Raw genomic sequence first — 144,179 nt, 5'->3', positions numbered from 1 at the left:
CTAAGGTTACCTCCATGCTGTTCATAGAACTTACTAGGCCTGCCTCCCAGTTAGGGCCTTTGCCACTTCTCTTTGCCTGGTAGCTCTTCCTCCAAATATTTGCAAGGTTCCTCCCTTACCTCCCTCACTTGACTCAAATGTCACCTTCTCAGTAAGGCCTTCCCTGACCAGTTAGTTAAAGCTGTAACCCCTCCTTATTACTCTATTACATTCCCTATTATTCTTCTTTGCTTTCTGCTTTTCCATAGCATTGATTTGTTTTTGGTTTCTTCCCACTAGAAAGTAAACTCTACGAAGGCAGCAGTTTTTGTCCATGTGGTTTTTCCTCTTCACTGCTGTATCTGCTGCTATATCAACAGCATGCTAGTTCTAGAAGAGTGCCTGACAAATAAATAGATGCTCAATAAATAGCTATTGGACTAATAAGTCAATGGATGAGAAGAGGAGGCCACGGTGGCCTCAAGCTGCTGTAAAAGAGGCAGAAAATCTGGCTGTTGGTTCCTGCTGTGCCTGTAATTGACTCTGTGACCTTGGGCAAGTCACTGCCAGCTCCCTTGTTTGTCAATGGGGATAATAAACCCTGCCTCTCTCCAGGACTGTTAAGTGGATCGAGATAATGTGGGTGAAAGTGCTTTCTGAAGTTTAAAGTCTTTATCAAAGTAGATATTTCCAATTGGCACACAAGAGGCTCCAAGAAAAATGAGTTAAGATGATAAAACAAATAAGGATTGTATACTGAGAGCATAGCTTTCTTTTCCCTCTTGTGTCTTAGGAAGGTTAGTGCATGTCATAGTTCAACTGCTTCTTACTAATCGATGTGTTTTTCTTCTGAGTAGAGACTGGACTTTGAGGGGTCCTGCAGGCATCTGAGCCTGAAACCTCCACTCATGGGTAGGGCTAGGAATTCTAAAGAAAATCCAGGTTTAGCTTGAATGATGAGAGCAGTAATAAGTTTGTTCATTTACTGAGTGCTCAATATGCCAGGCAAATGGTGTTTTGCGTCTATTAGCTCATTAATCATCATAATGATTTATGTACATCCCTTTGAGGTACTGCTACTACTCTCTGTTTTACACGTAGGGAAAATGAGGCAGAAAAACATAAAGTAACTTCACCAAGCTTGACAGGTAGGCCAGGATTTGAACCCAAATAGTCAGGTTCAGGGCTGTAGTAAATACCTCTCTGCTCTGCTGCCCAAGTTCTAGTAGCCTTCTGGGTGTCTCTGCTATATTGTAGGATGGCACAAGCTAAGTCCCTGACAGGGGAACTTTCCTTCTTGACAAGCTTACACAAGAGGCCAGGACAGAGTGGGTGCTCTCTAAAGCTGCTGGTGAGAACACTGCTGTATACTGTGTAATTATTTGAATTAGAAAGACAGCCATGTACGAAATTGAAAATAAAAACCATTTGAAACATTGTAATACTTTTCAATGGTATTTGTCAGTGGATTAAGTAATTTGATTGGCAGAAAAAAATTATCATCAAAAATGGTAAGTGCAATGGACTGAAACACACCAAATATGTTTAAATATGTGAGTTCATCCTAATAATACAGAAAAAGTCCCAGACTAATTGGTTATCATTGAAGAATGCTAGAGAATTCATTGTTTAAAAAATTGGTAAATAAAGGGAAATAAGAATTTATTCTGTTTTTTTTTTTATATTAATTGTACCACAGGGTAACCAATAGTAGATGGAAAAAGTTTCTTTTTATGGAACTATCTCAACACATAAATGAAGACAGAATAGAATTGGAATATCACCATTTTGCATCCCAAAATGAATGAATGATCTAGGCATTGAGCCTCAACAGTGTTGACATAAGAAAGAGAGACAGACATTATGTGCCTCCTGATGGAAGAGCAGAATTCAAATATGAGGTAGTTTTGCTAAAAAAAATTTGAACTGGAATATGATTAAGCTCCTAGATCCAAAGAATAATTTACAGTAAATACAGTGGACAGAGGAATATGTTAAATAATGCATCAGCAAAGTCCAATCTGTGGGAAATTTTGGAAGACAAACAATCCAATTTATTTAACAAAAACATTGCAGAGAATAAAAGAAAAGGAGGGTGAACCTTTGAATTAAAAGATACTCAAAAGACATATTAGCTGATTGTAATATACATACTTATTTGGATCCTGGTTTGAACAGACAAACTGAACAAAATAATTTGTGACAGTGTTCAGACAATTAGAAATTTGCACATTGACTGAATATTTAATGATATTAAAGTACTACTGTTTTAAAAATAAATGTGATAGCATTTTACTTAGGTTTAAAAAGAGTCCTTATGTTTTAGAGATACATACTGAAATACTTATGGATGAAGTGATATGATGTCTGAGATTTGCTTCAAAATAATATGGGAGGAGGGGATAGATGTGTATGGAGATGAAAACAGATTGGCCGTGAGCTGATAATTATTGAACTGAGTGATGGGTACATCTAATGCTTTAGTGAATGTATGAAATTCTGCATAATAATAGAATGTTCCAAAGTGCTGGCAGAAACTGAAAAATATATTGTGTTTATTTGACTCTTCTTGTGGCTAAAATGAAAAGGCTTGACAATACCTAGATTGGTGAAGATATGAAGCAATTGGAAATGAAATCTTATGCGTTGCTGGTGGGAATGTAAAATCATATAACCACTTTGGAAAACAGTTTGGCAGTTCTGTATAAAGTTAAACATGTACCTACCCTATGAACCAGCTATCTCATTTCTAGATATTTACCTAAAAGAAATGAAAACATATGTCCATAAACAGATTTAAACAAGAATGTTTGTAGCAGCTTTATTCACAATAGCCAGAAATTAGAAATAACCCAAATATCTATTAACAGGAGAATGGGTAAACAATGTGTGGTGTATTTATATAATGGAATACTATTCAGCAATATGTAGGAAAAGACTACTGATAGAAGCAGTAATATGGCTGAATCACACAGACATGATGCTAAAAGACATGAGTAAAAGGAGCCAGACACAGAAGAATCTATAGTGTATTTTTTCTTTTATATGAAGTAGTGATAGAAATCAGAAAAGTGGTTGCCTCTGGGAAGGGGCTTTGACTGAGAAAGGCAGGAGAGATCTTTATTGATGTGGTGGTTACAGGGGTGTATATGTTTGTCAAAATTCATTGACCTGTTTACTTATTATCTGTACGTTTCACTGTGTGTAAATTATACTTCCATTTAAAAATATTAAATAAAAATGGGATCAGTAAGTGGTTCAAGCAACCCCTTGTCTGGTATGAGGCATAGAGGCAAAGCTGTCTGTTGTTCTAGCACAGCTGCTACATCTTCAGCCTGGCTCAGGCTCAAAGTTTTGGTTCAGGCTCAAAGTTTTCTTTCTCAGAGTAATTGGTCAACTTGGCCCCCCCAAAACAGTCATTTAACAGTTTGGTTCAGTTCTAGCTGAAGGTCAAAGGCAAGCGATTTTTGGGTATCTCTGTGATCAGCAGAAACTAGACAATGTGAGGCACAAACATTAGAGGTCTGGAGTTGGGAGCCGGAGGCTGGGCATTCAGTTCAGCTGTGCTAGTATCTGGCTAGTGTTTGTCTTGCCATGGACAAGGCACATCACTTTTCTGGATCTCAGTTTCTTTCTTCCCCAAATGAAGGAACTGTGTAGAACTGTCCTTGGGGCACCTGTCAGATCTAACATTCTGAGATTCTGTAGAACTTTATCTTTCCTACAGAGCCTTGCCTGGAGTAGTCTAGAAATTCCCAGACTGAACCCAACTTTTTCTCTAAATCTGTTCCTCTTCCTGCATTCTTTTTCTCAGCTTCTCAGTACCACTATTGTACATTCATTCCGTCTGCAGACGTTTATTGAGCCCGTGGTGGGTTCCAGTGACTGCTCAGTGAACAAAGAGGCCAAATCTCTGCCCTGAAGAACCTCATATAGTCTAGTGGGGGGAAATAGATGGTAATAGAATTGTATAATGTGTTATAAGAGCTATAGAGAAAGACGTAGCTGGGAAGGAGGATAGGGAATGTTGGTAAGGATGATGTAGTTTTAATAGGGTGGCCAAGAAATACCTCACTTGGGAAGTGACACTAGGTAGATACCTGGAAACTGTCCCTAATCCACCCCTTTTGGACACACCCCACACCATGCCCAACCATCTTTTGAGCCTTCCAATTTCACCATGTAATAATATTTCTCAACTTAATTTCTTCCCCTAACTACTAACACTCAGGTTCAAGCCCTTATCATCTCCTCTCTGGATTACTACTGTAGTCTCCTAACTACTCCCTGCCTCCTGTCTTGTCTCCTGAAATAAATTTTCTACAAAGCCATGCCAGAGTTATCTGAAAGACGTATCTGACCAGGTCATTCTCCTGCTTAAGACCCAACAATGGCTCCCTCCTGCCAGCCAGGTAAAGCCCAGATGCCCTTATGAGGCATTTAAGCCTTTTGTGGTCTGGCTCCTAGTGTCCTCTCCAGCCCCATCTCTCACCCATGCTAGCCTTGACAGCTCTGTCCCAAAGTAGAAGTTCCCCCTCCACACACAACAAAACACAACACAACACAACACCAGAGTGCTGATGTCTCTCTTTACATGCCAGTGTAAGTCCTATTTTTATTTTAAGATCCATTTTATTTATTTTATTTTACATTTTGGCTGTGCCTCACAGCTTGCAGGATCTTAGTTCCTCGACCAGGGATCGAACCTGGGACCACGGCTATGAAAGCGCTGAGCTCTAACCACTGGACTGCCAGGAAATTCCCTTAAGATCCATTTTAGTAATCACTTCCTCCAGATGATTTCCAAATGCTGCATCTTAGCCCACGTTGACTGCGTGCCCCTCCTCTGTGGTCCCATGACACCTTGTATACATCTTTTTTTAAATCACTTTATTTGCCACATTGTTCTAAAATGATCTGGAATGGCTCTGTTTCCCCTACTAGATTATGAACTTCCTGAGCATAGGACCATGTCTTATTCATTTCTGTAATCTTGGCTGCAACCAAACATAAATCAATGACTTCATTTGGGTTCTGATTCTCCCAATCCCTCCCCTTCACTGATCGCAGTAAACCAACCATGATGATTTATGACTTGTGACTGAAAGACAGAGATGGGAAATAGTCCCATTTCAAGGCTGATTTCAACTCAAGTTAATTACCAGAGAGTTACAGATTCTTAGACTTAGGAGAGCAATTCCAGGTAATCTAGTTCCACTACCCACCTGGCACTTGGAGGCCCTTCTTCAACATTTCTACAAGTTGTCGGGTTATGGAGTCCTTCAAGTGTGGTGTAATGGTGCTAGGAGTGTGAGGAAACCTCAGTTCACTGGAGGCTTCCTCTTTCTACCCTCCTTTTTCAGGATGTTCTGTGAGAAAATAATGAAGTAAGAAGTTATTTGTATTAGAACACACGTCTCTACGTACATGTACACACACATACACAGGATACGTTTAAATCTGTAAATTACCTAAGATGATGAACAGAAGGCTATTACCTAAAATGTTAAACATAAGTTAAGGACTGAGATAGTACTCAGAGAGAAGATTATTTGTAATTTGAAGTTAAAACCATCTGTCAAATCAAGAGGTTCAGAGTCAAAAGCCTATGGGTAGGTAGGTAGACTCCATCGATGGACAGCAGGGGACAAGAACCCACCTGGGCAAGGGACTGCCAGCTGGAACCGGCACTCTGGGCACCAGTCTAGCTCTACAAGAAGAAGAGGGGACTGAGCTTGAAGCAGAAGCTTCAGGTACCACTTTGTCCCAGAGTTTTGTGAGGTACACCTTACTAACTTATGCATATCCGAGTTGAACTCAATGTGCTCGAGCTGCTTATGCTTGCATTTTACAATTTTACATGAGTGAAGAGGTTCTCTCTCCTTATTTATTTATTTATTTTTGCTTGCTCGTCTTGTAGGAAATAGAGATTTATCTGTGGGTGGGCAGAATAACAAACTCAAATAATTCTTTAAATTCTGTCTTTGCCACTTGTTCTTAATTCTAAGTAGTTTGGGAGTAAAAGCTATTACAAAGAAAGGTATTAAAATGTTTAAAAGTGGAAAACTTACTTTGTCCAGAAGTCGTTCAGTCCATCCTGGTATAGCCTCTTTGGTGGCTATTCCCTTGGTTGAGTTGAAGTCTGTCTTTCTATGGCTTCCACTCATTGACCCTAGTTCTAACCCAGGACCACATGGAACAAATCCACATCATCTGTCACATTATGGTCCCTGAATATCCTGAGGCAGTTTGCTTGTGAGATCAGAAGTCACTGAACTCATGAACATTGTGTGCTTAGTTAGCACAGTGCTGGCTCATGAGAGCGCCTCATAACTAGTAGTTGTTATTATTTGTTGTACTATCACACTGCCTGGGAACCATTTCTTCCTTCATAAGCCAAGCCGTTTTAGGAAAGTCATTCACTGATGTCATAGAATTAACCAAAACAGAGGTCCCCACTTAATTACATCAATAATTTTACTGTAAATGTCAGGCACCAGGGTGCTGGGCAACTGGAGATGTCCTTCCTCTACCCTCCACTACCTGCACCTTACCTTCATTAAGCAGCAAATCATCCTTGAAGACTTGGCTCAAGTTATTTCCTCTTTGAATCTCTTTCCCCCCATCCAAGGAGAAATGACCACTCCATTTCTTCCCTTGATTTGAGACTGAATACTGTCTGTATTTCTTTTTGATTCCCCTCATTGCCCCCCACTACCTAGAATACTGAACTACTCTTAGAATCTGTGATGTCAAGCAGAATGCCTGGAACACAGCGTGTGATAAATATTTATTAAAGGAATGATAACATTTGGAGGTATCAGGTTATACAATATTTATTCACTCAATATTCATGCCATATTATCTTTACTTAAGTAAAAATACTTTTCCAATCATGTCACTTAGAGATCATTTCACCCACTGCTTACCCACCCACCCACTGGGCCACCAGTCTCTTGCCTCTCTCTTCAGCAATGATGAGGTGGATATCTTTTCCTTGGGGAAGAGAAATCCGTATTTTGTTGCCTTTGCCAGTAACAAAAATGTTGGAGACCCAGGTGGCAAAGTTGTTGCCATTGGCATCTTTCACAGGAACCACATCAAAAGAACCAATGTGTCTCTCTCTGTTGGTGATCATACCAGTTCTTCCCAGGTTAACACCTCTGGTCACCAGACACAGGGTACCAGCGTCAAACTTGAAGAAGTTGGTGGTTTGCCACTTTCCAAACCAATCTGAATGGTGTTGTTCACTTTGATGAGGGAATCAGGGTAGCAGATTGTGGAAGCATTATGGGTAACCAGATGAGGGATTCCTTTTGTGCCCACAGAGATCTTTCTCACTTTGCACAACTTGTACTTGGCCTTCTTAAGTGTAATACGATGAACAGCTAAGCCACCCTTGGTGTCATAGATCAGATGGAAATTCTCTCAGTCTAGTCAATGCTGATGATGTTCATAAATTCAGCAGAGTAGGTTATATCATTTCGGACCTTGCCATCAATCTTAATGAACTGCTGCATGCAGATCTTTACTTCATCTCCTGTTAGGGCATACTTAAACCTATTCCTTAGGAAAATGATGAGAAGGAGACATTTTCTCAGCTTGTGGAGATTTGTAGATGTACAAGGAGCAAACACACTGACCAGTTTATCCACCATCCAATGCTTTGGAGCTGCTACACTCTTCAGATGCTTCTTGGGACCAAGGTCCATGGCATGAAAAGAGGACCACCTTCTTCCAGTGCATTGATAAAGGAGCTAAGGTAAAAAATTTTTAGAGCTGGCTGGAAATTTTAAAGATTTCTCCATGCCTCATTCCTCCATTTCAGTGGTTCTCAACCTTGACTTCATATTGGAAAGTACTGGGGAGTTTTAAAAACTCCTGAGGACTGAGTCCTACCCACAAAGATTCTCATGTAATTAAAGAATTACATGTGTGTAATTACCTGGAAACCTGGCAGCTTAAAATGGCAACTGATTTATCATGTCTCTGATTCTGAGGAGCAGGGCAGGGCTCAGCTGGGGAATTCCTCAGTTCCAAGCGACATTGCTTGAGGTCACTCAGAGGTAATCAGCTGGAGGTTAGGCTGCTCTGGAGGATCAAAGACAGACTCACTCATATGTCTGGCTCCTGCAGGGATTCTTGGACCGTCAGGATCAGCCAGGTCTGTCAACCAGAGCACCTACATGTGGCCTCTCCTGTGAGGGTCTCAAGGCATAGGGCTAGGACAGCCTCCTCCCCTCCTCCTTCTTATTCCTCTGCCTTTCCCTATTCTATTTTTTTTTTTTTTTTTTTTGGTTCGCGGGCCTCTCACTCTTGTGGCCTCTCCCGTTGCGGAGCACAGGCTCCAGATGCGCAGGCTCAGCGGCCAAGGCTCACGGGCCCAGCCGCTCCGCGGCATGTGGGATCCTCCCAGACCGGGGCACGAACCCGTGTCCCCTGCATCGGCAGGCGGACTCTCAACCACTGCGCCACCAGGGAAGCCCCATTGTGGTTTTGATATACATTTTCCTAATGACTAATGATGCTGAACATTTTTTGATATGCTTATTGGCCATTTGTATATCTTCTTTGGAGAAATGTTAATTCAAGTCTTTTGCCCACTTTTAAATTGAGTTATTTTGTTTTTGTTTTTAAGTTGTATATTTGGACTTCTTACATGCCAGATCATGGTGTTCAGAAAGAGGATTCTAAGAGACCCAGGTGGAAGCTGCAAGACTTCCTATGACTTAGCTTTAGAAGTCCTAGGACCTCACTTCTGTTGTATTTTATAGGTCACACAGGCCATCGAAGTCAGCCCAGATTCCAGGGGAGGGCTAGCAAAAAATGTGTGGCCATCTTTAATCCAACAGAGTACAGTATTAAAATTAACTAAAACAATTCAATTGTTTGAATAACAATAATAATTAATGCTGCTGCAACTTTGGATTAATATGGCTTCTTTTCTTCTGAGGTCTTGAAGTGCTTTCACCCATAAAAACCTTCACCATGAGATTTTTACACATTTTAGAGATCTTTAATTATGATATAGAGCACAGTTACTTGATTTTTAAAGTCACTTAGCTGATTTGCTTTTATAATGATGGGATGAGGCAGGAGACTTGGGTTTCAATTTTGGCCCTGTCATTAACTGGCTAACTGGCCTCTCTTGGGGGATGAGCTAGATGTCCTTTAACTTCTTTCCTAGCTTGGATACAGTATTGTTTTTAAGAAGGAAGATGAATTGATCAAGAATTAGGATGTAGAAAATGTCTAAGTACAGGGCAGTTTGTTGCCTAGAAATATTCCCATGTGTCATTTATTCACTATGACAGAGAAGTAACTTCAGCTTAATGACAATTATTATAATAAGATTTAAAAATAATATCAGCAAACGTACATACACAGTTATGATAGGAGCTGAAGGGGGGCTGAAGAAATGTCTTGGAGCCTTGAGGCAGAAGGGCAAGAAGATAAGACATAGAGCAGTTCACAGGTCAGCCAGGTGCAAAGGAACAAGGAATAGGGCTTATTAGATCAAAGTCTTTGTCTAAGAGTGGTATATAGCAAGAAGATCTGCAAACAATGGCTAAGTCCATAAGACAAAATATGCAGCAATAGGGTAGTGTTGGGGTGAGAAGAAAAGGCACCGAGCATTTGTAGTGTGTGTCTTCTATATGCCAAGTGCAGGGCTGGTTGTTTTATATTGAACTCATTTTAAAAAACATTTTATTGAAGTATAGTTGATTTACAGTGTGGTGTTTAGTTTCTACTGTACAGCAAAGTGACTCAGTTTTATATACACACACACACATACATATATATATATTTTTTCGTATTCTTTTCCATTACGGTTTATCACAGTATAGTGAATATAGTTCTTTATGCTACACAGTAGGACCTTGTTGTTTATCCATCCTATATATAATAGTTTACATCTGCTAATCCCAAACTCCCACTCCTTCCCTTCCACATCCCCCCCACCTTTGGCAACCACAGTCTGTTCTCTATGTCTGTGAGTCTGTTTCTGTTTTATAGATAGGTTCATTTGTGTCACATTTTCGATTCCACATATAAGTGATATCATATGGTTTGTCTTTCTCTCTCTGACTTACTTCACTTAGTATGATAATCTACAGATCCATCATGTTGCTGCAAATGGCATTATTTCATTCTTTTTAATGGCTGTATACTGTGCTCATTTGATTTTCACAGGCAACTGCGTGAGTAAGCATTACTTTCCCCTACTTCCTGTTTTACAAATGAGGAAGCTGATGCTCAGCATTCTGCGCATGGTCCCACAGCTAAAGGCCTTGGAGATACCAAAGGTCATGTTTTTCCTGCATCAAGCTGCCTGCAATAAGCCAAGACACCATATTTACAGGAGAACACTGTTTGGAAAAAATTCTTACTAGTAGACGCAGTCTTCCCAACCTTAGAATGTAATCACCATCAGTTTTATAGCTCCTCTTTGAAAGTGAAGAGAATATATCCTCTCAAGCTTGATTTGGAGGATCACTCACTAGCTGTTTCTGATTACTTGCAAAGTTCTCCACTATCATCTGATTACTTCATGTAGAGAAAAATGATCCTTAATGGAAGAGATAATTTTATTAATTTAAGTAAGTTAGTTCTTTTAAAAGTATGAAATTTATGGGTGGATCTCAAGGACATTTGTACTGAGTCTTAAGCAGATGAGTTTCCTGTTCTTCCCCTATGCGGAGAGAACCCCTGCTTTGTATTCATGCAGGATCTCAGGCCCATAGGTTTTCATAGCTCTCCCCTAGGGCAAGGGGCTTTTATTTCTACCCTTTTCCCAGAAGCGGTGGATCTTTGCCTGGGTCCCTTCATGGCAGGCTTTGCTACTCTCTTTCTGCCCCTTAGCTTCTCAAAGCCTTTGCTTTATATGAGAGAAGGTTGTGGGGAAGTGGGCTGTGATCAGTGGGAGACGATCATTACCTGCAATACCTGAGCCCCCAAAGGGGACTCTCTCCTTCCTCCTGCTCTTCCCCCAATCTTTCTTGTGATCACCTGGTGGATAAGAGCTTGGGAATAAGTGCAATGTTCCTTGAAGAAGTCTGGGGTTCCCGTTTATTCTAAACTGATACACCAGCCCACATTTGGCCTTTAAGAATTTGTTAAAAGTTTAGCTGTTTTCTTCTTACCTACCTTAATGGTGGCCAATCCTTCCTTCCATGCTGTGCCAAAGGTAAATTTTATATGTTCTCTTTTTTCCTTGGAGGGCTTTTTAACTCTTTGGAATTTAGTTCATTTAGTGGCCTTGTGTACTCAGGTCTCTAATGGATTCAAAATATTATGATTTTGTAGATTGTCTGGGTTTTTCTTGTTCTTAGGGTAAGAGTGATGTTCTCTTGAAGCTTTATAGATCCTAAGCAGAAGTGGAACTCTAGATGGTATTTTAAAAATCCTCTGTATTATGGAAATTTTCAAACATTTAGAGAGGTAGAGAGAAAAGTACTCACCACCCAGCTTCTGCAAGAATTTATCACTGACATTCTTCCATATCAATACTTACACATCTACTTCATTGTTTTTAGTAGCAGAATAGTATCAAAATACTTTAGTTTACATAACCATTTCCACACTGATGGCTAGTTATCTCTAATAATAATATTGCATCAAACATTTTTTCGTACATGTTTCTTTGTGTTCCAGTTTATTATTTGGGATGGATTCCTAAAAGTGAATTCAATGGGTCAAAGGTTATGCATATTTTACATTTTGATAATGTCAAATTATTGTTAAAGAAATCTGTACCAATTATATTCCCACCAAACATTGTATGAGTGGCACCAAAAATCTTTACGTAACTTAAAAATCTGAAGCTACTCACTCTAAAGAAAATGATAAAGCAATTAAGTTTCCAGTTTGATCTTGAAAGACATTCTCACCATAAAAGCCTATTTGTCATTGAAAAAGAAGGAAGTAAATATTGGTCTTTATTCTTTTAGTCTAGTATTTACAGCTGAAGCTATTTGCTATTTAAATGCAATTCACCAAAATTTAGTGCTTACCACATGAACAACACTTCTGTTTTCTATTAGCTCCCTATCCTTTTATATCAGTGACTTTAGTAATGGCTCTGATGATGTAGCTCATAAGTAAAGAATGTGCGTAACTCTTGGCATTAAAGGAAAAGTGGCTAAATGACATTCTGTAGCTTCCAGTTTAAAAAAAGAGAAAAACATCAAACACAGATTTGCTTAAATTCTTATACTTCTGATTATTTTAAATTCTAGCACCTCATATGTAAGTTTTTTTCATTCAAAAATATTTATATTTAGATCCTATAGTATGCAAGTGTATTCTGCTATGTACTGAGAAGAGTAAACATTAGCTATGGTTCCTTTTTCTAAGAACTTTTATACATATACTTATGTATTTTTTTTTTGTGGTATGCAGGCCTCTCACTGTTGTGGCCTCTCCCGTTGCGGAGCACAGGCTCCGGACGCGCAGGCTCAGCGGCTATGGCTCACGGGCCCAGCCGCTCCGCGGCACTTGGGATCTTCCCGGACCGGGGCACGAACCCATGTCCCCTGCCATGGCAGGCGGACTCTCAACCACTGCGCCACCAGGGAAGCCCCCTACTTATGTATATTTAGAGGAATCTATCCATCTATTCATCCATCCATCTAGTCATCCACTATTCCTTCAATGAACATGTGTCTCTAGTGTCTATTCTGTTGTAATAATGCAGTGGGAACTCAAAGTTGAATAAAAGATGGTCCCTGTCTTTAAGGAAGGACAATCAGTGAGAGAAATAGACGTGCTCATGTCTTACTAGGGGATTAGAGAAGGCTTTCCAAGAGAGGTGGAATTATAGATGTTTGAAGAATATATAGGATTTCAACAGACAGTGTAAGAGACAGATGAGTCCAGGTTGAGGAAATATATGTTGGGCAAAGGCATGAAGGTGCAGAAGTGCATTGGAGAACAGGTTGGAAGGGGAGGTTGAGTGATACAGCAGATGCTGAAATTGAAATTTGAAAGAAGTTGGCTAGGATCAGTTAGGATAAATAGCATCATTGTGGGTAACAATGGTTAGAGAAGAATTTGTGGAGAAGGAGGAAGTACTTCCTAGGCAGACTATAGGGGGAAAAAACACCAGAGAAAACAATATGAGTGTAGCTTTGAGTTGACCAGGAGCCTAGTGTTCTTAGGGGGAAAATGAATGGATATATGTTGGAAACCGGAAGTGCCTAACATTGTATCACCTTCTTTCCTGCTTCAGGGTTTTCACATGGGCTATTTTCTCTGTCAGGAATCCTCTTTACCTATAACAGAGTGCTTTTGGTCGCCATTAATAAAAAACCCAAGACAAATGGACCAGAAGCTGGTTTGGTCTTCAGTTCATAATACTATCAGGGCTCTGTTTCACTGTGATAATTCTGGTTCTTCCCTCTCCTGTGTGTTGGCTTTATTTTCAAGCTGGCTTTTCTCATGGTAGAGAGACGGCTGCCACTAGCTGCCAGGCTACATGTTCTTGTTTACATCCAGGAAGAGAAAACAGCTCTTTCCCTTTCACCTTCAAACAGAAGCTCTGACTTTCATTCCGATTAATCCAACTTGGGTCACATGCCCGTGATGAACCAATTACTTCAACCTGAATGAAGTCTGGCATGAACTGCTTGGCTTAAGCTAGTCCAACTCTGAACCAATCACTATGGCAAGAAGATTTGACTGGACCAATCTGGGCCCAGTCCTTCAGATGGGGGAGGGCTCTATACCAGCCCAAACCTGTGGCTAGTGTACTATGTGTGTAGGGGTATGCGGGGTGAGGAGTATGGAGAGAAGCAATCACAAAGTCTACTGCATTGCTCCACTAGATTACCTAGCTGACTCATATTCTTTCTTTAGTTCTTACCTTAAATGTCGGGTTTGCAGAGAGGCTTTCCCTGATCTCTCAAACTAAATTAGAATCTTCCTCGTCTAAAGCATGGACCCCTCTAATTTTCATAAAACGTATCACCTTTAAGTGATACACCTATTTGTGCATTTATTTGTTAAAAGTCTGGTTCCTCCACTAGACTCTAAGCTATATATGAGAGCAGGGACCTTGAATTTTTCTTAGCGTAGGTCCCTAGCTGGCACATAATAGGCACTCTATGAAAAAGTGTGAAGTGAATGAATGGATTCATCTCAACTCCTATTCAATAAGGAGAAATCTTACTTTGATCAGCTTCAAAATTGCTATTGTACAGGCAGGGGAAGCATAAAAGTGAAATTAAGCTTAGAGCTTTGTTACAATGTGATCAAAAACTGATAAGTATCACCTGCAACACATAAGGTATTCCAAGAATTACATGGTTTAAAAGACTCACTGTTATTGTAAATGACACTGTCAAATGCCAGTTTTGCATAAAAAGTCTTGTCATTTGTAATAATATTCGTTCCTACTTCCTTTTATAATCAAGGTTATATCTCACAGCAGAGCAAATTTTAAATACACTTACACAGACCAGAACTATCTTGCTTTTCTTATAATAAATTATCTGCATCAGAAATGCACAATCAGGGCTTCCCTGGTGGCACAGTGGTTAAGAATCCGCCTGCCAATGCAGGGGACACGAGTTCGAGCCCTGGTCCAGGAAGATCCCACATACTGCAGAGCAACTAACCCCGTGTGCCACAACTACTGAGCCTGTGTTCTAGAGCCCGCGAGCCACAACTACTGAGCCCACGTGCCACAATTACTGAAGCCCACGCACCTATAGCCTGTGCTCCACCACAAGAGAAGCCACCACAATGAGAAGCCCACACACTGCAACGAAGAGTAACCCCCACTTCCTGCAGCTAGAGAAAGCCTGCACGTGGCAATGGAGACCCAATGCAGCCAAAAATAAAATTAAAAAAAAAAAAAGAAATGCACAATCGTGGAACCAGGGCTATAAAGAGGCTTTTATATGTGCTAAAGAAATGATTATAAGCCAGTAGAACTGCTGTCATTCAAAATATACATTTTGACTCCTGACTGTTTCAAAATTTATTTTCATATTAATTTTGGTACAGTTTTCAATTAGAGGGATTTAGGAAAAATCAAGTTTCAACAGTTTGAAATATTCATTTCATGAAGTGTAGGTCTACTCTATCTATCAAACCTCAGCATCTGGTTAAAGATGTTTGGAAAATCCACCTATAGAGCATTTATAAAATTTGGTCAAATTAATTGGACAGCCTTAACATTACTATTTTCTCTGCTTTCGGTGGGAATTCTCATAGTTGTTTTGGTCCTGAATAAACACTGAAGTGTTTTCATGACCACACTAACTAGTTATTGATTTTATCACTTTTTAACATAAACATATTTTTGCATTGTTATGCAGAAACAACCAAAGTATCGTATGTTTAGACTCCTATTAGAATATGTGAAGAAATTTATATTTAATTTGATTTCATCATAGTCTTTTATCCATTCTTAACTTATTCTGGGTTTATAGGGCCTGAAATTTTCAACCCAGTAGTAGTAATATGGAAATTAAAGATTTAAGTAGTATTTGTTCCATAGGAAATCTAAAATCAGTGTTTGGTAGGGTGGATGTGGGCTAATCTATTTAGTATAAAAACTTTACTTTGTTAGGCAATCTCTGGGAGTAGCACTCATTCGAGAAAATAAATTGTCAATTCAAATCATCTCCTCCTCCCCTTCACCCATTATTTGCCCTTATTGACTACTGATTATTTCTTATATATGACACTGATTAAAATTTATAAGAATCTCATTATATGAAGAAATAAAGAAAATATGTACAATTAAAGAACTAAAAGGTCCTCACTTGACAACAAGGCATATTTGTTAGATCATGCAAGACACAGGTAAGATGGATTTTTATGTGGCTTCAGGGTCTATTGACATTTTCTTTTGTGGGTCACATTTACATCACAGTCTTATTTTGTTCTGCTCTTGAAAACATTTTAGACATGTTTGAAATCATTACACCCTTCACAAAACTGAAACAGGAAATAGGCTTTTCTATGAAATATTTCATTTTTTGAGAAGCTCCTGGCTGTTTCCCAAATCTAAGTTGGGTTTTTAATATCCCACTAAGAAAACCAGCTCGCCCTGGTGAGATGAAAATAGACAGTAGGCCAGCTGTGTCCCAGTCCTATTTCAACAGGAGCTTGGGATGACTGCCCAAGATTTCCGTGTCTCCGTTTCTTCATCTGTAAAATGCTTTGTAGAGGTGCTCGGTGTTTGTTGAATGAATGAATGAAATAATAATAACCAACACTTACTGAATGCTCACCACAGGGGCTAGGCACTTTACACACATTATCACACCGAAGCCCTATGAAGTAGATGCTGTTATTAACTCTATTTTATAGAGGAGAAAGGAGCTTAATTAACTGGTCCAAAGTCACACAGCTAGCAATGTGTGAAATTTGAATCCAGGCCATTTAAACCCAGTGCCTGTGTTTTAAACATGCTACGTCTGAGTCTTGCCCAGGTTCCAGGAGCAGAACATCAGCTAAAGGCAACTAACAGCACCCCAGCTATCCTCTGCCTTGTGAACCCATGTCTGTGCTGTGTTGTGTTACACCACAGAAGAAGAATTTGGCAGGGCTGGAATCTCTCACCATGTGGTGTCAGTAATTTTGGGTGCAGAGAAACTCCTTTACCTTTTGTGTCTTGAAGATTGCATAACTAAGATCCTTCTAAACCAAAGAGACAGAGTAATTGACCTCAAAATATGTACTGCCCTTTGATCCGTCTGGAGGTAAGTGAGGAACAAACAGCTAAGTAATACTGCCATCTCTTTCAGTAATCTCAATATAACACTCTCAAAAAGAAATTCGACACCTGGCAGAACAAATGGCCAATGGATGCTTCAGTTCCAGATGGTGGTGGTTGGAAATTTGGAGAAGGAGACCCCACTACAGTTTATCGAAGACACAGAGTATCCTAATTAATATTTAGAAAGTCTATACTTGGACATGGAGGTTGAGTTTATATGACTCTGAAAACCTTCATTTCATTTTGAAAACAGTCAGTGCCACAGAGTGACCTGACTATGTGTAGTTTGAGATGAGATTCTACACTTTTCCTTATGGCTTAGAAATACATTTTTGTTTTGGAATCCTATTGAAATCTGATTTATATAGTGACCACATTCTGGGGCATAAACTGAGTATTTTACCAAGCTGAAGTTAAGTAAGAGTGACTCCAGTCGTGGGTGTCAAGCGTGTGCTGAGGCAGAGCTAACCCTGTATGTCTTGAACAAAATTGGAGATGCTGCTGCACGTGTGAAAGGTCAAGGGGAACTCACAACCTATTAGGTCAGGAATGAGAAACAGATAGCACAACCAAGCAAATCTGTATCTTTCCTAATCTATTTTTTAAATTTCTTTTAAAAAATTCAGTTTGGCTGAGAGGAAGAGAACAGAGAGACTACCCCAATGTACAAATAGGAGAGAGAGGCACGGAGTGGAGGAGAGAACTGTAAAGAAAACAGAAGTGGATTTTTGTTTTCTTAACCAGAATCACATACCTAAAGAGACTAATGCTTCATAAACTCTCAAAAGTACTTATCAAAACACAGAACACATTTTAAATGCCCAACTCTGCAAAAACAAACCCCCCCCCCCAAACTATTAAGACTGTGATATAAGCCAGTAGGCAGCAAAATACTCTGTTAATTTTGGAAGCCTACCTTATGTCATTGGAACACAGCAGAACGCTGTTTTAATGGCTCTCTTAACGTACCCTGCGGTGTTTTGAGTGTTGGATGACACAGTATCTTTCTGGTGTAATTGTGCATTTCCTTGCTTCCTTTCGTTTCTATCTGTCAAAATAGAAGTATTCTAATGTTATGCATATATATATATATATATATATATATATATAAATTTAATGGTTGATAATGGAACAATTTAGTCTGCTCCAAACATTTTTAAAACTCGAAGCAAAGCATACATAAAATATTTTTAAATGTTTCCATAGGAAACTTTAAAAACAGTTTTCTGTGTTAATAATTTAGCTTCTAAATTAGATTCAGGGAGAGAGGTTTTTTTTTTTTTTTTTAAACATCTTAATTGGGGTATAATTGCTTTACAATGGTGTGTTAGTTTCTGCTTTATAACAAAGTGAATCAGCTATACATATACATATGTTCCCATATGTCTTCCCTCTTGCGTCTCCCTCCCTCCCACTCTCCCCATCCCACCCTTCCAGGCTGTCACAAAGCACCGAGCTAATATCCCTGTGCCTTGTGGCTGCTTCCCCCCAGCTATCTACCTTACTACGTTTGTTAGTGTGTATATGTCCATGACTCTCTCTCGCCCTGTCAAAGGGAGAGAGGTTTTAAGGTGGTTATTCAAACCATGTACAATGCATAATTATTAAAATGGATGTAAAAAATAGAAGTAACTAGCTCTGAAGAAATGAGTTAAATTATGTAAAAAACCCAGTAAATGGCATTAAACCGTTAACTTGTAAAACTGAGTACCATAAATGTTAAATGTACATTTAAGATATCTTAGCACAATAACCTGTATTTACGGAAAGTACTTTTCCTTGTAGAAAATATCTGAAGAGCTGCACTTTAATCACTTAAAATACATTTATATGCATTTAAAATGATGTGTTTGTGGAATCAAAATCTATTAAGAAAACATCTGAATGTTCGATTATATATGTAATTTATTTATTAGGAAAAACTGAAAAAAAAAGATGAAATTGCTTAGCACACTTTAAGGCAATATTAATACTACTGAACTCAAGAATAAGGACAGAGGTCTTACTCATAACGTTGTGTAGGCGAAGATTGTCTTCCCTTCTCTCCACGGGTCCTCTTATTTCCACATTAAACTTAAAGGAAATTCCTTTTTAAAAGAACTTGAGGATAATGAAATATTATGATTAATTTAATATTCTGAGTAATGAAGACATTGCCACACATATGAAACTTTTAATCCTGGATCATACATTTCAAGGAAATAATAAGATGACTTTAATACTGAGACTAAGTCAAACATAACTACTGCGTTGTGCTTCAGAAGGCACTTTCATCTTGTGGAGTTGTAGGGCCATCTATAGGAACATGAATTATTGCCTATGACTACAAAGAACTCTGGTTATTTCAGTCTGGCTAGATAGGAGCTTATGGTTTTTGCTTCAATTCTCCTTTTGACTTCATATAAATTAAACCTTAAGTAAAATGGTTTTTAAAACTTAATGGTCTTTTTACAGTACAATAGACTACTTCTTATGTTAGATGTTTTCTTCAAAACTAAAAGTCATGAAAGACTTGCAGTAACTTAAGTCCTATTTGTTAATTTACTTCTGATTTAATATACTACATTATCAACTAATATTAAAATATAAAATATAATATATATACTACATATATTAAGTCAGAAGTAAAAGTTTTTATCTATCAGGAAAATCAATGGAAAATTACATTTATAATGTGCATGACAGCATAATGCCCCAATTTAAGAAATAAGTTTAATTGGGACATCAGTGAGGGAGCATATCCTTTTGAACTTTTCAATTTTTGAGACTATGTACATGTATTACTGTTTCAAAAAAAAGAAAACAAAACAATATTTTATTAGGCTAGAATGGGGGCAATAATCTTCTATTATTGTAGCGCAGGTAAAATGGCTTTTTCGGCCTTTAAAAATTTTTTTATTGGAGTATAGTTGATTTACAATGTTGTGTTAGTTTCAGGTGTACAGCAAAGTGAATCAGTTATACATATACATATATCCACTCGTTTTTAGATTCTTTTCCCATATAGGTCATTACAGAGTATTGAGTAGAGTTCCCTGTGCTATACAGTAGGTCCTTATTAGTTATCTATTTTATATATAGTGTTGTGTATACGTCAATCCCAATCTCCCAATTTATCCCTCCCTCCCCCTTTGCCCCTGGTAACCATAAGTTTGTTTTTTACATCTGTCATTCTATTTCTGTTTTGTAAATAAGTTTATTTACACCTAAAATGAAGTACTTTGCAGAGTGAGAATTATAATTTTTCTCCATTCTCTCTCATTACTATTTTCTGGTATTACTGTTTGACTTTCAGCTACTAAGTATGGCTATTTCTTTAAAACGTAGTAAAAATCATTCATCTTATGAGAACATTGTGACTCAGATTAAAGAATCCTGAAAAAGTCCTTTAATGTTTAAAAACAAATGTATTATGTTAAAAAAGCATTATTATGTTGAGTTTAGAAAAATGTGCTGAGAGGTCAGTTTCACAGTGGTTCTTTCAAAGAAATTTGACGTTTTCCTTATTGGAATATGTAGAAAACAGGTAGATGGCTGCAGGGGAGTTTATTTTCCCAGCTGACCTAATAAAACCACATAAATATCCACTTATGTTTTATTCATGGGAAGACACAGGACATGTACATTATTGATGATTTAACCTGGAGTTTAGGACAAAAGGTAGAATCCAATAATCTGGTGTTTCTGTGGAATTGTGAAGGCAAAATAATATTAAATACTTGATTTATTGTGCCAGAAGTTGAGATTTGGAAACTGATGACATCTCATCAATTTTTTTTTTTTTTTTTTTTTTTTTATGCGGTACGCAGGCCTCTCACTGTTGTGGCATCTCCCGTTTCGGAGCACAGGCTCCGGACGCGCAGGCTCAGCGGCCATGGCTCACGGACCCAGCCGCTCCGCGGCATGTGGGATCTTCCCGGACCGGGGCACGAACCCGTGTCCCCTGCATTGCCAGGCGGACTCTCAACCACTGCGCCACCAGGGAAGCCCCTCATCAATTTTTTTAATTGACCACCAGGCAGCCTAAGTAATGGCAGTCACATAATTCTCATTTGGCTATGTCTCCAAATTTATTAGTAGTTTTTAATAAAAATATTCTATAGACTCCACTAATGAGACGATTTTGTAAGATAACTCCTTATCTGCCTAGAGAATCTTGCTTGGTTCCAAATGTTTAGCTAAGTACATATCATAGCAATAGTTCATTTTTATTGAGTGCTTACCATGTGCAAAACATTTTACGTGAGTTATCCCATTTAATCCTCACAAAAATCCTTATAATGTCGGCAATATTATTATTTGTACTTTACCAATAATGAAACTGAGACTCAGAGAAGCTAAGAAACTTGCCCAAGAACCTGTTCATATATGTCAGAAATGGTATTAATTCAGGTCTGTCTGAGTCTAAAATCTGATCTCTTTCTATTATGCTATCATCAGACTCCAGATCTTAAGTTCATAACCAATTACATAGACAATATTTTGTTAAAAATGCATAAATTTATTAAAGATTAAACACCTCTCAGGGCTTTGACAAATTGTCTTTTATTCATTGCATTAACAGATGGGCCGCCTATTTCTTCTGAGGGTTAGTTTTGTTCCTGTACATCACTAATTCCGTTTTATGATCTATTGTTCCTTTTATATTTTCCAGGATTAGATTCTAACCTGTACTGTGATGTTCCAGATCTTTAAAAGTGACTTACATTATAAAGTATTTCACATTTCTAGTTTCTTGCTGATTTTGGGGGGAGTCATTTTCTTTACATCATTACACAAGATTCTCTTTTTTTTTTTTTTTTTTTTTTGCTGTACGCGGGCCTCTCACCGCTGTGGTCTCTCCCATTGCGGAGCACAGGCTCCGGACGCGCAGGCTCAGCGGCCATGGCTCACGGGTCCAGCCGCTCCGCGGCATGTAGGATCTTCCCGGACCGGGGCACAAACCCGTGTCCCCTGCATCGGCAGGTGGACTCTCAACCACTGCGCCACCAGGGAAGCCCCAAGATTCTCATTTTTATCCTTACACCCTTCTGTGATAAGGAACTAAATGTTAGGAAATGCTTCGGTCTATAAGATACTACTCATTTAAAAAGAATTAAAATCTGAGTTTGTTTTCACAATAAAATGATCAGTAATGCAGAGAAACTGCTTGTGATGAAGAAAGTAAATAAAAATAATAAAACAGCAATTAAATTTTACAGCATCATCCCTGGGTACTTCCCCTTAAAATTTCTACTGCATTATTTTGCACTGATTCATCAGTCACTGTCACTGTTCTACAGTTTCATACACTCCTCTTTTGTCATCTCAACTATTTTATATTTTCACTGGAACATCTAGGTTTTTGTTTTTGTTTTTTAGATTATGATCCTGAAGATCTTGGTATTATGAATAAATTAGCACTCAATAAATGCCTACTAAAAGAATGCTTGATCATTTATGTGTGAAAGGAAGAATTAACTCCATTAACTAAGAAATAGGATTTATTTATTTCTGAGTCAAAGAAACAAGATGGAATTAATACTTTTTTTTTTTTTTTTTTTTTTTTTTTTTTGCGGTACGCGGGCCTCTCATCGCTGTAGCCTCTCCCTTTGCGGAGCACAGGCTCCGGACGCGCAGGCTCAGCGGCCATGGCTCACGGGCCCAGCCGCTCCGCAGCATGTGGGATCCTCCCGGACCGGGGCACGAACCCGCGTCCCCTGCATCGGCAGGCAGACTCTCAACCACTGCACCACCAGGGAAGCCCAATACATTTTTATAATTCTAAAATTCCAGTGTACTTTCAAAAGCGTGTGCCTCCTTAAGAGCAAACACCAAAGGATTAATTTATCAACAGACTTAGCATTTTCATGGAAAAATCATGAGAAAGAAAAACGTTTATTAAATTTTATTAAGGCAAAGTCTTAGGCTACAGGGTGGGAGTAGATCACGGCTCTCCCTTGCCAGTTTTTTTTTTTTTTTTTTTTTTTGCCAGTTTTTTTAATGGAAGTGGAAAGAGCATAGAAACCTTACAGTCTTTGGGCACAAGAGTATCACACTCTTCCTCAGAAGCTGCTAGAGTTTTGGTGTGTGGGCGTGTTATCCAGGCTACTAGTCCTTCATTAGCAACCCAAGAACGTTGGTTTTACTGTGTAGTTTGTCTTTCTGTGTTAGATTTATTTGCAATCATCTGCCACCTATTATAGGCGCATATTATTTGGATCTCGACAATCTGGACTAAACCTTTTTCCATGAGAGGAAGTGAAGGTATAGAAAGATGAGTGCCAGAGCCCAGAGCATTTTTCTATTTAAATTCAATTTTTTCCCTTCTTGAGTCTGGTTTTGGGATACAAAATAAACACCGGGTGAAGCTAGCAATAAAACTTACCTCTACAGACCCCAGAAAATATTCATGGATTCTACTGGTACACGTTCGATTTATAATTTAGACATAAATTTTGTTTTGGTTGATGACTGAAGTAAGGTCTTCTGCAAAGGACCCAAGATATTCCAGACTCCTACAGCTGCCCCCTCTCACACCACCAAAGTACTTGCTGAATTTCCTGAAGCTGGGACAGCAATTAGACCCATAAAAATGAAGTTCATTAATGAAAGCTAATTGAAAATTAATTCACCGCGACGCCAGGGAAGAGCTTGTATTTAAAATGTTGTGTTGTTAGCGAGCGAGTCTCTCATCATGAGAGCATGGCAAAAGACTTCAGAATGACGCATAGGTTAATGAGGTGGTGAAGCCTCAGAAGAACAAACTCCTGTAACATTGAAATAGCCACCAAGCTTAAAACGGCTGCCTTGCCCCTCCCTCTGCCTTCCCTTTCTGCCTCATTCCACCTACTTGTTTCACCGTCACTGGACAGAGCAGACCCCATGTTGTTATCCCTTCCCCCAACAAGTCTTTCCTAGAAGTGAAATTCCACAGTAATCTCCAAGTTTTGATTACTAACTATGAATTTTGCAAATGCCACTTTATCTACAGACCCTAAGGAATACACTTTTTCATTTTTAAAATACTTATTATGGAACATTTCAAACCTATATAAGAGAGAAAATGAAACCCCCTCACCTGGCTTCAACAGTTAGCTACCAGGAACCTATTTTAAACCATATTTTTGTAAACTTGAAAGAGCAAATATTTAGACTTACAGTATTTTCTTTCTTATGAAATAGATATTGTATCGTAATTAGCTTGCTTTTATTCTTTCTTTCTAATTCATCTAAAAAAATATTTGTTAAAAGTATTCTATGTGCAAGATGAAACTAAGAAGGATGGGGCATTTATTCCTTTTAAAATTCCACCTATATCTCTTCTAAAAAGTCATCTAGGATCCTCTTGAAGCATCTTTATATGCAGATAGTTTCTAATTGTATATTTATATTTATGGATTTTTTTTTATCTGTTAGGTCTCAGCCCTCATTAACATTTGACTGTCTTTTGGGCACTCCAAGTGGGATTGTTCTCCATGAAAATATCTACATACATATTTTCACTTTGCTCTTAACACAATTCATAGCTATGCTAGTATTAAAAATATTGGTAAACCGGTATGTGAAAAAATCTGATGAATCACTGCCTTTCCTCTCTATAGTATTATTTTATTACTTTTGAAAATGATAAATTAAGGGAAGAATTTTGAAGATAAGTCCTTTCTCTCCATTTCGTTGTTACTAGAGTCAATTTGTATTTGCTTTATCGTCTGTTCTTTCAGCAAATCTCATCTCTCAGCTTGTCCAAAATTTATTATGCAAGTATTCAAGCTTCAGTCTCAATCCAAAGAAGATAATAAATACAATCTCTTTGTTATATCTCTTAGAAAGTTTTTAAGAAAGCTATTCAAAACTATCCAACTATTCTAGAAATCTTTAGTACATTCTTCCAAGGTATGGAGTTTCCACATACTTTCACGGTAGAGCAGGGCCCTCTTAAAAATCCCTTCTTTCTTCACATCCTCCTGTGTATGTGAATTTAATTTTTCACTTCTTACAAGTCATTTCAGAACAATTCTGCTTTAGTATCTCCTTTTTAGAATTTCTTTTTATATTTATATTTCCTCCCATATCACATCATTCTGATTTTCTCAACTAAATGGTTTAGGCAAATATGTATTTATGGTATTGCTGTACTGTTAAAATGATTTGAAATAGGAATTTTTTTTTTTTTTTTTTTTTTGCGGTACGCGGGCCTCTCACTGTTGTGGCCTCTCCTGTTTCGGAGCACAGGCTCCGGACGCGCAGGCTCAGCAGCCACGGCTCACGGGCCCAGCAGCTCCGCGGCACGTGGGATCTTCCTGGACGTGGGCACGAACCCGTGTCCCCTGCATCGGCAGGCGGACTCTCAACCACTGCGCCACCAGGGAAGCCCTGAAATAGGAAGTTTTTAAGTGGAAAAAAGGAAACTTGACAGAGTGAAAAGTTAAACAGCCTATGAAAACACCCAGCACTGCCCCAGGTGCCCTAAGAGATTGGTATTGGACTCCAACTGTGATTTTGTTATTTATTTAATTGCGAAGAAAAGGTCTTGTGTAATTCAGTTTTTAAAAGAAGGTTTGATGTAATACTAGTATCCACAACCTTCTTAGTACTAGAGCCAATTACAGTGGGAAAATGGAGACACGAAAAAGACATGGATTATCTCAATTTGAATGTCTATATAATTTATCTGATATATTTGGTCAGATATTTTCCTCCTTTGACTGAATTTCTTCTGCATTTTACAATTACTGATTGAAAGGAATGTTACATAGTCTATTTTGGGTTCCTGCCTTGCTCTGCTGTACAAGTATACTATGCGTGGTAAGAAACAATGTGATGAGTTAACAGGAATCATGCAACAGGAAAGGAAGTAGACTGTTTAACTGAAGGGATCCATTATGAGAGGAGCCCAAGACTGGATGCAAGAAGCAGCACATAAAGTTGTCTTCTCCTTCACAGAAATACGAGCTTACCCGCCACACATGTACTAAATGAAACACATGCACACAACATTTCTTGAATTTGTGCACTAGTCTTTAGTTTTTAAAAGTCATACTCATTTTCTGTGCAGCAAGTTCCTTGGCAGCGGCCAATGAGGGGAATTTTAGGATGTGAGCAAAGTATTTGAATGACAGTATCAAAGAAAATTTGGCTGCTTTCCTTTATTAACGACCAGTCAATTAAATATCTCTAACTTTCCTTAGATAACTTACAATGGACCTTATAGCTGAGACTTGATCTTGTAAAAAGAATTTTAACTGTAAAACCACCACCACAACAACAAAAGAATCCTTGGCTTAATTTGAGTTTGAGCATTTCAAAGCTGGTATTTGCAAACTCAGAAAAAAGAGCTTTTCATTAATCCATGATTTTGGAAACAGTTACTCTAACCCACAACTGCATACAAATACAAAAATCCTAATGGGACTATTTTCTTACTAAGCCTGTAACAGTTTACATTCACCTAATGGCCTGCGGTTATGAGCAAACTACTCAATTAGAGAATTTAGGCTGGTTGCCCACATATTTTAGAGCAAATTATCCCTTCACAAATGCAGAACGCCCTATATAAAACGCCTAACCAGTATTTTCTGTAAAAAAATACTATTCCCTAAATTCCCACCTTGAACCTACTAAGAATTTCCCTTTTTGCTAGGGCAAAGGTTTTATGGAAATATTTGTTTTTATATCACATACCTTACTGTTGGTCTTCCTGTGGGCTTGTGTTTTGACCTTAAAGCGGCTAAGAATTTATAATCAAAACACTTCTAAATAAGATATTTCTTTCTAAGTACATTTGCTAAGTACTCAAGCTAAGAACCTTAAGTTAGAAGGTGCAGACTTCTGTCAATTCTTAGATAACAGATCTTCTGCTTGGGGGGTTAAATGAATTTCATGGTTATCCTTAACACTTACTATTTCTTCTTAGGCCTCTTTCATTTAAAAGGGGGTCAGTGCTTCCAATCTATAAACACCTATTAAAAGTTCTCCACCCTTTTATACTTGGCTGCTGGTCCTAATTGTCTGCAGATGGGTGGATCACTACATTTTTATTTCAAAGGTAGAGATTTGCAAAATGTAAACGAGCCTATTAAAAGTTATAAATCGAGACTCTCAACATCCATTAAAGGGATCCATGTGTAAATGGGGATAGAACTCAATGTGAAAGTGTCTTTTTGTAACAAACGTTTTCACCCACATCTAAGTAAGAGTGCATATTCCCACCAATGCATTACACATGTGTTCAATACAAATAGTGCATAGTATACTAGAGGGGTATTTAAAAATTTCTTGCAAAACTTGGAACTAAGGAAAATATGTGTTTGCAAAACATTATTTTTCCCTTTTATAATAGTTGATAGAGATGCCACATAACTTATCCTACATTATAAGTTTTCACTGTGTTGATCAGAAACAAAAACATTTTTTATATTTTATCCAACAAAATAAAAAATCAATACAATATAGACATATAGTACTTACAAATATTTTATTGCACTTACTATGAAATCTTAAAATGTGACTATTTTCAGTTCACCTACTAAATTATTATTTTCCATCCTGGTAAAATTCCTTTTTTAAAAACTAAACCTCAATTCGCAGTGTTGCTTGTGACTGAGAACTGAAATCTGAGCTAGTTGTTCTTGGCACTGTGGTGTTCTGGCTTATCTTGCCTAAGGGACTGACAGTTTATCTCAGATTCTACAGTTTCTTCCATCCTTCTTTCACTAGCATTTCCCCTTAGTCTTGCTTTTCATTAGCCCACCCTGATGGCTGATCATTTCTAATCTATAAATTAAGCAGAAGGAAAACACAAAAGTATGCTTCTTTTATCTCTGGAAATCAAACCCATCACAAATGCAATTTAGTTTGAGGTCTTTAGGTCCAAAATAAAATATTCCAAGTAGCACAAAATGTTGCTAGAATACCTGCACTTAAAACTAGTCTGAGGGACTTCCCTGGTGGCGCAGTGGTTAATAATCCACTTGACAATGCAGGGGACACAGGTTCGAGCCCCGGTCTGGGAAGATCCCACATGCTGCAGAGCAACTAAGCCCGTGTGCCACAACTACTGAAGCCCACGCACCTAGAGCCTGTGCTCTGCAACAAGAGAAGCCATCTGCGATGAGAAGCCCGCGCACAGTAAGGAAGAGTAGCCCCTGCTCTCTGCAACTAGAGAAAGCCTGCGCGCAGCAACGAAGACCCAACACAGCCAAAAATAAATAAATTTAAAAAAAAAAAACAAAAATAACTAGCCTGAGATACCTTGCAATGGAGGATATAATGGAATTGCTTCGGACTATTTTATTAACTTTGGCTTTGAGCCCCACAATCTGTACCCAGTAGTCAAATCAGGGTTTGAACATCTGAAAACTATATTTCCTTCATCCTTTCTCTAAATGCAATGCACAATTTATTTAATTTTAGGGGAATGGTGTTTTCCAGTTTTAATATACAGACTACAGTGACAGTAATTCAGAGATGGCCCAATCTTTGAAACCGCATTTTCTTTTCTTATTTAACTTTTCTATATGACAAAAAGGGAAGCAGAAGTTGGGTATCTAAATAGAAACAAAAAGACAATTTAAGTTACTCTCCTTCAGCTTACAAAAATACATTTACAACCTCTCAATAAAATTTTACTTTTAAAAGCCATTTAAATATTTGTTATCTTTTTCTGAGGAAAATAAGCTGATGCTTTAACATGTGGATCTTATTATGTGAAAGCTGTCTAAACCTGCTATTGAACATAATCATATGAATTACGAACTGTGACTTTATTTCTTTTATAATCTTTGTAGTTTTTGCCGTTACTTTTACATGTCTATGTCTGGCATTATGTAGCTTTGAAACTACGCCAAAAATATTTATTGTCGTATATCTGGTATTCTCATACTATGTGGCTGAGTTTGGTTTCCAAGCTGGGTAAAACTTATTAACAGATATAGTTCTTGGCATTTGTTTGAAAAAAATCGTATGTAATTTAGTACCCCTCCCCGCCCCCCCCCACCCCGCCCGTAATACAACCTCTTGCACTCTTCAGAACATGTATGGAGTTGAAATTCCAGTGCTTGAGCTGTCTCTTTTTCCAACTTTGAGTAATTCTTCGGTTATAAAGCACATAAAATGGAACAAAATAACAACAACAAAAGAAAACAGAAAATAAAAGAATGACTTTAACTGCAAACCAGGACATTTTGAAATACTTGTATGGATGGTCTCTGTAAAATATTTTCCTAGTGTGCAAATCCTAAGAAGCTGGGGAAGGGTCTGAGTGATACCGTGAAGTGCTAGTACTTTGTTACATGAACTAACAATAGTGATAAAAAGCAAACTATGTAAGAATAGTTTTTTTAGTAATCTCTTTGCAGCTTGACTAGTAAAATTCTTTAAAGATGTATATTCAGTTCCTGCTCATACATAGCACAGTGTTCATGTAGTTCATTCTCAATACATCTTTGTCTACATAAATAAGCTATTAGTATTATTTAAGATGTTTTTAAGGTATTAAAGCATATTTTCTAAGAGAAGATAAAGTCATGACTCATACAAATATAAACACGTATCAAATATCTAATTTAATGCATTGATTAATGAGGGAACCAGTAGAATGTTATATGCATTTCAAAGGAGAATTCAAAGAACCACATACACGTGGGCAGTATGGAAAGCTAAAATACATTTACATATGATGCAAAACTGATCTACGCATAGAGCAGTAATCAACTGCATTCTACTGAATATAATTTATTTGCATTTCTAAGGACAAGAATCATTTGTATTATCCATTTTCTATAATTTACAGAGTAGTGTATAAGAATACTTGCACCATGTACTTTAGATGGTAAAGATTTTAGTATTTGAAATTTAATATAAATTATTCTGTATTTATATATTCATGAATTTTTTTTGGTCAACAAAATTTTTTTGAGTACCTATTATGTGTTAGGTATTGCATTTGATGCTGGAGATACAACAGTGGTCAAAAGTAGCCCTCACAGATCTATAGTTTAGTGTAGGAGACAGCCATTAATCAAACAAGCACAAAAATAAATGTACAATTGTAACTGTGAGTAAAGCCACAGGGCCTCAGAGGAGTTTGCAGGGCTCCAAGAGGGTAAAATTTGTAGAATTTTACTTTAGCATCTCTAGTTCCTGATTTTTGTATTTATCAAAGGCAATATTTTAACTTAGAAACCTATTTTAAAAAAATTCTATCTTGCTGTGTTAATTACTCATACAAAACCTAGTAATTCTGCAACACACAAATGTCTCATATTTACATACTTTAATATTATTGTAAAAAATACTGTGCAACATAAACTTCTGTGTTAATTTATTAATTAAGATTATAGAAGAGAATCACAGTTGGTTACACTTAGTAAAGTCAAAACTAAATCAGCTAATCTTTTGCCAGTTGCTTCTTCTGCAGTCCTTCTGCCTCCCCATACCCAAAGGCCCGCACGGTTTTCCCTGTGGTTCAGCAACCAGTACCCTTGTTCAGAACAATTACATGCAATATTTTTGGGCCCCCAAAAGATGTCACTCTTTGGTGCTTTAGAATCCATGATATCTTATATTTGGAAAGGTTCTAAGTACCTGTGGGTTACCCAGTGCTGAGGTGTCGCTGAGCACTTTCGTTGCCCATTCTCTCTATTAACTTAACTGTATTCCCTTTATCTTCAAAGATCCAATTAGAAGACTGCTTTTATGAAGCTTAATTTGATAATATACAAGATACAAATGCATGCACTTTTTGAACAAATTGTAGATACCCACATCACAAAAGCTAAGTTTATGTATATAATGTACCCCTAGCAACAGAAATACACATTTTCATTTGTTTGTTTGTTTTTTTCCCACAGTAGTGGTGATAGCTGCTAGCTAAGTCATTCATACTTGTCCAAATACTCTTTTTTCTTTTTTTTTTTTTTGGTACGTGGGCCTCTAACTGTTGTGGTCTCTCCCGTTGCGGAGCACAGACTCCGGACGCGCAGGCTCAGCAGCCATGGCTCACGGGCCCAGCCGCTCAGCGGCATGTGGGATCTTCCCGGACTGGGGCACGAACCCGCGTCCCCTGCATCGGCAGGCGGACTCTCAACCACTGCGCCACCAGGGAAGCCCCCAAATACTCTTTTTGATCGTATGTGTGAAGCCAATGAAAATGATCCAGCACCTTTAACGCTTTACCTTGTGTCTTAGATTAGGTTTCCTAGAAGCAGATCATCAGATGAGGATTCATGTTCAAGTGATTTATTAAGAAAATACTCTTGGGGGAAACCAAGAAGGGGATGTGGAAAGCAGGACAGGAAAGAGAAGACATCCAAGCAAGGATGACTCTCAGGCCAACTCCCATAGAGAGTAGCTTCAGCCTGTGCTTACATGGGAACTCTGAAATGTAAGTTATGCCTCAGAATCATCCTGACAGCAGAGGGTAAGGGGGCTGGTCTTTCATACTCCTGCACTCATCAGTTCCCCCTGGGTGAGGTAGAGTGGGGGGAGGTAAATTCCTAGAACTTTCCAGTGCTCCTAGAGCATCTTCTGAGAAACAGTCCAGTGTTTGACATTGGAAGCAGAAACACATAAAGAGGTAAAACAGGATCTGAGGCTATTGGGGAGAAACATCGTGGAAGGAAGGGGTAGTTACGGAGTTTGGGATTGACACGTACACAGTGCTATATTAAAAAAGGATAACCAACAAGGACCTACTGTATAGCACAGGGAACTCTGCTCAATGTTATGTGGCAGCCTGGATGGGAGGGGAGTCTGGGGGAGTATGGATACATGTACATGTATGGCTGAGTCGCTTTGCTGTGCACCTGAAACTATCACAACATTGTTAATCAGCTATACTCCAATATAAAAAAAAAATATATATATTTGCCTTGAAATCTTTTTTATTAAATATAATCATGTATATGCATTGCACTGATAGGCAATTTTCCATTTTAATCGATTCTTTATTTTTTGAATTTGTTACAACTCAGTGAAAATTTGAAAATACTTTCTTTTTCTCTTTGTCCTGGGAAATAAAAAATTCTTTATATTAACAAAAAAACCCAAATCTACATTTAAAAAATATTTATTTGGCTGCATCAAGTCTTCACTGCGTCATGTGGGATCTTTTGTTGCATTGAGCAGGCTCTTCATTGTGGCGCACGGGCTTCTCTTTAGTTGTGGTACGAGGGCTTCAAGGCGGGTGGGCTCGGTAGTTGGCAGCCCTCGGTAGTTGCAGCACACGAGCTTAGTAGCCCCATGGCATGTGGGGTCTCAGTTCCCCGATCAGGGATCGAACTTGCATCTGCATTGGAAGGTGGATTCTTAACCACTGGACCACCAGGGAAGTCTCAACGTTGATAGTGTTTGCAACTCCCTATTTGGGCCCCCCGAAATCCATTCTCCTCTTCTTCATGGGCACATGTCTAGCCAGTCTCTCTTGCCAAGTGTGGCCCTGTAACTGTGTTCTCTTCATTGGAAAGGAGTGCAAGTGATGTGTGCCATTTCTGGGCCTGGGATAGCTTCATCCATACTGTCTTTCTCCTCTCTGCTGGCTGGAACTCTGGGTCACCCAGCTTATACTATAAAGATAGTGACAATGACCTAAGGTTTGGTGATGCAACATGATGGAAGGACTGGCATCCCTGAATGGCTTTATGGAGCAGAACTTCTTGATGACAAAGCAGTCAGGGTGGACTTTTGGTAAGAAACAAACCTCTTCTTCAAACCACTGAATTATTGTTGGGTCTCTATCACAGCAGCCTAGCTTTTTTCTAATTCATACAAGGTGCTTTATTCTTATCATAGCGTTATATTATATTACATTATAGATCCATTTTTAATTGCTTATTCTTGACTTCTTCTATTAGAGTATATATTATATGAGAGCAGGAGATCTGCCTATCTTTTTCTTGCTGGCACAAAATATTCAATAGTACTTATTTAGTGAATAAACAAAAGTGTTGTTACCTTATCCTACAATAATTAAAAATTTAAAAACCACATTACAATTAAAGAACTTACTATAATGTTAAATTAGGGGTGATATAGAACAAATGGAAAGAGTTTAATGATGGGCTTCCCTGGTGGCACAGTGGTTAAGAATCTACCTGCTGATGCAGGGGACATGGGTTCGAGCCCTGGTCCAGGAAGATCCCACATGCCATGGAGCAACTAAGCCCCGTGCACCACAACTACTGAGCCTGCATTCTAGAGCCCGCCAGTCACAATGTGAGCCCACGTGCCACAACTACTGAAGCCCGCGTGTCTAGAGCCCGTGCTCCGCAACAAGAGAAGCCACCGCAATGACAAGCCCGCGCACCAAAACGAAGCAACTAGAGAAAGCCCACGTGCAGCAACGAAGACCCAATGCAGCTAAAAAAAAAAAAAAAAAAAATTTTTAAAAAGAGTTTAATGAAAAGTAAGCCAAATGTTTAATGAGACAAAATAGTGATATAGAGATAAAATATTGATATATTAAAAATGGATAGAAGATAAATTGTGTAAACTTGAAAAAACAAGACTGAAGGGCACCTTGCTAACTGTCTTTGCCTATTGGAAAGGTGATTATAAAGAGGTTGCTGACCAACTGTTTTCCATGTCTGCAGAGGAAAAACTAGCAGGAAAGAGCTTAAACTAACCTGACAGTAATAGTGATTAAACATTAGAAAAGGCTCCAGAGTAATACTGTAGAATCTCTGTCCCTGGTGAATTTTAAGGACAAACCATCTGTCTTAGACATTTCAGGCAGAGGCTTGCAGGAAGAGAGAGGTCTGGATTAAATGACTCCGCAAGCTGGCTCCTTTTCAATTCCAGGAGTCTGTGCCACTATACAGGTTATCAGGGGATCTGGCAGTGACATCTTTCACTCCAGTGACCAGCCGGATTGATTAATTGGCATCTCTTATCTGTAACTTGAGAGAGCTATTTCTCTGGTTGAGGATGATTGGGTGGGTGGAAAGTAGGGAGTAAGAAGACCGATTCCCCCACCCACCAAAAAAGATATTAAAAATACTAAGTATTTCCATACTATCAATACAAACTAACTAGAAAAGTTCTAAGATTTTTGATACATTTCAAGTGCTAGATTTTAATTAGTAAGACTAACTTCTATAACAATGATTAAAAGATAATGGTAGGGCTTCCCTGGTGGCGCAGTGGTTGAGAGTCTGCCTGCCGATGCAGGGGACACAGCTGCTGCAGAGCAGCTGGGCCCGTGAACCATGGCCTCTGAGCCTGTGCGTCCGGAGCCTGTGCTCCTCAATGGGAAAGGCCACAACAGTGAGAGGCCTGCATACCGCAAAAAAAAAAAAAAAAAAAAGATAATGGTATACTACTATATATGAAATAGATAACTAATAAAGACCTACTGTATAGCACAGGGAACTCTACTCAATGCTCTGTAATGACCTATATGGGAAAAGAATCTAAAAAAGAGTGGATATATGTATATGCATATAACTGATTCACTTTGCTATACAGCAGAAACTAACACAACATTGTAAATCAACTACACTCCGATAAAACTTTTAAAAAATTAAAAAAAGAAAGGGAATGGTTTAATGCCAACAGTGAAATGACATAGAACAGAGGGAAACATTACTATTGACATTCATTTATAATGTTTTTTTACATTGGTGTTACAACCTTAGCAACAATGTAAGAATGTTATTTATGGATACTGCATTAAAATTTATACTATACTTATGTTACTCATCAATAATCATGTTAGAAGGTCCCTAAAGACAAGCTTTCATTAGAAGAGGGATTTTCTAAGTCTTAGAAGTTTACTTTTTATTACTGAATAATATCACAGCTATTGTTTTGAAGGAAAACATTTTTTATTGGTTTTTGGGTTTTTTTTTTTGCATTTGTCATGGAATAGTGAAAAGCAATTCAAATTGAGCATTTATATACTGTGGGGATTTCCAACTTTACTAATAGATAATCTCAGTGAAATTTCACATCTTTGTTACAATCCAAAGATAAAGTTTCGAATTCTTCCAGAAAAGGTGGAAAAACTCTGCTTTTATATTCTAAAGTGTTGTAATGTTTTTATTTATTTATTTATCTATCATCTATTTATTTTAATGGTAGCTGTTATAAAGCTACAACTCAGTAGGAGGGTTTTTTATTTCTTTTCATTGAAAGGAAAAATATCTAGTCAAATTTGGAAGGAAATATTGACTACTCTTTACATAATGAGCCTTGAAAGTAAATGTTGCTCTTAAACACATGAAGTGATGATCCACCACCCTCATAATTAGAAAAAATACAAAACTATGATGAGATACCATTTTTAAAAATTGAAGTATAGTTGATTTACAATGTTGTGAGATACCATTTTTTAAAACTATCATACTGTCAAAAAAAATTTTTTTTAAATGGCTTTCCAATCTGGCTTCAACCTTTTATTTTTTTAAAATTTATTTATTTATGTTTGCTGTGTTGGGTCTTCGTTTCTGTGCGAGGGCTTTCTCTAGTTGTGGCAAGCGCGGGCCACTCTTCATCGCGGTGCGCGGACCTCTCACTGTCGCGGCCTCTCTTGTGGAGCACAGGTTCCAGACGTGCAGGCTCAGTAGTTATGGCTCACGGGCCTAGTTGCCCCGCGGCATGTGGGATCCTCCCAGACCAGGGCTCGAACACGTGTCCCCTGCATTGGCAGGCAGACTCTCAACCACTGCACCACCAGGGAAGCCCTTAGACTCTCCTTATACTTTCTACGTGGGCTATAATTATGGGTTATAATTAATATTTATAATATGAAAACACACCTCAAAACAATTTTAAAATATCACCCTATGTAAAGACCACAAGTTATTCTTTTCTCCTTCACCTTTAAAGTATGAGGTCCTTGAAGCCAGGGATCCTGTACTCTTTCACCTAGAAGGATAGAATGGGAAAAAAATACACTTAAAAATTATTATTTTAATTATAAAAGTAATATGTGCCATGCATATTTCAAATTTGGTGGTTATGTTAGAATTGACCTTAAGCAAGTACCGATTTATGCTTTCACCAACAGTGTATGAGAGTACACATTACAGAGCATATCTCAAGTAGACTATCTGAAGTGTTTTACTCCATCACCTCAGAGAAATAGTCATAAATAAATTTGGCTAAATAATTTAGATGGAAAATAAGAACAACTTACTGTATATAGGTAGAATTCCTAAAGGAAACATAAGATCTCTGAAGTACTCTGAAATGAGTCATTTTGCAAAAGGTTGAGAGTGAAATTTAAATAGCTTCAGTGTAGGAAAAAATGGAGTAGATCATCCTAGAGTGAGGTTATCTGTAATAGAAATTGATTTCCAAAACAGTAACCTACTTTTCAATAGAGCAAACAATATTTCTAAGGTAAAACAAAGACAATTTGTTCATAATCATCTATTGTGGAGGGCTAAGGTTTGATGCTAGAAAAATTAATACTGGAGGTATTGAAATATGGCATCTGTAAAAACAACTGAATATAAAGAGAATAATTTAAATGCTATGCATAGTTATAAAAAATAATCTTCCAAATTCTTCCATCAAGTTTTGATCACCAGTTCCAATGTGAGTCATATTGGAGCCTAACGCAAAGGAAAAATCAGTAGTACTGATCCCATCGTTAAAAAAAATTTTTGAGGGGCTTCCCTGGTGGCGCAGTGGTTGAGAGTCTGCCTGCCGATGCAGGAGACACGGGTTCGTGCCCTGGTCTGGGAGGATCCCACATGCCACGGAGCGGCTGCGTCCGTGAGCCACGGCCGCTGAGCCTGTGCGTCCGCAACGGGAGAGGCCACAACAGTGAGAGGCCCGCGTACCGCAAAAAAAAAAAAAAAAAATTTTTGATATTTTGTTCATTATGGATTTTTTTGCACTGATTTTTTTAAAAATATTGAAGTTATATTGATTACTGAGTTTTTTGACACCTCCCTATAGTTTGGACCTAAGGCAAATGTCTCACTCACTTCATCCTAGTTCCAGTTCTTTTGATCACCCAAATAATAAAATAATGCTAAAAGAAGAGAAACAAATAATTTAAAGCCTCTCTTAAGCACCATTTTCTCAATGTTTCCAATATTCTATGCAGAGATATTAAAATGAGAAAAATAGAATTGATGAAATTGCTAAAATTTTAAAAATTCTTACAAGTCAGCAATGTATATATATTTTATCTGTATTTTATATATGAAGAAATTGAGGTTCAAAGAAGTTAGTACTTTGGTTGTGACACACAAAGAACATGAAGCCCAGCCAAGATTGAAACCCTCTATCTGACTTTTATCAGAACCCAAATTCTTTCCAATACACTGGGTTCTTTCTCAGGGAATTAATGACATTTGAATTAAGCCGTGAAAGAAGAGTAGGGATTTGCTAGGAGTAGAAGAAGAGATAATACATTTCAGGCAGTTGGGGAAATTGTGGATAAAGCCTGGAAGTAATGTCCAGAGGCAGATTTACCAAGAAGCTAAGGAGGTTGATGTGTCATGACTCCTTGGAAGAAAATGTTAATAAAGCTTCTTGATAGGGACTCTAATGACGTGCTCCCCAAATTATTTATTTTCGCAAAATTTGCCCAAGTAAGATATTTTAACTCCAACCAGTGAAGACTGCTGTGTCTTTCCTTTCTGGCTTTCCCTTCATCACACTTCCCCTTGTGTTAGGTGGCTTTGCAATTGCTTAGGCAGTTTTGGGATCCAGCTTAGAGGTAGTTGATTTGGAGATATGCTATTTTAGGTTTAGTGGGATATATTTACGTGGTTCACAGCCACTCCTATGGTTATTGCTAAGCACTCAGGGTAAGAATAACCTCGCAGCATACTTCAATTGCCTGTTCTACCTGCTCACTTGGCATGGTGGTATGAAGGTGCAAGGCCAGAGGCTAACACAAGATGAGTGGTACCTGGATGGTGGGAATAGGCTGTTAGTGGAGGAGAAACAAGGTTTGCAACATATGGAGCTAGAAGATAGTCTGTGGAAAATTCTTTCAATCATCAGATGAGTAAAATTATAAGTGGAAAATTGAGTTCTCATGAAGAGAGTATCCTTTTGGAAGCAAAAAATTTAAACTGAAGATTCACAAAAGCTTCAAAATATCAAAAACTTTCTTATTAGCTTGGAATGTATACTAAAACTGCCAAAATCATGAAGAAAAGAAAGCACTCATTAGAGCCAAGAAAATTTAGATGATTAAAATGACAACAGAAGAGATAAAGATTATGAGAATCAGGGCACTCCCAAAGAGGAAATGAAAAAGCAGGAGAAATAGAAAATAGTCAAGCAAAATACAATCTGTATAGTCAACAAAGGTTCGCAGCAGTTTCATGTTGATGACTTCATTGACCTTAATAAGGACTGTGGTCTTTTATTATGGCCCTATTGCAAAAAGTAATAATGTCATTCAGTACTTTAATTAAAGAAAATTTTTTCCTTCAAAATTGTGATTCCAATAACATTTATACAGAATCAAACAGAACATAAAATGGGCAAGAGAGATGTTTCTTAAAAAGATATTTTGAAAAAAAAAGTTTAAAATAGTCACACTCTTATGAGATTCTAGCTAGTTTATGCCAAGGCAAAAAGAAGATCATAAACATTGTTTTGTTTGTAAATTATTTTCAACAAGACAGACATTACTTACACGGGATGGGTTTTCAGACTAAACGAATATATCGAAAGCCCTCAAAAGCTGTGACTATTCTATGGAGCACAAGACAACTATCTTTTCTTAGATTACCCGTAAATCAAAAAACAGCTGAGTAAGAACATTCCATATTATTTTGAAGAGCTGAAAAGAGTAGTTGAGGTTATTGCATTTTTAAGGGAACTTTCAGAGGTCATGATGAAACAATAATCATGATTCAATTAACAGAAATTTAATGGGAATCCTAGAAATAATTGTTAAATTTAATTAATTTTTGCATGAGAACTTGGAAAAATGCCCAAAATAGAAAAAAAAAAGTAACAGTTTATGAAGAATGAATAGAAGTAATGGGAAAATATTTATATAATGGAAGGGTTAACAGATAAATAAACCAGAAACCAAATACTACTCCATTAGTTGGCCATTATTGTGCTCTACTGCTGTTATCGAAAACTCTATGTATAGTTTTAAATTTTTTCACTGACTGAAAACCAGCTTGTGGCTTTATCCAACAGTGTAAAATAACTTTTGGAAATGGTAACCTGTGGTTGAAAACATTCATGGAGTGTTGTCCAACAAAGGTGAGGAAAAGGGCTCCCAGCAGCCTTTAAAGAATGTTAATAAGTGTGCAGGATATATACCACATGCAGCTCATTCCTTTAATCTGGTAAGAGAAAAAGCTGCTTCACAGTTGTTAACCACCTCGGCATTTTACAACAGTTATTTTCATTTCAGGTTCCTCTCACAAATGGAGTATTTTACATAAACATATCAACATGGATTTAAAAAAAAGTCTAAGAGTAATATAATGGGTTATCCATTATAAAGCTGTTCAAGCTTTACAACATGGGTCAAGGATATTTTACAGACGCTAAAATATATTTTCAAAGATTTGGAAGAAAAACCCCAACACACAAGAAAAACCAAAAATCTTATTCAAAAAATTGACAACCAGCAAATACATCATTATAACTGTAATACAGAAAGACACTTTGAAATGCTTCTATATTTAAGAAATTGCAATCACCTTATTTGAATTACATAAAGGGGACCATCTTTCTTCATCTTTAAATCTATTTATAAAGAACTGAGAAAAAATTCAGATAAAAAAAAATTCAGATAATTCACCAGGCTTCCCTGGTGGCCCAGTGGTTAAGAATCCACCTGCCAGTGCAGGGGACGTGGGTTCGAGCCCTGGTCTGGGAAGATCCCACATGCAGTGGGTCAACTAAGCCCGTGTGCCACAACTACTGAGCCTTCGCTCTAGAGCCCACGAGGCACAACTACTGAGCCCATGTACCACAACTACGGAAGCCCGCACATCCAGAGCCTGTGATCCGCAACAAGAGAAGCCACCTTAATGAGAGGCCTGCGCAACGCAACGAAGAGTAGCCCCTGCTCACTGCAACTGAAAAGAAAGCCTGAGCATAGCAACTAAGACCTAATGAAGCCAAAAATAAATAAATTTATTTTAAAAAATTAATGGAATATGAAACAAAAGTGGAAAAGGTAAGCAATTAAATTAATAGAAATTGTTCTGACATCAAGAAGTATTTGCAAAAAAAAGGTGTCAAATCATCACCAAAAGCAGGAATTCACTAAAGGAAGAGATACATTTCAAATAGAAGTGATGAGTAGGCTCTTGGATAGTTTGATAATGCAGTTAATGAGAGGAAGGGATCATATGAACACACTGGAAAACGATTTAAAACTCTTTTTGATTAGACACAAAATGATTACTTTGAAAAAAGTAATATAAAACTCATAATGTGCTATTACAACAAGGACATCAAGAATGAGTAATAACTGCTATTGATTCAAAGAATATTTTCAATTAATTACTGCACAAAGAAACATGAAAACCCTGACATCTTACAATGCCTATATGAAAAAACTAACAATCTGATAGTAATTTTCCCACACTTGACAGCCATTCTTAAGATTCACATATCGGGCTTCCCTGGTGGCGCAGCAGTCAAGAATCTGCCTGCCAATGAGGGGACCTGGGTTCGAGCCCTGGTCTGGGAAGATCCCACATGCCGTAGAGCAACTAAGCCCATGAGCCACAACTACTGAGCCCTCGTGTCACAACTACTGAAGCCCACATGCCTAGAGCCCATGTTCTGCAACAGGAGAAGCCACTGCAATAAGAAGCACGCATACCGCAACGAAGAGTAGCCCCTGCTCGCCGCAACTAGAGAAAGCCTGTGTGCAGCAACGAAGACCCAACACAGCCAAAAATAAATAAATAAATAAATCTATTTTAAAAAATAGTACCAAAGCCATGAAATAGTTATAAATCTAACAAAAATATGCAGGATCTATATGCTGAAAACTATAAAATAATGATGAAAGAAATCAAAGATCTAAATAGATGGAGAAATACTCTGTCCTTGGATTAGAAGACTCAATATTGTTAATATGCCAGTTTTCCTCAAAATAATATATATATTCAATGCAATCCCAATAAAAATCACAGCAAAATTTTTTCTATAAACTGATACATTTACTTAAAACTTCATATAGAACTAGGATAGCCAAAACAATTTTTAAAAAGAGCAAAGTTGGAGGACTCACACCACCTCATTTACTTACTGTAAAGGTAGAGTAGTCAAGATGGTGTGGTAAACAGCAAAAATATAGAAAGAAGAGGGAGCCCAGAAATAGACACACAAATATATAGTGAACTGATTCTTGACAGAAGTGCAAAGGCAATTCAATGGAAAAAAGATAATCTTTTTAACAGTTGGTGCTGAAACTGTTTGACATCTATATGCAAAGAAAATTTTTAAAATGAACTTCAACTCATATCTCACACGTTATATATAAAATTAACTCACTATGGATCATAGACCTAAAAGCAAAACCTTAAAGCATAAAACTTGTTGATGAAAACTTAGGAGAAAATTTTTGTGATCTTGGGTTAGATAAAGATTTCTTAGATATGATACTAAAGGCACAACCCATAAAAGAAAAAAAATGATAAATTCCCTTCATTAAAATTAAGAACTCATGCCTTTTGCAAGACACTTAAGAGAATGAATAGACAGGCCACAGACTGGGAGAAATATTTGAAAGCCACATATCTGAAAAGGAATACCCAGAATTAATAAAGAATGCCCAAAACTCATTAATAAAAAGACAAGGTCATTTAAAGATGCACAAATTTTTTGAACAGATAATTTCCTGAGTATGACCTATTTGGTGAATGAAGAGAAAACTGTACACCTGCTGTGTCCACAAAGGTAGCACATGGAGATGGTGTGGGCCCTGAATACACTGCACAGGAAGTTGGCCTTTATCTTGGAGAGAAATATTGGGTCTGATTTCAGTATTGCCATAGCATTGGGACTTTCCTAGAACATATGTATATATAAAGAAAACTACTGCTTTTGAATATATAGTCTAAAGTGAAGTTCCTTTTACATTATAGCTAAAAAATATTCTTAAGCTTTTAAGTTGTTCACAATTCAGCTGCATACAGAGTTGCACGGAATCTTATTTATATATACATATGTTATAGATGGAATAATTTGGCTTGAACAAGAAGTTTGGTTTAATATCTACTGTTTGGGAAAATTAGCTCTTAAACTTTATAAGAAATGAACTGTATAGTTAGGATTTCCAGTTGTCTAATTTCAGAGGTTTGTCAAGCAAATCAATCCTACGTTTTTTCTCATGTATTGGTTCATACCTCACAGTGGCAAGTCTTTTCTTCTATCTTTATCTTCAGTTTTTTCTCCTTCCTCATTTCTTAGACCTTTGTCTTTCATTTCTCACATCTCTTTTTCATTCTTCCTTTGAGCTTTTGCAATCTTTTTTCAAATCCCTGGCATTTCCCAATTCTCTGTTTTTATGACATCTTTTTTTTTTATACCCAGTCGCCCATTGGTGATCACTTGTAAATCATCATGACTTAATATTTTTCCTGTTAGCTACTGCCTACACATGTTTTACTAAGCTCCTCAGGCCAGAAAATTTGTCTTCCATATTTTATGCTTTGTAAAATCCCATGTACTCTTATGACTCCTATTAACAATAAATCTCAGTATGAATTAGCTAAAGCTACATCTTCCTTGTTTTATGTGTAAGCTTTACATGCATACAAGTGAAGACTCAAGTTTCATTAGCTCCCTGATTTGTCATGTGTGTCATTATTTTTCAGGTAGCATTAGAATGCCATCTTTTAGAATTACTGGGCAGCAAGCCAATAGTTTATTTTAGCTTAGTTTATATATATATTTTTCCAGAACAAGCAAAGTTTTTTATTTTTTCATTTTAAGAAGGAAATGTTTCTTTCTTTTTCAGTAACTAAATTGAGCTCCCATGGAACTATCTACATGCCAGGATACTTTGTGTTCTAATTTTAAATTATGCCTTTCAGACACAAATGGTCTCTGGAATTATGCATTATTTATGATAATAGATGAATTTTTAATGTTAGACTTGATAAATGTCAATCTTTATTTTCAGATTTCACAGCAATCTAGCCTTTAATCTTTCTTCACTTTTTTATTAGGACATGGGAACTACATTTAGCATGCATTTGCTTCCAGAGCATGGGCTGGACGAATCTAAATGTGAAGTGAGCAAACAGGTTGAGGAGCCGCAGTGTTCCTTCTGCTGCACCGCAAGCTCTTGGCTTTTGTTGCTGTGCTTTCCCCGCCTTGTCGTCCCTCTCCTCCCAAGTACTATCAATCTACCAAACCCAGCTTCAGAGGCAGCTGAGAGTAGCTTCAAGTGCCACCTTCAGTAGATATATGTGTATTTTTAGTCTGGATTCTAAAAGGTGAAGTGATCTCAGCTATAGGACTTGAGTAGTGTGACCTTCCCTGGTATCATCCTACTTCGAGTAAAGGCTTACTTGATGAGCCAAAAAGATTTTTGCTTAATAAGAAAGGTGTGTATTAATTTTCTTTTGCTGCCATAACACATTACTGAAACACTTGCATCTTAAAACAACACTCATTTATTATCTCGCAGTTCTGTAGATCAGAAATCCAGGCATGTTGTGGCTCATCTCGAGTAATGGCATGTGGTTAGCCTGGTGCGGGGCCCAGGCACGGCAGTATCTGCCTCCTGCGTCCCCCAAGGATGCACAAGCACAGCCTGGGGCTAGAAAGGCCATCTAGAAGCTGGTTCTGGATGGAACCTGGTCCCCTCCTGGTCCACACATGCATCCTCCAACCTGAACATGCCCTTCAAGGCCCAGTCCCTGGAGCTCGGGGTTGCCTCTTTTACATCCGTAAAAGGCCTTCACAGCAGGACTATTGTTTTACTGGCTAACCAGGGGATGGGAATCTTGGAGGGCCATCTTTAGAATTCTACCTATTATAACATATGAGACTCATATGATGAAAATGAAAAATTTTTTTGGAAAATACGTGAGGACACTTGAACAAATGTAGAGTTATACAACATTCCAGAAAGGGAAGGCTCATGTGGAAGGATATTATTCTCCCTGAAATTAATACATACAGTTAAAGAAATTTTAATAAAAATCTATAGCGACATCCACATGGATGAATCTTAACTTTGATTAAAAATATTCAAGATGTGAAAAAAACCTTACTCTGTGATTCTATTTACATAGAGTTGAAAGACAGGCATAAGCTATATTGTTTGAGTAATTAGTCAATAAAACTATAAAGAAAAACAAAGTGAATATGTTAATAATCATGACAGTGGTTATTAACCCTAGGTACTTGGGGGTTATAAGGGAAGGGGCAGTTTGGGGCCTTTTGGGATGTTGATAATGTTCTACTTTCTGACCCAGTGGAGGTTACATGAGTGTTTAGGTTATATTCTGTTTAATGAACTATTCTGTGTGTTTGCTGTAGTTCCCATCTCAAAAAATAATTTTAGAGGCTTCCCTGGCCGTCCAGTGGTTGAGGCTCCACACTTCCACTGCAGAGAGTGTGGAGTGTGGGTTCGATCCCTGGTAAGGGAACTAATATCCCGCATGCCACGCGGCACAGCCAAAAAAAAAAAAAAAAATTCTAATCTTCTCTTTTCCCCCCATACTTTCTGATTCTTCCTCTACATCTACAGTACCTCATAGAGAAATAGAGATGTTACAGTGGCACTAACAATTCAGTCTTTAAAAACAAAACGCTTACAAAGTAGGTTCTTGAGAATAAAAAAAACTTTGCTGAGAGTGAAACATAGCATTTGAACGTATTTCTCTCCCAACCCCGGCCAGATTAGCTAAAAGAAACCTCTGAACTGGGAGGGGTATATGGAGCATGACACGCACAACACCTTCCCCTGGAAGGGAAGGATGAGGTTTGATAGGAGTGGCAGAAAAAGAGAGCATCAGAATAGGCTGAGCACCATTTCAATGGATAGGGCGGGAGGCCTGGGCTAGAAGCCAGGAAAGCTGTTATCATACCAGCCTGCCAGGGCTGCCTGCTGCCTACATTTGCATCATACAACAAAGGACACCAGCTCTCCTCTGAACTGCCTGGTGGAGGGCCTAGGACACCTCTGCCATAGATGGTGAAATCTTGGACAACCTGGTACTGTACCATCTTCCTTTCTCCAGTCCTCCCATCCCTAGAGATTTTAGTCTGCAGGGCCCAAGAGTCTATATTTTAATAAGCACTTAGGATAACTCTCATGCAGGGGGCCTCTGGCACTGGAGTACCATTGCCCAGAGAAAATCACTGAGAGGAAGAATCACCAGTGGCACTTGTTAAAAAATCCAAATTTTGAGGCTTCATACTAGACATGTATAATCAGAATCTATAGGGTATAAGCCTGAGAACTTGTTTTCTTCAAAATGAAGTCCCCAGGTAATTTGAAAGGAAGTTTGGGAAACAGCTCTAGAGACTTCTTTTTCTTTCGTTTTTCCACAATATTTATAATATTTGCATTTTGAAAAAATAAGTACCTTGTGGAAAAGAACATATTACAAACCGTAAAATACTTTTTCTCTGGCCCAGACTTCTCCTCAGTGCTGCAGACCCATAGATGTTTACATGACATCTCTCCTTGAAGTCCCGAAAACATCTGAGACTCAACATGTTTCAATTGAAATCATCTTCCTCCCCCAAATCCGACTCTCCTTCAGTGTTCCCCACACCTCAGTGAGCATTGTTATCCACCCACTGGGCCTGCCAGAAATCCCATCATTTCTGACTCCTTCCTCTCCCTCAATCCCCATTCATTCCACTCTGCCTTATCTAAATCCATTCCCAAGACCTCCTATTTCACTTCCTAAATCGTTCCATTTTCTGCACTCGTCTCCATCTCCTTGTGCCCATCCCAGTCCACTTGAACTACTTACTATCAACGCTAACCATGACCCATAGGTCCTAACTGGTCCAAGGCTGATCCTGTTCATGTTCCCACACTGCATCTGGAATGATCTTTTCAAAACACAGATCTGATCAGGTCATATCCCTTCCCCACTTTGCTCTGAAGAAAAAGATGAAGGTTCTCAGTATGGCCAACCAAGTTCTGCTTAGTTTGGTCTCCCTGCAAACTATGCTCTAGCCACAATGGCCTCCTTTCAGTCCCTCGGGTTTGCACTGTTCACTCCTGACAAAATACACGATGTTCCCTGTTTCCTTTTCTCCTTTCTTGTCTCTCAGCCTTCAGATCTGTCTTCCAGGAGACCTCCTCAAGCATGTCTTACCTAACTTTTCTGACCAGATCAGTGAGTGACCCTAATGTAAGCTCTCAGAGCACCTATCTCTTGCAACTTTCATTTATTTATCTAAATAAATGTGGCTCACTTATTTGTTGAATTAGACATTTTTGAATTCCTTTGCCTAGAATAGTTTGTTTCCTTGCTCATCTTCTCTCGTTTGATTTCACTTCCTTAGAACCTATTCCAGAACAATTTTTAGGATGAATATTTGGACTCAACTGAAGAACCACCTTCATTGGCTTTCCCACATCCCCTCTGGCTCTTGTTGCCTAATGATTTTCCAATCTTTTGAAATTTGCCTCTACCACGACACTTATTTACCTTATATTGTATTTTTTTTGTTGTTGTTTTCTTGAAGGTTTCTCTCACTAGCATCAGTTGCTTTAGGACAGCTGTTTTACTTATCTCTGTATCCCTAGCACTTAACACAGGGTCTTGTCCTCAGTAAATATTTGGAATGACCGTTGTAGCTTGTAGTACAGCCATATAGTGCATATGCTGATTTCTCTGCTTCTAATGTCTTCCCTCACTGTGCCTACAAACTCTTACCACTTGGTAGAGGCAGTGTTAGCATTACTTTCAACGATATATGTATAATTTTTCTACTTTTCAGTTTCTTCATTTGAATACTGATACCTTAAAACATTGCTGGGAGGATTAAAAAAGTTAATTATTTAATACTCTTCTCTCTCCCCTTGCCAGGCCAAATCTCTTCTCTTGTAGATCAATTACCTAGGGAATTTTGTCTCAGGATTAGGTTTTTGGAATCTCTTGCACCCAGTTAGTTCTTTCCTGTTTCCCTCTCCTGTTTTTGTCCCCTTTACAGTAGATCTTGATGGCTCAATTAAAACTAGAGAACAGGGACTTCCCTGGTGGCGCAGTGGATAAGACTCTGCACTCCCAATGCAGGGGGCCTGGGTTCGATCCCTGGTCAGGGAACTAGATCTCTCATGCATGCCGCAAATAAGGAGCCTGTGTGCTGTAACTAAGGAGGCTGTGAGCCGCAACTAAGATCTGGTGCAACCAAATAAATAAATATTTTAAAACCCCAAAAAACTAGAGAACAAATCATTAGCAAGTAGAAAACATTTCTTCCTTGTTCTCTTAGGAAAAGAGATTGTCCTGAGGTGAGGAGATTCATCTGCAAAACTGCACAGGCCTCTTTTTTTAACATATACATGTATCTATTCTTTTTCAAATTCTTTTCACATTTAGGTTGTTATATAATATTGAGCAGAGTTCCCTGTGCTATACAGTAGGTCCTTGTTGGTTATCCATTTTAAATATAGCAGTGTGTACATGTCAATCCCAAACTCCCTAGCTATCCCTCCCCCCCCAACCCTTCCTCCTGGTAACCATTAGTTTGGCCTTTAAGTCTTGCACAGGCCTTTTTTTTTTTTTTAAAAAAAAACAACAACTTTGAAAAAGCAAAAGCTGAAAAAACAAAATGATTAAATTTCCATACCAGAATAGGTGAAATGTTTCTTTTCATTTTCTTTTAGATTTGTAAAGTGTCTGACCCAGAGTACCAGAAAAAACTTTGGTTCCCTTCCCTTCAAGTTTACAAAGCTATAACTAAAGATTTTAGCAGTTAAGCAACTCTACAGTGAATTATCTGGTAGCTTCCAGTATAATAAATTATTCTTACCAACTAGATACTATGCTCACTTTCTTTTCTTACTTTACCTGTTTGGTTGTCAAAGTTTAAACGTAGCATATTAAAACGCTTATACTCTTTAAATACTATGGACACTTTTCATTATTTTAAAATGTGTATGTAACTAAATAAAACAGAAAAATGTTTGCACACAGGGGTAAAATGGGACAAAAGCTTTTACTGAGGTTTCTCTACCCTTCTCCAACATTACCTTGTGTGGTTCAAGTACCATTTGTTATTTAGACTTGTCATTCCCAGTTGACTAGGAGATTTAACACTCTTTAGCCAATGTTTCAAATCTGAGGCAAATAAAACCTAGGTGGTTTATTCGTGGGCCTAGTACCAGGACCTGTGAAGGGAGTGTTCTTAAGGTAAGAGATAGAAAATTCAGCTTATGTTGTTATCCACAAGTTTGAAATCAACATCCTTGGACATTCGACGTTTACTACACAATGGTAAGCGCCCAGATATCAAATGACCCTTTTTGGCGTCCAAGAGTCATAAAAGCCTCAAGCACTCCTGGAATCTAGGCTGAATTTCTCCACTGGCTTGTTTGGGAACCCGTCTCTTCTAAGCGGTGTAGCATTAGCTTGCTCTGCTGCCGGCTGATTGGCAGCTGGTCGGGCACTCTTCAGGGCGGACTCCTTTCCAGGTGCATCCATCTCCACCCAAGCGCACTCTTCTCTCCCGCGGCGGTCTAGGACCATCAGGACCAATTTCGGGGTTTTCTTTCGCCTGTAAGACTTGGCAGAACGGGCTCTAAAAGAAAAGAAGGAGGCAGAGGAGGAGTAAAAAGTAACTGTACTGTTAAAGAGTCATAATAAATGAGAGTCCACCTGTGAGACGCGAAGACGAGCACCCTATTTTGCCGCGGAAGCCACAGGGACAGAAGTCCTCGGGCCAACCGCCGGCCTCGCCCCTCAGCTGCCCGCCCCTGTCACGGTTACGTGACGCGGGAGCGCCGCGCGCCGGCTGCGGCGCCGATTGGCCGGCGGCGGGAGCGCGGGGTTTGATGGGAAGTTGGCTGAGCCCGTCGCTCTGTCAGTGGCGGCTGCTGCCTGCTCCGGAGGCGGGCTGCGCTGTGGCGGCCGAAGCTGGCAGAGCTGGGCGCCAGCGCCGGGCTTTGCCCGCTTCTACTTGAAGGTAGAGGGGTCAAAATGAGGGCCGTTGGAAGGGTTCGGCAGAGGGGAGATGCGCTGAGCTTTTCCCTGGGAAATACGCTTCGGGTTCCCCCGCTTGCCTCTCCCAGGCGCCTCCGCCCCATGCCGAGTGGCCTACGAGCTCTGCGGCGGCGGCTAGTTGAGCTCCTGCCCGGCTGCGTGCTGATCCTGTCTCGCCCCCTGATCCCCTTGGTTTCCCAGCACAGTGGCAGGGGTGGCTCTGGAGTGCTGGAGACCCCTTTCTGTTTCCCGAGGGGAGTTGGTTCCCCAGCCTTTTCTCGGAGATTCGGGGCGGGGAAGGGGGGCAGTGACTGGGTTGAGCTGAGCATCGTCTCTTTGGCCCACCTCCCTGTTCGGTCGAAGGGTCAGAAAGTCCTACACTAAGCCATCGCTTTGAGTGGGTTCTACCCTTGTCGTCTTTTGCTGAGTTGTGCGGAGGCGCCACGAGTTGGTGAGATCAGGAGGGACCGAAAACTGTCAGTGTCACGCTGCTCGGCCCAGGCGTGTGGGCGTGGATTGTATGCTGCTTAGAGAAGCCTCTCTTCGGCTGTAGTCCTTTTTTGAGCAATGGTGGGGTGGAGGGAAGGGCCAGATTGCGTGGGTGTCATAGGCATGGCAGAAGGAGAAGAGCAAATCTAAACTACATCATAGTTTTAATTCTTGAATACAGTGTAAGGGAATTGAGAGAGAGTTGGGATTGGTGCACGCAGTTTTGCTGATGGTGCCCTCACTCTACTAAGTAAAATTTGTGACTCACTGAATTTTCCATGTTCCGCTTTTCCCAGTAGGCTTCTGGTTTGTGGTGCCTAGTGTCGACTTTCTTCTCCTTTCTCAGTGGCTTGGGTGTCACCATTGACAAAATTGTCACCACACAAAATTCAACAGCAGTTTGTGTGGATGTGAGTAAACTTGGTTTTAGGCATATGTTCAAACTGGCAGGGAATGCTAATCTCTTGTCTTCAACAGCCCCCGTAGTTTCATTTTAGGAGGACTAAGTTGATTTTCAACACATTTTTTTAAACATTTAAAATTAGAATTTCAAGTTTCTCCGTCATCTACTGGCATCAACCCACTGCTGTTAAAAACCTTAGTGTTTACATATTATTAACTTGAAAGAATAAAAAAGGGAAGAAATTATATGGCTTACAACAGGTATGATTTATAGGAGAAATCTTTACAATCAAATAGTCATTTTTTGGTAGTATTTAGTTCAGAATGAGCATTGACTTACCATGAAGACCAGAACTTAGTCGTTGTATAATAAAAGTGCTTTTAGAGATGTACTTCTTTTCAGTAATTTTATTTTTGAGCAATAAATGTGGTAGTTTGGGATATTTCAGAATTGTCTTTTCTGTTAGGATATTTGAAAGTTAGAGTTATAGAACAAACACCTTTAATCTCAAATTGAATTGTCCAGTGTGTTATAGAGGTACTGTTGATGGTGACAATAGTTTCTACTTAAGTTTGGAACTTGATAAACATAAAACTAAACTTCCTTTGCTGTTAAAGTTTATTTTAATGTAAGAGTCTTCAGAGTATTTTGTTTTATTTTTTATACTGGAGAAAATGAGAGCAATACAATTTCAGTTAAAATACAAACTAACTTTATTTTCCAATTTTAAAATTATGAAACAGTTTCTTTATAAGAAGTTAGAAAGAAATGTGTTCCATATGAGAAGTATTGCTGTACTACATGTGCTTTCTGGCAATAGTAGTAATAATGTCTATAATTTATTATACACTTATTATTTCATTACCAAGTGATATATAATTTCATTTAACTCATGCAGCAATTCTGTGAAGCGTAGATGTAGATATTTTCACCGCTTTACAAATGCTGAACTGAGGCTTAGAGAGTTTAGTTTATACAAGATCACGTAGCTAGTATGTGGTTGAGTCATATTTTGAATCAAGACCTTTTTCATTCCATTATTTCAATATGACTTGAAGTAGGCTCAAAATTTAAGAATAACACATCCCAAGATTTCAAATTCTGACACCTAAACCTGAGTGTGAATAGCAGTTAATAGAAAACATTCAAATAATATGGTGGGTGTTATTATTTAGTGAAAAACACATTAGATGCACCCAGCTCTTAAGGTCATGTCAGGTCCCATAGTGATAGCAGAGTGGAAAGAGACTCTTTATACACGTTCACGGAAGATTTCTTGGAACAGGCCACTTGAGATTGAACCATCTGTCCACTCAAGAGCAAGCAAATTGATTTATGCTTCAGAAAGAAATGCTAGTTATTTGATTCCCATGTATTTTCCATGTGTTGAAAGGAAGCAGAGATGGACTAGAAAAGGGCAGCAACCACAGCAGTAAAAACAACCATTTGTATCGAGAAATTAGTATGTGTCAGGCACTGTTGTAAGTACTTTAGAATACATTATGTTGTTAAGCTTTTCAACATTTGAGAGGGTTCTTAACTATCGCTCTTTTGCAGATGAAGATAATGAGTAACTGAGAGGTTAATTTATTTATTTGCCCAAGGTTTCGTAGTAATGGGCCACAGGAATTGGAGTTAAGATGTTCAGGTGGCAAGGAGGGAAAAAGTGTTTGGAAGTAGAAGAGGTATGAAATTAAAGTTGTAGAGAAATAGTTGATTTATTTAATTTTGTTATGCTTTTGTATCTGTTGGAAAGTACTACTTATACATGTGTATTATAGTAAATCAGGCTTCCCTAACAAATACCAGAATTTGATAGAAAAAAAGTTGGGACAATGAGGGTTGATTGGCTTTTTGATTATGAACCTGAAAGGATGACTATGGCATTTAATGACTATTACCATAGTGTGTTGTTCTAGAGGACAAATTTAGAAGCACAGTTCTCTGCTTCAGGGATCTTATGTAATTTGTTTCATTAACATCAAAACAATTCTCCAAGCAAATAATTGATGTCAAAGTTGGTATTAATTGTAATATTATGCATACATTTCATATTACATGAATTTTAAAAGTGACGTGCAGTAAACAAGTAGAGGCAGTACTTGCAGACTTCTAGCACCAGTTCTGCCCCTAGCTGGACCTGCATGATTTTGGCATGTCATTTAGCTTCTCTTCCATGCAGATTTAAGCATTCAGATTTAAGCAAATGAAGGAATTGGGCTACATGATAAACTGTACTAACCCTGTGTCTTATGTTTATAACTTTCCACTTCAGTAGCTCTGTTTACCAGCTATTTGAGAATGTCTGAGGTGCTTTTATATGTTTTATATATAAATATTCCAATCTAATCTACAGAAAGACTTAATTTCTGATTTTGAGTTATTAGAAGTAACTTGTTGCTTTTTTTTGCCTTTTTTATTGAGCTATAATTGATTTACAATATCATATAAGTTTCAGGTGTATAACATAGTGATTTACAATTTTTAAAGATTATACTCCATTTATAGTTATAAATGTTGGCTATATTCCCTGTGCTGTACAATATATCCTTCTAACTTATTTGTTTTATACATAGTAGTTTTATCTCTTAAGCCACTACCGCTAACTTGTTGCTTTTTAAAAAATCAAAACTAAAATACTGGGTCTGGCTCTGTTACTTACTGTCTTTGGGAACTTAGCAAATTACTTCACTTCTGTAGACTCAGTTTTGCCATTTGTAAAATAGAGTGATGGTAGTATCTAAATGATAAAATTCATGAAAAGCATTTGTTTTAGGGCCTGCTAGAAGATTAAGTCCTTACCAAGTGTTTAAATGATATTATTGTTGTCATTACTTTCAAATATTAAAAATTCTGATTTGTGAGCTATAAACTGTTTCAAACCAAAATGTGTAGGTCAGTTGTGTACAAAACACTGTGCTATACACCATACATAGTGGTGTATAGCACATGCATTCATCGTATACATGGGATAATGTATACTTTGAGAATATACAGGGCTTCCCTGGTGGCGCAGTGGTTGAGAGTCCACCTGCCAATGCAGGGGACACGGGTTCGTGCCCCGGTCCGGGAAGATCCCACATGCCGCAGAGCGGCTGGGCCCGTGGGCCATGGCAGCTGAGTCTGCGCGTCCAGAGCCTGTGCTCCGCAATGGGAGAGGCCACAACAGTGAGAGGCCCGCATACAGGAAAAAAAAAAAAAAAGAAAATATACAAGTTAAGTGGTTTATCTGAATCTTCCCTTCCCAGCCACCTTTCTTGGTGATTTTTAGCATCTTAAGGTTTTAAGATCTATTTAATGTCTTAACTCAGAAATTTATACTTTTATTCATTAAAGTTCCTGGATTTCCTACAACCACACTTTAGAAATTTGAATACTGATTTACTATTGAAGGATTAATAATATTTAGATTGCAACTTAAATGTGGCTTATAACATTGATTACATTTATAAACTTCAGAAGTTTTCAGTAGAGATTATAGGTATTTCTGTTGGTAAAAATCACTTTGTGTGTTTCATAATTAGACTTTTTGTTACTTCTCTAACCAAGAAAGTTCAAGATAGGCATGCCTGATGCTAATTTCAACCTAAAAATAGTATTGCAGAGTGAATGTACTTACTTTGTACTGGCATTATTTTGTGATTACATTTATGAGTTTAAAAAAATGTAAGAATGGCCTAACTTTTTTTAGGTGGAAATGAAGCAGTTTTATACATTGGTAGTATATAACTGTAACCTGGTAAAACTATGTAAGTTTGAAAATATACTTTCACTATTTCAGTTTAAAAGAATTAAAAATTATATAACTTGACTGGTAAATTGATTTAGGATATAATATTGCTGATACATTTTTATATGTATGGTAATATTTAATACATTTAAGAGTCATAGAAAAACAACTAAAAGAAGGGGATATGAGATACAACTAGCTGACATGACAGTTTAACTTGAGGGACTTAGACACAATTTCAGAAAGAAATGTTTATTTGGGTGTTGAACAGTAGTGAGCAGACCAGAAGTCTGAAGATAGAGTGGCTTTGGGTAATGTTTCTTCTGAGCTATTGGGTGAATCACTAAACTTCTTTCCACTTAATTTTCTTGTCTGTAAAATGGTAATAATAAAGGCTATCCTGTGAAAAGTGGTAGTATTATTAACTTTAATATACAGAAAAGAAAATTATGGCTCAGAAACATTAAATGATATGCTCACTGTCACAGGTAACCTTATAACCCTTATTTTCTTACTCAAAATCCTGTTGGCTTTCTATTATTGTAAGGTGATATTATTCTAAACATTGTAGAGCACCCCTAATTCCAAATAACTAGTTTAGTTGGGAGACAGCTGAATGATAGAAATGTACTACAGCAGAATTTTTCTTAGAAGAACAATATAGGGGACCTACTTTAAGGAACAGAAAATTGCAAAGTGGTGTGAATATACACTTTTAAAATGCCTTGCTACTTAAAAAGTCTTTCCAGCTTTATTTTCACTTTTAAATATGTTTTGGCTTGGAAGAAAGGAATTTTTAAAAGGTGGGCTGTCTGCAAGACTGTTTGAATTAAAATTCCACATAAGTGGAGTCCAAATAAATTAATATTTTATAGTATTTTTGGGTAGTATCGCAACATCTAAATTTTATAGTGAATATGCTGTATATTTAACTTAAATTTTAAAAATAATTGCTTTATTTCTAGCTGTGAATTCCTTTGGACAACTGATATTTATCATTGTGCCCAGTTTCTACAAATAAAAAAATGGGTGGATTATTTTCTCGATGGAGGGTAAGTTACTTTTCTTTACAGCCAGTTCTTAGTCTAATATAAAAGTGTCACATAAAGCTATTTGTAAGGGTCTCCTTTGTGGTGTAGACTTGAGTAGTAGTTTAATATTATCCCTAACTTTATTTAATTTTTTTCTTTCTTCTCTTATGAATTATTTTTTTATTTGGACTTTAATGATTCTACTTGCTATATAGGTGTCTGATGTCTCTGTTTAACAGAATTATTTCACGTTGACCTATGAATTATTTTTATTTCTCTGTTTATACATTTGTGTACAAATGGTTATCTTTTCTTGTTTTCATACTGCCTAAATTTCAATCTTACTTGAAAGATAGTTGAAACTAAGTATTCTATACAATATTTATGTTTTTATAGGCTGTATCTTTTTGCTTAAAGCTTGTCACAAATATTTACTAAAGTTACACTAGGTATACTTTTAGGAATTAATAGGTTAAACAAAATTAAAAATATAGCTTGATTTTATTGGCTAAGTCTTTAGAGGAAGTATCTCAAATTTAGAGCTGTAAAATATAAAATATTCTGGTCAATGCTCTTCTCTAATATAAGAGGAGGTAATGTAGTCTAGGACAACTACTTTGCTTATTTTTTGACTCCTTTTTACCATAACAATGGAGTCTAGCAATACTTGGTACACAATTTAGTTCTTGACCTATTACTGGAGATGCTTTGTTTTGGATTGGCATTACATTGACACCCTCCACCCACCTTTAAAACCTTATTAAAGTTCTGCCTGAGAATCAAATTTATCTATTCTTCCTTTGTCTTTCTTGTTAGGTTGAACCATATGAAACTGCCAGTTTTGACTACATAAACAGCAATTGCATATGGTTCAACCTAATATTAACAACACCTGTTGGCCCTACAATGCATTGATAATCATTACCCTCTTAGATGGTTGAGTATATAATTGGTAATTACTTTTTTCAAATGTTGTATGAGGCATTTTGGCTGGTTTTTATTCTAGGTGATATAAAAAATATCTTTGACAAACAAGCTCTGCAATAGTGAAGTATTCTTAGATGCCCTTTAAAAATCTGATATTCAGAAAAGTACTTTAGGAATTCAGAATGAAGGTAGCCTATTGATTTTTGACCTCTAGAGTCCTATGTGAACTTTTAGCAATAGTAAATCAGACCATATTTAGTCTTGAATTTTTAAATAGAATTTATAATTATAATAGTTTAATAGAATTATTATAGAATTAATAATTTATAATAGCTTAATAGAATTCTTTTGAATAATCATATCTAAGAAAATTTTTCTTGGAGGAAAATTTAAACAAATTTTCTCTCAGTAAAAGTATGTTTTACTGGGGTTGGTTAAGGATGGTAAAAATTGAGCTATCAGAGTTGAAAGTACTTCTAGGACTAAAAATTTAAGTTAAGTAGGTACATCTTATTTCTTTAGTCTTGTGTAATTTTGTTTATAGTTATAATTTTTATTTAAGTCTAAATCTCATTTGTAAAAAGACAGAAATACATATTGCTTAATAACATTGAAAAAACTTAATTTTGGATTAAAATGTTCTTGTATGATTATATAAGTCAAAGTGTTTCTAAGTTAGCGATAACAGGTTTTAATGCTGTCTCTTATTTCTGTTTCTATAACAGACAAAACCTTCAACTGTAGAGGTTCTGGAAAATATAGATAAGGTATGTTCTTTGGCTCTGGGGTGTTTTAATTCATTTTAGGTGTTACATAAATATTATTTTAGTACATATTACTTTGGAGACTAGATCTGGTATGGGAATTTAGAGGTGATATAGAGTAAGCCTGAGAACTTCAATGTTAAAATCCAAAGTCTATCAGTGACCTAAGAAGTCTGTGTCAGGTAATAGTGAATGTTAGAATGAAATTTGATCTACAACACGGTGTAAATCAATGTTACAGATAGGACAAAGTAGATTATAAAATAGTCTGCAACTATTTGTATCAGTTTGCAAACTTCACAGCTTTTTATACTTTCTATCATAAAAAAATGGTTATTCTTTGAGAATATTGAGAGTGATGAATGGATTGAAAGAATCTAGTATGGGTCACTGTTTCAATTTTTATTCTTTTTATAGTCAGTTTTTCTTTTAGGCCTTATACAGGGAGAATTATTACTTGTTTGATTTAACAAAGACTATTGATGCCAATTTTATACCTCTGATCTTTGCTAATTTGATAGGTTATCAAACATTATTTTTAAATATCTTAATTTTTAATTTAAAAAAGATTTGTCAAATCATAATAGACATTTTTCATATGTTTTGACTTCATTTTTAATTTTCTTTTTCATATTATGTTCTGTTTAAAATATTAAGGTATTATGTTTCATTGAATTTTTAAGAGTTCTTTATAACCTCTCTATCATGTAAAAATTTTTTTACCATTTTAATTTCTTTATGAATTTGATTTAATAATACATAATAACTATCTCTTCACAGGAAATTCAAGCACTGGAAGAATTTAGGGAAAAAAATCAGAGATTACAAAAATTATGGGTTGGAAGATTAATTCTCTACTCTTCAATTCTCTATCTGTTTACATGTTTAATTGTATACTTATGGTACCTTCCCGATGAATTTACAGCAAGACTTGTCATGACACTCCCATTTTTTGCTTTCCCATTAATGTAAGTAAAATGTTCTTTTTGTTGACTTTTCCTCTTCCTGACTAGATAGTTTTAATAAAGTCAGTTTCTTTTTATTATGAAATAATAATGTTGCAGAGTGAATAAATTTGCATTTTTTTGCAGTTTGAAAACTGTTTCTTTAAAAAGTAGAACAATTGTTTTAAACCTTTATTTATAATCCAACATACTTGAAGAATATGACCCAGTGACATTAGTAATAATGGCTCTGTACGGTAATCTTTTGTGATTCTCTAACACATGTTCATGCTCCCTAGGAGTACTGGGCATGGAGTAGGCATTTCAGATTGTGGGTAGTGGCAAGTGAGGAAGGACTTGTAAAACAAAAAGAACATCTGCCCCATGTTGAATGTATTCCATTCATCCCACCCTTCCCCTCTTTTTAGTAACTGCTATAAAGCAATTGACGCTTACTACAGAAATATTTTGTAATACAGCACTTTACGGGAGGTGTGAATTGAGATGAGAATGATTGCGAATTTTGAGAGAAAGTTTAATGAAAAATTTGTTCATTCAATCAACAAACATTTATAGGTACCAATTGTGTGCATGTTGGATTATAATGGTGTATGGTACACAAAAATACAGAACCTTTGACTGTAGATCTTAGACTGCATACATTAAATTAAGTAATAAGTATAATGAATATTATAATGGGTCCTTAACACAGTCTGGAGTGGACATGGGAGTCAGGGAAGGGCCTTTGTATTCTTTACTACTGTTGCCACAAATTTAGTGACTTAACACCCATTTATTATATCACAGGTGTGTAGGTCAGAAGTCCAGGTAGTTTGACTGGGTTTTTTGCTTAGGGTCTTGCAGGCTTAAATCATAGTTATTAGCTGGCCTGGGGTCTCTGGGGGCGGAGAATCTGCTTCCAGGCTCAAACAGGGTGTTGGCTGACTTCTGCTGTATCTCTCTGATTTCCTATTTTGCCCTTGGCTGAGAGAAACCTCTGTTTTTAAGGGCTTAACTGATGGTATTAGACCTACCAGGATAATCTAGGTTAATCTGCCTATCTTAAAATCAACTGAGTAGTAATTATATCTGCAAAGTCCCTTCATAGTAGTACCTAGATTACTGTTTGATAATATAACCAGAGAATGGAAATCTTGGGGAGAGAGAGGGGAATATCTTTAGAATTCTGCCTACCACATTCTTCCTGAGGAAGTGATTTTTGAGTTTGAGACCTGAAGGATGAGTTACGTGTAGCAAGGGTGGTGTGACATGGTAGGTAGTGTTTTAGGCAGAAGGAAGAGCATATTTGAAGACTCTGAAGGAGGATAGAGCATGGTAGGTTTAAAGAATTGAAAGAAGGCCAAAGACTGGATTATGGAGAAAAGTCTGGATAGTTAGATGAAGGATATTTCTTGTGGGCCTTATAGTCCATGATAAGGATTTTAGGTTTTAATCTAAGAATAGTGGGAAGCCACTGAAGATTTTTAAGGAGTATGACATGATCATATCATTATCTTGAAGATACCACTGAGGCTACAGCATGGAGAGTAAATTAGAGGGGAATAAGAATGGATCCGGAGCAGCAAGTTAGAAGGTTATTGTAGTTGTCTAGGGGAGAAACGATTGATGGTGATTTGCACTTGAGTGGTGGTAGCAGCATTGAAGAGAAACAGATGGGCTGCATGAAGTGGATGGGTTGAAGAGATTTAAGAGGTAGAATTGAGGTAATATGGAGAGGCTCTTGGTGATTGGTTAAATGTGGGGTGAAGGGGAAGAATTGCATCAAGGATAAAATTCAACTTCATGGCTTGGGAAATTTGGTTGATGGTAGCATCATTCATCTAAATAGGGAACAACATGAGGAGGAGCAGGTAGTTGACCCACTGAGACCAAAATACCTATGGTCTATCCAGATAGAGCTGTCAAGTGGGATGGTTAAGTATGACTATGAAGCTCAGGAGAGAAATTTGAATGGGAGATATAAATTTAGGATTTGGCAGCTTATAAATATTAGTCAAAGCCATCATCTGTTCGTTCAGTAAATATTTGGCACCTGCAATGTGTTAGGTTTTGGGCTAGCCTGTTGTGATTGAGAAAGTAGGGAGCTTACATTCAGTTGGGATTGGACAGACAAAAAACGAGACAAGTAAACAAACATAGTTAATTTAGAGAGAGATAAGTGCAATGAAGAAAATAAACAGGTGATGTGATAGAGAAGAATAGGATACTTTAGGATGGTCCTGGAAGGCCTCTTTTGAGGAGGTATTTGAATTGAGAACTAAAGTATGAGAAAGAACCAGTATGGAAAGAGTTGGAATATATGGAAGAGTATTTATATATACAGTGTGTAATAGCACATATATCCATAGAGAGATACAGGAAAGGATTATCCTCAAAATAATAATGGTAATTTTCTCAGGTGTTGGAATTTTAAGTAGTCGTTTCTTTCCACATGCTTATTTTTGGTATTGTTAGAATTTTTTCCATCAGTGTGTTCTTCAAATTAAAAAAAAAAAATTCCAAGAAGAAAGAACGGAAAATGCAAAGTCTGTGAATTAGGAGAGAGCGTGACTTATGCGAGGGTCAAAAACATAGGTATATCTGGAGTGTGATGGAAAGGAAGAGTGATGCAAGGTGAGCTTGCACAATCTAGATCATGGAGGGTCACAGAGAGGAGTCTGAATTTTATTTTGGGTGAAATGGAAAGAGTGTAAAGGTTTTAGTAGAAGAATGGCATGATGAGATCTAAGAAGATCATGTGTGATGTTTTATGGAGATGGAGTAAGAGGAGGACAAGAATAGAAACCGGGAGATCAGCTAGGAGGCTGTTGTAGAAGTTTAATAAAAAATGAAGACGGATTGGACTGCCCAGTGGCAGAAGAGATGAACAGATGATTTGGAAATATGTTAGAAGTAAAACTGAGACAACTTGATGGGAGGAAATGGAAGGTAAGGGAAAAGGAGGAATCAGGGTGATGCTTAGGTTTTTTGGTTTGACATTGGTGGGTGGGGTAGGATCTTTTTCATTGGGACTACTATAGTAAACATTTTTGGTTTAGTCTTTAGGAACTCCTGGTGCTGATACAATTTTAACTTTATATGTAGGTAAAGAGCCAAAAATCAAGTACATGCATATTACAAAATAATTGTCTCTGCCATTTAAAAAATGTTTCTTCTCTTTTGAAATCTTTTGGAATGCTTCTTATCCCAGGTGTAGTCTCAGATTTCATAATGCAGAGCCCCTTTCCCTTGTTAACCTTCTATTTTTTTTTTATGAAAAGAAGGGAGAAAAATTTAGAAAGGGAATAAGTGTGAGATGTTTAGTTGATTTAAATGTCTTTAAATACTTAAAAAAACTCCATTTGACATCCATTTCCATATCAAAATTGATTTTCTGATTATAGAAGATTTTAATCTAGTTGTAAAAGAATACCTGACAGGGAACTCTCTGTGCTAATTCTAATGCCTAAGCACAGATTGTGATTGGCTATTGTGACTCAGAAGATTTTTTTTGTTTGTTTTTTTGCACATAAATCGTATACTAATTGTTTAAAAGTATAAAAAACTGGGGCTTCCCTGGTGGCGCAGTGGTTGAGAATCCGCCTGCCGAAGCAGGGGACATGCGTTTGTGCCCTGGTCTGGGAAGATCCCACATGCCACGGAGTGGCTGGGCCCGTGAGCCATGGCCACTGAGCCTGCGCGTCCGGAGCCTGTGCTCCACAACGGGAGAGGCCACAGCAGTGAGAGGCCCGTGTACCGCAAAAAAAAAAAAAAAAAGTAAAAAAACTTAGTTTCTTTAAAAATGTTTTTTATTTCTTCAGTTTGATCTTTCCACTCTTTTGAGTGTGAAGCTTTGTTATCCTTACTGTGTCCTTCTGCCTGTTCTGCATCACCTGCATCTAGTATTTCTTGGCTTGTTAAGCTTCAGAGCCATTTCTCACTTTGTCTCATTCACATCTGTGACCTGGTTCTCAACTGCTGCAGTTTCTATTTCAGTGAGCTGTTGTTCACTTTTGGAAGCATAGACCAGTTATCCAACAAAGAATAGAATTGTCCTTCTGATTGATGACAATCAAAAAAGCATGAAATAGAATACAACAACATGAGAGTGGATGTCGTGGTGAACAGAAAGAAGACTTACCACAGGACATTGCCTTTTGTGTGTAATGTGAGCTCTCGCTCAAGCTTACCCCTGGACTTTTTTTCTTTGGAAACAAAGTTTTGATGTCTAGACCAGGGTTTGCTTAAAGAAATGGAGGCAGAAGGAGCAAGAAAAGGTATTGCTTTACTCATCACTGTCTACATTAATTATAAAGTTTGGAAATCTACCTGATAATGACAAAAAGCGACTGTTGTCTCTGCATTCCCAGTTTCCCAAATGCTTTTACTGGCAGAGAGGTCATGGATTCAGGACTGAGCATATATTGCCTAATCATAACTATTCCCAAATTATCTTTTTTGGTAGAATATCAATACCTGAGAAGATTTGAGATTTTATTTTGTCTTCTTTTTAGGATATAATAGGGAGGAACTTGGTGAGATTCCAGTCTATTTGTTTTCTGCTTTTCAGATTTGATAATATATTTATACCTCTCTGATCTTTTCAACTGTTACTGAAACTGAAATTATGGTGAACTGATTTCATAGGAATTATTAAGATTGTGCTCCATAGTGAGGGAAGGTTTGGTTTACATTAAATTTTTGTATTTCTGCATTACGCTGGCAGATAGGCATTACCTTGGGAGTTGGCTCATTTTCTAAGAAGGAACAACCATAAACTTTGTCTCTACCCTTAACTGACTCTGCAAGCAATCTTACAAACTTTTATTCCTGGATACCTTATTCTTACAAATAATAACTTTCTAGAAATTCCATTCTCTATAAGGTCATTTCAGAGACCAATTAGCATAAAATGTTAACCTTCCCAGAGGGTTTGGCCATATTTTCTTTCCGTGTGTATGTGTGTTTTCCTCTTAAAATGAGATTTGAGGGGAAAAAATTTAAGCAAAGGAACTGAGGAAGGTGGTTTTGTCTCCTGTTTCCTTCCTCCTGTTTTTTGTTTTCTTGCTTTTCTACTTGAATTGAAAGCTGTTTGATGTTAGAGCTTTGACTTTATACAATTTTTTTTTTTTTTTCTGCACTACGCAGCATGTGGGATCTTAGTTCCCAACCAGGGATTGAACCCGGGCCCCCTTCATTGGAAGGCAGAGTCTTAACCACTGGACTGTCAGGGAATGCCTCCTTCCCACTTCCCCTCCTCCCAACCAGTTTGTGGTATATATTTCCTCAATCCAGCTAGGCAGCTAACAGACATAATTTGTAGCCTTTTCAGGAAAGTTAAAAGTTTGTTTCATGGCACTCTAATAAATACAAAGTATCTCCCATCAACTATAGTTGGCTCTTAAAGGAGAAGATATCTGAACATCTCTTGATATTTACTCAAGTGGAATATTTACTCTTAGTTTTTGTAAGAAAATCATTTTGCAAGCATCCCTTTTATAATATTCATATTAAAATATAGATATTCACTTGATATAATTCTGTACTTAAAAAATTATGTACTGAGACATAATTAAGAGACAAATCCTATTCTTGGATGGGAAGACAAATCCTATTCTGAGATTAGTTCTCCCTAAATTAATCTAAAAATGTGTGATCACAATAAAAATACTAACAATACTTTAAAAATCTTGGCCCACTTATTCCATAATTTTTAATGGAAAAATAAGCACATAGGAATAGTCTTGAAAAGTCTAAAAAAGGAGTGGAATGAGAAGCAGAGGTCTACCAGGCATCAAATGCATTGTAAAACTTCATTAATTAAAAGTTTGATAGTGTCTAAATAGAGACACAGACCAAAGGAAGAGATACAAGAATCCAGAAATAAATCCCAAAAGGAATTTTTATTATATATGGTTTTTATATATGATAAAGATAGCATTTCAAATCATTGGGGGAAAACAGTATTGAGTTATATCTCTCCTCCACCCAAATAGTAAAAATAAATAAATAAAGCTTGTTCCTTATACCAAAATAAATCATTGTTACTTGTCTAAATATGAAGGTAATTCTCCCTAAAGCCTTTGATGGTTAAATAAACTGACAAAATTGTCAACATAGTTATAAATATTGAGACCTGTAATCTTTTCATTTTTAGCTTTATATATTGTTAAGTCTCATCTTAAAAACATTTCAATAAATTGGATTGGGCTTGTATAGTTGTTGGAAAGAAAGCACTTAAATTTGGCAGAAAGGACGAAATAAGTAAAAATTCCTTTTTATATGAAGGTTGGTGAAAAATCATCAGAGGTTTATGGAATGTTAATCCTTTAGTAAAAGTGAGGAAGGTTTTATTATATTGATTGAGTTTTAGGTATTCTGCTACATTTTAACTTTTAGCACTTTTAACTTTAGTACAGTAAAAACACTTAGTATTAAGGATTTAAAATGTTTACTGAATCTAAAGTATGATTCTGTTTTATTGAGGCTCCGGTTATTCCTGTTAGAACACCTTTATAATTTTATAGTGCAAGTCACTGGATAATATTTAACAGAAATTCATGCTGTACTTACATTTCACATAGCATCAGTTTCATTCAGAAAAGAGCAACAGGAATGATTACATGAATGTGCGTTAGGATATTTAGTATGTCTTAGAACTGATAGTATATATGAACTTATCGATTTTCTATACTAATTTTGTATTCAACTATAATAATTGATTGTTTCTAATAAGTTTTTTAGTTGATTCTCTGAGAGTTTCTAAGTATGCAATCATATTATTTGTAAATAGCAATAATTTTACCACCTCCTTTCAGATATTTTGACTCCTTTCAGATTTTTTTTTCCTCTTTGGTAATTGTATTGGCTAATACTTTCAGGACAATGTTAAGTTACAGAGAAAATAGTCAACATCCTTAACTTGCTCCTTGGGAATGCTTCTAATGTTTCCCGTTGGGCATTATCCTGACTTTTGGATTGAGACAGATATATTTTATGTTAAGGAACCTTCTAGCTATTTATATTTTATTTAGTTTTTTTTTTAAATCAAGAAAGATTGTTGAATTTTGTTAAATGCTGTTTCATCATCTATGGAGATAGCCATGTGATTTTTCATCTTACATCTCTTGATAATGATAGATTATATTAAATATTGAAATCAAATGTTGAAATCTTGAATTCTAGGAAAATTTCTGCTTTCTTAGTTGTAGTCATTTTATAAGAACAGCAGGAAGCTTTCCTTTCTTTTTTAATGCTCTGGAACAGTTTAAATAGTACTAGCATTATCTGTCCTTTACAGGTTTAGTAGTATTCCATTTGAAATCTTTTGGGCTTGGTGTTTTTTATAGAGGGTAGCTCTTAACAACTTCTAAAATTCAACAGTAGTTCATTTTTTAGGCTTTCTCTCTCTTCCAAGGTTAGTTTTGTTAACCATTCTACAGTTTTAAAGTGTATTTGCATAGTGTTGTAATAGCAGTAATCATTGTCTCATTGATTTTTAAAATTTTCTTTGTAGCTATGATTATTGCTTCCTTATTATTTCTTATTTTGTATATTTGTAATTCTTTTCTGATTGTTTTTATTAGCTGTTTCTTCCAAAGAACCAGCTTAAAAAATTACTTCTTTTTATTACTTCTTTTTTTTTTCCGCAGGCTTACTTTATTCTTGTAACTCAAAATGGATGCTTTAATGTATTTATTTTCATTCTTATTTCTTAACACAATACACCACACATGTATTTGAGGCCATGGTATTTTTCTGACTGCTTTAGTTTTATCCCACAGGTCTTGATAGGTAGTGATATGTATTTACTTTGGTTATTTTTAAAACTTCATTACATTTTTTAAAAGTTTTTTTTTTAAGTTTTTATAATCTAAGAGTTATTTCCAGGTGGCAATGTGTGTTTGTATGTTTGTTTTTTTGGCTTAGTTACTATTTCTAGTTTTATTATATTGCTTTCAGAGAATGTTGTTTAATAATATTTCTACTTCTTTGGTTTTATTGAGACCTGTTTTGGTGGCATGCTATTTGATCAGTTGCTGTGTTTCATGAACAGTTGAAGATATATATATATATATTTTTCAGAGTTTAATATTACCATTGTAAACTACCTTACTGTGTTATATAGGTCTTCTGTATCCTAATAACAGTGTATTTCTACTTTTCCCTATATTTCCTTTAGTTTTGCTTTATGAATGTTATGCTTTTCTATTTGATGAGTAAATATTCTTGTAATATCTTCATTGTAGGCACATCCTTTAAAAAATACTTTTTAATCTTGAAATAATTATAGATTCACAGGAAATTGGAGAAAACAGATGTACAAGCAGGTCCTGTGTACCCTTCACCTAGCCTTCCCCAGTGGTAACATCTTGCATGACTACAATTAAATATCACAACAGGAAATAGGAACTGGTTCAATTCATAGAGCATATTCAGATTTCACTAGTTTTCCATACACTCATTTGTGTGTATGTGTTTTATATTTCTATGCAGTTTTATCATATGTGTGGCTTCATGTAAGTACCCCACAATTTAGATCCAGAATTGTTCACAGAGTTCCTTTTTGCTACCCCTTTGCAGTCATACCAACCCTCTTCCACATGCCCCATTCCTAACCCCTTCCACCCCATCTGTTTTCCATCTCTATAATTTTATTTCAAGAATGTTATAAAATGGGATCACATAGTATGTAACCTTTTGAAGTTGGCTTTTTAAACTCAGCATATTCTTGAGATACATCCAAGATGTTAAGTGTAACAGTAATTACTTTTTATTGCTGAGTAGTATTTCATGGCATTAATGTAGCACAGTTTGTTTAGCCATACACCTGTTAAAGGACATTAGGATGGTTTCCAGTTTCTGGCTCTAACAAATGAGACTGCCATGAATATTTGTGTACAGGTTTTTGTCTGAATGTAAGTTTTTATTTCTCTGGGGTATATGCCCAAGAGTGTAATATCTGAGGCGCTTGTAAGTACATGTTTACTTTTATAAGAAACTGCTAAACCTTTTTTCAGAGTAGAGGTACCATTTTATATTTCCACTAGTGATGTTTGAGTGATCTTGTTTCTCTGCATCCTTGGCAACATTTGGTATTATCACTATTTTGTGATTTGATCATTCTGATAGGTGTGTATTGATAGCTCATTGTGGTTTTTTTTTTTATATTTATTTATTTATTTTTGGCTGCGTTGGGCCTTCATTGCTGCACGTGGGCTTTCTCTAGTTGCGCCCAGCGGGGGCTACCCTTCATTGCGGTGCATGGGCTTCTCAGTGCGGTGGCCTCTCTTGCTGCGGAGCACGGGCTCCAGGCACGTGGGCTTCAGTGGCAGCAGCACGCGGGCTCAGCAGTTGTGCCTTGCGGGCTCTAGAGCGCAGGCTCAGCAGCTGTGGCACACAGGCTCAGTTGCTCTGTGGCATGTGGGATCCTCCCAGACCAGGGCTCAAACCCATGTACCCTGCCTTGGCAGGTAGATTCCCAACCACCTGCACCACCAGGGAAGCCCTCATTGTGGTTTTAATTTACATTTCCCTGATGGCTGTGATGCTGCACATCTTTTCATGTGCTTATTTTCCATCTGTATCTTTTCTTCATTGAAATGTCTATTCAGGTCTGCTGTCTAATTTTCTAATTGGATAATTAGTCTTTTTACTGTTGAGTTTTGAGAGTTCTTTATATATTGTAGATACAAGTTCTTTGCTGGATATGTGGTTTGCAGATATTTTTTTTCAGTCTGTAATTTGGGTTTTCATCCTTATAAAGGGTTTTTCACAGAGCCAAATTTATTATTTAAATTTTTCCTTTTATGGATTGTGCTTTTGTTGTTAAGAACCCCTCTGTATCTATAGGTCCTGAAGACTTTCTTCTTTATTTTTTGCTATGCTTTTTTCCTTCTAACATTTTACATTTAAGTTCATAAGCCATTTTGAGCCAATTTTTTATATAAGATGTGAGGTTCACATTGAGATCCATCCTTCCTTCCTTCCTTCCTTCCTTCCTTCCTTCCTTCCTTCCTTTCTCCCTCCCTCCCTCCCTCCCTCCCTCCCTCTCTCTCTCCCTCCCTCTCTCCCTCTCTCCCTCCCTCTCTCCCTCTCTCCCTCTCTCTCTCTCTCTCTCCCTCTCTCCCTCTCTCCCTCCCTCCCTCCCTCTCTCCCTCTCTCTCTCTCTCTCTCCCTCTCTCCCTCTCTCCCTCCCTCCCTCTCTCTCTTTCTTTCTTTCTTCTGCCTGTGGATGTGCAGTTGCTCCAGCTCTATTTGTTGGAAAGAAACTGCATCCTTTTTAATACTATAAAATGACCTTCTTTTTCTAGTTTAAAGCTTTTTTTGGTGGGGGTGTAGTCTTGAATTCAGTCTTGTGGCATATTAAGATCACAACCTTTATTTTGTGTGTATTTGCCTACTATATTTTTTGCCCATTGTTTTATTTTCAACCTTCAAAAACAGTTTTAGGTGTCAGTTTACATTATAGGGTTGGTTTTTATTTTATGATCCAGTCTGAAAGTCTTTTTCTTTTGCTCTAGTGAGTTTAGCTCATTTACATTCATTGAGATGAAAGATGTTGGTCTAAGTTTTGAAACTAATTTTGCTTTTGGTTTTTATACCTTAAATAGAAAATCTCTAGCTATGTGGTATGTTTACTTTGCTTTGACCCAGTTATTTGTAAGAGGTTTATGTGAGAGTATAGAGGCAAGTCTTCCTACATTTAGGCTATCTAGAATTTTCCTTACGATCCAGGATTTAGTATGTTAGTTTGTTCAGCTTTTATCCTTCTCCAGCCAACAGAGTTAGGCAACTGTGTATAAAATTTTTCATAGTACAAAACTTTTCTCCCCTGCTGCCATAGAAACAGAATATTCTTTGTAAATAGGGCATTTCTGAGTGATTTCTTTTTAAGCCCTGCCTTTTCAGTTTCATTGTTGGAACCAAACTTAGGAGTTTCTGCCTGTAGCGTGTGTATCTTATTCTCAGTGTAATAAACATGAGTTTTAGGCTTTGCACTTTGAGAAGTTTATCTTCCTACCTTTTAGTGAGATAAGCAGTTTTCCTTCTCTGCTTTTACTCTTTCGAGCCCTTGCATGATCTCCATTGTTTTGGAGAACACTTCCAGATATTTTGAGGGTTGAGTTTTAGCTTATCTTAATTTTATCAGAAAAGGAATTTGTGTTTTTGTTTTTGTCTCCTTGCTGTTTGGATGATTTCTATGAAGAGAAGGGGGAAATGGAGATTATGCCAGTATTCTCAAAGTAGGAGTCAACAGTAATATCTTTAATATCTTCACAAAACATGTTGCTGTATTTTCATAAATTATATTTAATTATTGGGAGAGCAACATCTTTGTTGGGATAAGTAGAACACATATTCCTGAAGTACTTTAATTCTTTTCCTAAATTTTATTTTAAAGAATTATGTAAAAGAATTTCATTTAATTTAGCCTTAAGGAATAACTAACTCTATTATATTCTACCTTTTCAAGTCTTGAAGGCTTGACACTTAGAAATGTGTATTATTTGATAGCTCATTTTCTCCACCAGTAGTTCTGATAAAAACCAAAAGAAGAATTTGTTGTCCACAAAGGGAAGTTAGTGAGTTTTATTGTGAAGTAAGGGAGTATATTTCCATTCTTGTACTTTTTACACTTCGAAAATTATATATGCTTTAAAAAAATATACCATTTAAGAAAATTTACTGATTTTCTTCAGAATTTTAGTCATTATCTCTGCAACTCCTTCTCTTGTGTTCTCAGTTTTCTTTCCCTATACTTTTTTTCCTAAATCATCTCTCAGCTTGCCACTGTTTCAGGGGGTTTGCAATGGGGAAATATTATGGGACTTTTCTACTGTTGTAGGATCATTTAGGGTTGTGAGCTGTATGTTTAACCTCTTTTCTCATCTCCCTTCCCTTGGTAAGGACAATGACCAGTGTCTTCTTTTTAGTGCTTAGGTAGTTGTCCAAGTACCATGTAGGAATCTGGTACTGGTTATTTTGGTATTTTCATATCATAAAAATAAATCATCACCATGTAAAAACATGTAGGGGCTTCACTGGTGGCACAATGGTTAAGAACCCGCCTGCCAATGCAGGGGACATGGGTTGGAGCCCTGGTCCAGGAAGATCCCACATGCCAAGGAGCAACTAAGCCTGTGCGCCACAACTACTGAGCCTGCACTCTAGAACCCATGAGCCACAACTACTGAGCCCATGCACCACAACTACTGAAGCCCGTGTGCCTAGAGCCTGTCCTCCACAGCAAGAGGAGCCACTGCAATGAGAAGCCTGCGCACCACAACAAAGAGTAACCCCTGCTCACCGCAACTAGAGAAAGCCCGCGTGCAGCAACCAAGACCCAACGCAGCCAAAAATAAATAAATAAACAAACAACCCCCAAAACATGTACAAGTTATCTATTGCTATGTAACAAGTTGCCCCAGAGCTTAGTAGCTTAAAACAACAAATGTTTATTCTCTCTCACAGTTCTTCAGGGACAGAATATGGGAGCAGCTTAGCTGATGGTTCTGGCCCAGGGTCTTTTTTCATATATAAATTGCAGTTAAGCTATTGGCTGGGCCTATAGTCATCTCAAGGCTTACCTAAGGCTGGAGAATTTACTTCTAAGCTCACACATGCAGTTGTTGGCAGGCATCAGCTCCTCACTGGCTGTTTGCCAGAGACCTCGGTTCCTCACCAAATGGGCTTTTCTGTGGAGTTCCCTGAATGTCCTCATGTCATAGCAGCTTCTCTCAGAGCGAATAATCCAAGAGAGAGAAGGAAAGCAAGTGGAAGAAGAGGCCTGAAATGGAAACTGCATATTTTTATAACCTAATCTTGAAGTGACATGCTGTTGGTCACACAGACCAACACTGTTGAGAGAGAACTACATAAAGTTATGAATACCAGGAGACAGGGTTCACTGGTGATGACCTTGCAGGCTAATTCCTAAGAATAGCAATGATATATTTCAGAGTGGAGAACTAATTTTCATACCTATTATCTGAATTTGCATTTAGATACAATGTATTTCTTTTATAAAATGATGGATAATGTTTGTATACTTATTCGGCCATGCTCTATGGAGAAGGGATTTTTGTTTTATTTACATTGAATTTAAGAGATGACCTGGACAAGTTTGTGATTAGGATCATTCTTTGATTTTCTTTTAATTCTTTTAGTATCATTTGACGACTTACTAATGCAAGGCCTAAAGAATTACCTTCATAAAATCTTTGAAAGGCGATGTTTAGCTAAATTTACTTATCAGTTATTTACTTGATGGTAAGATTTTATTTTTTCTCCAGATAGCTTATCCTATTTAGTAGAGAAGATCCCTCTAATATTAAATAACAGGGAAAGGGCTTCCCTGGTGGCGCAGTGGTTGAGAGTCCGCCTTCCGATGCAGGGGACACGGGTTCGTGCCCTGGTCCGGGAAGATCCCACATGCTGCGGAGCGGCTGGGCCTGTGAGCCATGGCCGCTGAGCCTGCGTGTCCGGAGCCTGTGCTTCGCAACGGGAGAGGCCACAACAGTGAGAGGCCCACGTACCGCAAAAAAAAACACAAAAAACCAGGGAAGGAGGAGCATCTTACATTTGTATAATGGTTTGGATTTGTAAAACATGTTTTTCCCTAACGTATGGGAATAGATAAAGTTTTAGAGTTGATGCTTACCTAGTAAGAAGGAATTTTTTTAATTTGTTCTTAATCTTTTGGAGGATTCATAGACTCCTTTGAGAATGATGAGGGTAATGGTCTCTCCAGAGAAATGCACTTATGCACACAAAGGCAATTTCACAATTTGGAGGGACTCTCAGGAGGTCCATGGATTTTAGACTGAGAACTCCTTTGAAAGCACAGGTAAACTTCTGGTGGATTCTGAAAGAAAGGAGTGCTTTTTGATTTTCAAAATACAAAGGGATACAATGTCCCTAACTCTAATTGGAAATGTGTGTTTGTTTTCATTTTATGTGGCTTCTAATTCATGTATCCTAATGATGGTTTTTGTTTTTGAATTTTGCTTGTTCTATAGCATCTGGAGCATAAGAACGGTGCTTATTTTCTTCTTTTCCAAGAGAACAGAAAGAAATAGTAAGTTTAATTTTGAAGTTTTTATAAATACATTAAAAAACCTATCTTATGGTACATTAGTTTGTAATTGAATAACAGGTTGTGAAATGGTATATTGAAATGACAACGTGGTAAATATTGAAGAGCTGTTTACTGTAAAGTATAAGAAAGGTTATGAATGATCAAACTGGTTCTGTTTTTCTGTTGTGTTATTTCTGTCTTGTCCATTTAGAATTTTTTTTTTACACAATACACAAAACAATTCATTTCTTTAAATGAAGAGAAATTATATTTATTAAATTATCTTTATAGAAAACATGTTATTATGGAGTAAAATATAGTTAAACATCTTTTGATTTATTCTATTAATTGCATCATTCTCTTCAGGCTCACAGCCCCTAGGCTTTTGCTTTTATTGTATGTAAATACAATATGTATGTAAATTATGACAATTTTCCTGTATTCTGTGTATGTGCAGATTTTAAAGACATTCAGGTCTTAAAACTATGAGTTCTAATTAACCCAAGATATGCAAATTTCATTTTAAATGAACTTTACATGTGACTTTTTTTCTTGTTTTAACTTTTCATTATAGAATATTTCAAGCATATACAAAAGTAGACTGAATAGTATAATGAACACTCATATTACCTATCACACAACCTAAACAATCATCAACTCCTGGTCAATCTTATTTCATTTTTACCCCCACCCACTTCTCCATCTCTGTTATTTTGAAGTATATCCCAGATATATCTATCCATAATGTACTTTAAAAATGTGTAAACAATGTACATTATTATACTTAAAAAAGAATTCTTAAAATTATAAAATATTAAATATAAAAATAATAGATTTCCAGTTATCTTACAAATGTCATTTGCTTTAAAAAATATTTTGTTTGTTTGACTCAGGATCCAAGCAAGGTTCACACAGATACATGACTTTCAAACTGCCCTCCTCATGTATAACTTATCTTTGACCCAGTTAAGGTTCTGTGATCTAGACCAATGACCATCCCTTTTAGACACCCTTGACTCCTTTGCCTCTCTTTCCCATTCTGCTTGTCTGGCAAACCATACCTTGTTTAAATACAGTTATATGCTTAATCTGTGACTGGAGAAACCATATCCTGGTTAAAGACATTTATGTGCTTAGTCTATATCTGCATCAGGAAAACTAGATTTGTTAGAGGAAAATCATACAACATGCTGACTAGACTCACTTTAAATCTATGATTGCAAATACCAAATGTACACTCAACACTGCTACAAAACCCTATTATAGTTCCCTAGTAAATTTACTTTTTTCTCTTTGAGAGTATTATTTGACACTGTATTTCTCCTCAAATCACTAATACTCACCACCATACCAAAACCCCAAAACCAAAACCAAACCAAACCAAAATAAAACCAACCAACCAAATAAAAATTCAGAAGCCACAAATAAACAAAACTTCACAAAATCTACCTGGCCACTCTGACCTGATAGTCTCACTTCATGAAGAAAATAGATGTAAACAGGTGAGCGCTATCTCTACCACCAAAAACATAGAGTTAGCCCCATCTGTTACTCAGTATGCTGTCATCCATCATGGTAATTTGGAAGACTGACCTTGATCCCATCTCTGGCTAAGCCTTTCATTTATGCTCTGGATTCTAGATACTCTGACCATTTCATGAACTTTGCTCTTATAGTTATCCCTACCTGCATCTCTTTTGCATTATCTATTTGTATTGGCTTGTCTATTTGGCATATAATCCTGTCTCAATACAATCATCTGGGGGAAAAATCCCATCCTGACTCCATATTCCCTTTAATTTACAATGCATTTCTCCCTCCCCTTCAAAGTTCTCTCATTTTTACCTCCAAAATTATCTTGAAAATGACCACTTATAACTTTCTTTACTACTACTGCAATTCTAATTCAGGTCATCATCATCTGTTGCTGGCACTATTGCTGTGGTTTCCTAACTAGTCTATTTTTAAGGTATAAATCAGATCTTGTATCTCTCCTACTTAAATTCTTCTAGTGGCTTCCCATTGCAACCAGAGTAAAATCTGACCTTAACCCCAACTTTCTGGCTTATGTCTATTTCTCTAACTTCATCTCTTTCCACTCTCCTTTTTTTACCTTTGCTCCAGCCACACTAGCCATCTTTTTGTCCTACAAATAAGGTTAAGTCCTCTGAACCCCAGTTTGCTAGTTTATAAACTAGAAACAAATATTTGTTTTGGCAAGACTGTTATGAGTTTTAACTGATAATATTATGTGTGAAAGCATATAAAAATTGTAAAGTGTTACAGACATGTGGGCTGATGGTACTGATTTTTCTTTTCCAATTCCTATTATTTTTTATTTTTCTTGCCTTTAAAATTTTACTTGCCTTGTTTAATGGGTTAGGACCCAGTATAATATTGAGTTGAAGTGGGAATAGCAGGTATCTTTGTCTAGCACCTGATTTTGGTGCAAAAGCTTTTAATTTTTACCATTAAGTATGATGTTTGCTGTGGTTTTAAAAAATATTGATACTTTTAATCAGATTAGAGAAATTAAGCTTATGGCATTGTTTCCGGTGATATTTAGTAATATAGTGGATGCTGGGAAGACAGGAAGAAGTTTAAAACAAATATGATCTTGGACCTCATGGAACCAACAAAATAGTGAAAGATATAAGAAAATTTATTTTAAAAGAGCCCTTGGAAACACTTCTCTAAGGAAAATGTGTGAATATTTTGACTTGCAAGTAGGCACATTAGGACATGCTTATTATATAAAGGAGTTTTTTTGCTTTAAATTTTTATTTTACAGATCCTTTCATTAAAAAAATTTGTACGAATCATTTGCATAGGTATTGCATGTAGATAAAATAGACTTCATAAGAGATTGTCTTGCAGTTTTACACTTCTTTTTAGCATAAAGTTAGGTACCATATATATTTACGTGTGTGTGTATATATATATATATATATATATATATACATATATATATATTTTAAGTCTGAAGCTACTGATCATGTCTTGCTTTTTGTTCTGTTAGTTGTATTTCCTTTGTTTTACAAGTTGGACCTAGTATAGATTCAAGTAAGGATTGGCAAACTACAGCCTGTGAGCCAAGTCCTGCCCACCACCTTGTACATCTCATGAGCTAACTAACAATGGTTTTTACATTTTTAAATTATTGAAAAAATTCAAAGAGTAATATTTTGTGACATGTTAAATTTGAATGAAGTTCAAATTTCTGTTTTATTGGAACACAGCCACATCCATTCATTTATATGTTATCTGTAGCTACTTTCATTCAATGATGGCAAAATTGAGTAGTTGTGACAGACTGTATGGTGCTCTCAACATTTCAGCCTATTGTAGGATGCACAACAAATCACAGTGACGCTGTTATAACTTGACAGCATTTCACGTGCCATGTATATTGCTGTATTGTGACTATTTATTATTACCAGTGTACACTCATTATGTAAAAACAAGAAGAGAAAATTGGACTTTGAATGTTGCACTTTTTTTTTTTTTTACGGTACGCAGGCCTCTCACTGTTGTGGCCTCTCCCGTTGCAGAGCACAGGCTCCGGATGCGCAGGCTCAGCGGCCATGGCTCACGGGTCCAGCCGCTCCGCGGCATGTGGGATCTTCCCGGACCGGGGCACGAACCCCTGTCCCCTGCATCGGCAGGCGGACTCTCAACCACTGTGCCACCAGGGAAGCCCTGAATGTTGCACTTTTAAGGCACAATGGATTGTGGACTATTTTATTATCAAAACACAAAGCATTGTGCTTATTATGCAATGCCATTATAAATGTACTAAAAGAATACAAATATACATTGACTATCATGCAACGTACTCACCATGATACTCCCAATGCACGGAAAAGCAATGTTAGAAAAATTAGAACTTTTGTTTTTTTTTTGTTTTTTTGCGGTACACGGGCCTCTCACTGCTGTGGCCTCTCCCGTTGCGAAGCACAGGCTCCGGACACGCAGGCTCAGCGGCCACGGCTCACGGGCCTAGCCGCTCCACGGCATGTGGGATCCTCCTGGACCGGGGCACGAACCCGTGTCCCCTGCATCGGCAGGCGGACTCTCAACCACTGCGCCACCAGGGAAGCCCTGTCATTGACTCTTGATGAGTTGACAGATGTTACTGATACAGCTCAATTGTAATTTATTTCAGAAGTCAGTACTGAACTTGAAATGACTAAAGAATTAGCCTCTGTCAACAGTCTGTGTAGAACACTCTGGGAGAGAATATTTTTAAAAAAGAAGTTGAAAAAACACTAATTTAGTACAACCTGAAGTGGAATTTACTGAGATGTATTTACAACTGTTGGTGGTAAAAATATGTGTGAAGCAGAAAGAGGCTTAGTGGATTAATTTACAAAGCTCATGAAACTGTAAGGTGTTTAAATTCTGTGGTTATCCACTGTGTTATTCAACAGCAATGGACTTAATCGTCATCAATTATGTGGACTTTTATCAGAAATACAAGCAGTTGGATGGATTAGTAGTAGTAGTAAACTTTTATTGTGATGTTTTGAGCTCAGAGCCAAGACTAAAATGTTTCTGAATGAGAAGAACCACCTTCAACCATTATGAATGAACTGCTTTGGAAATTAGATTTTGCTGCAGACTTGATAATGGTTCTTAATGAATTCAGCCTAAGAGTACGAGACAAGGCAGTCTTTATATGTGAAACCTATACTGCTATAAAGTGATTTAGAAAAGCAAATAACAATTTGCTTTTGATGACGAAAGGTAATTTTTTAAAAAGTGCTATGAGAAGTTAAGAAACAAGATCTCCATTCCCACCCCGATTTGCAGCAGATACATTATCTGAGCTCAAACTACGATTCCAGCAGTGTTTTTCAGACCTCATGCAAGTACAAAGGAAATTTCCGTATTTCAAAATCCCTTTAACTGGAAGTGATTAATTTGCAATGACATGATAAAAGGCAAATATCAAGAAAAGAATCTAAAGAATTTTATAAATGCCTTTCACACAATGAATATGCTCAATTAAAATCATGTGATTGTGGATTGATTTCAATATTTAGCAGCACCTATCTGTGAAAAAAATTTTTCAGAAATAAAATGTCTGAAATCTCATTACAGATAAACTAACAGATTGACATTTGTGATCAATTTTGAGGATGGGGGGCACTAACTTTGAATCTCAAGTGAAATGTTATCCCCCACCTACCCCTCCAGATTCCATTCTTTTTATTGGTAGACCTATGTTACAAAAAATTGAACTCAATTATTATTATATTTGAATTATGTCAATGAAAGTTTTGTGGAAATTTGTTTACTCCTTTAAAAGTGCTCACCTAATTTTGCCTTTTGGCCCATAAAGCCTAAAATATTTACTATCTGGCCCTTTATAGAAAAAGTTTGCTGATCTCTGCATTAAAGGTTAGATATTTGGCTTGGTCTTATCTAACTAAAGATGACTATTCTCTTCAAAGAGGTCAGCAGTTTTTTTCCCCTTTCAGTAATAAGTCTGCTAGAACACTTTGAAAAAAATATATAGTAAAATCATCTTTTCATAAGTTTGTATTTCTTTGGATTTTTACGTAAATAGTACTTTTGAATTGGGTATTCAGATGTTTGCTATTCCAGAACTTCAATGAAAAGATAATTTTATTTGTAAATTTAATTAAACATTAAGAACAATTATTTGAATTCTATTTGGTAAAATGTTTAAATCAAGTTATAAGTCTTCTTTGCATCTGGAATAGTATTCTTATTTATACTAGTTCAGTATTTCTAGAGAAAAACTAGAAATCTAAAATAAATGTGTAAAGCAGATATTGACATTCATAAATTATATCATTTGAAATGATTCTTTATGTTCTAACAATGCAACCTAACTAAACAGGCAAATCTTGGAAAAGTTTAATTTTGAAAAGTAATTAGTATCCTCTTCCTTTCCAAGTCCCTCTTCAGGTATATAATACTATAGATTTTCAAAGGTTTCTTTATTAGTGCTCAATATCTTGAAGATCAAATAACTTAATAAAATATGTACTTCTTTATTCATAAATAAAGAGAACATTTTTATTACCAATGTATAAAAAAATAATTGGTTTTAATTTTGTAAATTAATGTGGGTGGGATGTTGAAGGAGAAATAATAAAAAGTAATATTTCTGAAAACATTTAAAAAATATGTATCTTTTAAAATTTGGAAACGTGTTTTATTCTATGTAAAGTCCATTTTTCCACTCCTGAGCTTGTAATATCTAATATAAGCAAACATATAAAATATATATGGGTAAAAATTGAGATGACTTCTGTCTGTACACATCTGTGAGAAATTCTAAAATGAGACTGTTTTCTTGCAGTTGCTTAATGTATATTATTTGACATGATTTTTTTTCTTGTATCTTAATATCTGATTTAGTTTTGGTTTAAATCTTGTTTTCTAGATGAAGCATTGGATGATTTAAAATCCCAGAAGAAAAAAATAGTAAGTTAACTTTTATTTAAGTTAATTTATATAAAACTAATACATTCAGAACTGAATAATTAATGTTTATATGTTGTAAGTAATGACTCTCCAAGGAACAAGTATGTTTTTAGATAACAGTTTAATGGTGAAGCTAAGTTATGAATATTTTTGCTAGTTAATAATGATCGACAGGAAAAAGTAGTTAGATGAACTTTTGAGAGTCTGAGTGTCTATGTCAGTTGGAAGCTGAGAAGTAAGTAAATGAATCATTTTGGAGGACTAAATGAGGCAGAGTGGTAAAAAGTGGGTATCCAGATTTATTATTAGGGCCAAAAAAACACCAAACATCATATGTCAGTTCTCAGATTTTCTTGACTAATAAAGCGAGGAGAGAGGGAATCAAGAAGATTGGTTGTAAAAAACAAATTTAACATGCAAAAAAAAAAAAAAGGGCCAAAGAAAACTGGGGAGAGAGAAAGAGAGTATTTTTTCTTTGGTTTCTTTCATTTTCTATCAGTAGTTCTGATCACATGGGTGTCTGTTGTGGGGCCAGTTAAATGCATCCTTCAGATGGGTTGGAAAGAGGAGGATCAAGAGAGAGGAAGGACTCTAGATGTTTAGAGGTTGATATGTAATAGTTTTTTTGGGTTTTTTTTTGCGGTACGTGGGCCTCTCACTGTTGTGGCCTCTCCCGTTGCGGAGCACAGGCTCCAGACGGGCAGGCTCAGTGGCTATGGCTCACGGGCCCAGCCGCTCCATGGCATGAGGGATCTTCCCGGACCGGGGCACGAACCCGTGTCCCCAGCATCGGCAGACGGACTCCCAACCACTGCGCCACCAGGGAAGCCCTGTAATAGTTTTTAATAAGTGGGTTGAACTTGGTGTTTGGCTTGAATTTACATATACTTTTTTCATGTAATTATTTTTGAAGTATAAAAATGATAATTGATAGGAGTATCATGTTATATGGAAACTTAATGAAATTTGATCAGATGCAAAATCAATTTAATGTATTTTAGTCTAACATAATGAGTAACAATTATGGATGAAACTAATAAAAATTATGAAGGTTAAGATTAATGTTAAAAATTGTTCTGTGAATTGGTAAGAAAAGACACGGTCATGAGGGATTTAAGTACCTGAAAAATAAAGAAACCTTAATTCTGAAAGGATTCCTTATCTTTTTTATTTGATGCCTCTTCAGTATTCTGTGAGGTATTTATCAAAATTGCATTGAGGGCTTCCCTGGTGGCGCAGTGGTTGAGAGTCTGCCTGCCGTTGCAGGGGACATGGGTTCGTGCCCCGGTCCAGGAAGATCCCACATGCTGTGGAGCAGCTAGGCCTGTGAGCCATGGCCACTGGGCCTACGCGTCCGGAGCCTGTGTTCCGCAATGGGAGAGGCCACAACAGTGAGAGGCCCGCGTACCGCAAAAAAAAAAAAAAAAAAAAAAAAAAATGCATTGATAGTTTTGATGGTCCTAAATTGAAACGTAGAAATGTTTCCATTGTATCTTATTATATTTCTGGCATTCTACACATTATGGAACAGCCAGAAATTAAAAGTGAGGAAATACTGATGGTTCTCAATAATATAGAAGTTGTGATATGATTGGTTTGGTTTGCTGATGTGATAAAAAAAGAAGAGCTGGTAGCCAAGCCTCACTTGTTGTACCAAAATGGAGAAATATTGATTAAAGTAGATAAGACAAGGAGGAAGACAAAAGAAAAAAGAGAGAAAAAAAGGAGAAAATAAAAAAATTCTAAGTGATGAGAAGCTGATTCAATGTCAGTGGCATCACATGAATAGAAAACAGAATCTTAGAGAACATAGGATTGGTGAAGAACTCTCAGTAGAGTAACAGAACAGACTTAGAAAATTCTTTGACAGGACAAACCAAGCTATTTACTTCTTTACTAGCCCTTGATGGAATCACAACATAAACGCTGCTCCATCTAGGTCTGACAGTTGGGAAACTCAGTTCAAGGTTCAATAGTTTTGTATATCTAAATGGTTCATGAGACATCAATATTACAGAATACTTCAGTATGGCATTTCTCTTGCAATGTATAATTAAAGAAAAATAAGTTGGCTGCTTTAACTCATTTTGTTAATTAGGGAACACAATTTGCATTGACTTGATTGTTTCTGGTTTCAATACTGTTGCTGTTGGGAACTAGTCCCTTGCCTTTATTGCTCAAGCCCTTAACAGAGCTGCTTTGTTTGCGTTATACTTTGTTTAGAACAATAGGTGTTAAGGGTGAATTTGTAAGGAGTACAATGCTAGCTAATGATTGTACTGGTAATGAGAGGAAAAAGAAGGGACATTACTTTTGAGCAAAAGCAAAATGTAATCAAAACTGATTTTGTTCTTTGATGTTTAACTCTACATTTATAGCTTTAAAAATGTCGGCAGGAAGAATAGCCAATAGTTTAAAAGTACCCAACTCCTAACCCTTCTCTTTCACTAAAAAAATGAATGTAAATTGTATTTACTACTTGAGCTGTTATTAAAGGTAGTTTCCTCAGGGATGCCTCTCTTTAATCTGGATAGATTTGTAATGTAATTTGTAATTTGTCAAAGTGTAATTTGTAACAATAAACATGAATTATCAATTAATTAAAAAGTTAAATTACTTAGAAAGGAAAATGAGTGACAGTGTTTTAAATGTTTTAAAACAATGTTTTAAATCTAAGAACTTAATGTAAGTATTTACTTACTAAAATAAAGCTAGGAATTAATCTTTAGTTACCTAAAAAACCTCCCAAGTCTGGTTATGTACATTTTGCCACTCACATTTTTTTTTTTTAACTTTTAGTTTAAAACATGTCACTATTCAATAGATAATTGCTTTGTATCCATGAGCATCCCATCAAAACAGTTCAAAATCAAAATCCATCAAAACTCGAGTCAAAATGACCTCTTTAAGTGGCTTCATGAAAATGCTGTGCTTTTTTCAGAATAGTACAGGTGTTTCTATGTGGTAATTCCTTTCTGGCATTTCTCAGGCAATTTATATTTTTCCAAGTCCTGAGGAAAATAGGTTGAGAAATTGGGAACCTGGGAAAGAATTATTATAATTCTCTGAGAATTAAAACTTAACAATCACTACAAATGTTACTGGTTCAGAAGAATCCACTAGTGTCAGTTGAAAGCAAGAGCAAGAAATGCTGACATGCTGAGCTGTAGGTTAATGTGGACATTTTAGGCAACAGGACAGGAGCACATAGAGGAGAAGTGGCACAATCTAATTAGTCAGTCTTGCTTTTGTGGCCATAAGTCTGTTTTATGGGCCCTGTCTCTTATTAATGGTGACTTATTCTTACAAATAAATGTTAATAAGTTTATATATATAGAATACTGTATACAAAATCCTGTGAGTGATATTCCATGAAATAAATTTTGGAAGCAAAATAAATCCTTAAATTGGCAATTTTAGCATGTGATTCTGTGTGGGGCTGTTAACCTCACTAGAAGTTTCATGTTACATTTTTATATTACCCAGTAATATCTGCTGGTGTTTTCCAGTGTTTGAATATTCACTGTAGGCTACAGATCTTTGTAAATACTTTAACAGAAGAAATGCTGAGAGAGATGTTACTGTTATTGTAGAATACTCCTATATAAAGTCAGAAAATGATTTAAAATCTGAATTAGTAAAAAAATATTGATTTCAACAGCAAAACAAAATCAGGATAAGCAGACAGTATTTTCATCATTTTAAAAATATGGGTTTAAATAATGCAACATGTACCTTAAAGCTATGAATTGAAGATTCTTTTAATAATTTGACCAAAGTCAGTACAAAACACAAGACATTTTTCTACATCTGGAATATTTGTTATGAAACAAGGATCAAGAGTATTGGATAGGGCAATTAATGCTTTGTGTGTTTTAAAATTTTATTTCAAGAGTTATAATTTAAATATCGTATAATTATCTTTCAAAATTAAAAAAATTGATGTTTATTTTGTGTTAGTGTTCCCTTCTTTTAGTATTCTCTATGATGAAATTCTATATCAGGTAGAAATAATTTTTATATGTTCTCAAAATATATAATCTTGCCAAAATAATGTTGATTCATAATAAATAAGCAACCATGTGTTTATTATTTATTTTTATTTCTTTAATTTATTTATTTTATTTTTAAAATTTTGGCTGTGTTGGGTGTTCATTGCTGCACGCTAGCTTTCTCTAGTTGCGGCGAGCAGGGGCTACTCTTGTGGTGCGTGGGCTTCTCGTTGCGGTGGCTTCTCTTGTTGCAGAGCACGGGCTCTAGGCCCACGGGCTTCAGTTGTTGCAGCACACAGACTCAGTAGTTATGGCGCACAGGCTTAGTTGCTCTGTGGCATGTGGGATCTTCCCGGACCAGGGCTCGAACCCGTGTCCCCTGCATTGGCAGGTGGGTTCTTAACCACTGCACCACTAGGGAAGTCCCTATTATTCTCTTTTTTAAATAAAAAACTTTTAAACTTTTAGTATACTCATATCACAGAAAAATAATTCACTCTTTGTTACATCATTCATTATTATTTGAAATATGTAAAATATTAGAAAGAATACAGAGTAATTTGTAATTTAGGGAATTCTGAGAATTCAATTTCTCATTCCTGAATCCTGATATTAATACGGTGGGTATTTGAAAACACTGCTTGTTTCAGATCCACTCTGAATAACTGAGGTATCATTGAAGATTATGCATTTTTGTGTTAGGTACTGTTATAGACTCTCCTACATTATTTAAATTGCATAACAGTGCTACGAGAAAGTGTTAATGTTTATGCTCTACAAAAGGAGAAACTGAGGCTAACAGACTTGCTCAGTCTTTCTACAGCTAATTAACAATGGAGATGTACTTTGAACCCAGATCTTTTCTGATGTCATGGTTTCAAGTTTGTATTCTTCCCACTGATCAGATGTCTCCCTATTTATAAAACAAATTATTCACTTAAAATGTAGTAGGAATATATGTGTTAATTAAGCTATTACGTGAAAAAAGAATTTTTCAAAGTACATGCAAAAGAAAAAGGATTTGTATCTTTTGCTTTTTAAAATGTTTTTATTTAAGATACTTTACATGTACATAGACATAAACATGAATACTTGCTGAATGATGTACTAGGAATGGCAATCGTTTAATAAAATGGCATTTCAGTTTTGACTTTTGTGTATTGTTTTAAAGATCACAGTTGTATCTAATCTTCTTTTTAAACCTACCAATAGTCTTACTCTAGAATTGTGCTGTACAAGTCAGTAGCCACTAGACCCATGTAGCTTCTAAAGTTTACATTATTTAAAGTGGAATAAAAGTAGCTACAGTTGGGTTCCTCAGTTGCACAAGCAATATTTTAAGGGATCATTTATCATATATGGCATTGTAGCTACTCTATTGTGCAGATATAAACCACTTCCATCATTACATGTAGTTCTATTTTTACAGCACTGGTCTGGACCATCAAAAATTAATTTGTAGAGATCAGGGATTCAGTTCTTTGCTGTTTCATGTAGATTATGTTGATTTGGGGATAGATTCTATCATGCCCTCTCTCTGTCCCCATCCCAAGTTTTTCCCCAACCCTAAAGTAGTAATGTTACAAACATTTTCTTTACATCAGAAATTTAAACTTGCTTGTTTGAGAATTTATCATAATTTTGAAATAATTAGAAAAATATTTTAGTTTCACTAAACCAAGGTTAGTAAATCATTCATCTAAGCACTTCTTAAGTGTTATATTGAGATTTTAATGAGGAATCTATTAACTATTGTGGCAGCATATTTTAAATTGTATTTTAATTTGGTAAATGTTCTCTGCTTTGCATTTTAAAATAAATGTCCTTTGGAATAAACATGACATTTAATGAATCTAAGTGGCTCTCAGTGGTCACTGAGAAGGAAAAGGTCCTCTTCCAAGTTTTGCAAAAGCATTTTTATTCTATATATTAGCTATTTGTCATAACTATGACTGTCTGGTACTAAAGTTAAACTTTTTCTGATATTGGGCTGTAACTGCTAAAATGATACTTTACTAGTGATTACTTTTTTTTTTTTTTTACTAGTGATTACTTTTTAAATTAAACCCACATATTAAGCCATAAAGTGACTTGAGTGCATTGTAAATAAAATTCTATAATAATGAAGTGCTTTAATTACAGTCCCTAGTGTGAGCATAGAACTCAGTAAAATCTTTACTTAAATTCTTATTATGTTCAGTTTTTCCCTCTAAAGTTGTTTGAATCTAAGTAAAAAATGGGGAGCTTCAGCTTTTAAAGTCATTTGAGCAAATTCCATGAGAGAGCATGGCTGTTCTCCCAGTTAAGTGAGTTTTCACTGCATTTTGCAGCAAACTAATTGCTTCTGCTAATAAATAATCTAAAATCGATGCTGACAGCAGTTAATTGGCACAGAGATTTTATTTTGTAAAGCTCTTGGCTAACGACCTTCTTTAAATTAATAGCATTAAGTGCTAGGAGGAAATAAATCTGAGGAATTGCCTGTCATTTGCTTGTCATGTCTAATAACTTCCAATAATGATGGCTGATAGATTTTTGCACATTCCATTATTGAAGTTGGTGCATGTAATTATTCTCCTCATTATATGTAAACAATTAGCAATATTTGGTATTTCCTTGCAGTAAAGCTGTTAAATACAAGTAACATATTAGAGGTTAGAAGCCATTTTAAAATCTGGATTTTAATTATTTGAATGTGGAAGTCTTTCATGCTATCTGGGTATATTATGTGCTGTTTATTTTAAGCCTTGCAGTTGAATACTTTTTGAATAGGACTTATAAAAGTAAGTAGTGTATGTGTGTTTTAAAATGTGACAACTTGTGGAAATTTTTGTTTGCAGCTTGAAGAAGTCATGGAAAAAGAAACTTATAAAACAGCTAAATTAATTCTTGAAAGGTTTGATCCAGACTCAAAGAAAGCAAAGGTAAGGCTGTAATAGCACTACTATTTTATTTTAAATCGCACATTGTAGTAGGTCACTGTAATAACATTATTGTATTTGACAGGAGTTGGAGCCGCCATCTGCTGGAGCAACTATAACTGCAAGACCTGGACAAGGTAAATAACTTTGTAGAAACTCCTGCTGCTGTTGGAAAGATCCATATTTATCCAAGTGAGTTCAAAAGTGTGATAGAGGTGTGAAAAACTTATGTAGGATGCTTTTATGTTAATTTGTATTTGGTAATTTGGGATATGACTTAAAATAGATGGCAATAAGTTTATTTCATTTTGATTTTATAAAAATATGTTGATGAGTAAAGATGTTATTATCTTTTGAGATTAAATATATAATTAGTTTTAATCTTTTGAAATTTAAGTGATTTCACCAATATTTTGTAAGGTTTTTTCCCCCCTTTAAATAAGAGTCTCCTGGAATATCTGCTATTACGAAAATTCTTACATTTTTATGATTTATTTTTTGAGGAATTTAATGAAGATTTTTGTCAAACTTGAGTTCCTTCTAAAGTAACACTGTTAGAAAGAAAAAAAATGTAATTTAGAAATGAGAAAAAAAATTGAATTACTGCTATATAATAACATTAACTCTTTCTTTTTGAGGTTATATTGCCAGATTACTAGTGAAACCATTACTATTATGTTATTATTTTAAGTGGTTACATAAAGTATGCCCAAGACTGGCATGTGAAAAGATATTTTTGAGTTTGCATTGGCTTCCTTTTTTGTTCTCTTCTCTAGAGTATAATAAAATAACAGGCATACCTCAGATATTGCAGGTTTGGTTCCAGACCACCCCAATAAAGTGAATATCGCAATAAAGTGAGTTACACACACTTTTTGGTTTCCCAGTGTGTATTAAAGTTATGTTTACACTATACTGTAGTCTATTAAGTGTGTAATAGCATTATGTCTTAAAAAATGTACATACCTTAATTAAAAAATACTTTATTGCTAAAAAGTGCTAACCATCATCTGACAATGCAGGGTTGCCATAAACCTTCAATTTGTAAAATTCATTTTGTGAAAAAACTCAGTATTCCCAAAGTACAATAAAATGAAGCAAATAAAACGAGGTATGCCTGTAGTTTGTAAGGCTTTTGTTGCTATATGGAATATACTTACAAAAATTTAACTTCTACTCTTATAAATCATCAGAATTGGAGCCTGGTTTATAAAGTTAGGGTGACATTTAGAACTTCAAGAAGTCAGTTCTTTTATAAATATCCACAAAGACCATGGGTACTAAATAAGCCATAATAGTTTTAGGTATTCTAATTGGCGGAGGTATGTGGGAAGAATCCCACTGTTTCCCATCTTTTATAAGTAGGATTCTGGTTTATAGAAATATTAGCCTGCTCTTTTGATAAATGTAAAAGTCTATCAAAAGTTATGTAAAAGTTTAAATATGATTAAAATAAATTAGTCGTAGAGAATTCCCTGGAGGTCCAGTGATTAGGACTCTGCCCTTCCAACTGCACGGGGTGCGAGTTCAACCCCTGGTCAGAGAACTAAGATCCCACAAGCCACGCTGTGCTTCCAAAAAAAAGAAAATTAGTCATAGATACTTGCAGTGTAACACCTACTTTCATAATCAGTTTAAATTTTTCTATAATTTATACTTCTTACTAGTAATTATAAAAATTTTTTTGGCCTGAAGGCCAGGTTACTATACTTTCTACTTGTATGACTGGTAGTAACTTTTCAAAAGTGCTTCTTGAATAACCTTAGTGAATATATTTTTAAAATGTGATATTTTGCAGAAAGCTGTTACTTTAACAAAAATATGTTCTCTCTTATTAAAAAAGAACAGATGTATGATGCCCTTTATTGACATTCTTAAGCATTTTTTAATATTAGGCAACATTAGTTCCTTTAAGAATCTAAACTTATCTTTCCTTAGAAACTTTTGAAGCCCCAATTTTTTCCTTCTGCTGTCATATTGTAACTATAGAAAAACCACTTCTGGTCTCTCTACTTTGGATTCCTGCAGCACTGCTTTTGTATATTCTTTTAGGGAGAATTAACATTTAGCTATAATATAAATGAATCATTCACTTCAAAGAATGTATTAAATAACTCTTATGTGTAGACATCGTGGGGAATAAAGAGATGAATGTAATATGGTTTTTGACCTTAAGAAGCTTATAACCTATTTTTTAAAAATATTTCTTCTGGGGTACACTATTCTAGTATTCCTAACTTTTCTGGGTCTGTAATATTAATTGCTATTTGGAATTTTTTTCCCTATTTAAAAAAATTCTAAACTGTATCTCAACTTTATTCTACTTTTTGAGAATTATAATTTAGTTCCTTGTTTAATTTGATCTTGTTATTATAGGTAACTTCGTCATACATTTTATTTATGTTTAAGTTCTGTGTTTCTGTGAGTTTTAAATTGTCTTTATTTCTTTGCTTTGAACCGTTGTTAGTCCGTCAGTCCCTCCCTCCCTTCCTTCCTTCCTTCCTCACTCCCTTTCTCCCAACACCTTCTTCTCTCCCTCCCCCTTTCTTTCCTTTTTGTTTCTTTCACCTATTTCTGAACTTAAATAAAAGAAAAGGGAAAAAAATACTAAAGGATGTATGTATGTACATATGTGGCTCTCCAAACTGAATCTAATTGTGGTGTCCTTATTTTACTAGCTCTCTTGCATGTTTTCTGAACCAGAACTTGGATTCATGTGTAGTAGATAGCTTTCTTTTATTTTTTATTATTTACGTGTTAATGATATATATTGCACTAAGAATGATTATAAAATTTGAGAATAGTATTCTTTGATTTGCTTATGTTTAGCTCTAAAAGAAGTATAATATTTACTGAACATAATACTAACCTGACTGCCAGCCTCTCACGGCTACCCCACCCCCACCAATTTTTTATCTCTTGTTTTTCTTTATTTTTTAAAAACATTATTGAAGTATAGTTGACATACAGTATTGGTTTCAGGTGTACAACATAGTGATTCAACATTTACATGTATTACAAAATGATCTCCACAATAAGTATAGTAACCATTTGTCACCATACAAAGTTATTATAATATTATTGACTGTATTCCCCATGCTGTACACTATATTATATCCCCTTAACTTATTTTTTGTGTCACTGGAAGTTTGTACCTTTTAATCCCCTTCATCTATTTCATCCATTCCTCAACTCCCCTCCCCTCTGGCAGCTACCAGTTTGTTCTCTGTATCTGTGAGTCTGTTTCCGTTTTGTTTTGTTTTGGTTTTTGGATTCCACATATAAGTGAAATCATTTGGTTTTTGTCTTTCTTTGCCTGACTTATTTCACTTAGCAAAATACCCCCTAGGTCCATCTATGTTGTTGCATATGGCAAGATTTCATTCTGTTTTATGGCTGAGTAATACTCCATTGTATACATGAATACATACCACATCTTCTTTACCTATCTATGGGTGGACACTTGCTATTGTAAATAATGCTGAAATGAACACAGGGGTGCATATATCTTTTCAAATTAGTATTTTTGTTTTCTTCAGATAGAAACCCAGGAGTGGAATTGCTGGATCTTCTGGTAGTTCTATTTTTATTATTTGGGCCAGCTCCATACTGTTTTCCATCGTGGCCGTACCAATTTACATTCCCACCAACAATGTATGAGGGTTCCTTTTTTCTCCTTGCCAACACTTGCTTTTTGTTGTCTTTTTGGTAATGGCCATTCTGACAGGTGTGAGGTGATATCTCACTGTGATTTTGTTTTGCATTTCCCTGATAGTTAGTGATATTGAGCATCTTTTCATGTGTCTGTTGGTCGTCTGTATGTCTTCTCTGGAAAAATGTCTATTCAGGTCCTCTGCCTATTGTTTAATCAGATTGCTTGGTTTTTTGATATTGAGTTGTGTATGTTCTTTGGATATTTTGGATATTAACCCCTTATTCGATATATCATTTGCAAATATCTTTTCCCACTCAGTAGGTTGCCTTTGTGTTTTGTTGTTGGTTTCCTTCTCTGTGCAAAAGCTTTTTAGTTTGATTAGTCCCATTTGTTTATTCTTGCTTTTGTTTCTTTTGCCTGAGGAGATAGATCCAAAAAGACATTGCTAAGACTAATGTCAAGTGTTTATTGCCTATGTTTTCTTCTAGGGGTTTTATAGTTTCAGGTTTTGCACTTAAGACTTTAACCCATTTTGAGTTTATTTTTGTATATGGTATTTAATACTTTTGCATGTAGCTGTCCAATTTTCCCAACACTATTTATTGAAGAGACTATCTTTCTCCACTTTATATTTTTGCCTCCTTTGTCATAGATTAATTGACTATAAGCATGGGCTTATTTCTGGGCTGTGTTCTGTTCCATTGATCAATGTGACTGTTTTTGTGCTAGTACAATACTATTCTGATTACTATAGCTTTGTAGTATAGTTTGAACTCTGGGAGCACAGTAACTCTGGCTTTGTTCTTCTTTGGATATTTGGAGTCTTTTGTGGTTCCTACCAGTTTTAGGATTATTTGTTCTAGTTCTGTTAAAAATGCCGTTGGTATTTTGATAGGGATTGCACTGAATTTGTAGATTGCTTTGGATAGCATGGACATTTTAACAGTATTAATTTTCAACCCATGATCATGGTATATCTTTCCATTTATTTGTGTCATTATCAATTTCTTTCATCAGTGTCTTATAGTTTTCAGAGTATAGGTCTTTCACCTTCTTGGTTAAATTTATTCCTAGCTATTTTATTCTTGTTGATGCAATTATAAATGGGATTGTTTTCTCTTTTTTCCCCCTTTATGCTAGTTATTAGTGAATAGAAATGAAACAGATTTCTGTATATTAATTTTGTATCCTTCAACTTTCCTGAATTCATTAATGAGTTCTAAGTTTTCTGGTGATGTCTTTAGGGTTTTGTATATACAATATCATGTTATCTGCAAATAGTGACAGTGACTTCTTCCTTTCCAATTTGGATGCTTTTTTCTTTTTTTTTTTAATAGAGCAAGTCAGTAGAGCAACTGCTCCTAATCTCTTTATTTTTATTTATTATTATTTTTTTGAACTTTATTTTATTTGTTTCTTTATACAGCAGGTTCTTATTAGTTATCAATTTTATACACATCAGTGTATACATGTCAATCCCAACCTCCCAGTTCATCACACCACCACCCCACCCTCCAGCCACGTTCCCCCCATGGTGTCCATATGTTTGTTCTATGCATCTGTGTCTCAATTTCTGCCCTGCAAACCAATTCATCTGTACCATTTTTCTAGGTTCCACATATATGCATTAATATACGATATTTGTTTTTCTCTTTCTGACTGACTTCACTCTGTATGACAGTCTCTAGATCCATCCACGTCTCTACAAATGACTCAATTTCGTTCCTTTTTATGGCTGAGTAATATTCCATTGTATATATGTACCACATCTTCTTTATCCATTCATCTGTCGATGGGCATTTAGGTTGCTTCCATGTCCTGGTTATTATAAATAGTGCTGCAATGAACATTGGGGTGTGTGTGTCTTTTTGAATTATGGTTTTCTCTGGGTATACGCCCAGTAGCGGGATTGCTGGGTCATATGGTAATTCTATTTTTAGTTTTTTAAGGAATCTCCATACTGTTCTCCATAGTGACTGTATCAATTTATATTCCCACCAACAGTGCAAGAGCGTTCCCTTTTCTCCACACCCTCTCCAGCATTTGTTGTTTGTAGATTTCCTGATGATGCCCATTCTAACTAGTGTGAGGTGATAAATCATTGTAGTTTTGATTTGCATTTCTCTAATAATTAGTGATGTTGAGCAGCTTTTCATGTGCTTCTTGGCCATCTGTATGTGTTCTTTGGAGAAATGTCTATTTAGGTCTTCTGCCCATTTTTTTTTTTTTTTTTTTTTTTTTTTTTTGTGGTACGCGGACCTCTCACTTTTGTGGCCTCTCCTGTTGCGGAGCACAGGCTCTGGACATGCAGGCTCAGCGACCATGGCTCACAGGCCTAGCCGCTCCACGGCATGTGAGATCTTCCTGGACCAGAGCACGAACTTGTGTCCCCTGCATCGGCAGGCGGACTCTCAACCACTGTGCCACCAAGGAAGCCCTTCTGCCCATTTTTTGATGGGGTTGTTTGTCTTTTTAATATTGAGCTGCATGAGCTGTTTATATATTTTGGAGATTAATCCTTTGTCCATTGATTTGTTTTCAAATATTTTCTCCCATTCTGAGGGTTGTCTTTTCATTGTGTTTGTAGCTTCCTTTGCTGTGTAAAAACTTTTAAGTTTCATTAGGTCCCATTTGTTTATTTTTGTTTTTATTTCCATTACTCTAGGAGGTGGATCAGAAAAGATCTTGCTGTGATTTATGTCAAAGAGTGAGTGTTCTTCCTATGTTTTCCTGTAACAGTTTTATACTGTCCAGTCTTACATTTAGGTCTCTAATCCACTTTGAGTTTAGTTTTGTATATGGTGTTAAGGACTGTTCTAATTTCATTCTTTTACATGTAGCTGTCCAGTTTTCCCAGCACCACTTACTGAAGAGACTGTCTTCTCCATTGTATATTCTTGCCTCCTTTATCAAAAATAAGGTGACCATATGTGTGTGGGTTTATCTCTGGGCTTTCTATCCTGTTCCATTGGTCTATATTTCTGTTTTTGTGCCATACCATATTATCTTGATTACTGTAGCTTTGTAGTATAGTCTGAAGTCTGGAAGCCTGATTCCTCCAGCTCCGTTTTTTTTCCCTCAAGACTGCTTTGGCTATTTGGGGTCTTTTGTTTCTCCATACAGATTTTACGATTTTTTGTTCTAGTTCTGTAAAAAATGCCATTGGTAATTTGAGAGGGATTGCATTGAATCTGTAGATTGCATTGGATAGTATAGTCATTTTCACAGTATTGATTCTTCCAATCCAAGAACATGTATGTCTCTCCATCTGTTTGTTTCATCTTTAATATCTTTCTTCAGTGTCTCATAGTTTTCTGCATACAGGTCTTTGTCTCCCTAGGTATGTTTATTCCTAGGTATTTTATTCTTTTTGGTGCAGTGGTAAACGGGAGTGTTTCCTTAATTTCCCTTTCAGATTTTTCATCATTAGTGTGTAGAAATGCAAGAGATTTCTGTGCATTAATTTTGTATCCTGCAACTTTACCAAATTCATTGATTAGCTCTAGTAGTTTTCTGGTGGCATCTTTACGATTCTCTAGGTATAGTATCATGTCATCTGCGAAGAGTGACAGTGTTACTTCTTCTTTTCCAATTTGTATTCCTTTTATTTATTTTTCTTCTCTGATTGCCATGGCTAGGACTTCCAAAACTATGTTGAATAATAGTGGTGAGAGTGGACATTCTTGTCTTGTTCCTGATCTTAGAGCAAATGCTTTCAGTTTTTCACCATCAAGAATGATGTTTGGGGCTTCCCTGGTGGTGCAGTGGTTGGGAGTCCGCCTGCCGTTGCAGGGGACACGGGTTCGTGCCCCAGTCCAGGAAGATCCCACGTGCTGCAGAGCAGCTGGGCCCGTGAGCCATGGCCGCTGAGCCTGCGCGTCCGGAGCCTGTGCTCTGCAATGGGAGAGACCACAAGAGTGAGAGGCCCACGTACCAAAAAAAAAAAAAGAATGGTGTTTGCTGTGGGTTTGTCATATATGGCCTTATTATGTTGAGGTAAGTTCCCTCTGTGCCCACTTTCTGGAGAGTTTTTATCATAAATGGGTGTTGAATTTTGTCAAAAGCTTTTTCTGCATCTATTGAGATGATCATACGGTTTTTCTTCTTCAGTTTGTTAATATGGTGTATCACTTTGATTGATTTACGTATATTGAAGAATCCTTGCATCCCTGGGATAAATCCCACTTGAACATGGTGTATGAGCCTTTTAATATGTTGTTGGATTCTGTTTGCTAGTATTTTGTTTAGGATTTTTGCATCTGTGTTCATCAGTGATATTGGTCTGTAATTTTCTTCTTTTGTAGTATCTTTGTCTAGTTTTAGTATCAGGGTGATAATGGTGGCCTCTTAGAATGAGTTTGGGAGTGTTCCTTCCTCTGCAAATTTTTGGAAGAGTTTGAGAAGGATGGGTGTTAGCTCTTCTCTAAATGTTTGATAGAATTCACCTGTGAAGCCATCTGGTCCTGGACTTTTGTTTGTTGGAAGATTTTATATCACAGTTTCAATTTCATTACTTGTGATTGGTCTGTTCATATTTTCTGTTTCTTCCTGGTTCAGTCTTGGAAGGTTATACCTTTCTAAGAATTGGTCCATTTCTTCCAGGTTGTCCATTTTATTGGCATTGAGTTGCTTGTAGTAGTCTCTTAGGATGCTTTGTACTTCTATGGTGTCTGTTGTAACTTCATTTTCATTTCTAATTTTTTAAATTTGAGTCCTCTCTTTTTCATGATGAGTCTGGCTAATGGTTTATCAATTTTGTTTATCTTGTCAAAGAACCAGCTTTTAGTTTTATTGATATTTGCTATTGTTTTCTTTGTTTCTATTTTATTAATTTCTGCATTGATCATTATGATTTCTTTCCTTCTGCTAAGTTTGGGTTTTGTTTGTTCTTCTTTCTCTAGTTCTTTTAGGTGTAAGGTTAGATTGTTTTATTGAAATATTTGTTGTTTCTTGAGGTAGGATTGTATTGCTATAAACTTCCCTCTTAGAACTGTTTTTGCTGCATCCCATAGGTTTTGGATCATTGTGTTTCCATTGTCATTTGTCTCTAGGTATTTTTTGATTTCCTCTCTGATTTCTTCAGTGATCTCTTGGTTATTTAGTAACGTATTGTTTAGCCTCCATGTGTTTGTGTTTTTTACGTTTTTTCCCGTGTAACTGATTTCTAATCTCATAGCATTGTGGTCAGAAAAGATGCTTAATATGATTTCAGTTTTCTTAAATTTACCAAGGCTTGGTTTGTGACCCAAGACGTGATCTGTCCTGGAGAATGTTCCATGCGTACTTGAGAAGAAAGTGTAATCTGCTGTTTTTGGATGGAATGTCCTATAAATATCAATTAAATCTATCTGGTCTATTGTGTTATTTAAAGCTTGTGTTTCCTTAGTAATTTTCTGTTTGGATGATCTGTCCATTGATGTAAGTGAGGTGTTAAAGTCCCCCACTATTATTGTGTTACTGTCGATTTCCTCTTTTAGAGCTGTTAGCAGTTGCCTTATGTATTGAGATGCTCCAATGTTGGGTGCATATATATTTATAATTGTTATATCTTCTTCTTGGATTTATCCCTTGATCATTATGTAGTGTCCTTTCTTGTCTCTTGTAACATTTTTAATTTAAAGTCTGTTTTATCTGATATGAGTAACGCTACTCCAGCTTTCTTTTGATTTCCATTTGCATGGAATATCTTTTTTCCATCCCCTCACTTTCAGTCTGTATGTGTCTCTAGGTCTGAAGTGGGTCTCTTGTAGACACATGTATATGCGTCTTGTTTTTGTATCCATTCAGTGAGCCTGTGTCTTTTGGTTGGAGCATTTAATCCATTCACATTTAAGGTAATTATTGATATGTATGTTCCTATTACCATTTTCTTAATTGTTTTGGGTTTGTTTTTGTAGGTCCTTTTCTTCTCTTGTGTTTCCCACTTAGAGAAGTTCCTTTAGCATTTATTGTAGAGCTTGTTTGGTGGTGCTGAATTCTCTTAGCTTTTGCTTGTCTGTAAAGCTTTTGATTTCTCCATCGAATCTGAATGAGATCCTTGCAGGGTAGAGTAATCTGGTTGTAGGTTCTTCCCTTTCATCAGTTTAAATATGTCATTCCACTCCCTTCTGGCTTATAGAGTTTCTGCTGAGAAATTATCTGTTAACCTTATGGGAGTTCCCTTGTATGTTATTTGTCGCTTTTCCCTTGTTGCTTTCAACAGTTTGTCTTTAATTTTTGCCAATTTGATTACTATGTATCTTGGTGTGTGTCTTCCTTGGGTTTATCCTGTATGGGACTTTCTGCACTTCCTGGACTTGGGTGGCTATTTCCTTTCCCATGTTAGGGAAGTTTTCGACTATAATCTCTTCAGATATTTTCTTGGGTCCTTTCTCTCTCTCTTCTCCTTCTGAGACCCCTATAATGCGAATGTTGTTGCATTTAATGTTGTCTTAGAAGTCTCTTAGGCTGTGTTCATTTCTTTTCATTCTTTTTTCTTTATTCTGTTCTGCAGCAGTGAATTCCACCATTCTGTTTTACAGGTCATTTATCTGTTCTTCTGCCTCAGTTATTCTGCTATTGATTCCTTCCACTGTATTTTTCATTTCAGTTATTGTATTGTTCATCTCTGTTTGTTTGTTCTTTAATTCTTCTAGGTCTTTGTTAAACATTTCTTGCATCTTTTGAGTCTGCCTGCATTCTTTTTCTGAGGTCCTTGATCATCTTCACTATCATTATTCTGAATTCTTTTTCTGGAAGGTTGCCTATCTCCACTTCATTTAGTTGTTTTTCTGGAGTTTTATGTTGTTCCTTTATCTGGTACATAGCCCTCTGCCTTTTCATCTTGTCTATCTTTCTGTGAATGTGGTTTTTGTTCCACAGGCTGCAGGATTGTAATTCTTCTTGCTTTTGCTGTCTTTCCTCTCCTAATCTCTTTATTTTTAAACCAGGATTTTTCTAGTCTATAACACCCTGCTAGTGTTGGATGGTCTCCTGCAGAGGCGGGAGGTGGCTGTGTCTCACCTTGAGGACAAGTTCACTGGCAGCAGCCTGGATGCTTTTTATTTCTTTTTCTTGTCTGCTTGCTGTGGCTAGGACTTCCAATACATGTTGAGTAAGTGTGATGAGAGTGGGCATTTTTGTCTTATTCCTGATCTTAGAGGCAAAGCTTTCAGCTTTCTCTGTTGAGTCTTAGCTCTGGGTTTGTCATATATGGAATTTATTATGTTGAGGTATGTTCCCACTATACCCACTTTGTTGAGAGTTTTTATCATAAAGGGATGTTGGGTTTTGTCAAATGCTTTTTCTACATGTACTGAGATAATCAGGATTTTTATCTTTCGTCTTGTTAACATGGTGTGTCAGATTAATTGATTTGTGGATATTGAACCATCCTTGCATCCTTGGTTTAAACCCCACTTGGTCATGGTTTATGATCCTTCTAATGTATTGTTCAATTTGGTTGCTAGTATTCTTTTTTTTAATTAATTATTTTTTGACTGCATTGGGTCTTTGTTGCTGCATGCAGGCTTTCTCTGGTTGCGTTGAGTGGGGGCTACTCTTCGTTGTGGTGCATGGGCTTCTCATTACAGTGGCTTCTCACAGAGCACAGGCTCTTGGCGTGTGGGCTTCAGTAGTTGTGGCGCATGGGCCAGTAGTTGTGGCTCGCAGGCTCTGGAGCGCAGGCTCAGTAGTTGTGGCGCACAGGCTTAGTTGCTTCGCGGCATGTGGGACCTTCCCGGACCAGGGATTGAACCTGTGTCCCCTGCATTGACAGGTGGATTCTTAACCACTGCACCACCAGGGAAGTCCTGGTCTTGATTTTTTGATCCATTCAGACATCCATTGTCTTTTGATTAGAGCACTTTGTCCATTTACATTTAAAGTAATTATTAATAGGTGTGTACTCATTTCCGTTCTGTTTATTGTTTTCTGGTTGTTTTTGTAGTTCTTCTTTGTTTCTTTCTTCTTTTCTTGCTTTCTTCCCTTATGATTTGATGAATATCTTTAACGTTATGTTTGGATTCCTTTGTTTTGTGTGTGTGTTTTTGTTTTAGGTACTATGAGGTTCATATATAATGACTTGTGTATATAGCTGTTTTAAGCTGATGATCTTGTTTTAAGTTCAGACACTTTCTAAAATCCCTACATGTTTAGCCCCCCATCATGTTTTATGTTTTGAATTTACATCCTTTTATTTTGTGTATCCCTTAACTACATAGATATAGATGATTTTACTACTTTTGCCTTTCATCATTTCTACTAGCTTTATAAGTGATTGATCCACTACTTTCACTATATGTTCGTCTGTAGTGGTGAGATTGTTTCCTCAGAATTTTCTTACTTCTAGCTGTGGCTTTTTCTTTTCCACTTAGAGAAGTCCCTTTAACATTTCTTGTAAGGTCGGTTTAGTGGTGATGAGCTCCTCTAGCTTTTGCTGTGTATAAAACTCTACCTCTACTTCAATTCTGAATGATAACCTTGATGGGTAGAGTATTCTTGGTTGTTTCTTTTTTTCTCCAGTACTTTAAATATATTGTGCCACTCCCTTTTGGCCTGCAAAGTTTCTGCTGAAAAGTCAGCTGATAGTCTTATGGGGGCTCTCTTATGTATAACTAGTCATTTTTCTCTGCTGCTTTTAAGATTCTCTCCTTATCTTTCTCTTTTGACATTTTAAGTATAATGTGTCTTGATGTGGACCTCTTTGGGTTCTTCTTGTTTGGGACTGTCTGTGCTTCCAGGACCTGGATGTCTGTTTCCTTCCTCACATTGGGGAAGTTTTCAGCTATTATTTCTTGAGATAACTTCTCTGCCCCTTTCTCTCTCTCTCTTTCTTCTGGAATTCATGTAATGCGAATGTTAGTATGCTTGATGTTGTCCCAGAAGTCCCTTAAACTATTCTCTTTTTTCTGAGTTCTTTTTCTTTTTTCTGTTCAGTTTGGGTGATTTCCACTACTCTGTCTTTCAGATCACTAGTCTATTCTTCTGTATCATCTAATCTTCCATTGATTCCCTCTAGTGTGTTTTTCATCTCAGTTATTGTATTCTTCAGCTCTGATTTTTTTAAGTATTTTCTTACTCTGCTGAAGTTTGCACTGTGGTCATCTATTCTTCTCCTGAGTTTCATGAGCATCTTTATGATCATTACCTTGAACTCTTTATCAGATAGATTGTTTATCTCCATTTCATTTAGTTTCTGAGATTGGTCTTGTTCTTTCATTTGGAACATACTTTTCTGTCTTCTCACTTTGCCTAATTCTCTGTGTTTATTTCTTTGTATTAGGTAGGCCCGTTACGTTTCCTGACCTTGGAGAAGCGGTCTTATGTAGGTGGTGTCCTGTGGGGCCCAGGCACATGCTCTCTTCTGTGCACCAGAGCCAGATGCTTCAGGGGCGTATCCTGTGTGGGCTGTGTGCGCCTTTCTCTTGTTGCAGGGCTAACTGCTGTGGGTTTGCTGGTATGCAGGGCTGGCCCCTGGGCCCAGCTGGCTGAGAGGACCTGCTTTGTGCTATTACAGGGGATACATTGGTGGGTGGTGCAGGCCCCCCAGCACATCGGGCTGTGGGGCCTGGTGGCAGGCAACTGATGTGAGCACACTGGTAGGCGAGGCAGGCCCCTGGTGCTAATAGGCTCGAGGGAGGATTCCAGAGCATGCCTGCCAGTTCTGGTGTCATCTAGGTAATATGAGATCACATTAGTGGCTGCTGCCAACATCTCAGTCCCCAAGGGGGTCCCAGCAGGAGGCTTTCTAAGATCGGCAAGTAGGTCTGACCCTGGCACCTTTCACACTGCTGCCTTTCTGCTTGAATTCAGGTTGAGTGAGTTTTTGCCTGCACTCTTTAAGAGCAGTCTCAGTTTCCTATAGCCCTCTGACTCTCCAAAATGTGAACCCTGCTGGTTTTCAAAGTCAGACATTTTGGGGGCTCATTTTGGTGCAGGACCCCTGGGCTGGGGAGCCCAGTGTGGGGATTGGACTCCTCAGTCCTTGAGGAGGACCTCCTTTTTAAGGTTTTAATTGGTATGGGAATAAATTTGACTTCTATATACTAATTTCTGATTTATTCATTTGTTTTTGTTTTTTCCAGTAAATGTTTATTGAGTATGTGCTGTCATGCATTGTTTTAGGCCCTGAGGTTATAGTAGTAAAACAAAAGAGACAAAAAAAAAAATCTCCCTTTGTGCATGTTGTGGGGGTAGACAATTTTATCTATCAGTTTATCTGTATAGTGTTAGAGGAAAATGTGGAGGAAAATGAAGAAAGGATGATGTATAGGGACTGTCTTGAGTGAGGGTGGGTTGAAGCGTTAAATAGGGTTGTCAGGGAAGGCCACATTGATAAGGTGACCTTTGATCAAAGTCATGAAAGAGGTGAGGGAATGAGTCATGCAGATATCTGAGGGAAGTACATTCCAGACAGAAGGATCAGTAAGTGCAGAGATTGAGTAGAGAGTATGCCCAGATTACTCTAGAAATAGCATGAAGGCCAATATGGCTGGACTGGATTGAACAATGGGGAGAATAGTAGGAGAGACAGTAAGAGAGGTAGCAAAGGATCATATCATGTGGGGTCTTGTAGAATGTAGACCACTGTAAGAACTTCAGTTTTCAATTTTTAAAAAATTTTGTTTTGAGCAGAGGATTGACATGATTTAAATTATGTTTTAAAAGGAAGGTGACTGTGTTGAGGCTGCAAAGGAAGCAAAGGTGGAAGCAGGGAAAGTACTTAGGAAGCTCTTGCAGTTATCTAGGAAAGCACTGATGGTGGCTTGAACCTTTGTTTAGTAACATAAGAGGTGGTTTAAGATTCTGCATATATTTTAAAGTTGGAACCTAAAAGATTTCCTGATGGATTGGATATTGGGTCAGAGAGAAAGGACTCAGAGGTGACCTTCAGGATTTTGGCCTGAGTAACTGGGAAGATAGAGTTTCCATTTATTGAGATGGTAGAAATTACAAGAGGAGCACTTTTTGGATGGGGTTTCAGGTGAGGTGGTGAAGAACAGGGTTTGATTTTGGATATGTATGTTTGAGATGCCTATTAGACAGATGTCCAAGTGGGGATTCTAAGGACGTAGTTGAATATGAGTCTGGCAAACAGGAATTATTTGGATTGGAGATATAAATTTGGGTGTCATCAGTATTTGGATGGTATCTACTAAAACCATGAAACCGGATGAGATTATCAAGGATGTAAATGTGGAGAAAGAAGAGAAAAGGACCAAGGCCACCCTAGGGTACTCTAACATTAAGATATTTGGAGTAATGAAGAAGAACCAGAAAAAGAAAGTGAGAAGAAGTGGTCAGTGAGATAGGAAATCCCAAGAGTGTGCGGTGTCCTGGACACTAATTGAAGTTTCTGGGTCATGGTCATCTGTGACACATACTGCTGCCAAGTAAGTTGAGGGTCGAAAATTGACCATAGGTTTTAGCAATGTTGAAGAACTTGGTGACCTTGAGAAGAATAGTTTTGGTAGAGGAATGGAGTAAAAGCCTGTTTAGAGTAGATTTAAGAAAGTAAGGGAGTAGAGAAGTGGTAGACAATGAGAAGAGGCAGTTCTTTTGAGTAAAGGGAATTGAGAAAATGGGTAGCTGGAGGGGGAAGCATTTTGTGTGTATGAGTGAGCAGGATGTATGAAAGAAATGATAGCATGTGCATGTTTATGTGCTACTGGGAATGGCCTAGAAGACATGGAATAATTGATGATGGAGAGAGTGGGGACAATTGATGGAGAACCATCCATGAGGAGGCAAGAAGGGATGGGATTTAGTGTATAAGTGCATCTTGTACTAGTGAAATTAACAAAAGGAAAGTCAGTTATATCCTGCCACAGCTAAGTTTGAAATCAAAAAGTATTGAAAAAAAGTTAATGGTCCTAGCAAATGGATTACAACTTCTTATTTAAGTAGGTTTTTAGAGTTTACTCACTTGTGTTCCATGGCAGATATGGAAGATTAAAGTAGAAGTCATGAATCTTTTTTGCTCTTGATAGTAAATGGAATGATACTTCATACTTTGCTGTTTTGGGGGATGTACATTTGATAAAGAAAATCTGCGAAAACATAAAATAGCAAATGCACTTTTTTGGGTGTTCTTATGTGTTATAGCTATACTGTTGTAGTTATCTATTGTATTACAAACCACTCCAAAACTTAGTGGCTTAAAACAGCATTCATTTGTTTTGCTCATGAATTTACAATTTCAGCAGAATTTGGTAGAAACATCTCATCTCTACCCCACATGGGTTGGAGCTACCTGATTGGGGATGGAGGATCTACTACCAGGACGGCTTACTCACATGACTGACAAATTGGTGCTGGCCACTGGTTCCTTTCCACATGGACCTCTCTAATGGAGCCACTTGGACTTGCTTCTAATGTGGTGCTGGGTTCTAAGAGCAAGCCACCCAGAAGACAGTAGTTTTGAAAGCTGGCACACCTATATTCTCTTGGTCAAACAGCAGTATTACAGATTCAAGGGAGGGGACATAGGCATTCTCCTTCTCCTATTGGAATGGAGGTGACTCAAATAATTGTGGACTCTTATTTTAAAACTGTCACATATACCTTAATACAGGTAACAAAGGCATTTCTATCCCCATCCATTTTTCTGTGTTCATATTAAATGCCAACATTACCATGAAACCTTTCTTCATCCCATCACTGATTTTAATATCCCCCTTCCTGAACCCTTCATGGTACTTTGTTGTTTCCTTTTTTTGTGGCACTTACCTTGTATTAGTGTATGTTATAATTTTGTGTTATCTTTGCTCGCCACCTTTATATTGCAGCTCTGAATTCCACTCAGTAGTGCTTTACTCATAGTGGTTGCTTAATTAGTGTGTTGTCAAAAGAAATAAAAGGAAACTTTTTTAAAGAATTCATAAATTTTGTTTAAATGTTGTAAAAAAGTGATTAACCAAATGAGACCTTGGTGAACTGCAAGGTGCAGGTTGTTTAAAATTGAGAGAGGTAGGAGACATACTAGAGTAGAAATAAGTCAACAAGGTGATGAAGAAAAATGTTTTGATAAATTAAGAGTACATTTTGCTTAATAGTTCTTTAAAAAGCAGAGCAACAAAAAAGTAAACTCAACTAAAGGCTGGCAAGTGGTGTGTGTTATTAGAAAATTTTCTGCTTGAAGATAGCTTTTCTGTATGGTCTCCTGAAATTAGGCTGAAATTCTCAATGTAGCAGGCAACAAAAATTCAGTTGATTAACCGTCTTATTCCATGTACAGCCTTACTTATTCTTGCATGTAACGTAAGATATTTATATTTTCTGGGGATGAGGACATGGATGTGTTTGGGAGGCCTTTATTCTGCCTACTGTACCATGTAAGTTGGGTAATAGGCAGTTGGAAGTTTGTTATTAAAGTGCAGGAGGAACATAAATTTGTTTCATAGACTTTATTAAGCTCATACTCTGTGCCAGTACCTTGCCACATCCTGGGGCTATAAAGATGCAGTTCCTGTCTATTAGCTCTTGGTTTAAAAAGTTATGCATATGTAAATAATCTTAACATACCAAGGACCACGGTGAAGGTCGTCACGAATCACAATGCATATGTTTTAATAACAATTTGCTTTGAGAACTTGGTGGGAAAGGACTCTTCAGGTCTATTCTAAGGTACCAAGAAGAGACCTTGGTACCTTGAGGGACTGCAAATAGTGCCGTATGCCTGAAAAAGGGGGGTAGGGTTTATGTGAGGGAGGGATAATTATGAAGGATTTTGTATGCAGCATTACAGAGTTTGAGACTTTATCTTACATGCAACATGGAAACCACTGGAGGCTTTTCATTTTAGAAAGAACAGCTTTTGTTTGTTTGGTTTTGGTTTTTTCTTTTTTGTAACATGGAGAATGGATTGGAGAGAGCAAGGCTGAACACATGGGTATCAATTAGGATACCAACTAATATAGGTAAGAGACAAGGGCCTACACTAGATAGCTTATTGCAAAGCAGTTGAAAAGGGAAGAGATTTAAGAGATAATTCAGATTTAAGAATAGATTGATAGGACTTGATGGCTATTAGATTTGGAAAGTGTGGAGTCGAAGGAGGAGTAAAGATTTTTAGCTTGAGCAACTGGTTAGACGTTAGTGTTATAAGCAAGATAAGGAACATAAGAATCAGAGTAGTAGGTTTGTGTTGAAGATAATGACTTCGCTTTTGGATCTGTTGAGTGAGAGTTAAATCCAGGTGATATGGTTTATAGGTAGTTAATTATTTCAAATGGAGCTTAGAAAAAAGTTGAGGTTATAGATACAGATTAGGAGTCATTGGGAAGCATAGGTGATATTTATTGAAACCATGGGATGGAGTGAAATTGTCCAGGGAGAGAAAATAGAGTAAGAGGACCTATAAAAACAGCTGTCCCCAACCTTTTTGGCACCAGGGACAGGTTTCGTGGAAGACAATTTTTCTACAGACCGGGGTAGGATAGGGGGTCGGGATATGGTTCAGGCGGTAACGCAAGCGATGGGGAGCAGCAGATGAAGCTTCACTCGCTCGCCCGCCACTCACCTCCTGCTGTGCGGCCCGGTTCCTAACAGGCCGTGGACCGATACTGGTCCGCGACCCTGTGGTTGGGGGCCCCTGTATTAAGAACATTAACATTTAAGTGTAGATGGAGAAAGAGGAGCCCAGGAAAAAGAAGAAATGATCAAAGTTAAAAGCAGAACTAAACTGGCATCTAGAAAGCTGAAGTGTAAGTAGGGATGATATCCATTGTCATATTCTGCAAAGGGTCAAGTAAGTAGAAGACAGATGAGGCCCTTGTTCTTCGTAACAACCATGGAGGTAAGTATTCTCATTATGTGAGGAAGCTGAACTGAGAGATGTCAACTTGGAAAAGGCTGCATGCACATCTAATAAACAGGGTGGAGCTAAAATTTAAATCAAGACAGTTTGATTTCAGAATCTATGCTTTTTTTAATCTCATTTTGAGTCTGCTTCATTTTGAATTTAAAATTATAGACATGTCCTCATACTTGGTATGATTTTTATTGAATAGTTGATTGATCATTGATAAGGATGTTAAAACATCCTCTGGCCAAGAGGTGGCTTTATGGGACAGTCCTTATACTTAACCAGACTGACATAGAATGCTTGCTAAATCTTTTTGGGGGATGGTATTTTACATTTAAATGTGGGAAATGTTCAATGTAACCGATATGACTACTTTGTTGAGTACTAGAAACTTTCTAAGAGAATTATAATACAAAGCATTTGTAAGTGCCATGTAGCTAAAAGTAGATAAATCTTACATATTTTAAATTGAGACTACCAGAATATTCCATAACACTTTACCAAATATAGATTTGGTATTGTATTGCTAGCTATTTTCAACCATTGTCATGGTAACTCTTTGTTACCTGCTTTTCCTTTGTAAACATTGAAACTATTTCTCCCTTTCCTGACTCTTCTGTATCAGTTTTCCCTTTCGTCTGCCTAATTTTAGATTTAGAAATTATTAAGCCACATCTCTTTTATGGAATGCAAATATGGTGTTCTTTGTTAAATAGTTAGTTATAGACCTTACCTTTCAGTAGCATATGAGTGATGTTAAAAAAAAGAGTGCCTTAGTTAATTTTCACTGGGTAAATGCACACTCAGAGGATGCAGTCTCAAGTCTTTGTTCAAGAAGTGAAAGGATAATAGTAACTTTTAAGATAGTCTAATAAATGTTAAGCATTTATTTATCTGGAAGAAAAATGTAATTTTTGAGTTATGTTTTACCTACCTAAAAATCTGCTAAAGAAATGATTTACAATATTTGATGCCTTGTTTTTTTAAATTAATTCCAGTGACCAGATCTTTGTATGATTTCATTGATCTCAGTACCTTTTGCAGCATTTAATGGCTTTTCTTATGTGTAACCATCTTTTAAGGTGTTCCTTGTGAATAAAAGATAATTAAGTGACCAGCTAATTTGCAGGAGTTATTAAGATACACTTAGTCTAGGTAAAATCTGAAGTTTTCTATAAACTGTAAGGAAAATAGCCAAATATAAGGGCAGTTCCATTTATATAATGATGACATGCTTGTAATTTATTATTTCAGTGGCTAGGTTAGAGATTAAATTAAGAACCAATGGAAAATTAGTTGGTCCCACTAATTACAGATAAATGGTGATTTGAAATACTTAGCTGTATGAAAACACTGTCATCTGAAATATGTATTCAATAAATGTGAACTATCAACTTACAGATATTATCTTATTTAATTCTCATAACAATTCTGAGTTAGGATATTATTATCCTAATTTTACAGATAAAGAGACAGAGACTTAGTGAAGTTAGCCCATCTGTGGTCTTGTAGCTGCAGCCAGGATTCTAACCAAACCTTTTTGACCGCAGGGCCCAGGTTCTTAACTAGTAGACTAGATTATAGTAAACTGAAATCTGATGCTCAAGCTGTACTTTTGATTGCGATGAACTTTTCATGAAAATCTTTAACTGTCAAATAGTGTCCAAATCTAAACTATTTTGCTTCTGGAAGTATGCATTTTTTACCAGTCATGCCAATTAAAATTTAACTTCTTTAATTTTAGCCTACAGTTTCAGGATTTGTGATAATTTAAGGTGATATGTAGAATTAAAAAGGTAGAAGTGCATCTTTATTTGAGCTCTTACCATCGACATTCAAGTAAGATATTGGTGGGTATGGGGAATGACAGAATTGAATTTTATGTTATCGAGTAGGCAGGGGATCATGAAACTTTCTGTAAAGCACCGGATAGTAAATATAGTAAATGGCTTTGAGAGCCATATGGTCTCTGTTGTAACTACGCAACTCTTCTAAAGTAGCCATAGACAGTATGTAAACAACAGCGTTATTGTGTTTCAAAAAGAGGCAGCAGCCTGGATTTGGCACATTTGTCCAGTTCTTGTAATTTTTGCAAGAAAAAGATAAGATTTGTTTATGATAATATATTGTTTATGCAGAGTGGAAGTTTTCCTTTGTAAACTGTATTGGCAAAAAAAGTTTACCCAAAAAGATAGCAATAGTATAAAGGAGAATGGGAAGCTAATGGTACCTAATAGTAAAGAATACTTTTTCAGCATTTCTATGACTACTTTAATTACCTCATAAATACTTGATAATTACAGAATATACTTATTTAGTCATTTCTTAGCATTACCATTTTTTTATCTTGAAAAAACAATTTTACAGTTTTCACTGGCGTTTTCACTAATTCTGATAAACTTTCTTTATCATAACTTGGGAAGGATTATTGTAAAAAGATATGATGCATAACTGGGTGACGATTTTATTTTATTTGAATTTATTTTGAAAAATAATATCAGCAGGTAGACTTAGATCAAGGCTTGTTGTGTAAATATATACATGTAGTTGAATTGTAGGTTCAGAAGTGGAGTACTCTGCAGCCAGCTTTCAGTGTCACATTTTATAGATTTCTTATTACAAGTAGTTTTGACCCTACGGATGCCTTCTAGTGCCACAAAACATTATTAAATGTAAGTCATTTGATATTGACTAATGGTGGTATGTTGGATGTTGAACCTAATACATACTTTTTATTCTTATTCTCAGAGATTCGTCAACGACCTGCAGCTCAAAGAAACCTTTCTCCAGCACCAGCAGGCTCTAGCCAGGGCTCTCCCCGCAAAGTTCCAGTATCTCCTGGACCACCAAAGGACACTTCGGCCCCTGGTGGACCCCCAGAAAGAACTGTTATTCCAGCCCTATCGTCAAATGTGTTACCAAGACGTTTTGGATCCCCTGCTACTTCAGTGCCTGGAATGGGTAAACAGAGCACTTAATGTTATTTACAGTTTATATTGTTTTCTCTGGTTACCAATAAAACGGACCATTTTCAGACAGTATGGAAATGGCATTTCATTTGGAAATAGCAGAGCAGTTATCTGATTAAGCAGGAGTTCCATATTCAATTAGCCATAACTCTTTACAGCTGGCACCTTGTGATACTGAAACCTATTTCTTGAGCTCATTTAACTGTTATGGCTTCTTTGTTTAAATGGCAATAAAACTTTGTAGTATTCTGTAGTCAACAGTATAGCATATCTTTTTATATTCAGCTTTAGAATGGTCCCAGATTTATATAAAATGACGATAGAAGAGAACATTTTTGGAATATATTCGTGCTTTTTGCTAGCCCCTTCATATATATTTTTAAATATGACAATTACTTAACATATTTCAGGAAGAATATTCATGTGTTGTGGTGTATAATACTACTAATGTTAATGTGGGCTTGGTAGATTTTTCTTTTTTTAAGCCATAGAACCTTAGTATCTTCTGACAGATACTTCAACATAAAGTTCTATTGAATTAATAACAATAATTCAATAGAATTACTACTATTACCCTTTACTACTATTTCATTTCTTTGGATTCTCTTTTTTCAGTGCTGTAGATCTCTAGGGGAAGACCCCATTTTTGGAGTGTAATAGATTATATTACCCTGCAGCTTTCTTTTGGACTGTGATTGGGACATGGAAGTCCACTATATCAGCAGATCACATTAGTTTATGTAGATTTCCATGTCTGATTATTGAATATGATAGTAAATTATTTATCTTATTTTAGAATATTTAATTTTAATTTAGATTACTTTCATATTTTGTGACTAATTACATATAATTTATAATGATTTTGAGGCTAGTTAGTAGTTGATATCAGGTATTCAGGGCACTTATGTAATAAAATCAATAAGCAATCTAAATGTTACTAATGCAGTAGACATTTTTTCCTGCTTTTTCTTCAAAAAAAGCAGCATAAGATTTTAGAAAACTAGAAAACTATTAATTTATAAATACATTAAGAAAGCTAGCTACAAATGAAATGAATACAAAACATAACTTTTAATTATTGGTTATTGAAAAAATACTTTTAAACTTGACATATAATGATGTCACTCAAGGCAGCCATATATTTTGTGAAGTTGAGTAAATTAAAGTGATTGAAAATTACTCATCTTTCAGTTGTTATTTAGTTGATCCAAGATACCCATATTTGTAAAGTAAAGCTCCTAGTTGTTTAATGAAAGAACATTTTTTGTGAGAATGCATGAGTTATATACATTTGTATAACTAGTTTTAAAGAAATTAAAGTTTAGCAATTTATATAAAATAATAAAAATTATATACTAGCACATGTAAGAACAGGATTATAGCAGGAGCAATGGCCTACCATTTCATGATCATGTAAATATAACATTTTACTGAAGTTTTTAATTAGTTTCTGTGTAAAAGACTTTGTATTTAAGTTGTACATTGCCAAAAGTATGAATGAGTTAAGTGATTTCTTACAGAGAAGATTAATAATTCATATTTTCATTATGCCATATTTGTGGAAGAGAATCAATTTAATGTGTATTACCACAGGGCTCCCATATGTTTGGAAATTAATAACCAGCAGGTACTTGATAATTTGCCAAGCTGTGTAAAAATGACCAGTATTCCTACAATGATTGCTCTTGATGTTTTTATTAATTACTGTTACCCATAACAGCATGAATACAAAGATGTGTTATTTTAAAAATTATTAGTATGCAAGGGAGTTAAGATAGTTTTATGAAATCTGTTGTTTTGTTTATCCAGATTCCTTTCTGGACATTTTCATTTTAAACATGTAGAGGTAAAATACTCCAGCAAAAGTTAAGTTGGCTTAAATGCTTTCAAAATCTAATTTGACATGTTTATTCAAGTTGAAAATTTGGTAATGAGGGATGACACTTAATGTCTACATTCAAGTTAATGTTTTGATGATAATGATTGAATGTTGTTAGTACGACTATACCAATAACTGATGAAATCTGAAAAATGTACTTGATTTGTAATACTAAAAACTTATTCTAGAACCTAAATTTCATTTACTAGCTGTAATTCTACATCATTTGCCTTTTTAAAGATGGTAACAACCTTTAGATTTGTGATTATTTACAAAGCAAATCTCTTTCTTATCTTTTAACATATTAATATCATATTACTGCCCTAAAGCCGTTTTTTAATGCTTTAAAGTATTTGTCACAGCCATTTTGAAAACCTTTTATGCATGTATTGCAAGGTTTATTCCAACAGACCGCATTTTGTTTCAAAGTCTTCTACGAGGTCTCCACGTAACCTCCATTGCTGCCTATCTTACTCTTATCTGGCCTTGTTTTACAAAGGCAAACATCACATCTTATTTATTTTATTCTCTCACTTTCTTCTCAGTGCCTTCTGTGTAGTGTCTCAGTTCAGAGTATCTCCTGCACACAGTTCTGTTTCAGTTTTCAGAGACTGTGGAGTTAACAATTCATAAAGTTTGAATGTGCAGTCTTTGTTTTTGTTGCTACTGTTTTTATATGATGTAATCATTAACTAAATTCTGGGTTATTCCTCCACTCCCCATTCTCCATTCATCTCCTCTGATACTGGCTAATTTATTACATGAACACAATGTATCTCTCTATTTATTTAGATCTTCTCTAGTCTCTCTCAACAGTGTTTTGCAGTGTTCAGTATATAGGTTTTGCACCTTTTGGGGTTAAACGTACATCTAATTTTTTCATGTTTTTATCATATTTTAAATGATATTTTATTAACTATTTCCATTGTTCTTTGCTAACATATATAGAAATTGAGTTGATTTTTGTATATTGATCTTGTATTTGTAATATTGCTAAACTCACTTGTTAGTTCTGATAGCTTTTTTTTCTTATAGATTCCATAGTATTTTCTACATAGGCTGTCAGATTGTAAGTAAGGACAATTTTACTTCTTCTTTTAAAATCTGGATTCCTTTCATTTCTTTTTCTTGCCTTATTATACTAGCTAGAACCTTTAGTGCAGTGTTAAATAGAAGTGGTGAGAGCAGACATCCTTGCCTTATTGCTGATCTTAGGAGGAGAGCATTTACTTTTTCTTCATTCAGCCTGATGTAAGCTATAGGGTTTTTTTTTTTTTTTTGCGGTACGCGGGCCTCTCACTGTTGTGGCCTCTCCCATTGCGGAGCACAGGCTCTGGACACACAGGCTCAGCAGCCATGGCTCACGGGCCCAGCCACTCCGCAGCACGTGGGATCCTCCCGGACCGGGGCACGAACCCGCGTCCCCTGCATAGGCAGGCGGACTCTCAACCACTGCGCCACCAGGGAAGCCCTGTTTTTTTCTTAATAGATACCCTTTGTCAGATTGAGGAAGTACCCTTCCAATCCTAGTTACAAAGGTTTTTATCAGTAAAAGATGATGGATTTTGTCAAATGCTTTTTCTGCATCTATTGAGATGCTCATGTAGGGTTTTAGTTTGTTTTTTTGTTTTAACATCACTGTTTTAACTTTCACTATTTCATATGGTGAAATACACTGATTGATTTTTTTAAAATAAATTTATTTATTTATTTTTGGCTGCGTTGGGTCTTTGTCGCTGTGCGTGGACTTTCTCTAGTTGCGGCAAGCGAAGGCTACTCTTCGTTGCAGTGTATGGGCTTCTCATTGTGGTGGTTTCTCTTGCTGCGGAGCACAGGCTCTAGGCACGGGGGCTTTAGTAGTTGTGGCACGCAGGCTCTAGAGTGCAGGCTCAGTAGTTGTGGCACAGGGGCTTAGCTGCTCTGCGGCATGTGGGATCTTCCCAGACCAGGGATCAAATCCATGTCCCCTCCATTGGCAGGTGGATTCTTAATCACTGCTCCATCAGGGAAGTCCCTGATTGTTTTTTGTTTGTTTGTTTGTTTTGTTTTTTGCGGTACGCGGGCCTCTCACTGCCGTGGCCTCTCCCGTCGCAGAGCACAGGCTCCGGACGCGCAGACTTAGCGGCCATGGCCCATGGGCCCAGCCACTCCACGGCACGCGGGATCCTCCCGGACCGGGGCACGAACCCGTGCCCCCTGCATCGGCAAGCGGACTCCCAACCACTGTGCCACCAGGGAAGCCCCCTGATTGGTTTTTTTAACATTGATTTTTAGATGTTAAACCACTAGCTTTCCTGAGGTAAATTTCACTTGGTCATGATGTTTTATTATTTTATATATATTGTTGGGTTCAATTTGCTAAAATTTTGTTAGAAATATTTACATCAATTTTCCTTAGGGATATTGGTCTGTAGTTTTGTTTTTTCTTGTAATTTTTTTTTCTGGTTTTGGTATCAGAGTAATGCTGGCCTCCCTATGAGAAGGTATTTTCTTATCTTTAATTTTATGGACAAGTTTGTGTAGAAATGGTATTATTTCTTTCTTCGAATTTTATTTTATTTTTTAATAGAACGGGTTCTATTAGTTACCTGTTTTATACATATTAGTGTGTATATGTCAATTCCAATCTCCCAATTCATCACACCCCCTCCCACATACCGGCTTTCCCCCCTTGGTGTCCATACATTTGTTCTGTACATCTCTGTCTCTATTTCTGCCATGCAAACCAGTTCATCTGTACCATTTTGCTAGATTCCACATATATACGTTAGTATACGATTTTGTTTTTCTTTTTCTGACTTACTTCACTCTGTATAACAGTCTCTAGGTCCATCCACGTCTCTACAAATGACCAAATTTCGTTCCTTTTTATGGCTGATATTCCATTCTATATATGTACCACATCTTCTTTATCCATTTGTCTGTCAGTGGGCATTTAGGTACTTCCATGACCTGGCTATTGTAAGTAGTGCTGCAGTGAACATTGGGGTGCATGTATCTTTTTGAGTTACGGTTTTCTCTGGGTATATGCCCAATAGTGGTATTGCTGGGTCATATGGTAATTCTATTTTTAGTTTTTTAAGGAACCTCTGTACTGTTCTCCATAGTGGCTGTATTGATTTACATTCCCACCAACAGTGCAAGAGGGTTCCCTTTTCTCCACACCCTCTCCAGCATTTGTTGTTTGTAGATTTTCTGATGATGCCCATTCTAACTGGTGTGAGGTGATACCTCATTGTAGTTTTGATTTGCATTTCTCTAATAATTAGTGATGTTGAGCAACTTTTCATGTGCTACTTGGCCATCTGTATGTCATCTTTGGAGAAATGTCTATCTGGTCTTTTGCCCATTTTTTTATTGGGTTGTTTGTTTTTTGTAATATTGAGCTGCATGAGCTGTTTATATATTTTGGAGATTAATCCTTTTCTGTTGATTCGTTTGCAAATATTTTCTCCCATTCTAAAGGTTGTCTTTTCATCTTGTTTTGTAGTTTCCTTTGCTTTGCAAAAACTTTTAAGTTTCATTAAGTCCCATTTGTTTATTTTTGTTTTTATTTCCATTACTCTAGGAGGTGGATCAAAAAAGATCTTGCTGTGATTTATGTCATAGAGTATTCTTGCTATGTTTTCCTGTAAGAGTTTTATAGTCTCTGGTCTTATATGTAGGTCTCTAATCCATTTTGAGTTTATTTTTGTATATGGTGTTAAGGACTGTTCTAATTTCATTCTTTTACATGTAGCTGTCCAGTTTTCCCAGCACCACTTATTGAAGAGACTGTCTTTTCTCCATTGTATATTCCTGCCTCCTTTATCAAAAATAAGGTGACCATATGTGTGTGGGGTTTATCTCTGGGCTTTCTATCCTGTTCCATTGATCTATATTTCCGTTTTTGTGCCAGTACCATATTGTCTTGTTTACTGTAGCTTTGTAGTATAGTCTGAAGTCAGGAAGTCTGATTCCTCCAGCTCTGTTTTTTTCCTCATGACTGCTTTGGCTATTCGGGGTCTTTTGTGTCTCCATACAAATTTTAAGATGATTTGTTCTTGTTCTGTAAAAAATGCCATTGTTAATTTGATAGGGATTGCATTGAATATGTAGATGGCTTTGGGTAGTATAGTCATTTTCACAATATTGATTCTTCCAATCCAAGAACATAGTATATCTCTCCATCTGTTGGTGTCATCTTTAATTTCTTTCATCAGTGTTTTATAGTTTTCTGCATACAGGTCTTTTGTCTCCCTAGGAAGGTTTATTCCTAGGTACTTTATTCTTTTTGTTGCAGTGGTAAATGGGGGTGTTTCCTTAATTTCTCTTTCAGATTTTCCATCATTAGTATATAGGAATGCAAGAGATTTCTGTGCATTAACTTTGTATCCTGCAACTTTACCAAATTCATTGATTAGCTCTAGTAGTTTTCTGGTGGCATCTTTAGGATTCTCTAGGTATAGTATCATGTCATCTTCAAACAGTGACAATTTTACTTCTTTTCCTGTTTGTATTCCTTTTATTTCTTTTTCTTCTCTGATTTCCATAGCTAGGACTTCCAAAACTATGTTGAATGATAGTGGCAAGAGTGGACATCTTGTCTTGTTCCTGATCTTAGAGGAAATGCTTTCAGTTTTTCACCATTGAGAATGATGTTTGCTGTGGGTTTGTCGTATACGGCCTTTATTATGTTGAGGTAAGTTCCCTCTGTGCCCACTTTCTGGAGAGTTTTTATCATAAGTGTTGAATTTTGTCAAAAGCTCTTTCTGCATCTATTGCGATGATCATATGGTTTTTATTCTTCAATTTGTTAATATGGTGTACCACATTGATTGATTTGCGTATATTGAAGAATCCTTGCATTCCTTGGGTAAACCCCAGTTGATCATGGTGTATGATCCTTTTAATGTGCTGTTGGATTCTGTTTGCTAGTATTTTGTTTGAGGATTTTTGCATGTGTGCTCATCGTTGATATTGGCCTGTAGTTTTCTTTCCTTGTGACATCTTTGTCTGGTTTTGGTATCAGGGTGATGGTGGCCTCATAGAATGAGTTTGGGAGTGTTCCTTCCTCTGCAAATTTTTGGAAGAGTTTGAGAAGGATGGGTGTTAGCTCTTCTCTAAATGTTTGATAGAATTCACCTGTGAAGCCATCTGGTCCTGGACTTTTGTTTGTTGGCAGATTTTATATCACAGTTTCAATTTCATTACTTGTGATTGGTCTGTTCATATTTTCTGTTTCTTCCTGGTTCAGTCTTGGAAGGTTCTACCTTTTTAAGAATTTGTCAGTTTCTTCCAAGTTGTCCATTTTATTGGCACAGAGTTGCTTGTAATAGTCTCTTAGGATGCTTTGTATTTCTGCAGTGTTTGTTGTCACTTCTCCTTTTTCATTTCTATTTTTATTGATTTGAGTTCTGTCCCTCTTTTGATTGATGAGTCTGGCTAACGGTTTATCAGTTTTGTTTATCTTCTCAAAGAACGAGCTTTTAGTTTTATTGATCTTTGCTGTTGTTTTCTTTGTTTCTATTTCATTTATTTCTGCTCTGATCTTTATGATTTCTTTCCTTGTAGTAACTGTGGGTTTTGTTTGTTCTTCTTACTCTAGTTACTTTAGTTGTAAGGTTAGGTTGTTTATTTGGGATTTTTCTTGTTTCTTGAGGTAGCATTGTATTGCTATAACCTTCCCTCTTAGAACTGCTTTTGCTGCATGCCATAGGTTTTGGATCATCGTGTTTTCATTGTTACTTGTCCCTAGGTATTTTTTGATTTTCTCTTTGATTTCTTCAGTGATCTCTTGGTTATTTAGTAACGTATTGTGTAGCCTCCATGTGTCTGTGTTTTTTATGTTTTTTCCCCTTTAATTGATTTCTAATCTCATAGCGTTGTGGTCAGAAAAGATGCTTGATATAATTCCAATTTTCTTAAATTTACCAAGGCTTGATTTGTGACCCAAGATGTGATCTATCCTGGAGAATGTTCCATGTGCATTTGAGGAGAAAGTGTAATCTGCTGTGTTTGGATGGAATGTCCTATAAATATCAATTAAATCTATCTGGTCTATTGTGTCATTTAAAGCTTGTGTTTCCTTATTAATCTTCTGTCTGGATGATCTTTCCTTTGGTGTAAATAAGGTGTTAAAGTCCCCCACTATTATTGTGTTACTGTCGATTTCCTCTTTTAGAGCTGTTAGCATTTGCCTTATGTATTGAGGTGCTCCTATGTTGGGTGCATACATATTTATAATTGTTATATCTTCTTCTTGGATTGATCCCTTTCGTAGTGTCCTTCCTTGTCTCTTGTAACATTCTTTATTTAAAGTCTATTTTATCTGATATGAGTATCGCTACTCCAGCTTTCTTTTGATTTCCATTTGTGTTGAATATCTTTTTCCATCCCCTCTCTTTCAGTCTGTTTGTGTCCCTAGGTCTGAAGTGGGTCTCTTGTAGACAGTATATATACGGGTCTTGTTTTTGTGTCCCTTCAGCAAGCCTGTGTCTTTTGGTTGGAGCATTTAATCCATTCACATTTAAGGTAATTATTGATATGTATATTCCTATTACCATTTTCTTAATTGTTTTGGGTTTTTTTTTGTAGGTCCTTTTCTTCTCTTGTGTTTCCCAGTTAGGCTAGTTCCTCTGGCAGTTGTTTAGCTCTGGTTTGGTGGTGCTGAACTCTCTTAGCCTTTGCTTGTCTGTAAAGTTTTTGATTTCTCAGTTGAATCTGAATGAGATCCTTGCCGGATAGAATAATCTTTGTTGTAGGTTCTTCCCTTTACTCACTTTAAATACATCATGCCACTGCCTTCTGGCTTGTAGAGTTTATGCTGAGAAATCAGCTGTTAACCTTATGGGAGTTCCCTTGTATGTTATTTGTTGTTTTTGCCTTGTTGCTTTTAATAATTTTTCTTTGTCTTTAGTTTTTGTCAATTTGATTACTATGTGTATTGGTATGTTTCTCCTTGGGTTTTTCCTGTATGGGACTCTCTGCACTTCCTGGACATGGGTGGCTAGTTCCTTTCCCATTTTAGTGCCGTTTCCAACTGTAATCTCTTCAGATATTTTCTCGCATCCTTTCTCTCTCTCTTCTTTTTCTGGGACCGCTATAATGCGAGTGTTGGTGTGTTTAATGTTGTCCCAGGGGTCCCTTAGGCTGTCTTCATTTCTTTTCATTTTTTTTTCTTTATTCTGTTCTGTGGCAGTGAATTCCACCATTCTCTCTTCCAGGTCACTTATCTGTTCTTCTGCCTCAGTTTTTCTGCTATTGATTCCTTCCACTGTATTTTTCATTTCAGTTATTGTATTGTTCATCTCTGTTTGTTTGTTCTTTAATTATTCTAGGTCTTTGTTAAACATTTCTTTCATATTCTGAGTCTTTGCCTCCATTCTTTTTCCGAGGTCCTGGATCATCTTTGCTATCATTATTCTGAATTCTTTTTCTGGATGGTTGCCTATCTCCACTTTATTTAATTGTTTTTCTGGGGTTTTATTTTGTTCCTTCATCTGGTACATAGTCCTCTGCCTTTTCATTTTGTCTTTCTGTGAATGTGGTTTTTGTTCCACAGGCTGCAGGATTGTAGTTCTTCTTGCTGCTTCTGTCTGTCCTGTGGTCTGGTATTATTTCTTAATAATAAATTAAAATTTTACAGGTTAAAGTACCTGGGCTTGGTGTTTTCTTTGTGGAAGGTTTTTTTTTTTTCAACTAAAAATTCAGTTTTTTAAAGGGAAAACTACAGACTAATATCCCTCATGAACATGGATGCAAAAATTCTTAACAAAATTTTAACAAATTAAATAGTTATCTAATTCTTGTTGAGTGAGTTGTGGTAGTTTGGTAGTCTTTCGAGGAATTTATTTCATCTAACTTATAGAATTTATTGGCATAAAGTTATTCATAATATACCCTTCTTATTCTTTTAATATCTTTACTATCTCGATTTATGTCATTTGTCTCATTTTGTTTTTTATAAATATATTTATTTATTCATTTATTTATTTTTGGCTGCATTGGGTCTTCGTTGCTACGCACGAGCTTCCTCTAGTTGCAGCAAGTGGGGGCTGCTCTTCGTTGCAGTGTGCAGGCTCCTCACTGCAATGGCTTTCTTGTTGTGTAGCATGTGCTTTTAGGTGCCTGGGCTTCGGTAGTTGTGGCGCATGGGCTCAGTAGTTTTGGCTTACGCGCTCTAGACCGCAGGCTCAGTAGTTGGGGCTCACGAGCTTAGTTGCTTCTTGGCATGTGGGATCTTCCTGGTTCAGGGCTGGAACCTGTGGCCCCTGCATTGTCAGATGGATTCTTAACCACTGCGCCACCAGGGAAGTCTGTCTCATTCTTAACGTTAGTATTTTGTATCTTCCTTTTTTTTTTTCCCTGATTAGTCTGGCTAGAGGTTTATCAATGCAATTGGTCTTCTGAAAGAGCTAGCTTTTCTCTATTATTTTTGTATTTCCTCTTTTATTAATTCCCCCTCTGATCTTTATTATTTCCTTTATTCTGTTTACTTCAGGTTTCATTTGCTGTTTCCTTTGTGGTTCTTAAGGTGGAAGCTGAATTCATGGATTTTAGGCCTATCCTGTTTTGTAGGTGTTTAGTGGTATAGTGTTTAGTGTTATAAATTTTCCTCTAAGTATTGCTTTAGGTGCATGTCATAAATTTGACATGTTTTTTTGTTTGTTTTCATTCAGTTAAAAATGCTTTCTAATTTCTTTTTTGATTTTTCTTTAAAGCCTGGATTTTTTATATGTCTATTATTTAGTCTCCAAAAATTTGGATATTTTCATGATGTCTTTTTGTTGCTGATTTCTAATTTAATTCTATTGTTATCAGAAAACATACTTTGTATTATTGAATCTTCTTAAATGTATTGAGACTTGTTTTATACCTCATACTATCATTTGTCTTGGTGTATATTTTATGTTCACTTGAAAGGAATATATATTCTGTTCCTGTTGGGTAGAATGGCTATAAATGTCAATTAGGTCAAGTTGGTAGTAGATAGTATTCTATGTCATCAATGATTTTCTGTCTGTTTGTTCTGTCAATTATTGAGAGAATGCTGTTGAAATCTCTGACTATAATTGTGTCTTTGTTTCTTTTTGTAGTTCTGTTAGTTTTTGAAACTGTTATGATGCACACATATGTTTAGGATTATTATGTCTTCTTGATGAATTGACTCCTTGTCATTATGAAATTACCCTTTTTATCCCTGATTATATTCTTTGCTCCAGAATCTACTCTGATTGCTATTAATACAAGTGCTCCAGGTTTCTTTTGATTAGTGTTAGTGTATTTATATATTTTTCCTGTCATTTACTTTTAACCTGTTTGTGTCCTTATATTTAAAATGGGGTTTTTGTAAGTGGCATCTATTGGGTCTTGCTTTTTTATCCATTCTGACAATATTTGCCTTATAGTGAGGATGTTCAGGCCACATAAATTTAATGTAATGATTAGTATGTTTAGGTTTGAGTTTAAATCTTTTATTGTGCTATTTTTTTTTCTATTTGTCCCATCTGTTCTGCTACCTTTCTCCTGTTTTCTGCCTTCTTGTGGGTTGAGTGTCTTTTATGATTCCATTTAATTCTTTTTGTTGCCTTATCAGCTATAGTGCTTTTTTTTTTTTGTTATTTTAGCAGGTATTTTAGAGTTTGCAGTATCTATATTTAACTTGTCATAGTTCATCTCAAGTAATATACCAGTTCTCACATAGTTTACGAATCAAACTACAGTGTACTTATATTTCTCTCCTTCTGGCCTTTGTGCTATTGTTGTCATACATTTTGCTTATATATGTATTATAAACCCCAGAAGAAATTACAGATATCCCCCACATTTTGAAAGTTCACTTTACACCACTTCGCTTTTATGAAAGACCTACATTAGTACCTGTTTTCACTAACTGAAAGAAATCGGAAGAGGGTTTTCGCTTTTACAAAAAAAAGTGGAAAGCAAAAATAGCGTTTAGCGTTTGTTTTGCAGTGAGCTGTTGTAGAGGCAGCGCACATCCTGAGCAGCAAGAGTGGCACCGCCAAGCTACTTCCCTGGGAACTACACTCAGCATCTCAGCATCAAGCCGCCATAGCTTTGAACTTTGTCTGTGAACATCTTCTGTGTTTTATCTCAATTTATTTTGTGCATCCATTAGCAAGATGTATCCTAAGGTAATTGCTTCTTCACTTTATGCCATTTTGGCTTACAAAAGCTTTCATGGGAAATTTTGGACAGGAAGGGAAGTCATGTATTACTTTTTCTTTAAGCCACTGATTATTTTTTAAAGTGATTTAAATAATAAATTTTATGTGTTTACCCACATGGTAACCATTTCAGCTACTCCTCTTTCTTTTGTGTAGATCCAGCTTTCTGTCTGACGTCATTTTTCTTCTGCCTGAAGGATTTCTTTTAACATTTCTTGTAGTACAGTTCTGCTAGTGATGAATTCTTTCAGTTTTGTATGTCCAAAAAAAGCCTTCACTTTTAAAAGATGTTTTCATTAATACAGAGTTCTAATTTGATAGTTTTTCTTTCAGAACTTTAAAGATACTGTTTCACTGTCTTCTGGCTTGCTTATATTCTGATGAGAAATCTGTCATTCTTATCTCTGATTCTCTGTATATAATGTATCTTTTTCTGACTGCTTTTTTTTTTTTCGGTACGCGGGCCTCTCACTGTTGTGGCCTCTCCCGTTGCGGAGCACAGGCTCCAGACGCACAGGCCCAGCGGCCATGGCTCATGGGCCCAGCCACTCCGCGGCATGTGGGATCTTCCTGGACCAGGGCACGACCCCATGTCCCCTGCGTCGGCAGGTGGACTCTCAACCACTGCGCCACAGCTGACTGCTTTTAAGATTTTCCCTCTATCACTGGTTTTAAGCAGTTTGAGTATGCTGTGCCTTGGCACAATATTATTTGTATTTCTTGTGCTTGTTGATATTCTTGGGTCTGTGTGTTTGTTTACAGTTTTCATCCAATTTGGAAAATTTTTGTGCATTATTTCTTCTAACATATTTTTCTTTCCCTCTCTCTCCTCTTCTGAACTTCAGTTATATGTATACTAGGTGCTTGAGGTTGTTCCACGGCTCACTGATGATTTGTTCATTTAAAAATCTTTTTAGACTTTGTGTTTCATTTTGTATGGTTTCTGTTGCTCTGTCTTCAAGTTTACTAATTTTTTCTTGTAATGTCCAAACTGCTATTCATTTCATCTGTGGATTTTTAAATCAAGATATTATAGATTTCATCTGTAGAGATTCAATTTGGATCTTTTAAATTTTTTTCATGTCTCTACTTAACATATTAAGTCTTTCCTCTGGATTCTCAAGCATATGGAATATAGTCATAATAAGTGTTTTAGTATATTTGTCTATTAATGGTGTCATCTTTGTCATTTCTGGGTCACTTTTGATTGATTTTTCTCATATGGGTTGTATTTTCCTGCTAATTTGCATGTCTAATAATTTTTCATCTGATGTCAGACATTGTAGATCTAACCTTATTGGGTACAGGATGTTTTCATATTCCTATACAAAGCTTCTCTGAATACTTACCCGATGACCTGTGAGTTATGAAGTTTTCCACCCTGGCTGGTGGGAACATGTGATATTTTTGATCCCATGTGAGCACTGGTAGCTTTAGTATTTTGGGGCAGTTATTTCTCTGTCCTCAGGTAGTCTTCCTCATAGGTATCCTGGGCAGATCTTTGGTGTTCTTGCTCTGTGCATTCTCTCCTCTCTGGTACTCTTTCCAGTGAACTCAGCCTGTCTTGGCCTCCCCAGAGTTCCAGCTTTATCTCCTCAACTCAAGGAGACTGATGAACTTCACCTGGATTTACCCTGCCTGAGTTGCTACCTGGAAACTCTCTCCAGGCAACAGATTGGGGGCAGTTGGCTGTTGGGAGTTGGCAGTGGGCTCATCTTATTTGCTTTATGTCTTTCAGGGATCTTTATCTTACATTGCCTGATATCCAGTGTCTTTAAAACCATTGCATCATATATTTTACACAGTATTTTAGTTGTTTTAGGTGGGAAGATTAAATCTGACCCTGGTTATTCTATTGTGGTACAAAGTGGAAGTCCCCTAGTTTATTATTACATAAACTTTTAAGAGTCTGAGCATTTTAAAAATTAATTTGTACAGAACTCAACATAGCTTTATTCCTTAATAGATTATGTTCCTGGTTCTAATATAGCACATGTATAAATATATTTTTTGTAGTGCAGTATTTTCAATGAAAATTTGAACACAGAGGTTCATAACAATATTATTTTTGTTTTGTTAAAATCATTTAAAAGTTCTGACAAGCATAGGTAGTTTTTGGCAACTGAATTCAAGTTTAAATGTATTTTATACATATAAGTTATATATATATTTATTTATTTACTAGGTCTTCATCCTCCTGGTCCACCTTTAGCAAGACCTATTCTGCCCCGAGAACGAGGTGCTCTGGATAGAATTGTTGAATATTTAGTTGGTGATGGTCCACAGAACAGGTAATGTTTACTAGGGTGGTAGAAAAATGAAAATGAAGGAAAGCTTATTGGTTAGGGTATGTGTGTGTGCACATGCACTAGATGTTCTACAACTTTGTGGTTCTTGTTTCCTGGTTTTAGAACATAATGGAGTATTTTATAGCCCTGCAAAAGAGTACATATTCAATTATTTTTCAGTAGTAGCTTAAAGTATCTAGATAAAACATTTAAAAATGTATTATATATAACAGAAAAAATATTGTAACTCTGCTATGTTATAACCATACTATAAGGTGATTTTTAGGGAAATTGAATCATTTCATTGACTCTTTTGAACTTGAAGAGCATGTAAATAGTGAAAAGTTGGTAGGTTGTAAGAAATGGAGTTTTACAAATGTGAGTACTGGACTTGATGGTGATAATTTTAATAACAGTGAGGATAATTTCATGTATTTGGCACTTACAGTTCCAAAATGCTTTTCCAGGTATTATCTTAATTGATCCTTATAATAACTCTAGGATTATAGGTATGATGTGAGCAGAGCAATTGTCATAGTATAGACTTTTAAGTAATTCTTAGGATATTCTTAGAGTAGATATTTGACAAGGTTATTGGTTAATATTATCGTTTTAATAAAGGGACTAGAATTTAATGTTAATGTAAAAAATTATATGTTATTCAAAACAGATAGAATGTTGTTTGATAGGGCCAAGTATTTGTTAAGTACATATGCAGAGAACAGAAAGATTACATAAGTAGAAAATACAGAAGATGTTTAAGTGTAACTGGGATAGATACAGGAATCGTGATGTATAGAAATTAACCTTTGGGCTGGACTAAACAAGATTAAATTAATTTCTTTCCTACAAGACATCTCAGAGGTTTTAATAATACTCACTGTGAATCTCTAAGAGGTTTCATTTTTTCCAGTCTTAATCTGACCACAGATTTGGGGTCTGTCATCCCCAGGAATATATGTTAGAAAACATTAAAATTTAAGTGTTCTGTTATCAAATATGTTTCTGCTTACTTAGTAAGAATATTTTCATTTGAGTGTTTCTTAGTTTATTTTTAATTTGATGTATAAATTATATTAGTTGAAATTTTGACTGTTAGCATGTTTAAAGAGTATTGTTTATTGTTTTATAAGTAATATCTAATCTACTATGACATGTTTAGCTATATTAAATGCTATGTACTGTGTACTTTAGCTGTGATGGCTAAAGTAGCCTCTCCCATGGGTTTTATCTGCATTTGTAACTTTTCTGTTCATTTTTCCTTTTGGTGTAGGTATGCCCTTATATGTCAGCAGTGTTTTTCTCACAATGGCATGGCTTTGAAAGAAGAATTTGAATACATTGGTAAGAATTATTTGGCAGTTAGATTTAAATGTTTTAAATATTTCATTCTATGCCAATTCCCATGTAATGCCATTTTATTTTAGGTATTACTGTTTATATGTTGTTCAGGCATATTGTAGAACACAGAGCAAAGTAGGAAAGACAACTCAGGTTTTTTTCTTCATACAGTATACAGTTGTTCTTTTTTTTTTGCCATGCGGTACGGCATGTGAGATCTTAGTTCCCTGACCAGGGATCGAACCCACTTCCCCTGCATTGGAAGCATGGAGTCTTAACTACTGGACCGTCAGGGAAGTCCCTAGGCCAGTTGTTCTTAAACTTCACTGTGCATCAGAATGACATGAAGAGCTTTTAAAAATTGTGATGCCCAGGTCCCACCTACAAATAATCTGCTTTAATTGATCTGGGGTGGGGTCCAGGAATCAGCATTTTTTTTAAAGCTCCTCAGAATATTTTTATGTGCAGCTACTAGTACTTAAAAATATTGAACTAAATTAATTATGCTTCTCAAGTATGACATACTACATTTTTTGGGTAAAGTGAGCAAAATTCTGGATTTTAAGATACCTAATGATTCTGGTGACTAGAAATGTAATTTCTGTAACACATTTAGATCATTATTAATATTGTTTTGCTATTAGTTAACCTGCTATGTAATTTATTATCTTTTCTGCTTTAAATTGATATTATAATTTTAATAATTAGAAAGTATGCTTTAAAATAAACTTTGGTTAGAACACCTGCCATAATATTATTAAAACCACGAGTAATTTCACAAGGGCTAAGTAACTTTTGAAGGTTTCTTTGACTGCTTGTAAAAGTAATCTTGAGAGTTACTTGATTAGTCCTTAAAATTTCTTTGGTTTTATGATTTTTGTTTTGTTTTTTTAAATTCTCTGCAGCTTTTCGTTGTGCCTACTGTTTTTTCTTGAATCCTGCAAGAAAAACCAGACCCCAGGCTCCAAGACTTCCAGAGTTTAGTTTTGAGAAGGGGCAGACTTTAGAAGGCTCAAGCACAGTTGGTTCCTTGCCCTCAGGAAGTGTGATTTCATCAGAGAACCAGATAAGTGAAGGTATGAATATGTTAATTAAAAAGTTTTGTCTCTTAATAATGTTTTAGACGAGAATGGATCAGATTTTGCAGCATGCGTATATCAGCGGTTGTTCTGATACTGTGGCCTCCTGTGCAACTGGTATGATGTGTTTGTTTTTTTTTTTTTTTTTTTTTTTTGCGGTATGCGGGCCTCTCACTGTTGTGGCCTCTCCCGTTACGGAACACAGGCTCCAGACGTGCAGGTTCAGCGGCCATGGCTCACGGGCCCAGCCGCTCCGCGGCATGTGGGATCCTCCCGGACCAGGGCACGAACCCGTGTCCCCTGCCTCGGCAGGCGGACTCTCAACCACTGCACCACCAGGGAAGCCCCTGATGTGTTTCAGTTTTAAAATATAGGTTATATTGTGTTAAGCAGCATCTAGAAATAGCTAGGTAAATATTATTTATGGAGTTACCTCTTTTTTTTTTAGATGTTGGGGGTAAGAGTTTATTAATTAATTTATTTTTGCTGTGTTGGATGTTCGTTTCTGTGTGAGGGCTTTCTCTAGTTGTGGCAAGCAGGGGCCACTCTTCATTGCGGTGCGCGGGCCTCTCACTATCGCAGCCTCTCTTGCTGTGGATCACAGGCTCAGTAGCTGTGGCTCACGGGCCCAGTTGCTGCACGGCATGTGGGATCCTCCCAGACCAGGGCTCGAATCCGTGTCCCCTGCATTAGCAGGTGGTTTCTCAACCACTGCGCCACCAGGGAAGCCCTATGGAGTTACCTCTTTTAATAACTGTTGGGACATTTAACTAGTAATGTTTTCATGGAATTATTTTTCAATTTACTTAAATGAAGCAGATTATGAGAATTATGAAACTACTACTCATAAGGGTAAATTTCTTATAAGCTTTGTAATTAACATTGATAAAAATAGGTTTGTGCCTACTATTTCAATGAATAGAAGTTACTCGAAAGCCAGAAACTTTGGAGTTGGAAAGTCAGCCTTACATTCTTTGGAAGACTATGTTGATAGGACTGGTGTTCCTTTGAAACAAACAATTTATTGAGGTCCACAAGATTTAACACTGATGATGAATGCCTTTGTTGTAAAACAACCTTATTTTACCTTTTTTTTTTTTTTTTTTTTGCGGTACGCGGGCCTCTCTCTGTTGTGGCCTCCCTTGTTGCGGAGCACAGGCTCCGGACGCGCAGGCTCAGCGGCCATGGCTCACGGGCGCAGCCGCTCCGTGGCATGTGGGATCTTCCCAGACCAGGGCACGAACCCGTGTCCCCTGCATCGGCAGGCAGACTCTCAACACTGCGCCACCAGGGAAGCCCAAAACAACCTTATTTTAGAGAAACTGAAGTTATCAGGATTCATTGAGTTTTAGAACTTATCTTTTAATTCTGTTTTAGGAATTCTTGAGGAAGTTTCATGAAAAAATGGAAAAGATGAGATGGAAAATCTGACTATTAATGGCCAGCTATTTCTTGTTATTAATATTGAGTGAGGAGCTGCTTGTTAAGCAGCTCTGAATTATGAAGATTGCTAAAATTATGTCAAAGGCCCTGATATTTTGGTGCTTTACCTGGTACAGAAAAAAGAAATCCATATGGGAAGTTTAGTTCACATAGTTTAAGTAGTAGTCAGTATGCATCTTTTTAACTTCTTGAAATTATCAGTTACATATATTTGATTTCTTTATAAAATCACTGAGTAGTAGAAAAAGTGCTTGAACTGAGAATAATATATGAGGCAGTGAATTTTCACATATCTAAAGTTTAGTATGAAACTTTGAGTATCTTTTTTTTTTTTTTTAACTTCGAAGAATTGGACCTAAAATATGTGTGTTGACGTGGGCTTGGCTTTTGGCTTACTAACAAATATCAAAATGAATTTGAATACAGATAGCCATGACAAGAGGCCTGTGTACTTCCAACACTGAATCAGTGCATTCGTCTTCTCCAAGTCTGCAACATCGACTCCAAACACAATATCAGACTTTTTCTTTTGCTTAAGTCATGCTCTGAGCTGCATGCTGTCACATGCAAATCATCTGCTTTGCCATTGCAAGCCTCTTGGAACTGAAAATTAAAGAATTCTATACTGAAGATGCCTAGAGGAAAAATTGGAGTACTTTCCATGAGTAACCTTGCTTATGAAAGCTAAAGTGAATATTTGAAAGCCAATAGTTGGGACAAAAGAAAAGAAAAAACAGCCAACAAAATAGATATCTTGATAATGAGTCCCGTACTTTATATCTTCTGCTAAGGTCAAGATGCACAGTTAGCAAAACAACACCCAGCTATACCTTTCCTTCTCATCTAATCTAGGAGGAGCAATACCCCAGATGTCTAATTTTCTGTCAGAAATCTCCGGAATGAAGTCTAACTGTCTCAGAGTCAACCCTAATAAGGTAACGTTAATAGGTGAAGACACTGAGGCAGGGTCTGATAGTTCCACAGTGCTAGAAACTGAAGAGATTCCATTTGGTTAAGGTAGTCTGTAGAGTAGTAACTTCTTCATTCTTCTGTTTGGATTCATCAAAATGGCTATTATGAGCACCTTTTTACTTCTTTGGCTTTCCAGAAGACTGAAAATTTTTTTTTTTTTTTTTGCGGTACGCGGGCCTCTCACTGCTGTGGCCTCTCTCTTTGCGGAGCGCAGGCTCAGCGGCCATGGCTCACGGGCCTAGCCGCTCCGCGGCATGTGGGATCTTCCCGGACCGGGGCACGAACCCGCGTCCCCTGCATCGGCAGGTGGACTCTCAACCACTGCGCCACCAGGGAAGCCCTGAAAATTTTTTCAAAGACTCCTGTCTCAACACTGTTGCTATACAGTTATCAATTCCAAGCTGGATTCTATTAGTAAATGACAGGAAGTATTTCTGATGAACGGATGAAGCTGCATTCATTTGAACGCTGGTAGCGTACCTTTATGATTAAATTGAACTATGAAGTAAGGAGCATATCATCTCAATCAGCTACTCTCTCTGCTGACAGCCAATGTGATTAAGGGCTTAGATTGCTGATTTCTATACTTTTGACGTAGAAACTTGAGGTCTGAAAGAAAAACTTTCCTGTTTTAATATTTATATATTTTTAAAGTATTGAAATAGCTCCTTGAAATTGCATTACTGAATTTACAGATGGAACCAAAAGGTAACTTTCTTCCATCTGAATTTTTTTTCAAAAAATATTCCACAACCATTTATATAAATCTAGAGTTAATAGAAGAAACCTTTTTTTTTTTTTTTTCAATTTATGGTGCAAGACTTTGAAATTAAGTTTTGTCTTGATCCTGCTACTGGAAGATTTTGTGCTTAGGATGAGGCACAAGGCTTTTGGAATTTTTGGACCACTCTTTAGAACAACATATGAAACCTTGGAAAGTTTTCATCAAAGAAGGAGACCTAGAAGAAATTCCTCCCATTAATTGCTCATTTGAATTCCTAGTATTTTTTCTAGAACTGTGTATACAGATGCTTGGTAATACACTATTAGAGAAAGCAAGATACTAGGATTGTCATTTTATCTAAAAGCATACTAGATGTGGTATGCCAAACTAATGAACTGGTTTTTGGTTCCTCAGTTTCTTTTACTGTGAAATGAATAGTACAGTAATATTTGAGTCTCTGCTAAGCCATGTTAAAGTGGGTTTATTAGTTTTGGTTTTTTTAAAAGTGTATTTTCCAAAATAACTGATACATAGCATTCTTTTTGTTAGGGTTTCTACACTGTTAGTATTTTAGTAAAGTGATTTGGAGTTAGCATGTTTGAAAAATGTTAATATCGTTTTCATTGTTCAGTTATATTTGGCTAGACCTTATGTAATTATTTTAGTAGAATATAGCTTTTATTCAACTGGAAATAACTTGCTAATAATAAAACTCATGGCATCTAATCAGTACTATCAAAAATAGTGATTAAAATTTATATAAGGTGAAATTTATCTTGATAATCTGATTTCTACTCTTCCTTTCTTTTAAGCAATATACTGTTACCATTAGGTTATGTTGAACTAGGGAAAATTCTATTTTTAGTATTGCTTATTATGATGCTCTAGGAAATTGAACTATTTGATAATATAAATTTTATTGAATTCTGTGTATTTATCAGATCAAAAAAACTTATACCTTTATTTATATTTAGCTATGTATAGCTTACTCAAGATGTAAACTTGCCTGTAGTATGGTTTTGCATGTTTGTTTTAGACATATAGATCTTTTAGCCTTTTGATTCCTTTTTCTAAAACACCTTCACCTAATAGTTTTACATTATTACTTAATAATGACATTCTAAAGTCTCATCTAATGGATTTGTTCACCAACGGTAAATAATTACACAACATTCTGTGTGTTAAAGATAAGCTGTTTTTTCATAGGTGGTTATCATTTATTTGAATTTTGTTCGTTGAACCATTGAGTTTAGTTTTGGGATGAAATTCATGTCTTTGATCCTCAAATATAAGTTGGCCATTTTTCTTAAGGCAGAAAAATCTTGCAAAAACTGTTTGTTTAAAATCTGTGAGTTCAAAGACAAATTGGCCATCTTAATTTAACCAATTTCCTTTGGGTAAGTTTTATAGTCTGTGCATATAGTAGGTACTGATGTATTAGCAAGGCAAAAAAAAATTTTAAGTTATTGTAAAGAGGAATAAGAAGTAAGAATCTAAATCACTAAAATATGAGGGGTTTTGGAAGGCATAATCTAAATAGAATCATGTATTTTGCTGTGGAAGTTATGTGTTTCTTTTGGAGATATATGAAATTGTTTTGCTAGACCATTCTTTAATTTTCTTGGAAAGTTATTCTTTTAAGAGCTAGAATAAAAACCTAAAGGTAAGGTGATCTTCTTAGATGTTTTTGCATGTGTGTGGTTTACAGGTGAGGCAGTGGTATTCACTGTACAGTTACACTCAGTTTTACGAGTTTGAGCTCTGTTTAGCTGAACTGAAGCTTTGCCCAAACAAGTGGAAGCCAGTTGTTACAATTTTGTGGAAAAAGCTTCTCTCTCAAGGATATTGGGGTGGGAGTTGGGCAGGGGTAGGAGTCAGGTAAGGAGCAAATCCCTTGGGTAATTTTTGTTTTATCACATTGTGATCTATTGTTTTCTTGGCATTACAGATATCAAAGGTGATTTTTAAAATTTTCTTACAGATTGAATTAGGTCATTCATATAACTTGCATCAATTTTAGTCTTAACTGGAGCTGCACAGGGAGAGAGTAGGCCTGTTTTATTAGTGTGAACATAAAAGCTGATTTCTCTTTTGGTATTTTATGCCCAAATATTGACATATACTATAATGTATTTTATACCACCAAGCTATTTTAAACTTCACAGAAAAAATTCACTGTTTTTATTAGACTAGGCAAATGATACCCCCCCCACACAGAAATAAAGTAAGTACTTTTGGAATATATTTAATAAACTTGTTATAAAGCTCTGTGGTTTAGTTATTAAACTGATATGTAATTAATTCTCTGTTAATCTTGCACATCTAGTTTACTTCAAGCTTATTGGGATGACCTCTCACAAAATGGCATTGGCATCCAGACACTGAATATCTATGTCATTTAGACTAGCTGATATCTGCATTATAGATACTATGACACATACCAAATTTTTGTAGTGTTAACTGCTATTAAAATTACTTTTCTAAAAATTAACCTGGGGGAAGAAAACTAGTCATTACTAGGCTTTTTGATTGTTCTCCAGCCCTACTCATCATTTCACCAGTTTTTAGTCCTCTCTATATTTTTTGAAATACAGTGCAGTATTGATGAGCAAGTTTTGTATATAATGCTATTTTCTAATTATGACAGCACATGGTATTTCTTAGAATTCACCTCTATAGACATTAAAAAGTTAAGTATTATAGTTCTTCTCTTTGTATTAACTACTTCTTTAAGATCCCAGAATTTTTAAATTAAATCGGATTTGACTGGGGATGTATCTGTTTCTGAAAATAGTTACATCACAGAGCTTTAATATGATAAACAATGAACTTTGATACCTCTCCTGTTTTTTGTTTTGTTTTGTTTTTTTGTGGTACGCAGGCCTCTCACTGCTGTGGCCTCTCCCGCTACGGAGCACAGGCTCCGGACGCGCAGGCTCAGCGGCCATGGCTCACGGGCCCAGCCGCTCCGCGGCATGTGGGATCCTCCTGGACCAGGGCACGAACCCGTGTCCCCTGCATCGGCAGGCGGACTCTCAACCACAGCGCCACCAGAGAAGCCCATCCTCTCCTGTTTTAAGTTTAGTACTGAGGCAGTCTGTCAAACAGAATATGACAAACTATGTGGTCCTATGTTCACTTAAGCATGTTTATTGATGAGTCCTGAACTTTGAGCTTTTTGTTTTTTCATTTCATGTGACTTTATTGGAGGGCTTACTAAATTATAACCACTTGTAAAGTTCTTGGCAGGTAAGTATTGCTCTATGGCCAGAGAGTTGTGGAAAACCATGACTCTTAAAATTCTACTCTGGATAAATATGTGAAAGTAGAATTACAAATGATTAGTGACTCCTGAAATTTTCCACTGAAGAGCTTGCTTGCCCTTATAGCAGAAATGATCTGTACATGTCCATAGAGTTTCATTTCACTTTCTGCTTTTTCTTTGAGCGCTGGAACATTCAGGTAACACAACTCAAATGACCTACTGCTTTTCTGCTTTGGATTTTTGTAAGATTCCAAGTGGTGCAGCAGTGCCATTTTAAGCTCCTTTTAAGATAAAACTAGCATTTTTGTGATATGTGAACATTCCTCACTACTTTTTGTGAGCATGTAAAATTTTCATACAGTAAAACGTCATTAACTTGGATGTCCCTAACTATGCAATTTTGGCCTTTTGTTCTATATATAAAAAGAGAGAGGGCTTCCCTGGTGGCGCAGTGGTTGAGAGTCCACCTGCCGATGCAGGGGACACGGGTTCGTGCCCCGGTCCGGGAGGATCCCACATGCCGCGGAGCTGCTGGGCCTGTGAGCCATGGCCGCTGAGCCTGCGCATCCGGAGCCTGTGCTCCGCAATGGGAGAGGCCACAACAGTGAGAGGCCCGCGTACTGCAAAAATTAAAAAAAAGAGAGAAAGAGATTATAATTAATTCTGTAAACGTGTCTAAGATATCTGTTTTAAATATAATTTAAAAAATATTTTTCGACTCTTGGCATAGAGTGTGTGATATATAGATAATTTGTATTTATTAAAACTGATATGATAAAACCATGCATTTGTAAGACCTCCATGTCAGTATGTGTGCGTATAGCACATAATTTCTTTGCAAAACTATTAATTAATTTTATTTAGCAAAATTCTGGCCTGTACTGTGTAAGGAACAAAACTAGAACTTTTTACTAGTGTAGACTGACCTATCCTCCAGATTTTTTGAATCAGTAACATTTGTAGTTTATTGCAAGGGATCTTCTGTGATGGTGTGAAAATCAGCTTATTTGCTTAGCCAATGTAGTTTAACCATATTTCTCCTAACAATAATATTAGTTGCTGTTTATTACACAAACACAACAAAGAAACACCTCAAAGTTAGGTTTTTATCTTTGATTTGGAAATTGGGTGGCTCGAAGCTTTCTGCTCCTGTCATTCCCTTTCCTATCCCTTTCTATAAACTTTGAAGAATTAAAGTTGCTATTATTGTTATTATTAAATTATTATTAAGAGATTTGAATTTAATGAAACTCAAAAGAGAGTTTGAAGGGAGTAAGTTTTCAGGTAGGAACCATAGACCTTACTTGGCCTCCGCTGTGGAGACAGGGAGGGGCAAAAGACCCTTCCCTTTCTCTCCCTAGCATTCAAGGTATGTAGCATATTCTGACCCAGAGGTTTAAATCCTGAGGACTTGTCTTGCAGAGGGATGAGGGAAGATTTGTCATGCCTTTGGAAAAGGTGGATCCAGACCTCCCCAGTCATGGATAATAGAGATGTAAATCAGTGTGGGAAATCACACCACATACACACACACAAAGGTACACATTTACACATTGGTCACAGCGTTGCCTGGACGCAAGGGAGACCAGTTCCTTCAGGAAACATAATCTGGGAGTTAATACATTTGCTTTTTTTGCTGGGATGTTGTCTTATAGCACATAATTCTGTTGGGACTTTGATATATTTGGACATTCAACTTTCAAATCCATCTTGAAGTTCTTAAATATTATGAAAGTTCATATATATCATGAACTATGGGTCTTTAGGTAAAAGTATGTTTATGGGTTTGTTTCCCCAGAATTTTTTTTTTCCTTTATTCATACCAATTCATATATGGTATGCTGTAGGGAGTTAAGTACATATTTTTTAAGATTTTAAGGTTAATGTTAGACCATTCTACTGTTTCTTAGTCCATGTTTGCATGTGCTTATCTTATTTAGTAGTTTTAACATTTGGGTATACCTAAAGTCTTGACTCTTTATCTTTTCAGAATCTTTAGAAGAACAAGACGCTCTAGATAACAGTACAGAGCAGACAGATGACAAAATACCGGATACAGAGCAGACAGACCCAGTGATTGAACAAGCATCTGGCACAGAGAAACCAGAGGAGAAGCAAGAAGAGACCGAGAATGAGGAAACCTCAATGAATAAAGCCAAATCAACAGTTCCCAGAGCTGATGCTATTCCTAATCCTGAACTAAGTGGAGAATCTTCGACAATATAGTAAATGCTTCCACGTGCCTTCAACTGGATATTTGTAGTCTTGTTGATGTCAGTTATTGCTTTCTTAGGTGGTGCTTTCTTTTTATTTTCCCCCTCTAAAGACATGCTTGATGTCATCTGAATTTCAGATTGCCTAGCTATTTCAATATGTCTAAGTTATGTCTACTGGCTATTAAAATTAAAAGCAAGTGATATCAGTAAAGTAAAATCCTTTTTAATGTATAAAACCCACACTGTTTAGACAGGTTTTAGGTATTTTTTTCCATTCTAAATGTAAACAAATATGATAGCAGTTTTGTTTTTTATTTGTGACCTGTAAATACTATCCATTTTGACATAGGAAGAACTTTGGTTAGTAATAAGTTCTAATAGCGTTTGTTTTAAGGAATGAAACTCAATTAAGATTTTTAATAATACATCATTAAAATGGATAGAATTTTAACTCTTGAGATATTTTCCAGGGGGTAAAATGTCTATTTAGGCATTTATATTAAGAGCTATGAAAGTTATTACAGTGACAATATAGGCATTGGTATGAATTCTCAGTAAGAATGCAGTCGAACAGTCAAGTGCAGTGTTACTTTTGATGTCTCTTTTTTTGCACCTGGGCCAGAGGTACCTGATATTTATAATTAGCTTATGTTTACATATTAACATATAGGAACTATCTCTGCACTTAACTGTACTTGAATTTTGAGCATTATTTATATTTGTAAAATAATGATGATATTATAAGTGAATTTTGTGCTCTCGTGTATTTTGTTAAGGAAAATAAAGATGATGTGGCAGCAGTTTCTTTTTGTTAAATACCTAGACTTCTTCAGACAGTATCTTCGTGGCTGACATGGCTACCTGAAAAGTCTTAGGAGGAAAAGCTCACAATTCAATAAATCAATAGATTCTGTTAAGAGCAAATTATGATCTTTTTATTCAGACTTGTTGCCGTTCAAATTCAGAGAAATAGTGACATTTAGAGGTTCTAATCAGAGGTTAGATTTTTCTGATTCATGAAATCCTTAGGCCATTTGTAGTTTTTAATTTTGAGAGACATAGTTTTGTGAGAATAGGCAGTTAATTATAGTAGTTCATTGGATTTAATATGTGTATTAAGGATTAACTGGGAGATTTTTTGACCCAGAATAGTAATACTTGTACTTTAAGTACAGTGTTGTTATTTTTTCTCTCTTGCTTTTATCTCTCTTCTCTATTATTAAAAAAAATTGAAATCAAGTTATGCCAAAGGGAGGAATATATAGGAATGGTGTATATGGCAAGTATTTCTAAGTTGTACACAGTTTATTAAAAATTTAATAAAATACCATTTGTTATCATTTAAAAATTCATCTTTATGATTTAATATCTTATATCTGATAGGTATTTTTAAGGAACCTAAATCTGTTAATAGTCTGAGGCATCATGGTATAGTGACCAGAGTTTTCAAGATTACAGGACTGGGCTTAAATTCCAGCTCTTCAGTCTTGGGCAAGTCAGCTGATCTCTCTGAGACTGTTTTTTTCATCTGTAAAATTGGAAGAATAATACCTACTTTTTCAGGTATGGGGACAATTAAAAATAATTTATGTAGTGTGCCTAGCTCACTGCCTGATAATTAATAGATATTAAGTAAATGGTAGCATTTTATACTATTGATATCCTTGTGAAATATGGAAGGGCTATAAATTCTTCCTCTTGCAGATAAGGAAATGAAAAAACAATATGCACATATAATTCAGCTGTTCAAAATCAAGCCTAAGTTTTCTGCATCAGCTTTTCTTTATCATATACATGTATATAAATGCATAGGTTAAGGAAATAGGAACCTGAAACTGTGGAATATAATACTACAGAATATAGACAGTCTCTCTCTTTTTCTTTTTTTGATGAAGCCCATCAGATTTTTTGTGCGTTATTGGCCCATAACACTTTAGTAACACCTTGCTGAGTCTACTTGTTATAAAACATTCAAATTCTGATGTACATTACTAGAAAATGAGGAGTACCTCAGAGAAATATAATTTAATGATAGAATTAAGCAGATATTATGAGAAGTATCTATGGAAGAAGGTTAAAAGGTAAATTAATGCAACAGGTAACATACTGTAATCATATAGTACCCTTTAAAATAGAAAAGTTTATCCTGACATTCTAATAAACAGCTAATCGTTGAAAGAGTGGTAAAATGTCCTATTTCTGATTATTAAGACTAGTATAAATGAGGAAAAGCAAACTAATAAGTGCCGTTAGTTAGAGTGATCTTAACTTCCCTACTTACTAATGCTCAACAGGTCATCATCTAACTTTTTCTCACTATACCCTCAGCATAATCTACAGTCATGACCTGGCTTCTCTCTCCTTGGCTCTTCTACCATTATACTGCAGTCTCAGGGCCTCTTTCAGTTCTCTGACCAAGCTAACCCCTTTCCCATCTTAGGTCTCAGCTTAAATGTTCTTTCTTCAGAGAGATGCCCTCCTAAGCTCCACATCTAAAGCTGGCCTCTGCCTTTTACTCTGCCATGTTACTTTATTATCATAATGTGTCAGTATTTTATCTGTTTACTAGTTTACTGTATCTCTTCAAGACTTAGAGTCTGTGTGTGCAAGGCTCTTGTCTTATTTACCTCTGTTTCTCCAGGGCCTAGCACAATGTTTGACACATTTATTATGTGAATGAATAACTTTGTTGCTAAATCCAGTGAAAACTCTCAGTCCTTAACTTATTCCACTGCTTGGCAGTATTGACGCTGTTGAGTACTTCCTTTAGTTTGAAACACTTTTTTTCTTTTGGCTTTTGACTTCTCACACTATTGTTCTTATTCCTCTGGCCCCTTTCTCTCAGTGTCCTTTGCAGGCTTCTCTTCCCCTGCCCATCCTTTAAATGTTGGTGTTTCATACTTTTTACCTTGTCAGCATTTCTTCACTCTATGTATTCTCTCTCTAGAGGTTCTGGTCAACCCCAATGGATTTAATTACTATCTGTCTCTCTCATTCTCAGATCTTCACCCTTGATCTGTTTCCTTCACTTTAGAGCGATATATTCACCTGCCTGTTGGAATGTCTTTCTCAATCAATTTATTAAAAAACGAACACTTCAAACTTTGTGTTTCTCATCTCATCAAATAGTGCCACTATTCAAGCCAGAAACTATAATCTGTTCACTCATTCCTTTACCCTTTTTCCTGTACCTTAACTGTCAGTTTCTGTATCCTAAACATCTTTCAGTTATATTCTCATTTCTCCATCCCATTAACATTACTTAATGATAGTAAACATTTGCATTCTAACTATGTGCCAGTCAACATGCCAACTGTTGTATGAGTATTATTTTTATTTGTTCTTTGGCAAGAATCCTGTGAGGATTTTTTCCTCTGGATTATAGATGAGAAAACAGGTGTAGGGAGTAAGCAGCTTGGTAAGTGGAAAATCTGGGGTTTGAATGCAGGCAAATGACTTCAGAAGTCTAACTTCTTATTACTGTTGTACTGCCTTCTAATTCAAGCCTCCTTCGTCTCAAAACTGTCACTTAACTGGTTTTCTCGTCTCCAGTCTTGCCCACAGCTATCTATTCTGTGCACTGTAGCCTGAAAGAGTTTTCACAATTGGAAAACAAATCATGTCATACCATTGCTTAAACCCTTTAATTATTCCTCATTGTTCTTGGAAGGGGGTCCAAACTTACCATATGGCCCACAAAGCCTGTGTAATTTTGCTCCTAGTTAACTCTGGCATTTCTCACCACAGCAACTGCCACTGTTCCTCTCCCCTTGTTCCCCCACGCTTTTAATATAGCTATACCATTTTCTGTGGTTTGCATATGCAGTGTTTTTTTCTCTAATCCCCCAGTCTCCTAGTACTCTTTCTCTGCCTGGGGTATCTTCCCACTCACATAGATATGGGGACACTCAGTAAGTAGTTGTTGAATTCAATCGAAATAGTTCCAGTTAGAACCCAAGTTTAGAAATTTTGCTAATTATTGTTATTAAGCTTTGCCCTTTATTCTTGTAATTGGTCTTTCTCATTGTATGCATTAGACACAATCACTACTATTTGGTGAACATAATTGAATCAGAAGAGCTACCGTTTCATGAGGTGGGGGGGGAAGATTCTAATTATATAATGATTTTTTCATTAAATATTGTATGCTGAGTGTTGGAAATACTAAATGACTTATACAAAGTCATAGGGAGAGCTAGCACCTAAGCCAAGTCAGAACTCAGATCTCAGCTCTTAATATAGGATGCTTTATATTAAACCACCATTTTTATACATTTTACACACCATTTATATACAATCAATATTGGTGTTAGAGATTAAGATTATTTAAAATATGTAACATGTTTACTTCTATTTCCAGCTGACAGTAACTACTTAACTATCTTAAAACTTTTTCCTTATTTTTTTTTCCTATACCACTTTACAGTATTACTCTACAGTACTACCTCTTGGCTTGTGTGCAGATCAGTTAGTGGAAGGGTTGAAGAATGAGGATAATTTATGGAATTATGGTAGCTATTTTGAAACAATTATGGAGGACAGAGCTGCTTTAGAAAATTGAAAGAAAAATAATGTGGTAAGTCATCTAGTATAACTTCAATTCATTGTAAAAATTATAGAAGGGATTTAGATATAGTTTATGAACTCCCAAAGAGCTATTAAAAATAATAAAAGTACTTATGTAAAGATAGACCAAGTTAGAGATAGTTGTGAATCAATGATCTGCTAAATCTTACAATTTGTAATTTGACTTGTTTCAAAGTTATTAAAGACCTAAATATATTAACTCTACCAAGTTAATCAGTAAAATGTGGACATAAAACAAACATTTTGTGTTGTTGCTGTTACTGCAAACAATTTTAATACAAGAAACTAGTGTCTTATTTTTAAACAATTCAGTGATAGAGCTTCAGTTTATTCTTGATTAAAACCAGTTGAGATAATCACACAACAACATGGTCAGAGCTGAAGAGGAACAGCTGCTAAAAAACAGGAGCCCCAGTCAGTCTCTGTTCATGGTCACTTGGTCAGTTGACTTTATTATGCATAAAAAAAGATGGAAGCCAATGAGACTGGTTAGCAAGTTTGCTGGTGACCTCCTTTGATTAATGTCCACAGATTCAGGCTCTGAGTTTGGAAAGATAAACATAAATATAGAAAAGTACATTTATGAGAATATAATCATAATAAAAATTAAAATGAGTACAGAATTAAACCTTATTAAATTGTATCAATCCATAAACTATTTATTTGTCTAATTTCTTTCCTCCTTAGAAACTAATCTACATATTCTACTTTAATACTATTGAAAAATTCCTTTAAAAAAATTGTTGCATTTATTGGATAGTAGATATCCCTCCAGTTACCTTTATCAGTTTGCCTTTGTATGAAACTTAGATTCCATTTAATTTCCCATTCTTTCTCCTTCAAAGGTCCTGTTATATGTAGTTTAATTTATACTACTCATGTAGTTTTAGGAGAAGAAAATACTATCCACTTATATAGTTCTGTATTATTTGATGTTTTTTAAAACCTAGAGTTTCTGCTTTATGCATTTTTCTCTTTTTAAAAAGATATTTATGCCTTCCTTTTTTCTTTGGCAACACAACTGATAGAATCTGGAAGCACTCTGAGAAGATTAAAAAGAGTTCTCAAAAATCTCCCTCATAAATTAGTTTTTTAAGTTCTTATTCCAGGATTATATGAGAATAGGCCAAATCTTCAACTGCCAAAGCCTTTTACCAGATCCCTGGCACTTGATTTAGGAAATGTGGGAAAAATCATTTATTTTTGTGGAAATAAATATTTCTATCTTAGTCTGATTTTGAAGGATAAAGAAAGTGAGGAATTAAATGAACATTTTTTTGAATAGCTCTTCTTGGTCAGGCACTGTGCTCTGGGTACTTTCATATACATTCCCTGACAGGGATTAATTTAATCCCTGTCAAGCAGGGATTAAATTAATTTCCCAAAATCGCTTAGTTTATGGATATTTTAAATGGAACTGGAACCTAGGATCTTTAAGTCCTGTCCTTTTTGTTACTACCTACGAGCCCTCTACTTCCTTTTCTTTGGTAGCTGAAAGAAATAGACCCAGGCTCCTGGGTTTCTCATTTTTGTGATAACTCAGTTGTTACTTCTTCAGGGCAATCTTCTCTTAGCCTAACACTTGTCAGACTTTCCACTCACACACACCCTCCCCTTGAAATTCTTTCATAATATTATCTTTTGCACCAGACTATGAACTCCTTGAAGGCAAGGACATGTCTGGTTTTGCTTACTATATTCCTAGTGCCTGGCGTATAGAAGAGATAATAAATTATCTGTTGAATGGTAGTATGCGTGCATGTATACACACACATAATGGGAAATACCACTGCAGTCTTAATGCAGATTTTATAGTGTGAAGAATTTTGCAAATCTCAAATTATTTGAATTATTGAGAAGGGAAAGGGCCAGAAAGCTTGTTTCTCACAATTTAGGAAAATTCCAATTGACACTTTTGCCTTTTTTTTTTTTAATACACTGTCCACATTGCTGTTGGAGTTTTCTAAAACACAGACTTTAAATATTATTGTAAGCCTCCTTTGTATATGGCCAACTCCTTAGGTGGCTTGTAAGCATGACTTCAGAATCTAAATCACTTCTCCGGCCTGGTCTCTCACTATTCTCCCTCACGCTCTGACCACAGGTGAGTCTTCCATACCTCTGAGAGATGCCCTGCACTGATCTTGCATGACGCTACTCTTGTCAACTCTCATTTCTTTAAGAACTAACTCTGTCTGTAATCTGAGTGATTTCCTCAGCCTTCCTAAGCAGTCACTTGCCTTTTGTTCCCATTGTACTTTATATACCAGGTGTAACTTGTAGTCTCCTGATGTTTGCCTCCCTCACTTGATTGTAAACACTGAAGAAAGGCCATGTTTTCTCAGTTTTTATTTTCTCACTTTCTCTTCAAACAAAACAGCACAAATTAAAACAAAACTGAAACCTGGCATGGTCTCTGCTACATGTACGTTTAGAGAGTGGGTTTCTATAAGTGATAGACCTGAGTTGATCAGCACTAGTGGTTGGTGTGCTACTTCCTTCTGAAACTCCTACAAATATAATAATTGGGGCTAGAAAGTGAGAAGGACTGGCTCAAGATATAAGAAAATGGAAACTGTGAGCACACTGAGGGTGGGGAGGATTCATTTGTTTTGAATTCTTAATGCCTGATACAGATGCTCAGTAACTGTGAATGAACAGACCTGAAGAAGGCCTAAGAACTGGTGTGCTGGGGGGGACCACAGTGTCAGAGCTCTTCCTTGACTCATGTGAGTCCGTTATTTGGGTATGATTTCTAAATTGTATGTATAATTTGTGTTCTTTAGCAAACTCCCATTCTTGAAGATCCCTATACTCCCCCTACCCCGATCCCATATTTTACTTACCTGTGGAATGGGGTTTTTAAAAATACCTTGTTTTGGGCTTCCCTGGTGGCACAGTGGTTGAGAGTCCGCCTGCCGATGCAGGGAATACGGGTTCGTGACCCAGTCTGGGAGGATCCCACATGCCGCGGAGCGGCTGGGCCCGTGAGCCATGGCCGCTGACCCTGCGCGTCCGGAGCCTGTGCTCCGCAACGGGAGAGGACACAACAGTGAGAGGCCCGCGTACCGCAAAAAACAAAAATTTTTTTTTAAATAAAAATACCTTGTTTTTATGTTTATTTTTATTCATTATCTCATTTCTGACCATTTAATGTTGCAACTGACATTAAGTTAGGAATTTTCTGGATTAAGTTGCTGCTTTTTGGACATTGGTGGAGCCTGGACACACACACACAGGCACACACACACGCACACACACACTCTCTATATACATATATATATAATTTAAGAATATTTCCTCTTTCAATATATAAGCTATAGGAATTCAGACCTTAAAATTGAGTACTTTCATCAAAAAATCATTAAAGGCAAAGTTTGCAGTACATGGCAAGTATAATTAAAACTTACATTAGTGTGGTATATTTTATGAATTATCGTCAGCTATGTTATTTTTTTCTGAAAGTGAGAAAGGCTATTTGTGCCTTATTGTCTATAGCAAGAATTCTAAAGGCTTGGCCTACCTGCCAAGAGTTGACATATTTTATTAAATTATAGTGGTATGCTTAAAAAAAATCTTTTCCTAGGAACAAGAAGGAATCAAATTTTGGAGTGAATTTGTATTCTCAATTATGAGTGTTCATACAGCCAAAGAATACATGAGTTTTCAGTATAGGATGTTGTGAATTTTATAAAATAATCTAACCTGAGAATTGGCTGAAATAATATTGATATGCTTGAAACATGTTTTGGGTGGACGTTGTGTATTCTTTTCAGAATGATTTTTTTTTTCTTTTGGTTTTTGAAGACCTGGATTCTTTTTGTATGTTTGTATGATCTTTCTTCTCTTCAATAAGGCAGTCTCCTGTAGTTGGGCTTGATGGAATTAAATGGCATTTTATTTATTTAAAGACAGCCGCAATCCTTACTGAAGAGTGGGGATTCTTCCTTCCCTGCTGCCTGATGCCCCACCCTGCCACACCTCCTCCCCTCCCCCAACCAGCAAAGGCAAGAGCAGCAGCTGTTCAGGTTTTAGGAGATTCTGATAAAACCAATTTCTCCTATCAGCAAACAATTGTAAGCAATAGTTTGAAGCAAGCATGAATGTTCAGCACTCCTTTTAGGTCAGGATGGTACAGGACTACTAAATTGGACAGTAGTGTTGTGTGTTTGGAGCAGGAAGAGGAGAAGGGGAGCAGATGACTTGCCTTCTAATGAAGAAGTGGAATTCAGGGCTACTGTGTTGCAGATGAGTAACAAGAGGTATGGCAGGCAACACTTCTGTTTTTAGCAGTGTCTCCAATAGACATGTAAACAATTTGTGCATTATAGGTTTTATTGTCTTTAAAGGGTGATTTATGTCCTTATCTCTGCATAATTGTCCACAAGATACTGCCCTCTATCAGAGGGCCTGTGCTAAGTTTTTAGACCTTTGTCTTCATTAGTACAGCAATTTTAGCTTGTGATCATTGTACTAGACCTCACTGATAAGCTAAGACACTGAGAGGTTCATGGTGCTGATATCTAACCTCGCCACTGGCTTCTTGACCCTTCTGCTTCCGAAACATGGGTCATTTTTTTTTTTTTTTAAACCCAAGGTAGAACTCCATCAATTTTTCACACACATTGTGGGCAGTTTAAAGGTTGGTCAGAATCAAATATTGTGCTTTCAGATTTGATAATGTATGAGTACGGAAGGATGACCTTTGATACATGGTCATACATCAACATGACATGAGCAGTAAATGCAGCAATTACCTTTACTACATTGAAATGGTGCTTCAGTTTTCATCTTCAGAGCAATTATTGCAAAAACAACAAAAATACATTTAAGTTCTTATTATAACATTTGTAAAGTTAAGTGTCTTTTGAAAACAGTCCTAATTTATGCACTTATTTTCAACATGAATTTGGTTTTCATAAGATGCAATAGTTCACTATCAAAAGATGTTTTTGACATGATAACAATAGGCAGGTTTGTTGTAAAGCTACTTTGTGTTTTATAAATAGGTTATTTTTCAAAAGGCTTAAATGCTGGTTCTGTACAAGAGTTTTACCATTTGTAGTTTAAAATGTATTGAAGTCTGTGCCCAGTGGTCATCTAAAGGAATATTTAGTGATGATAAGGATCTTTGTGATCACACACAGCTGCATGTAGCTTCTCCCACTGTCTAAGGGATTGTTGCCCCAGGGTGTTTATATATTCATTTCTCCCTTGATGAGTGCCTTCTGTGTGTCAGGCACTGGAGATATAAAATGAGTGAGACATGGACCCTACTCTCAGGGAGTTCATAGTCTACTAGGTGGTTATTCTAATAGGTCAGTTCTATCTTAGGAAGTCCAAGATGAAAAAGCAGTAAGTTGACTTATTAAGTCCTAAGTGAAATGTACATGGGACTTAAAAAGTCAGGAGACCCGGCTTGCATTTTGACTCTGCCACTTTCCAGCAGTATGACCTCGTGGGGAAGTTAGGTAACCTCTCTGAACCTTGGTTTCCTTGACCATAGAAAATGATATGTAGTACACAGAGCTGCTGTGAAAAGTAAATACGGAAAGTCTAGGCCAAGTCTGGACTAGAATGGGAAACTTCCTTGTCTACTTTCCATCCTTCCTTTATCTCCCTTTACACCTCTCAGCCTGTTTACTATTTCTCTATAAATTCTTCTCTTTCTGGCATAGAGGTTAACAGGGATTCAGGGAGTCCAAGGACCTCTGGAAATTTTCTGCAGAATTTTATATGTGTGCATGCACATTTTTCCATGAAGAGAATACATAGCTCTCATCTAATTTTCAAACGGGACCATGAGTCAGTAGAGCAGGAACTCGTAGCTCTCTTCTAGGAGAACAGCTAACTATCAAAGATACCAGTTAACATTACTGTAATATTTAAATTAATGATGTTAAAAAAAACACAATTGACGGGCTTCCATGGTGGCGCAGTGGTTGAGAGTCCCTCTGCCGATGCAGGGACGCGGGTTCGTGCCTGATCCGGGAGGATCCCACGTGCCGCGGAGCGGCTGGGCCCGTGAGCCATGGCCGCTGGGCCTGAGCGTCCGGAGCCTGTGCTCCGCAAAGGGAGAGGCCGCAGCAGTGAGGGGCCCGCGAACCGCAAAAAACAACAACAACAAAAAAAAAAACCACAATTGAATCTCAAGTACCTTTTCTTTGGGCATTAAAGAACCCATCAAATTATCCCCATGGCCAGAAGCTATATGCCAGGTACAAAGCAGCAATGGCCACAGCAGTGGCAAAATTAGTATAAAAAAGGAACTATAGTTTAGTGTGTGGGTCTTGAGTGTTTTTAGATTGCTGATAGCTTTCTCAGTGATCACTTTTAGACAGGAGAATTGCTTAAAACTTGACAGTGTTAGATTAGTGAGATTGCATTTTGAAAATAAGGTAGGGGTATTGTAAGGAATCCCAAAGTATCTTACTGGATTTTGATGTTATAAATGTTAAAAGTCTCACCACCCTCCCCCCAACCCCCTACTTGTTCCCACCCCATAACCCAGGAACTTCTGCTCATGCAATGATGTCATAAAATTAGTTTTTTTCACCAATACTTGTCTATTTCTCTCTTGGTTTTTAATATAAGAAATCTAAAGCACAATGATAAAAATTTTAGAAGCTATTTCACTGCATTCTATCATTGTAATGCATTAACTGCTTTCTCTTCCTTAGGTTCCCTTTTAGTCTTTAGTCCTTTTAGCTTACATGCTTTATAAATTGATAGGTACACAGTTGTATTCTTAAACCAAACTGTGTCTGAGCAAGGTGGTCTGTGTGGGGTCCCACTTGCCTCCTGTAGCTTCTCTCACATGAACTGTCATCAGAATTGTGAGTCAATTACTGACTGTTCCGTAGCACCTGAAGCCATGGGCATCTGGTCACTGGGAAGAGGTTTGAACCCTAACTTTTATAAACCACGAAGCAGCTGTCAAGTGGTAATGAGTTTTTTTTCCCTTACACACAGGCAAACGCAGGCTGAACGCTTGAATGTCTGGTCTCCCTCCTTCCCCTAGTATCTCCTCTTCCATTTCTCCTTCAGAATATACCTTAAGTTTGAGTTTGTACATTTGCCTTGTAGGTCTAAACCTGTTGCATTGTAAAATGAAGTTCATCACAGAATTATTTATGATAATGAAAAAAATAGATGATCAAAATGCTCAGAAGTTGGTGAGTATTTAAATAATGCATTTAAATATTTTTGAAGTATTTTTAATAATGTGAGAAAATGCTGAAGATTTAATATTAAGAGAAAAGTGGATATGAGGTTGCATGGTATATATAGTCTGGTCTCATATACAAGGATGTGGAGATAAATCTATATATAAATATATAAATATAGATCTATCTACAAATATATAGATATATGAGAGAGAAGAATTTATAAAAATATAATAATATAACAAATGTTATAAAAATATAAGAAATTTTAACTAATTATAGTTGGGTTGTAGTATACGTGTTACTTTGTTTTTTCACCTTTTCCCCCTGTACCTTGAATATCAAGAATGTGCATTACTTTTTAGCAAAAGTAAAAAATTAAAAATCTAGAATAATGAGCTACAACAAATCACTGTGTTACAGAAAGATTTCTAAATTCAAATTAATAGTTCAGTTATTTCCAAATTCAGAACATTTTCGTATATGCAAAGTCTTGGGAAAGAGTTCAGCTTCAAAAGGCAGAGAAAAAAATGAGTTTATCTGGGCAGTAAAAATATAGAGGGACTCCCCTGGTGGTGCAGTGGTTGAGAATCTGCCTGCCATTGCAGGGGACACAGGTTCAAGCCCTGGTCCAGGAAGATCCCACATGCCGCTGAACAGCTAAGCCCGTGCGCCACAACTACTGAGCCTACACTTGAGAGCCTGCGAGCCACAACTACTGAAGCTCGCGCACCTAGGGCCCGTGCTCCGCAGCAAGAGAAGCCACTGCAATGAGAAGCCCGCACACCACAAAGAAGAGTAGCCCCTGCTCGCCGCAACTAGAAAAAGCCTGTGCGCAGCAACGAAGACCCAATGCAGCCATAAATGAATGAATGAATAAATGAAAAAATAAAAATATAGAGACCTCTGTTACTTTGGAATAAAGAATAGAAATGAATGCTTTATGAAAAATATGGACTTAAAAATTAGGAAGGAATCTGAGAAACTCAGATAATTTTTTTCTTCCAGCAGCTTAAATAAAATACTCTCAGCCTGTAGATTTTTATGAAAGCCCCTGTTCATTTACATACTTTCTCCACCTTCCTTTCTTTGCACATAGGCATACATAGCTCATTAATTCCTTTAAT

The 144,179-nt window shown here is 36.5% G+C and overlaps 1 protein-coding gene and 1 pseudogene across 2 annotated transcripts; one reads left to right on the top strand and one right to left on the bottom strand.

Moving 5' to 3' along the window:
* Positions 1 to 6,904: 6,904 nt before the first annotated feature.
* LOC136125663 (small ribosomal subunit protein eS4-like) lies at positions 6,905 to 7,691 on the bottom strand (annotated as a pseudogene).
* A 40,960-nt stretch (positions 7,692 to 48,651) lies between these two features.
* LNPK (lunapark, ER junction formation factor) lies at positions 48,652 to 132,094 on the top strand. Of its 2 annotated transcripts, none has more exons than XM_065880484.1 (13): positions 48,652 to 48,757; positions 54,362 to 54,448; positions 56,080 to 56,121; positions 56,899 to 57,086; positions 71,084 to 71,142; positions 77,561 to 77,601; positions 84,434 to 84,517; positions 84,600 to 84,651; positions 105,703 to 105,915; positions 120,157 to 120,262; positions 121,533 to 121,603; positions 122,506 to 122,676; positions 131,074 to 132,094. In XM_065880484.1, exons 2-13 carry the CDS (start codon positions 54,422 to 54,424, stop codon positions 131,307 to 131,309), a joined length of 1,290 nt encoding a protein of 429 aa, XP_065736556.1. In that variant the 5' UTR covers positions 48,652 to 48,757; positions 54,362 to 54,421; the 3' UTR covers positions 131,310 to 132,094. The 2 variants fall into 2 exon arrangements, with proteins under 2 accessions (XP_065736556.1, XP_065736557.1); XM_065880485.1 differs by lacking the exon at positions 131,074 to 132,094 and adding an exon at positions 124,549 to 124,844.
* Positions 132,095 to 144,179: the final 12,085 nt, after the last annotated feature.

The sequence above is a fragment of the Phocoena phocoena genome, chromosome 7 (assembly GCF_963924675.1).
Source record: "Phocoena phocoena chromosome 7, mPhoPho1.1, whole genome shotgun sequence".
In the NCBI taxonomy this organism is placed as follows: domain Eukaryota; kingdom Metazoa; phylum Chordata; class Mammalia; order Artiodactyla; family Phocoenidae; genus Phocoena; species Phocoena phocoena.
This window is presented reverse-complemented; position numbering and strand designations above follow the sequence as displayed.

Bases quoted from the DNA above. Each gene is read 5' to 3' on its own strand.
- LNPK (XM_065880484.1), top strand. From the start codon at position 54,422: ATGGGTGGATTATTTTCTCGATGGAGG. The intron at 77,602-84,433 runs GTAAGTTAACTT...TTTTGTTTGCAG, and splicing joins AATCCCAGAAGAAAAAAATA to CTTGAAGAAGTCATGGAAAA. The intron at 84,518-84,599 runs GTAAGGCTGTAA...TGTATTTGACAG, and splicing joins CAGACTCAAAGAAAGCAAAG to GAGTTGGAGCCGCCATCTGC.